General features: G+C 45.4%; 2 protein-coding genes and 1 pseudogene across 7 annotated transcripts; 2 read left to right on the forward strand and 1 right to left on the reverse strand.

The window, feature by feature from the left end:
* The first annotated feature begins 207 nt into the window (after positions 1-207).
* Positions 208-14,553, forward strand: MTHFD2 (methylenetetrahydrofolate dehydrogenase (NADP+ dependent) 2, methenyltetrahydrofolate cyclohydrolase). The gene is made up of 8 exons (XM_032352491.1): positions 208-347; positions 5,153-5,337; positions 7,087-7,209; positions 7,621-7,773; positions 8,235-8,342; positions 9,751-9,843; positions 10,241-10,366; positions 11,707-14,553. Exons 1-8 carry the CDS (start codon positions 247-249, stop codon positions 11,868-11,870), a joined length of 1,053 nt encoding a protein of 350 aa, XP_032208382.1. The 5' UTR covers positions 208-246; the 3' UTR covers positions 11,871-14,553.
* Positions 14,554-14,617: 64 nt separating this feature from the next.
* Positions 14,618-120,558, reverse strand: SLC4A5 (solute carrier family 4 member 5). Of its 6 annotated transcripts, none has more exons than XM_032352503.1 (27): positions 120,032-120,111; positions 114,461-114,528; positions 96,501-96,581; positions 90,581-90,772; positions 78,679-78,808; positions 57,625-57,785; positions 56,726-56,881; positions 55,341-55,436; positions 52,775-52,830; positions 50,694-50,851; positions 50,174-50,261; positions 49,049-49,203; positions 48,502-48,690; positions 46,652-46,826; positions 46,016-46,149; positions 45,070-45,341; positions 41,142-41,200; positions 38,460-38,660; positions 34,164-34,277; positions 32,778-32,939; positions 31,794-31,972; positions 30,505-30,577; positions 23,970-24,038; positions 23,142-23,315; positions 20,717-20,869; positions 17,732-17,799; positions 14,618-15,808 (listed from the first exon to the last, which is right to left on the reverse strand). In XM_032352503.1, exons 3-27 carry the CDS (start codon positions 96,577-96,579, stop codon positions 15,643-15,645), a joined length of 3,459 nt encoding a protein of 1,152 aa, XP_032208394.1. In that variant the 5' UTR covers positions 96,580-96,581; positions 114,461-114,528; positions 120,032-120,111; the 3' UTR covers positions 14,618-15,642. The 6 variants fall into 6 exon arrangements, with proteins under 6 accessions (XP_032208394.1, XP_032208395.1, XP_032208389.1 ...); XM_032352504.1 differs by lacking the exon at positions 114,461-114,528 and adding an exon at positions 102,328-102,392 and having other exon boundaries at positions 120,032-120,105; XM_032352500.1 differs by lacking the exon at positions 114,461-114,528 and adding an exon at positions 18,834-18,918 and having other exon boundaries at positions 15,659-15,808; positions 120,032-120,556.
* A 2,773-nt stretch (positions 120,559-123,331) lies between these two features.
* LOC116596387 lies at positions 123,332-127,895 on the forward strand (annotated as a pseudogene).
* The last annotated feature ends 5,319 nt before the right edge of the window (positions 127,896-133,214 follow it).

Consider the following 133,214-nt stretch of genomic DNA (forward strand, 5'->3'; position numbering starts at 1 on the left):
CCAGGCTTCCGTGACAGCCGCGGCGTCCGGCAGGGGCTTGCCTTCTTCCGCCAATCTCTACAGGCTACGGCGGCTTTCGAGCCTTCCGGGGCCTGCCGCTGGCTCTTCTTGCTCCAATCACAAGCAGGGCTTTCCTAGGAAGGGGCCAATGGGTGCGGGCGGGAGGCGGGGCCTGCCACGCGGACGCAGTATAACTGCGCGACCCGCGCGCGCGCTTCTCTCCTGGCGCGGGACTCGGCGCGGGTCATGGCTGCTGTTTCCGTCGTGTCCACGTTGGCCACCCGGCTGCTCCGGCCCGCGCAGAGCTGCCGTCTCCGTCATCGCCCCTTCCACCTCTCGGTAGTTCGGTAAGGGGGTCCGGGAGCTGGGTCAGCGCTGAAAGCCGAGGGGACGAGAGGGTGGGGTGCCGCCCGGGCTCCGGAGGGGCGCCGAGGGACGTTCTGCTGAGCATCTCTGTCCCGGGCGGTGACGGGGCGACGTGGCAGCCAAGCGCGGCAGCAGTCTGAGACCTGAGCGCTCGCTCCATGGAGCGGACTGATGCCCGGAGCCCGCCTTTCGGAGGGAGTCGGTCTCCGCAGCCCCGGGGCGTCGCCCTCTCTCGGGGCCAGTCCGTGGGCGGGACAGGGCCCACTGTGCGGAGCAAAGGCGCAGGCGGGCTCTGGCGCTCCGGGATTTACTACGTGGGACAGTGCGGAGGTTACCGGCCAGAACCCGCGGGCCGCCCTTGGCGGTGTTGCCGAGCCGCTTGGCCAAGCAGAGGATACGCTTTGGGGCGCGTGGTGAAGGGCTCTGAATGAGCAGCGTTCCGTGCGCGTCGGGATCCTAGCGGCGGGCCGGGTTGGTGCAGTCTGATGAAATCCCAGAGCCGGCTTGCTCGCCGGGTACCCGCTCTTCCCTCCTCCTTCGGGAGGTGGATGTGGCTCCTGCAGTTCTTCAAGCTGCCCCTTACCCTCCCAGGATAATAAATGTGCTGCGGTCACCAGGGCTTTGATGCGGTCCACCCGGAACTACTCATTGCCAGGCTGAGTAAGGGAAAATTCCGGAGAGGAGGAGAGAAAGAGCTCTCTGCTTGCATTTTCTTAGAGAGGTGATAGGTTTTTCTTGATCTTTTTAGACCTCAAACTTCGATTCTTAAACCTAGGTTGAAGAGTCTTCTGGGGTCCCGTGATTTGTCTCCCTAAATCTGCGCGCTCTCTCGCCCATCTTTAGAGTTTTTGCATTGCCAGCGAGCTAAGCCTTGTAACAGCAGCCCCTTCTTTCATCCAGGCACTGCCCTAGGCTGTGTGAATTCAGAAATGATCTTAAGTCTTCTTTCCTAGTGGAACTCACCTGTCAAGGGGCAGAACCCGTGTGTACTTTCTACTCAGTGTAAAAAAAAAAAAATGTTGGAAACATTGCCAAGGTGCTGTCGTAGCACAGAATGCGGATTAATGCGGGACCTTCTGGGCTTTCTTTGTTCTGACCCTGACCTGCCTTTCCAGCCCCATCCCTCATTACTGCTGTCTGTTCTCGCCCTTGCTCCCTTCCTGAGTTCTGGCCTTGTGTGCCTGTGGCTTTCATGATTGAAGACATTTGTAAAGATCTTCTAACTCATCATCTAGAAAACTGGACCAGTTCGTTCACTCTGCAGTAACAGATGCCCTCCTTTCACTAACGTTTCTGAATGAACGAGTAGGCTGCCACATCTCTGAAGGCAATACTGTAGTATTTATGGTTCCCTTTTATTGCTTTGATCACTGCTGCCTAGTAATTGTAAAACAGTAGTATCTTTTATGAGTATGCATGTATTCCTTTTGAGGGAGGAGGGTTTCAGGAACATAAACTCATGGTTGGAGAGAGTACTATAGTAGACTAGGGTATAGGGAAAAATGGACTTTGGAGGCTGGAGGCAGAGGTTGGTGTTTGAATCTTGTTTCTACTGTCCTCACTTTCTCCTCTGTATATGAATTATTACAATAATCCCAAGGTAAATGAGAGTAATGCATGTAAAACTCTTAGCAAAATACCTAATGTTTAATAGATGTTAGTTCCATCCTTCTTTGTGTGTAATTAATTAGTAGATAACCAAACTCTTTTCCAGTATAACTTGATCATGAATTGTAAAATGGACCTGATCATTGTTTTTATGGAAAATTACAGTGCTCTAAGCTATTGAATTAGGAAGGCAAAAATGCTACTGAGTTGGATTTTAATTCTGATTTTTACTTGAACAGTCCTTGTGACTTTTTTCTAGTCTGTTCACTCATTTTATTCTCATTTGTCATCTTAATGAATTATTAAACACATCTGTGAAAAGCATCTAATTCCTACATAAGTGTAAGCTAATATAGTTAATACATTTTGGATTCCCTGTGGGACTGAGCTGAGCTTCTGTTTCTTTTGGAGTAGCAGTTACTTTATCTGCCCTTTGGCAGAAGAGATGATGGGAAATTAGGTAATGACTCTCTGGCAGGACTGTGTTTCAGATTTTGCAGAGTTGTATGTGCAGAGGAGGGCTAAAACAGCTGATGTTACAGAAGATACTCATTGTGTTGTTGCTTTATTTTTGGTTCTTGTTGCTCTTTGACTTTTTTTTTTAAACCTAATTGGCATAACATCCAGAACCTGCCTTTGGGACTTGGAACACTGGGTTCTTCCAGAGCCCTGTGTTCTTAACTGTAGTAGATCATTCTTAACCCAAATGTGCTTCTACCATTTTGTCTAAGTTCATTGCTTTCAGTTTTTTTTTTTTTTTAAATTTATTTATTTGAGAGAGGGAGGGAGAGGTGGGGGAGGAGCAGAGGAAGAGAGACAAGGGTGGAGCCTGACAGGGCCCTAGCACACAATCCTGAGATCACGACCTGAGCTGAAGGCTGATGCTTAACTGACTGAGGCACCCAGGTGCCCCCTCGAAAGGAACTTTTTAAGGAAATGCAATTTAAGACTTTATTGAATATTTATATATGTGTATATGTTTACACACATATCTTTATGAGTAAGTAAATATATATATTATATATTAAGAATATGTGTTGTGTGTGTAAATCTAACCAAAGGAAGAGAGTAAGAAATTAATTTTTATTGAATATATATGCCTTGCACTTTATATATGTTATTTTATTGAATATAAATCACTGTCGTAAGCTCTTTTAAAGTAATCTTTCATTTGGCAGCGTTCCAGGTTGGGAATATGTTTCTGGACTGGGACTATTCCCCAGGAGTGTTCCAGAGGTGTGTGTGTCCAAAGCCCTTTGAATGAAGTCTTCAACTCTAGTTCTAAAATAGATTTGCAAATGTTAACATGTTTTCAGTTCCTTAATATACCATGGGTATATGTGAAATGCTAGTATATATTTTATGCTCTGCTGCTTTCATTACACAAAATTTGGGTAAATGTACTGTTTGCTATAAAATTTTATCTTTTTAATATCCCCAAGAAACAAATACAAATTAATATAAAGTTTAGGTATAAAATTACTGCTTTATATCCAAGACATTTCAATCTGGTTCAAAGTAGGTATTTAAAATTAATGGAGAGGAAGCATGGAAGGTTTAAATGCTGTTGAAGCTTTAAAATTCCATTTTAATTAACAGTGGTCTTAAGAATGAATCATACCTGGGGCACCTGGCCGGCTCAGTAGGAGGAGCGTCCAGCTGCTGATCCGCGGGGTTGTAAGTTCAAGCCCCATGTTGAGCGTAGCGATTACTTGAAAATAAAATCTTAAAAAAAAATGAAAAGAATGAATCATATCTGACCATACAAGATAACCAGTATCTTGGTGTTATCCCTAAGAATTAAATATGTTCTATAAGGGGAAATTTTTTCAATATTTCATATAATTGTGTGTCTCCTTGGTCTTGAGGTTGAAGCATTCTTCAACCTCAAGAAAGGGGGACAGAAAGAAAACGAAAGGGAAAGACATTTCCACTGAGACTTTTATGCTTAAGGAGCAGATGCTCATCCTACATTAAGTACTGGGAACTTTATTATAAGGACATATATGGAAATAAGAAAACCAGGAATGTTCTACATTAGAACCCAGGAAGAGCTGCATAAACAATCCTTATGGGGAAGAAGTGGTCTTTCAGAGATCAGAACATGGTTTTGGGAACTGAAGTTTCTTCTAGACCCTGAGTTTTCTCGTTGCCTCATCAGTAGCAGTTTCCTTATCTCTTGCTCTGTCCTACTTTGGGTGTCACTGCTCTGTCTCTACTTTTTTCTGAGAAAGACTCTTATCTGAGTCTTTCTCCCGCTCCTCCCACCAGCAGGTCCTCTATGGTTCTAGTGTGTGAATATGTTTCAGGGAGAAGCTCTTCCCAGTCTGGTTAACTACCACTGCCCCTTTGGCACTGAACTTATACATCAGCTGGACCTCTGGCCAGCCTAGAAATTGTCCTAGTGGCAGATACTCACTCCTGGTCTGTCAGATGTGGGCGGGTCACTGGGGTCCTGGGGTAGAGCACACTGCTACCCATGGGATGGAACCTCCTTCTTCTTACTGGGAATGTCTTCTCCAGGAGGGCTATGGGGAGCAATGGTAATTTTGAGGTCTGACCTTCCAGAACATAGTCTGTTGGTTTAATTGCATAACATAATTTATATATTTAGAAGCATCATAGAAATTAAAAGCCAATTGATATAACTGGGAAATGGTTCGAAATATATGGCTGGATGCTAATAACACAGGCAAAACACAAGCTACAAAATTGTATATACGCACATAGGAAACACTAACCTCATAGTGGTGACAGGTCAAATAAAACAATGCAAATTAAAACAATGGAAAACCTTTTTTGGGAGGGTCCTATCAATGTGTCAGTGATCAGGGGGCAGGATGGTATAGCGGTGAGAGCCTGGATTCTGGAGTCAGACGGCTGGATGGGAGAGCCCGCTTTGCCAAGTACTAGCTGGCACTCACCCTCTCCGCGCGTCAGGGTAATGATAGTAACTGTTTTAATCAACTTTATCTTCCTAAACCTGCAGCTGGACACAGATTAACCACTTTGAAACTGCCCTTCAGATTTCCGTTGACAGTCAGTTTAGGCGCCATGCATTTTAATCTACTCTTTAAGTTTGGGGTATTTAATAACTTTTTTTTTTTTGGTAGTCCAATCTTTACTTTTCACAAAAATGTAAGCTTTTTGGTGGTGTGACTGTGGTTGCCTTTTGCAGAAATGAAGCTGTCGTCATCTCTGGAAGGAAACTTGCCCAGCAGATCAAGCAGGAAGTGCGGCAGGAGGTGGAAGAATGGGTGGCGTCGGGCAACAAGCGGCCGCACCTGAGCGTGGTGCTGGTGGGCGAGAATCCTGCAAGTCATTCCTACGTCCTCAACAAGACCCGGGCAGCTGCAGAAGTGGGTATGTGTCAGTCGCAGACCTGACTGCTGTCAGATTGCAGCTTATCTGAGACAAACTCCATTGGCAGTCGTGATTCTTTTCTTCTAATTAGAAGGCTCAAGCACAGGAGGCTAATGGCATTGAACTGTATGCAGAATGTGGTCATAAAGAAATCAGGCCTGGGGCACCTGGGTGGCTCAGTGGGTTAGGTATCTGCCTTTGGCTCAGGTCATGATCTTGGGGTCCTGGGATTGAGCCCCATATTGGGTTCTCTGCTCAGTGGGGAGCCTGTTTCCTCCTCTTTCTCTGCCTGCCTCTCTGCCTACTTGTGATCTTTGTCTGCCAAATAAATAAATAAAATCTTAAAAAAAGAAAAAAGAAATCAGGCCTATCTCCTGGGGAGGCTTATAGACTAGAATGGGAGTGGTTGGTACACGTGGTGTCTTCTGGAATATAAGCTAAATTCTGTCTTTAGTCTTAACATTGGATAGGTGACCTTGAACATGGTTTACATTTGCTTTCCTTGAGTAGTAATGAGAGTCTGGCTGAGGTGTTTGAGATTTGGTGAAGAGGTCTCAGTCAGTGATATGGCCTAGAACACCTAGGTTTGAAGGAAATGACTCTGACTTCTAGGAAATAGCTTTCGGCTTCTTTACCAACGGGGTCCAAAGCCAATTAAATTGTGCAGAGGTGGGCAACTAAGTGGCTCAGCTGGTTAAGCGGCTGACTCTTGATTTCAGCTCAGGGCATGGTCTTAGGGTCCTGGGATTGAGCCCCACATCAGGCTCTACACTCAGCAGGGAGTTGACTTGAGGATTTTCTCTCTCTCCCCCTCTGCCCCTCCCCCTGCTTGCATGCTCTGTGTTTAAAATAAATAAAAATACATCTTTAAAAAAATCATGCAGTGGTTAGAGTTTGGAATGCAGAAACTGAGGTTCTAGGTGATGGGAGGTTCGTGTTTGAGGTCTTGCTATACCACAGACTCTATGATGGTAGACCTGGGGTAGATGGGCTTGGCTCTGCCTTTTCCTGCTCCTCTGTGGGTTGGTGGTATGAGTCCTAGATGCCCTTCCCTTCAGAAAGGCTGTGAAACCACTGGGGTGACTGGGCCATTGACCAGACCATGAGTCCTTGGTATCACTGAGGATTGAGGCCTCCTGCCCTTTGAAAAAGCTTTAGAACCTTTGAAAATGGCAAGCTGTGGCTTTTTAAGGCACTGGGAGGAAGCACAGTGCAGTGGAAAGAACATGGACTCCAGAACTTGAAGGACCGCCTTCATCACTATGTGGCTTGTGTTTCAATTTTGCTGAGCCTCAGTCTCCTTGTCTAAATTGAGGTTCATGAGGATAGTGTAGAAAAATGTAGCTAATTGTCAAGCCAACATTCTCTAGTGTGTATATTTGTGAAGTTACTTTTCTAGGTGCTTTGAGAACTGATCCAGGCTCTTTAGCTACCAGCGTTGGGCGTGATAACCTCTGTGTTACAGTACCATGGCAGGCAGCATAGCATTGCTCATTAAATGCTCAGATTTCTTTTTTCTTTTCTTTTCTTTTTAGATTTTTATTATTTATTTATTTGACAGACAGAGATCACAAGTAGGCAGAGAGAGCTGGGGGGGCGGTAAGCAGGCTCCCTGCTGAGCAGAGAACCCGATGCGGGGCTCGATCCCAAGACCCTGGGATCATGACCTGAGCCGAAGGCAGAGGCTTAATCCACTTAGCCACCCAGGCGCCCCGAGATTTCTTTTTTAACCTTGGAATTTTCTCATAGGAATCAACAGTGAGACAATTGTGAAACCAGCTTCAGTTTCAGAGGAAGAACTGTTGAATTTAATCAATAAACTAAATAACGATGATGATGTAGATGGTCTCCTTGTTCAGCTGCCTCTTCCAGGTGAGTTTTGGACTCTATCACTTAGAATGATTTCTGAGGAGTAGAGGATACTTAGCTACTCTATATACCTGGCCTCTTATGGGTTTGTCTTAAAGGGGAGGTAAACTCAGGAGAGTGAATATTATTAGGTATGCACAGACCTACACAGAATACCAATTCTTTCTTGACTCGGGGTTGAGATCTTGATACAAAATGGCAGCAGAGAGAAGCAGCTGTAGAAGAGGATCCTGCCTTTGATATTGGCATTTGGCTTTGCTGGGTATGTATTCCTTCTGTGCAGATGAAGAAGTCAATCACGGAGGCAAGTCATGGAATAGGAACAGGTTTGTGTGATAAACCAGCTAAGCTGGTGTCAGGCGGTTCAAACTATGTGACAGTGACTTCAGGCTGCTGCTCTGCTCTCTGTTTCAGAGCACATCGACGAGCGGAAAATCTGCAACGCTGTTTCCCCAGACAAGGATGTGGATGGCTTTCACGTAATTAACGTAGGGCGAATGTGTCTGGACCAGTACTCCATGTTACCGGCTACGCCATGGGGTGTCTGGGAAATAATTAAGCGAACTGGTAGGTATATCCCATAGTTGTATGTCTGTGTTAGTATCATGAAACCAGTACTCGCCACTGGTAGCAGTGCCTACAGTTGCAGAGTGGACACTTGGGCCACACGTCCTCCAGTCCTGCCCCTGAAGCCCGCCTCTCCCTGCAGTTGCCTATTTTGACTGTTTGCCTGTGTTGACTTTGTTGCTATTTAATCCAGAAGCCTCTGTAAAGGAAACATAAGGTTTCTTTGCGTTGATAATGCACACTCATGTCATATTTTGTAGCTTCCAGGGTCCTTTTCCTCATGTTCTTTTAGCCTTTAAGATGTGTAGCAAGTGATGGGACCTCCTTGAGTGATGAAGCTTAGTAACTCCCTTGCTTATCATGGTCAGATTCATGTCCTAGGCCCTCTGTCTGCCTTCTTTGGTGCTCCTTCTAACATAGTCTAGCACTCTTTTCATGTAAATATATATATTTCTTCATAGGCATTCCAACCCTAGGGAAGAATGTGGTTGTGGCTGGGAGGTCAAAAAATGTTGGAATGCCCATTGCAATGCTGCTGCACACAGATGGGGCACACGAACGCCCTGGAGGTAAGGAAATGGCCTTCAGAAGAGTGTTCCCTGCTCGCTTATATGAGAACCTTCAGAAAGTGCCCTGTGTTTGTTAAACTTTGTATTTGCTGTAATTTTGTTAGCAGATATTTGGGGAGTAATTTTTGTAGGAGAAGCTGAACTCCTGTCACCTGAAATTTTATTTATATTCATTTATTAGGAACTAGTACAGAAATGGACATGCCTCGAATATATTTGAGTTTTGAGTTTTGAGTGTAAGCATGGTTGTAGGCAATTAGATATTTTCAGTTATGGCTTTGATAGTTGGAACTAAGAAACAGTTCATAGTAGCCCATCCTGTATCATTTGATAGAAAAATATCTTAGACCATTACAAAGGATTGACTTGATAAGACTATAAAATGTTATTATCTCAGGTTCTGATGATTTGTCTGAGAAAAAAGCTCAGAAATCAGTTATCACATGTGATTATCATGACCTTACATGATTATTTCAGAAATAATGGCAAAACTACGTATTTTTAGATACCTTTCAGTACACTTATTTTTTTAAACCTTGAATAATTCTAGTGCTATTTTGCTTAGGAAAGGTAAAATTCATGTAAGACTATTGAATAGGATAAGGAATAGATAAATTTAATTTTAAATGATCCCGAAGGGTAGAGTTAGGATGAGGGGATAAAAGTTATAAGAAACTGGGTATTTACCCAAAGGTTACAAACATAGTGATCTGAAGGGGCACTTGCACCCCAATGTCCACAATAGCCAAACTATGGAAAGAGCCCATATGTCCATTGACAGATGAATGGGTAAAGAAGAGGTGACATATATATAATGAACTATTATTCAGCCATCAAAAAAAAAGAAGATCTTACTGTTTGTAACCATGTAGATGGAACTAGAAGGTATTATGCTAAGTGAAATAAGTCAGAGAAAGACATTTATCGTAAGATTTTAGTCATGTGGAATTTAAGAGACAAAACAGGATCCTAGGGGACGGGAGGGAAAAATAAAATAAGATGAAATCAGAGAGGCACACAAACCATGAAAGACTTCTTGACTATAGAGAACAAACGGAAGGTTGTTGGAAAGGAGGTGGGCGGGGGGCAGGGGGATGGGGGGGTAATTAGATGATGGCCACTTGTAATGAGCACTGGGTGTTATATGTAAGTGATAAATCACTGAACTCTACTTCTGAAACTAATAATATACTCTATGTTAATTGATTGAACTTAAATTAAAAAAAAAAAAAAAAGAAATGGTATTAATTGCTGAAAAGTAACTGGTACTGAGCTGTCCAGAATATATGGTACATGAATTAAGTCAGTTACTTTTTCAGGGATGGTGAATTTCTAAAATGGGTTGCCTGGTTCTAATCCAGTTTCAGTTTTGATTCAGAAATCAAGACATGTATTTTTTAATCCCTAGGTGATGCCACTGTTACAATATCTCATCGACACACTCCCAAAGAGCAACTGAAGAAACATACAGTTCTTGCCGACATCGTGGTTTCCGCTGCAGGTAAGAACCCCAGGGAGGCGGGGGAGGCCTCACCTCAGACGGGTGAAGAGCGACTGCTTGGAATTTGCCTGCCTTCCTGCCACCCTATTCACCATTCTTCTAGCCGTGGTACTGTATGCGGCCCATAAAGATGAGGCGAGAACCGTGTGTGCGGTGTTGGTTTCTGGCTTTCCAATCTTGACTTGATGGGCGAATGTTACTTCAAAACCTCTGAATATGTCTGTTTACTGTATGAAGTTTCAATGGTTCCTTGGCTAATGGTTTTTTACAGGTTTTCATCAAACAAGCTAATTAGTTCTTCCAGGTCTTTTAAAACTGAAATCAAATAAGCCTCTGATAAGTAGAATCTTCCTTTCAGGACTAGTGATCATTCCTCTCATTCCTCTCTGGTTTGCAGGCATTCCAAATCTGATCACAGCAGATATGATCAAGGAGGGAGCTGCAGTCATCGATGTGGGAATAAATAGAGTTCAAGATCCCATCACTGCTAAACCCAAGTTAGTTGGAGATGTGGATTTTGAAGGTAAATGATATAATTTTCTTAAAATATAAAATCAGTAAATAGTACCTTTAATGGACATTTAGGACAGATCATTTACTTTTAACTTACGTTACTCTTGGGGCACCTGGGTGGCTCAGTTGATGGAGCATGTGTCTGTTGATCTCAGGGTTGTGAGTTTGAGCCCCAAATTGGGGGTAGTGGTAATTCAAAATGTAATCCACGTGAATTAAGAGAAACTTAATTTACAATCATTCTAGGACCACTTTAGTTGTTTATATCATAAAATTATAGGGACCAGGTATAAACTTTTCAGGGAGGTGTTGGCTCTTTCCTTAAGGTTACTTCATAATTCAAGTGATTTCATCACTTTCAACAAGTCTGAAAATTTAATGAATTGACTTTCTGAAACCACTGAGTCTCCTAGAAGGTGTTACAGATTTATCGTTTTCACATTGAGGGGAGAGATCACAGACCTGGCATGTTAAAAATCATCCAGGAAAGAGCCACGTTCCTGGATTTTGAAATATACTAGTAGGTTTCTCCTTTCAGTTCTTAAGCTATCATGTTTATCTCAATTTTAGGTGGGTAAACCTATTTCTAGTTTTCTATTTCTAATAAAGCAACCAGACACAAGCCCAAGTATCTAAGTATTTTTTCCTTTAAGATTAAGTTAGAAAAAATCTTACTCTCACTTTCCAGAAAATTACTTTGCTTTGGTGCTTGGGCAAACAGTATAGTTAAATAAATATAGTCAAATAATAGCAAATAAGAGTAAAAGTAAGAAAATGATGTAGGTAGGTATTAATTGGTAATATGTTAATATTAATAATATAATAATTATAGTTATATCTCACATATAGTTAACTCCTTGAGGTTTTTCTTTCTAAACTGATTTAATTTATTTGACAGAGATCACAAGTAGGCAGAGAGGCAGGCAGAGAGAGAGAGAGAGGGAAGAAGGCTCCCTGCTAAGCAGAGAGCCTGATGCGGGGCTCCATCCCAGGACCCTGAGATCATGACCTGAGCCGAAGGCAGAGGCTTTAACCCACTGAGCCACCCAGGCGCCCCCTAAACTGATTTAATATGAAGGAAAAGTTTGGATGGTAAATTATAGGTCATTTGGATGTATAAATATTCATTGAACAACTCTTATTACACGAATGTTCTTTTTTTAGTATATTTGAAAGCCTTTTCTCCTAAGTGATATAGATATGACTTATTTTTTAATGAGTTTGAGGCTTACGAAGGTGCTTATGTATATTCTTGGTTTTTCTTTGGATGCTTCTTCCATGGTACGTTAAGATGCATACATTTCCTTTGCCAGAATTAAGGCAGAGCATACCTGTCTTGTTTCTATGTAGGAGTCAGAAAGAAAGCTGGTTACATCACTCCAGTCCCAGGGGGTGTTGGTCCCATGACTGTGGCAATGCTGATGAAGAATACCATTATTGCTGCAAAGAAGGTGCTGAGGCTTGAAGATCAGGAAGTATTGAAGCCCAAGGAGCGTGGAGTAGCAACTAGTTAACTGTTGCATCTTCTGTCACAAACATCACTCCAAGCCAGTCCAAGAGGCAAAACAGGCCAATAGAAATGCAATATTTTTTATTTATTTTACTGAAATGGTTTAAAATGATGCTTTGTATTTATTGAAAGCTGAACTGGGTGGGCGTCTGTGTGTGTGGCTCTGCCGTACCTCACCACGGAGCAAGCTGGCCTCCGGCTAGGTCGTCTGAGCCGGCCAAGAGAAGCACTTCACCTGGTGACAAACGGGGAGGACATCGCCCCCGTAAGATCGGGTGCTTAACTTTGTCAGGCCACTTCAGTTAAAATTTGCCTTTTCTAGGATTGCATTTCCCAAGTGCTATTCCAATAAGAGTTGATACTCACTTTAGGTTCTAAACCTTTTGAGTTCAACTAGTCAAACCAAAGGAAAAATGTTGCTAGAGAAAATTAGGGAAAAAGTCAAAAGGAAGAAATGATAATTGAGTAGAAAAAACATTACTGTAATTTACATACCTATAGTATGTAGAACTACATGTGAATGGTGTCCTGAGTTGTCATTCCGTGGCTTAGTCATTGGGAAAATATTTAGGGTAGTTCCACGTGCTGTCAGTCCTCGTCCTATGTGTGTTTATTCATGAGGCTTTCCCATGTTCCTCTAAGGTTTAAAGACTTATTTTATAGATTATTTGTGTGTTGTCGTATTTGGCTTTTCCTCTATCCTTAAAATTCACTGTTACATCTTTGTACTCTTGGGGGTGTCTGTATTGGTTTCCTCGGGATATCTTGAAACCTATTTTTGAAAAACAAAACTTGGGCTTGATAATCATTAGGATTAGGGCAGCCTGTTTAAGTATGCAACTTACTTTTCCACCAAAGACTTGTTAGCAGCTGCCTGCTTTTTCTCTGATGTACCTGTTGGCTTTCCCCAATGGGTTTTTGAGAACTTGAGTTCATATTGAATTTAATCAGACTTTCTGATTAAAAGGGGTTTTTGTTTGTTTTGCTTTTTTTTTTTTTTAAATAAAACACTTCTGACTGGTGTGGAATGAGTTCTGCAAAATACTGTATCTTCCCGCCTCTGCTCTAGTTTTGACCTAATCATAGTTAATCTTTCTGGTTGGATATAACAGATGTCAATATTCCTATATTTGGTAACCCCTAATCCTATGCCTTAAACAAAATGCTGTGGAGAAACCAGTCTAGTCCTTTCAGTCTGATGTCCCACCAGGTTGTGCCAAGCTGGGAGCTTAATCTGCAAGATTCATTTAAGTGGTTAGGCTTATTCCGGGTGTTTTCTAAACCATGAAGTTGAATTTACACATTGTTGGATTTACAGAGGACTTCTTGACGTGCCTGCTCCCTGCTTTCTATACAATTACTTTTTCTTTTTCAATGTGTGTGTTTGATTTGAAAGATTGGAAGGTATTTGCTGGGCACAGTTTGAGGCTGGGATAGGTCCCTGTGTATTCTCTCTTCTCTACCAGGGTTGAGTATTTTGGGGAGGTGGGATGAGAAGGCAGGCGGGGATGTAATTTGGGTAGACAGGTCCTCCTACTCCAGGCAGCTTGAGGTGGAAAGAAAAGAACAATGGGGAGCTGACTTCTTCCTTGTTCTTCTGCCAGCTGACTTTACTCTTTTGATAGTTTCCCGGGTATGAAAGAGGATAGTTTGCTGGAGATGTTTTTGTAAGCGAGATTTAGCTCATGTCCATATCCCATGTTTGCTGACTAAATTATTAAACATGGAGCAAGATGAGCAGACAAGATTAAGTTTTATTGAATTATAATTACAAGTGGAAAGAAGTTCTGACCTACAACATGGAGAAGTAACAATATGTCAACCTGTTAAGAGCTGTCAAAATTAAAATGTTCATGTATATACAAAATATAAATGACATATAAGGTGAAAATTACAGTGATCAATTTACAACAACAACAAAATTAACATTGTAGTTTCCAACTTGTTTGATTAATCAAGCACATTTATTCTTAATCCATAACATTTCTACAGTTCAATTTGGACAAAGTACTATTGGAAATCTACCATCTTTTAAAACTGAAATGTTAAGGGTCAATTGTTAGATCTTCCAGGATTGGTGCAGCTGAAGATAGAGAATTTATCCTTAAATTCAAGTGATGGTTCTGGGTTAGAGAGCAGCTAAGTCATTTTGCTGCGATCAGTACAAGCAGGAGAGGTATAGGGCTTTCTCTCTTGACAGTATCCCTTAGAAGGGAGCTCTGAGATGTAACTTAACACAGTTTTCTAGGGACCAGGCACTGTATGAAGCTCTGAGGGTTGCAGGCGCAATTGGCTGTCCTCATACCCAAAGTGTTAATCATCTAGTATCGTTTGTCTTTAAAAAACAGAAAAGAGTGAAGAAGAAAAGCACCTGCTTTGGTCACCGTGAGTAAATGTAGTAACTAACCAAAGTGATTTCCTCAAGACTGAAATCCGCAGTTGTTTTGGAGAAAGTGAATGTCAGCTGCACTGTGGCTGTCAGGCACATAGTGGGTGTTAAATAAACAAGGTTGGTCTTAAGTGGGGATTAAAGATAGCCTGGTAAGTTTTGTGAGGACAAGGTTTGCTTCCTTATTAATGACTTATTAATCTATCCAACTTCCAATCATTCCTTTAAAGTACTAATCTTTTTTTTTTTTTAAGATTTTATTTATTTATTTGACAGACAGAGATTACAAGTAGGCAGAGAGGCAGGCAGAGAGAGAGGAGGAAGCAGGCTCTCCGCGGAGCAGAGAGCCCAATGCGGGGCTCGATCCCAGGACGCTGGGATCATGACCTGAGCCGAAGGCAGAGGCTTTAACCCACTGAGCCACCCAGGCGCCCTTAAAGTACTAATCTAATACTGCAAAGTTATAATCTAATATTTTACATTAGCACTGCCTAACATGCAGGGGTCCTGTGGATGGGAGTTTGACTTTGGGAGCAAGGTCATTGGAAACTTGGAGGAAGGACCAAGCCGAGAGTAGAAAGAAGTCTTATTCTGGTTGTGAAAAACCAGTGATACTTTAAAGGATAAAACCAGTGATAATTTAAAGGATCATTTTGTGGACATAATGTGGTTGGGAGTTTCATTTTAACAAGAACAATTTTATTTTGAAAACATTTGCCCGCTCTCATGCATTGGTTTTCCATTAGTAGACTTTGGGCACTGGCTTTTCAGTCTGGGGAAGCTCCAGTCATACTTCTGTCCTGGCCCTGGGCCTAGAGCCCATGCAGGTGGTGCAGACTTGCTGTAGGAGCTTTAAAAAGCTGCATGAGATGGGAAGATGAGATAGGGCATTTTATGTATTTCTTAGTATGTCAAGTTGCAGAACAAATTTTCCAACTTTGGTCTGTTGAAGTATGAGCATTTTAATGGTTTTTTTCAAGACCTTCTAGATACTTTAAAAATCTAAGCTTAAAAAAAAAATCGAACTGGTATTTGTTTCAATGAAAATTTACTATTGCTCCCTTTATCTTAGCTATATTTTGGGAGGCAAGAATCGTTTTCATTTCAAGAAGTGTTTTAATTTCTATCCTGGACTGCATTTTAAAATAAGGTATTATGTTTATATTGGTTGTTTTTTTATAACTACAGAAAGAAGGAGACAGCTTTGCACGTAAGTAGTAGTTTTCACCCATATATCAGTTTCCTAGCAAGTGGAATGACTCCGTCTGCTCAGCAAATAGGGAAACCGGCTCAGAGAAGTTCAAGGGCCTGACCCAGGCCTCACAGGGAAGATGCAACTGTGTCCTCCCACAGTGAAGATGAAGCCCTGTCCAGGGGCAGCTGCATCCTAGAGGGTGGTCTCGCCGTCAGTCTCTCTTCCGTATTTGTCCACGTCTGTGAGGTCACAGTCGGACTCCATCTCTATCTTCACCTGTGGCACCATGAACACTGGGCTCTGTGAATAGTTGAAAGCAGGCGAAGCTGGACAGGAAATTCTGAAGTGCAACGTGATACTGAATGAGAAAAAGAGGGAAGGGAGAGTGATTGATCCAGCGCTCAGTGTTTTCCATGCTATCCTCCAGAGCCGGGCTCTAAAGCAAGTCGTTTTGTCCTTGCTGATGAACTCTTAATGTCATGGCAAGGAGCCGCAGCCTCTGCTTGGCCTTCACTGTGCTTTGCTGAGGTAGTCTCGCCAGGAGTCTCTGCCCGGTCTTCACATGACCACCAAGGTGAACTTTTGGGATCAACCGTGTAAGAGAGAGAATTCAAGCTCCTTAGTTTGGCCAGTCAGGGCCTTTTATGTTTGCCGTCCTGGTTACTTCTAGTCTGACTGCCCGTCCAGCCCAGCAGTCCTCGCCATGTGTCTATTTTCAAATGGTATTTCAGGCATGTGCCCACTGCCTGAAATGCCCTTCTTTTGTCACTTTTCTTCTTTATTCTGTGTACCTGGCAGTCTCCTAGTTATCCTTCTTGGTCTTTCCAGATAAGGCAGATCCCTCCCTTAGACGCTGCTTTCTCTTACGTGTACTCCCTTGTTCTCGGCACATGGAGCTGTATGTCTTTGTTCGTAGGCCTGTCTCTAGGCTCCCAGGGATTAAGCATCATGCCTGGTAGACCTCAGATGCTTAATCTTTGTTCAACTAGATCATGTTGCTGAGCCTTTTCCTTCCTGAAATGGAATCCTGTTCAGTGCTCTCTGGTCCCCCCTACTTATACAGAGCTGCTAAAACACCAGTGTAGCAAACTGTACCAAGTTTGTATTGGAAATGCCCCACCCTGGTCCATGTTTTCTCTCCATGGACTGAAATTGGGGCAGTTAGAGGTTCAATGTGGTGTAGGCTACTTAAAACTAAGAAACTGGGATAGACTGCTTTTCTCCCAACACCTTTATATCTAAAACTCGGTGGCATTCATGTGATGGTGTAGGGACCCTGACCGGGGAGATAGGATGAGAAGGCAGGCAGGGATGTAACTTAGCCCTGTGACACTCCTGGGCTAGAGTGGCCTTGGGTTCACTACTTAGTGGGGTTCGTTTCGGGGTTTCTCTTCTCATCTTGGCAATGTGGTAACAGCTTTGACTTCTAACTCAGATGATCTCATACATGTTTTCTAAAATCTCTTGGATGAGTGCATCTAAATCTAGAGGTTTATCTCCCTATAGGCTTGGGATAGACTATGCCTTGCTCATGTGTGATGTAGTACAGTGATGCCCATCCAGGTTAGGGCACCATGTAGGAGCACCCTACTGTCTTCCCCAGTAACAGCTGAGGCTGACTTTCTTGCCCCTGGATTTCTCTTCCGTTTTTGAGCCCTCCTTGTTTTCAGTCATCAAGTTGTTCACTCTTTTCCTGACTTCTCATTAAGAACACTAAGGTATCACATTTGGCACAGGGAGCCCTGGAAACGGCCGGGATTTTTTTTTTTTTTTTTTTTTTAAAAGGTAGCTCTATACCCAACATGGGGGTTGAACTCACAGCTCTGAGATCAGGAGTCGCACACTCCACTTAATCTTTGATATTTAATTAGGCTTCTGACCTTTGCTAATCAACCATGCTGTTACTTTATTCCACATAGTCCTGGAGAACCTGGTGGTGTGATCTTCGGGCTCATTTATCCTGGCATTCAGTAATACATGCTTAAGTCATGTGTAGTTTTTCTCTCTTGTTTTTTCCCGTGTTTTTAATTGTACATAGTATTCTGTGATTCCTTTTCTAAAGTAGAACACCTTTGTGTACTGTAATCATGTTATGTCAGTAAGAGGACAGATTTGTTACTTGGTGCCAATAATCAGGTCCAACCCCCTCTGTCTCCCAAGATGGACAAGCAAAGGCCTTTTCCGGAGACACTGGCTAACCTGGGAAATTAGCCCCTCCGCCTCCCTGGCCACTGCTTAGTCTCTTCTCTAATACCCAAGGAGTCTACTTCATGGCCATTACCTTCGGTCGAGTTCTGAGTCACTGAAGGACGAATCAGAATGAGTAACTCCAACTGGAAGATCTTTTTCCTGGCAGGAAAATTAAAACATCAGTTGTGGAGCCGGTTTGAGGATGATACTGGAGAAGACCTTTCTCCAGTGCTTCCCTCTTGTCTTCCTCTTCTCCAATCCCCACAGCCAACACTACGCAAGAGGAAATCAGGGGCCTCATGGGTGGCTTCTGGCTCAGTTACTCCTTCCCCAGAGGGCTCTCAGCCAGGATAGGTGGGTGTGGGGCAGGGCCAGGGCAGAGTGAGAAAGGGTGATGAAAGTATACAAATGGGAAGGAGAGTTAGCAATTAAAAAAGAAGAGATACCAATGATGGAGAGAGTGATGGGAAGCCCCTCAAGGAATCCCCTGGTAGAATCTTAATCTGAGCCTTTTAGGAAAGTGGCAAGCCCTATGCTAGGAACACCAAGGTTGGGACTCAAGTGGGAACTTCCTGATTACTCCAGGGATAGGCTATGGTCTTGATAACAGGACTGTCCTCTGGTAGGGAACCAAAGCTGTGAGGGCGTAAAGGCAGCTACAGAACCCCACAGGATCTTTGTAAGCAATGTTTACAGGCAGCCTCCCTTTCAGCAGGAGGAAGGTGCTTGTTGTTCATACTGAATCACAGCCCAACCACTACTATCTTCCCTGCTAATTTATGATCCAGATGCGATGCTACCTGTTTCTCTAAAGGGAACAACTCAGCTTGGATTTGAACCCTCAATCATTTTCAACCACTGGAAAACATGGGAGGCTCAATGGGTCGTGTGGATTGATGTGGTCTGAAACAATTCAAGGAAGGGCCTGGAGGCACCAGGGGAAAGGAAGGAATGAGGGGCTTTGCCTAAATGGAAGTGAAGCTTGATCTCAGGCACCTGCAGGGTTTGACTTGGGGATTCCATTGGTTGAAGTCCGAATCCTTGGGGCCCAGTTCTCACTGAACTCTGCCTACCACAGGAGTCCTCTAGCATCTAAGACCATTAGGTCCCCATAAGTTAAAGATGAAAATTCCTTGGAGGAAGAGGTGGAGAATTAGTAAGTAGGAAGGGAGAGACACCATGTGTTTACTTACTGGCAATGCAGTGGATACCATTTTGGGGATCTGATTGGACACTTTCCATGGGAATCTTTATAACTGAGGGAGAAGGGAACTGGGGCTGGAGAGAAATAGTGGGAAAAGCTGATAAACACCACTAATACAACAGCTTTCACTTTCTTGCCAAGATGGAAAATACACGCATCCACAATGTGCCAACCACCATCCTCTCTACGTCCAGTCTAACCGGGGTGCTGCAAACACTCTGGGGCTCACTGAGGGGGTGATCATAGCCTTTTGTCCTAAACAGGACAGAACTGTTCCAGGAACATTGATCAGAAGAGTGTCAACTATCGTAGTAAGCGGTCTCTCAGGAGTGCATCTCACACAATAGCTGGTGTTGCTGTAAAGACGTGTAAAATGAATTTGTGCAAATTGAGTCCCATTTTTCCATTGAATGTATCATGCTTTTCCCCAACGCTGGAATAGTTCCTGGCACGTGGTAGCCACTCAAATATTTATTGAATGAATCAATGAAAGAGTAAGTACTTGTCTTTAAAAGGCACTTAGACTCTCAGTTTCTTTGTTCTCAATGCCTGTCCTTGAAAACCATCTAAATCATCAATGAAAAACATGAATGAATGATGGGCCTCTTCCTGCCTGGAAGAGGAAAGCAGTTAAGGACCAGGGGAGTTTGGGTCTATCACTACCATCAGAAGATGGTCTGACTGCCACCAGTCAGCAAGGATTGCCTATGAACTTGGATCTACAAAAAGCAAAAATCACTAGAAGAGTTGCAGGTGGATGCAGGGATGTGGGTTCCGGTCAGACCCAGAAGAATGGGAGCCAGGTGTGTTGCTAGATGGCATGGGCAGCTTAGCATGTTGGAAGTGATCAAAGTCAGGACAAGGGGCGCCTAGGGAGCTCACTTGGTTAAGCATCTGCCTTCAGCTCAGGTCATGATCTCAGGGTCCTGGGATCAAGCCCCACATGGGGCTCCCTGCTCAGTGGGGAGTCTGCTTCTCCCTCTAATTCTGCCCCTCTCCCTGCTCTTGCTCTCTTTCTTAAGTGAAAAAAAATTTTTTTAAATAATATATATATATATATATATATATATATATATATATATTTTAAAGTCAGGAACAATCTTCATTTAATTCCCTTTTAGACATTTAGCCATATGTCCATCTCAGGTGAACCACTTCCATTTTGGAGGATTGTTTCATTGTCTCTAATGAGCACTTGAACTAGGTGATCTTTCTGCTTTACATTTTGTGACTTACTCTTAGTTCTGGACTGGCTTCCTGTCTGTTGACTCCGAATGCTTTAGGAGTGGGATGGGGAGGAAGCATGAGAGGAAAAGATGGGGCAACCAGGTGGTCCCCAGAATCTGGGGAATGTAGCCATTCTCCTTTCAGTGAGGACATTTGTCTCTTTCCCCACCTTCTTCCCTAATACCCCAGGGGCGGGCCAAACAAACCTTGGTCCTAGTCCTTCCACCTGTCTAGGAGTCCAATCTACTAACTGGTGTCCATCAGACTCTTCCCCTCAGACCTGTTCCATTCTTTGGAGGTTAGTCCTAACCTACCCCATGATGGAGCCAGGTCTTCTGCCCTGTCCCATCAAGAACCTGAACTGCTGTTGGTAACAGCCCTGGGAGCTCACAGAATTGGGAGTGAATGGATGTGACAACCAGCCTTTCCCTGGGTTGGGGGAGGGGTTCATTCTGAGGCTATTCCCACAAGCAGACAAGCTCTCAGCACGCCACACCAACACAGGCAGAAGACTCAGCTCATCCCGACTAGGACCAGGTGATCACAGCTGGCCACCTGAGAGCCCACCCTCTTCCTGGCCTGGGCAAAAATGGAGGGAGGGTCTCTCCATCGCTTCCCTCAGCCCTGGGCTCACATCCTCCCCACCTCCTCGTCACTGTCCTCATGGGCCCCTTTCCTTCTCTTCTTTTTATCTGTCTCCTTCTTCTCCTTTTCTGGAAGGATGTTGTCAATCCAGGCCAGATCATGCTGGGAGAAGATGAGGTCCAGAAGTCTTCGAACGATGATTAGGCCCAGGATCTGTGGTGAGAGTTAAGAGAAAACCCTGAGATTAAGGCCCCAAACTCAGACATTGTTTTTTCTCCCTCAGTCAGCTATGTTTAGGGACTTCCCCTGGTATCTTTGGAGCCAACTCAGAGCTCCGACAAACCATCATTTACCACCTGCCCATCTTAGCTCCTCTCAACTGGCCTTTTCCTCAGTTGAGTGGCAAAGCCTACCATTGAGCTGGGGGATAGAGTCTGTGACAGCTGAAGTGGGGAGCCAGGCAGAGACCGAGGGCTACAGAACTACTACAGTTATTCTTTAAATCAGTGATCCTCAAACTTGAGCTTCCATCAAAACACCCGAAGGGCTTGTTAATCCATACACTGCTGGGGGACCCCCCAGAGGTCCTGAGTCAGTGGGTCTGGGGCCTGAGAATCTGCATCTCTTAACAAGTCTCCAAGGAAATGTTGGTACTTCTGGGTCAGAGATCATGCTTTGAGGCCCACTGTCCCTCTGTCCCTATTTCTGAGGGCTGCCAATCTCTGTTAATAAGTATAAAGTATGGGGTGCCTGGGTGGCTCAGTGGGTTAGGGCCTCTGCCTTCAGCTCAGGTCATGATCACAGGGTCCTGGGATCGAGCCCTGCATTGGGCTCTGCTTGGCAGGGAGCCTACTTCCTCCTCTCTCTCCTCCTGCTTCTCTGTGATCTCTGTCAAATAAATAAATAAAATCTTAAAAAAAACAAGTATAAATAAAGTACACTGAATAACATATTCTGGAATATTGGGAATTTTTACAGTAAAGTCTAGAAAGTTTGATTCTGCTCAGCATACACAAAAAGGGGAAAAATGTGTGCTTTAGGGAAGGATTAAATATTGGCCTTTTAATAATTAATTCCATGGGCCCAGGGTAACTAGTTATAAATATTGTCCCTTCACTACCAAGAACAGGCGACTTAATGAAGTCAGGAAGAAAACGAGCCAGCTGGATTTAACTCTGGTTCCTCACTGACCAGCTTCTTGGGAGCAAGCAGAGCTCGAGAGCTGGACAGTTCTGAGTCTTAAAAATCCTGGCTCTGAAAACAAATCAGTGGTTGCTAGGGAGGGGCAGGGGTAGGAAGAGGCACGGTCTGCATAGAAATGGCCTGGCAGGCGTGCCTGGGTGGCTCTGTGGGTTAAGTGTCTAACTCTTGATTTCAGCCCAGGTCGTGAGATTGAGCCCCTGGTCAGGCTCCATGCCAGGCATGGAGCCTGCTTAAGATTCTCTCTCTGCCCCTCTCCCACTTGCTCCTGTGGTCGCACATGCGCTCTTTCTCTCTCTCAAAAAAAAAAAAAAAAAAAAAATGGCACGAAGGAATTTTAGGTATGACGGAACTGTTCCGTATCATGACTGTGGTTGTGGAACCACTAATCTGTACCTTTGTCAAAGCTCAGAACCACAGAGTGAATTTGGGTCACACACACATGTTCTCTGAGCCTCAGTTCTCGTTTCTTTTTTTTTTTTAAGATTTTATTTATATATTTGACACAGAGAGAGCACAAGCAGGGGTAGAGGGAGAGGGAGAAGCAGGGTCTCTGCTGAGCAGGGAGCCCGATGTGGGGCTCGATTCCAGGACCCTGGGATCATGACCTGAGCCAAAGGCAGTGGCTTAACTGATTGAACCATGCAGGTGCCCTAGAGCCTCAGTTTTCTCACCTGTAAAATGGGGTTAACAGTAGTATTTTAAGGCTGCTGTGGACTAAATGAAACAAGGCTCCACACATGCTAATTCTGACTATAATTTCCTTTCCTTTTCCCTTGTTACTGCTAAATCCCATGAGGGCCTTACTGGGGAGGATCCATTTCCCATGCCCTGGAGTGGTCCTTCTCAACCTTGACTGCACATTTATGCTCACCTGCAGAGTTAACTACAGACACCAATGCTTGGGTTTCCCCAAGAGATACCAATTTAATTGATCTGGGGTGAGTCCTGGGCACACAATTTTAAAAAGCTGCCAAGTGAGTCTGATGGTCAGCCAGGGTTAAGAATCCCATGTGGGCACATTTAGGATCCCACCTCTGTGTTCTCACTCCCAGCGCCAGTCCAGCCCTGCAGGCTTTCCCCACGCATTAGCCCCCAGGCTCCCACACCGTCCCCCTGTTCCCCCCTCTCTATCTGGCCTGGACTCATGACCCAAATCTCTTGTTCTGTGCTTGCCTCTGTGACCCGGAGAGCGTCAAGCCATCTGCACCAGCAGATGGCCCGGCTGGGGACGCCTGCCCAGGCCCAGTCATCACCGTGGGCTGGGGAGGCCGTGCCACCTTACCATGACCGGGAAGATGATGGCGGCCACCGTGGACTTGAGGATCCAGAGCACCGCCAGGCAGAGGATCTGCACCAGCGTGAAGAGGTGGATCCGGCGCAGGGGCACGTGCCGCAGGAAGGCGTGGTCTGGCTGGTGCTTGGCCGGCATGAGGAAGAGCTTGCAGCGTTCCCAGAACTAGCGGAGAGCGCTAGGCTCAGCCAGCAGTGGGGACCCTGGGTGGGAGGTGGCCCTGCTGGGGGTTGGGACCAGGGAAGGCGGAAGGTGGTGGGGTCTCATAGGAGGTAGCCCCTTGTCTGGACTAAGAATGCCCAGGATGGGGGCTGCAGGTCTAGGAGGACACTTTGGGAGCCCTTCGGGGAGGAGGTCTGGGCCCTGCCTGTGAGTAGGGCCCTGCAGCTGGCCGCACAGCCACACGTGAACCCTGCCCCCAAAATGCAACTAACTGCAACACGAAGATAGCCAAGACATCTGGTACACCCTGCTAAGTAAAGAACAACAAAACGTTTTCTTCTGCTTAGAGAAGAAGAGAGTTGTAGTGAAATGCTCATTGGACTCCGCCCCATCAGGGTGGGAATCCTGAGCCTGTTTCCTCATCTGTAAATAGGTTTCACAGCACCTATTTACACAGAGTTTATTACAGAACACCTATGAAGGGCCTGCTGTAGTGAGTTGACTTGGCACAAAGTACATGGTAGTATCTTTATCACCGTTATTTCTCCACTGAAGAGGGAAAGCGAGCACTTGGGGTTTCGGGAATATGGCAGCTGACATGGAGAGCTGACTCGGGTCAGAGTAGCCTGGGGCTGGGTGGGGTGGTAAGAACCTTACCTGGATGCCGTTGAGGGAGGCCACGCCCATGTAGAGGAAGACTCCGTACAGCACTGGCAAGGGAATGTACTGAAACGGGAGAGAAGCAGAGCTTTGGATTGGGCCTCTGCTCCTGCCCAGGCTGTTGGCCTCCCTGTTCTGTATGACGGCATCTGCCAGGTCACAGAGGGGGCCTGGCCTGCCTTGCCTTTCCCCAAGCCGGGTAGGAGCTAGTGTTTAGGGGAACTGAGCCTCTGACAGCAGATCTGGAGCCTGTGTGGGTGGGGAGGGCTGCCCTGCCCCCTTTTCCCTGTGCAGTGGCTCCCTCAGCCCGACCACCCTGTTGCCCTGCTCCTGTCCCTGCCAAGGCCCTGGGGCTTGACTGAAGACACACCTTCTGGAACACGGGAAAGCTCCACAGAAAGCCCTCTGCTGATTCTTGTCAGATTCTCTCCCCTTCCAGCCCCAGCTGAGGACCCCCCACAAAGCAGGACTGCTCTGGGGACCTTTATGGACCTGACCTCCATCAGCAGAGAGTATGTGCAGATTAACAAAAATTATACACCCTACATAATCGGATTAGAAAGCAAAACAGATGTGTATAGGCAAACCAACCACCTCTAATTGCCAACTAACTGCTAATGGCTTGGTGGGCATCCTTCTTTTCTGATCATGCTCACAGGCAGTTTGTTAGCTTTTTTAAAAAATAGAACCATATCACTCATACGTTCTATGATCATCACTGTGACTCTTTAGGAGCCTTTTGAGGCATTTCTCCACTGTCTCTCTAAGCTGTGTTTCTGCTTCTTTCAACCACCTCCCCCCAACTTTTTTTCTTCTTTTTTTGGAGAGAGTGTGTGTGTAAGATATCTGCAGAGGGAGAGGGAGAAAGAGAATCTTAAGCAGACTCCATACTATGCCCAGCATGGAGCCTAATGTGGGGCTTGATCTCACAACCCTGAGATCATGACCTGTGCTGAAATCAAGAATTGGGCGCTCAGCCAACTGATCCAGCACCTCCTCGTCCTTCCCTTTTTCTGCCTCTTTGACATGTGCCGCTGTGAACAAGGGTCTGCTTTGATTCCAGGGTGGTCATATTGGAACATGTAGGCAAATACAGTCTTGTGCTCAACTTTTATTTATTTATTTGTTTATTTGTTTGTTTTTAATATTTTATTTATTATTTGATAGAGAGAGACATAGAGAGATAAGGAAGACAAGCTGGGGGAGTGGGAGAGAGAGAGCCAGGCTCTCCACTGAGCAGAGAGCCCAATGTGGGGCTCCATCCCAGGACCCTGGGATTGTGACCTGAGCTGAAGGCAGATGCTTAACGACTGAGCCACCCAGGTATCCCTGTGCTCAACTTTTAGATGCCACTTAGGATGTCCATAAATCCTACCAAATAAGTAACCTCTTTTATCATAAGTTAGACTGGCCTCATTTTTTTTTTAACAGAAACCATGATTTGGACCCATATGCTATAAACCTCAATTATTTTTTTTTAACAGAAACCATGATTTGGACCCATATGCTATAAACCTCAATCCAAGACATCTGATCTTAAAGAAGGGAAATATGGCCACTGCATCATTCCATTTATACATGGCTTACGAGATTTTTTTACTAATTATGAAACAAAGTAAAAATTACCATGAGCAACACAGTCCTAATCATTCTCAAAGTGTGGGAGCAATTGAGAGAGAAATAAAATCTTACAAATTTCAGATGGCTTAAAACTTCCCTTTGGGTGGGAATGTAAGTGGGAGGTTCCTCAAAAAGTTGAAAATAGAGCTACCCTACAATGCAGCAATTGCACTACTGGGTATTTACCCTAAAGATACAGATGTGGTGATCCGAAGGGGCATGTGCACCCCAATGTTTATAGCAGCAATGTCCACAAACAGCCAACCTATGAAAAGAACCTAGATGTCCATCAACAGATGAATGGATAAAGAAGAGGTGGTATATATATACAATGGAATACTATGCAGCCATCAAAAGAAATGAAATCTTGCCATTTGCGATGATGTGGATGGAACTAGAGGGTATGACGCTTAGCGAAATAAGTCAATCATATGATCTCCCTGATATGAGGAAGTGGAGATGCAACGTGGGGGTTTTGGGGTATAGGAGAAGAATAAATGAAACAAGATGGGATGGGGAGGGAGACAAACCATAAGAGACTCTTAATGTCGCAAAACAAACTGAGGGTGGCTGTGGGGAGGGGGGTAGGGAGAGGGTGGTGGGGTTATGGACATTGGAGAGGGTATGAGCTATGGAGTGATGTGAAGTGTGTAAACCTGGCAATTCACAGACCTGTACCTCTGGGGCTAATAATACATAAAATGTTTTTAAAAAAATTTTAAAAATTATTTTAATAAAAACAAACTTCCCTTTGGACCTGATGAGGAGAACTGCACTAAGTCATAGAGAATTTGCAGTTACCAGTGCCTGATCAAAAAGTCATGCATTAACCCTAGGAAATTATCTCCAGTCTTGTCATTTGCAGGTTTAAGCAGTGTTCTCAGCAAACCCCAAAGGTCCATGATATCACACTGAGAAGTGGTGGGGCTGTGATCTAGAATTGGAGATTAATCCATACAAATCTTCCTTGGATCCCCCAGAAAGCCCTTTTCAAACAGTAATGAAAGAGAAAATAGAAAAAAGGTGCCTTGAATGTTAGATATCTACTCTCTGTTGGAGGAGTTGACAACGATCACAGTTCCACAAGTGTAAGGACACTTCCCATATGACTTGAAGCTGAGACCATGAGAACAACTCATGGGGCTCAAAGAGGGGGCTTTTCATATGGCCGGGGGTTCCCTGGAGGCAGAATGCAGAAATCCAAAGTCCTGAAGAACAGTGGAAAGGTGGGAGCAAAACATGAAGCAAAACAGGACAACCCTTCAGGGCTTGAGAAGGACCAGGGGTTTGCAGAACTGAGTGGATAAGATGTTCATGCTGCCCATCAGATACTCGACCACCTCATCCTCCAACATCATCACTTGGCGAGATAACCAAAGATTTGCAAATTGGTGATGACAGGGCTGAATATTATCACTGATCCTCAAGCAGTAAAAATTGCAGTGTCTAAATCAGGACAACCATCCACTGAGAGAGACTTCATCCCTTACTGCTCCAAGTGTGGCCTTTGGGCTGGCATCATTGGCATTGACCACGAGCTTGTTAAAAATGCAGAATTTTGGGGGCACCTGGGTGGCTCAGTGGGTTAAGCCGCAGCCTTCAGCTCAGGTCATGATCTCAAGGTCCTGGAATCGAGCTCTGCATCAGGCTTTCTGCTCAGCAGGGAGCCTGCTTCCTCCTCTCTCTCTGCCTGCCTCTCTACCTGCTTGTGATCTCTCTCTGTCAAATAAATAAATAAAATCTTTTAAAAAATGCAGAATTTTGGTTCTACCCATACTTACTGAATCAGTATCTTTTTTTAAGTTTTAATTCTAATTTCAGAATAGTTAATATACAGTGTTATATTAGTATCTTTCTTTAACAAGATTCCCAGGTAATTTTTTTCATATACACACACACGCATGCACACACACACATACACACACACACATATTCACATATATGCAGATAAATAAATTTTTCATATATTTTTTCATATATATATGAAATACATATGTATATATATGTATATCTTTTTTTTTTTTTGACTGCCCAATGTTGGGCTTGAACTTGTGACCCTAGATCAAGACCCGAGCTGAGATCAAGAGTCAGATACTTAACCGATTGAACCAACCAGGCGTCCCTCCAAGGTGATTTTTATACACTTTAAAATTTGAGAAGTGCTAGAGCAGAATTCGACTGGAGGAACTGGTACAAAGGTATAGTTAAGAACTGATTTAGAAATCTTGATAAAAACAGAAACACTAATAACTAGGATCCAATTTGTACCCTCTAAAATTTGTGGCACCAAAGAGCTCTCTCCCTTGTTGGCTATATAAGCAAGAATTAAAGGTCCAAGGGTGCCTGAGTGGCTCAGTTGGTTAAGTGCCCAATTCTTGATTCGGCTCAGGTCATGATGTTAAGGTCCTGGGATTGAGCCCCACGATGGGCTTCATGCTCAGCAGGGAGTCTACTTGAGGATTCTCTCTCTCTGTCTCTCCCCCACCCTGCTCTCTCTCTCTCTCTCTCTCTCTCTCAAATAAATAAATAAATAAAGCTTAAAGAAATTAAAGTTCTTCAATTAATGTCTTAGGTAGACAGCTCTCCAGTGTATGTTCTCTGAATCTGGTATGTACTCAGCTATGCCTAATTTGACAGACATGGGCAAATGATACAGTTGCAACAAGGAAAATAAGCTTTATGGATAATTTTTTTAAAAGATTTTTTAATTTATTTGAGAGAGAGCACAAGTGAAGGGGGAGGCAAAGGGAGAAGGAGAAGCAGATTCCCACTGAGCAGGGGAGGGGCTTTGATCCAAGAATCCTGGGATCATGACCTGAGCCAGAGGTAGATGCATAGCCAACTGAATCACCCAGGCATCCTGGAAGATTTTTCTTATTGGAAATAAATGCTGGGATTAAATATAGGACCTCAGATCTGGGTTAAGTTATATTTTTCTTGAACTGGCTATACAAAATATCTTTCCTTTAGCCTAAAATTAGCCTTACTACTTTGAGCAGTAAGGGATGAAATTTCTCTCTCAGTGGATGGTTGTCCTGACTTAGACACACTGATTTTTACTGCTACGAGATCAGTGGCAATCTTCAGCCCTGTCATCACCAATGTGCAGATCTTTGGTTATCTCACCAAATTAGTACAAGTGTCAAAATTAGTACTAGCATCAGCTAGTGATAATGCCTTAATCACTTAACAATTTTGAAACCCAATCTTTTTTCTGTTGCTCTTGTTAGAAATGGTTTTATTTTGCTTGGTTAAGATGGAAGACATTTGGATAGTTGTCAGGTTGTGATGGGAAATGTCTGCCTCAAGGACACTTGAGCTCTCATTCCCAGAAGCAGTTTTGGGTGGAATCAGTCTCTGAAGAAGTGGGTACAAAGTTGCTGACTTCCTCTGAAAGCCTAACTTTATAAGAAGATATAAAAATATAAATAAACAGGGATGCCTGAGTGGTTCAGTGGGTTAAGCCTCTGCCTTCAGTTTGGGTCATGGTCTCAGGATACTGGGATCGAGTCCCGCATTGGGTTCCCTGCTTAGTGGGGAGCCTGCTTCCTCCTCTCTCTCTGCCAGCTGCTCTGCCTATTTGTGATCTCTGTCAAATAAATAAATAAAATCTTTAAAAATATATATAAATAAACAAAAAAATGAAAACATATGTATCCTATATACCTTAATACATTCAAATGAGAAATCCTAAATCAACAAAAATCTAGATAGGTCTTCTCTGTTATAAAATTTATCAAATAGATTAATTGGTGGTGAGTAAAATGATATTATATTTTTTCTACTCTTATTATAAAAGAACACGGGTAGAATTTTTTTGAGGGGGGGATAGGATTTTTCAAATCATTTTGTCATTGAATGCAAAGACAATATCAGAGTCCCTGAAGCCATGCAGACTCACGTAAAGTTTTCCATGATGGCCAGAGTAATAATTAACATTTCCCCATATCTGGCTTCAGAAGAGACCAAAGCTAGCAACTCTTTGATCAGAAACCTCTAGCCTCCAGAACTGTAAGAAAATAAGTGTTGTGTAGGCGCCCTGGTCTGCGGTATTGTGTTATGGCAGCAAATGAACACAGCAGGTGAGTGGCTGAACTGGAGAGACGGAGAAACCTAAGCAGAGTGTTCGCGGATGCCCACACTGGGTGTACTCTCGTCTGACTTCATCTCTTCCAGTTGGACTGGGAGGATGTGACCAAAAGGAGTTTCAAACTGTGGGGGTGGGGGGAATCAGTTATGTGTCCAGGACATGGAGGACAGAGCAGCAGAGAACAGAGCACAGGAAAATCTATAGAAGCCTTCCCCTTGTAAGTCTGACACTTCAGAAAAAGGGTGAGCAAGGAGGGGTCTAGTGAGCCATAAAACCCAATGTAGAGACACAACCGGCAGGAGGCTCCTGATCTAAGCAAGGATAGAACTTGGCCAAGGACACCTTGGGGGGCTCAGTCGGTTAAGCGTCTGCCTTCTGCTCAGGTCATGATCCCAGAGTTGTGGGATCGAGTCCTGCATGGGGCTCCTTGCTCAGCGGGGAGCCTGCTTCTCCCTCTGCTGGCAGGTCTCCCTGCTTGTGTGTGCATGTACTTTCCCTCTCTCTCTCTCTCTGACAAATGAATAAATAAAATCTTAAAACCAAACAAAACCAAACCAAACCAGGATGGGACTCGGCCAAACTTTCTGAAGGAGGAGCATCCCCAGAAAAGGGAGGATAGACCCTGGGAGGAGTGGAAAAGAGCAGTGAGGACTGTCTAGTGCTGATAAGTGATGTAATGTTCCAGAAAACAAGGATGGTGATGAAACATCTCTTTGGGTCTTGCCTCTTGAAGGTACATGTGGAAACCCTCTCCCCACCTCTGAGGCATCGGCCAGTGTTTCTTAGGGGGACAGGGCCCTGGTGGAGGGTGCAGAGCCTCACCTTCAGGATGGGAGCCAGGAAGACAGAGATGCCCGTCAGGATGAAGACGATGGTGCCAGTCACTCTTTGCTCCCTGGCAGACAAGGACACATGGTCAGGGGGTACTAGGAGAGGCTCCCTGCCCATTCTAGCCTCTGACCCTGTGTGTGCACCTAATGGCTGTGTCCACGCCCTGGCCTCTGCCCTGTTCCCCATTCCAGGGAGCACATCCGCTGCCTGAGGCCCAGCTGACCGTCACACAGGAGGAGAAGGAATCCTGACTGAGGCAGCTAGAGGGGCATCTGAGAGGGTGTCCAGGGCAGTGACTAACAGCAGAGGCGCTGGAGCCAGACTGATCTCAAGCTGGGTTGCGTGGCATCAGGCGAGGCCCTAAATGTCTTCAGCCTTGGTAGAAGCAAGAGAGTGAGTGGTAGCTGCCTAGGGAATTGTGAGGCTGAAATGGGAATGTGCACTGCTTATGAGCCCTGCCCTTCGAGGCAGGAAGACCCTTGTCTGTGGGGGGTGACTAACAGGACTCGAAGGGAGGGGGCCCGGCTGCTGGCAGAGCAGGCATGAGGGGTGGGAGTGCCCAGGCCCAGGCAACGATCCAGGTGGGAACTGGGGGCTTGGGGCCAGACTGCTCAGGCCCAGTCCTCTGGGTTCAGGAGTCCAGGAGGGGACCCTGTCTTGGCCAGAGAAGGCACCCCCAGGGCAAGCTGGGTAGCCCAGGTATCCTGAGGCAGTGAGGAGACGCTCTCTGGACAGTCAGAGTCTGGTGTGGGCTCACCCCGGAGGCCCTAAGAGATGGAAGATATGCGTGGCCCCTGGGAACAGGCAAGGGAGTGGAAGGGGCATGAGAGGAGACTGAGGAGGGCCTGGAGGTGATGGGTCCTGGGCCGCCGTCTAGGGAGTGGGGGTGTCCTGGGAAGACTGTCTGGAAGCATGGAGACTGGGGAGGACCTGCACCCACAGGAGGGGTTGGGGGGCGTTGGGGGTGGGGGGTCTTGAGGAAGAGGAGACAAAAGGATGGGTCAGAGGGCTGTGGGGACACTGAGTAGCCCCTGAAGGTGAGAGGTCATGTGCACGCAGGCCGTGGTGGTGCACTGCTTGCATTCCACCACTGAAAAAGCACCACTTAGAACTGAATTTGTGTCTCCCTCCCTCTCCCTTAGGAATATCACTCCTTTCCTCACTGTTCCCGGGCTGCAGAACAGGGAGCCCAGATAACTTGATGGTAAGAAAACCTGCTTCCCTTCTCCCAACCTAAACACCCTGGCTCAGGTGGTCCCCAGTCACGGCTCCCCACCTACCTGACTCCCAGGAACTGGGGCTGCTCCCCAGGGGCACTGGTCTCTGTCTCCATCTTGAGGCTGTCAATGTGGGCGATGGAGATGACAGTGGCTGCCACATACCAGGGGAGCCCCATGAAGGAGCACAGGGCCATGAGGACGCCCACCCAGAACAGGTCCAGATGGTAGCCGGCAGCCTTCTGCATGGGGTAGAGGGAGAAGAGAAGCTATCCAGAGAGTCTGCACCAGACCGCCTGTTGGTCTGAGGGGGAGGGAGATCCAAATCTCCCCCAGAGCAGCCATTTTGTGGAACCAGGTTCAAAGGCTCCCCTTGGCCTTCATTAGGGACTCTTAGGCTGTCACTAGCCCGAGGTGCTCAGGCATCACCAACCCCATGATTTGCTGAGCTAGGGAAGGGACACAGGAAAGGGAGGAGAGGGTTATTTAGGCTTGTAGAGAGCCCCTGGGCTTGAGTCCTTGGGAAGCAGGGCTCCTACCAGTGGCCACAATCTCTCTGCAATTCTTGAACAAGGGGTCTTGGCCGGGCAGGCTCTAGACCAAGCTCAGAGTAGTCTGCATTGGGATGGGGACAGGGTAGTCCAAATCTCCTCAAACCCAGAGGAAGGGACCAGAAGGGCTAAGGACTTTCCTCAGCCTCATGGTTCTGGGTCAAAATCCCAGATCTACTTGGACTCCCAAGTGCCTGGTCAGGAGGCACAGAGCTGGAAGGTCATTTTGGAAGAAGCAAGGAGCCTGTGCCTGGGGGCCCACCCTAGGTTTCGTCCTGGTCCTTGGATAATTACTCTGGTCCTGGCAGCCTTACCTGCATCTGGAGGTCACATCCCCCTCCCCCCGCCCACACACACACCAGAACCCCAGACCTCTGACCTCACATCTCGCTTTATAAATGGCCCACATTTTGACAGAAGCACATCTCCCTTCTTTGTTCCTTCTGACTTTGCGGGAAGAAAGAGGTTGTGCTCCTCCTCCCAGCAGCCGCCTTACCCTCAGCTTATTCTCCTTCCGGTTGACTATGACGGCGGTGATCTGCTGGTCCATGAAGATCAGGATGGTCACCAGCAGGGCGGGCAGGACGCTCGCCAGGTACACCCACCATGGGTTCTTCCCAAAGGGGGCCACGAACCAGCCTCGGTCAGGCCGCGTGGGCTGAACGGAGCAAATGGAAACAGCCCTTTCCTCTCTCCCTTGTCCCAGTGCACTTGCTGCCTGGGGCCCCACTCCCCCACGTGGAGTGCTTCTTGAGTACAATCTTTTCCCTTCAAGATGTTGGGTACCTGCAACTGTAAACGGACCACAGACGCAGACAGACTTGGGAAGGGATGGCGTTTGCTGCACTAGGAGCACTGGGGGCAGCTCCCTGGGCTGGTGGGGAATGGGGAGGTGAGAGCCCGGGCTGCAGGGAGGGAGTGTGCAGTCACTAACTGCGAGGTAACAAGAAACAGGAATGAGGCCCAACAGGCAAGAATCAGGAATTTGATGGGCGCAGTGCTAGACCCTTCTGCCTCTCCTCTGAGTCACCTCTTTGGGGAGCTTTATAGGATGCTCTGTAGAACATTAATTCAGACTTGCACATTAGGACAAAAGATTATCTGTGCAGGAGCTGGGCTGAAATCTATCTTTGGTTTCATTTAAGAGCAAGAGGTACTTTTTGTGTTTAAGCTCCTTAGGAGAACCCTGAAGGAGTCATGAGGGGGTCAAGCCCTCAAAGGCAGGGAGAGTGAATTCTAGAACCTGCACCCCTACGCCCAGGGTAGGTGGCTGGTGCTCCTAGGGAGGGAGCTGAGCCTGAGCTTCCCTCTGAGCAAACTGCACCAGCACCAACGGGGTGATTCTCCAACTTGGTGGGCCCTTTCCAGGAGGGGGGTGGAGCCTATTAAAATGCAGAACTCTGGGGCTCCATCCCCAGACCTTCTGATTCCACAGTTCTGGGGTGGGGCTGAGCAGATGGCTTTCCTAGCAAGTTCTCAGGTGATGGTGTGATGTTAGTCTGGGGACCACATTTTGAGAATCAGTGTTCTAAGGGATCATTTTCAACAGACCCCCGGTGACCCCACTTAAAGACAGCTGGAGCCTGGGAATCAGAGCCCCATAAGTGGAAATCAGGGGACTGCTGCTGGGCTGGAGCAGGGGTTTCAGCACCTCCCCATGCCATGACTCCACAGCAGGATTTCACTGTGAATATGCCCCCAACCTCCCCTGGCAGGGAACCTCCCGCTGGGAGGCTTTGTGGAGGAAGGGCCGAGCATACCCAGAGAAACCCCCAGGTTGCTTGGCTGAGAGTCTATGGAAGTTTGACCAGTCTAGAGGGGAAAGGAACTGCAGCTGGTGGGCAGGCGGGGCTAACGCCCAGAGCAGGGGCCAGGGGCAAACCTTGATGACGCTGGGCACGTGCAGCTTGGGGGTCGCCAGGCCGAAGCAGGCATCAATTCCACAGAACAGCAGGATGGAGAAGATAATGGAAAAGTCAGCTACCAGGGCCCGGACCTGCAGGAGGGAGATGTGTAGGTAAGGGAAACCCCTGCCCTCCTCCCCAAGGGCTCAGTCCTTCCCTGCCAGCATGAGGAGCACGGGTAAGAACTTGGGCTTCGGTGTCAGCAGACTGAGGCTCGAATCCTAGCTCTGCCCTTGCCAGCTGTGTGACATTGGGGAAGCACGATATCTCTTGGCGCCTCAGTTTCTGCATCTGTGAAATGGACATAATGATAGCACCTCTTCCATAGACATAAGTGAACAACTATAACACACTCAGAGGGCTTGGCATAGGTGAGCGAATGTGGGAACGGTTATTAGTCATGTGGCATGGCGCCACTGCTGAAAACATTTTCTGGTGTGACAGACTGAACTCAGTCCCCCATAAAGGGTGGTGACAGCAAGGCTGAACTTAGATCTAAAGGAAGTCCCATCTCCTGGAAATGTATGGCAGAGGGCTGCACTGCCACCTGGGCTAGGAGGGAGGTCCTCGATTCTGCTGGGGTCCCCTGTTTGCTCTCGGACCTTCTGTTCACTAGAAGTCCTTCACCTCTTGCCCCTGTGTCTCAGGATGCCCATGCTAGGCCAGGTTCGTGACCTCACCCCCCCTGCCCTCTGACCAACGTCCACACTGTTGCCTTTTCTATGATCTCTTCAAAGAGAGTAGTTTCCAGAGATCAGCAGGGAAAGAAGTTAGGGAGGGCAGGGGCAGATGATGGCACACTGAATGCATTCCTTGAACCCCCCTACTCCCCCTTTAAAATTGTTATTAAAAGAACATATATAATTAATGAAAAACCCACATGGTGTAGAAAGCCAAGTCCCCTACCTCACCTTTCCTCACTCCAGATGTACCCGTATGTCTGCTTGAGTTTAGTTGTTCTGGTGATTTCTTCCATGTCATTATCTAATACACTATACTTTTATATTTTGATTTACTAATTTAAAGCATGATCTACTAATAAAGATTTGGCTTACTTGCACTGGCCCTCCTGCCCCTTCCTCAGTCCCAATCTTGGAGAGTTATTTTCAAACCCTTTCTACGGGTTTTTCCTTTGTACTTTGACTATGTAGTGAAGCCTCTCTTTCTGCTGCCTTTGCCATCCTCTCGCATGCTCTGTGGCGTGGCTAGCTGCCTCCTTTCCCGCCATCAACCCTCCCCATCCTGTTCCCCTTGTGACCCTTCCCTGTGAATCTTTACGCTGTCAAAGCTGAGAACACTCACATTCTGTTCCATGACCACATGTCTTTTGTGGTTTATCTATGAGGTGATTCTAAAGGTTGAAAATCAGTAACAGCTTTATATTACTGTGATCATGTAAGCCAAGCAGCGTGCAGGTTTCCAGTGGTTTTCCTGCAATATCCTCAGCACTTAGATCAAAACTTGTTAAGTTAAACCATATGAATTTGCCATTTTTTGTAGGGCAAAACAGTCTAATACACTCCATTTCGCATGGTCCGACCTAGCATAAAGACGGATATGATAAACAGCTGTGTACTCCCCAAACCGTAAGAAATGAATATATACCTCCCTGAGTTGATGCCTCTCTGTGATCCAATTATGGCATCCCTGTCTCTGCTCTCTAGAGAGATCCACTGGTCTGAATTTGGACTTCATTATTTCAATGAATGTCTTAAAACTTTCAGCAAATATGTACATAGCCCTAAACAAAATATGACATTTTTTGCATGTTTTAAAAATTTTACATAAATGGTTTCATATTACTTGTAATCTTCTGCAATTTGCTTTATTTGCTCAACATTATGTTGGTGCTATGTCTCCTTGTGGATCAATACAGCTGTAGTCTACATGCTTATGTGCTGTAGCTTAATGTATGATTATTTTGGGTGCCTGGGTGGCTCAGTGGGTTAAGCCGCTGCCTTCGGCTCAGGTCATGATCACAGGGTCCTGGGATCAAGCCCCACATTGGGCTCTCTGCTCAGCAGGGAGCCTGCTTCTCCCTCTCTCTCTGCCTGCCTCTGTGCCTGCTTGTGATCTTGCTCTGTCAAATAAATAAATAATAATCTTTTTAAAAATTTATGATTATTTCCCATTTATTTCTTCATTCTTCTGTTGATAGATCAACTAGATTATTTTCTGTTTTCCCCTTAGAATCAATGCTTCTTTGAACATTCTTACATACATGCAGATTTCTCTGAAGTGTATTTCTGGGAGTGGAAATGCCCTCTGGAAAATCACAGCCATCTTTAGCTCTACCAGACAGTGCCAGCAGCTCTCTGCATTGCTCGTGCCTATTTACACTCTCAACTCGCTTTTCACCTCCTACACTTGGTGTCCCAAGACCTTCTTATCTTTACCAGATGGGTGTGAAATGGTATTGTCTCATTCTTCTCTGAAACACTAAATTTCAGGAGGCAACAGAGCAATTTGTAAGAATTTAAGGGGGAAAATGTTGGTGATAAAAGAGTTTTCTGCTATGTGAATTATATTTCATCCTCCAGGAAATAGACATTCTCAGATGCAATCAATGCTCTAGATCTTTTACGTAAGAGGTGACTTGGATACGATCTGGTTAGAAGTAGCGAGGGAGGGGATTTGTCTTGACGATGCATTTATGTGACAAGCACAGGATTTTTTCCACAGCTCACACACTGCAAAACTTCCCGAAGAGTATTTTATTAAGTCTTTATGAAATATTGAGAAAAACTCAGTTATTATTAATTTTATCATCATTAACAGGTGTAGTAGTAGTAGTAGCAGGAGCAGTAATATTTATTTAAGGCGGCTTTAGGAGAGGGGTGCCTGCCTGACTCAGTAGAGCATGAAACTCTCAGCCTTGGGGTCATGACTTTGAGCCCACCTTGGGTGTAGAGATCACTAAAAGTAAATAAACTTTAAAAAGATGACTTTAGGAGAGCGCTCATAGGATTTATGGTGGGAGAGTGTTGCTAAAATTCTTCTGAGCACCCCACTCTACGGCACAGCTGTTGCTCATATATGCAAGTGCTGTTTTGATTAATTAATGTTTTATTCTCACCACAGAAAAGAAAATGCAATTCATATTAGTATTTAGCATTTTAATAGCACAAAAGAATAAAGTACTTAAGAATATGTCTGATAAAATGTGTGCAAGAGCTTAAGGCCAAAACCTGAAAAAAATTATGGAGAGAAAAAAAAGACCCAAATAAGTTGTGAAGCATGCAGTATTCATTGATCAGAGGACTCCAAATGTAAAAGGTGGCAATCCTCTCTAAATTGACATTTAGGGTCAAATAATCCTATCAAAATTCCAACAAATTCTTATTTAATAAAATTTAAGATGATTCTTGGGAAAGAAGGATCAAGAGTGAGAGTTTGGTCCATAAGACATACAGACTTAAGAGTCATACAAGTGAACACTGCGACACTGGCAGACAAATAAACCAGTGAAGCAGAATAAAGAACCTAGAAACACACCCCATCATATGTGAATATTTGACATCTGGCAAAGGAAGTATTGCAGAGCAGCAGAAAAGATGGTCTTTTTCAAAAATTGCTATTTATATACATATAGAAAGAAACACTATCTCACCCTATATGTCAAAATTGATTTTGATAGAACATGAAAGGAGAAAATGATGCTTTTAGAAGATAACAGGAGAATATTTTTTGTCCAATATTTTCCTTGAAGAAAATTCTGATATATTTAATTAAAATAAAGCTAAGAATTTCTATTAGTCAAAAGCTACCATAAAGAAATAAAAAGTTCAGTCATATAAGATATTTGTGACACATATGATCACAAAAAGGTTTCTACCCAGAATATGTATAGAAATCTTGCAAATCCGAAAGAAAAAGACAGATTGTCCAATAGAAAATGTGTGAGAGATTTGAAAAGTCACTTCCACTACGAAATTCAAATGGCTATGTGGCCAATAAACACACAAGACTTTCAAAGTCATTAGTCATTGGGGAAATGAAAATTTTAACAACACAACGAGATACTACTACACAGAAAGATCAAAGATAAAAGTCTTATGATACCAAGTGTTGCCAAGGGGGCTTGACAACAAGGGAACTCACATCTCTCTGATTCTGAATCTGTGCTCTTAACTTGAAAAATCCCAGTGTGTGGGCTGGTGCTAATGTGGTGGTGTCCATCCTGTAGGGGCCAGAACCCTCACAGGGAGACTCAGTGGGGCTTCCTTGTGAACTGCCTAACTGTAGGCCCCTTCCCCACTGCACAGTGAGCTTACCTTGGTAGGGAAATAGCGGCTGAATTTGAACTTCTTCAGGGTCAGGGTCATGGAGTACGTCCCGAAGAAAAGGATGAAGGACATGAGTGCCAGGTCTGGGATGAACTGGCAGGAATTCCCGAGCAGCTGCCCACCGTAGTTCAGACATTCCTTCTTGCTCAGCAGAGACCAGTCCAGGGCTGTGAGGTTAAGGGAGTTGTACTTGGAGACAAAGCGCGGGAGAGAAAGGGTCAGGGCCTTCCTGGGAAGTCAGCTGTATCCTTGCCCCTAGAGTCCCTCAGGCAGCCCACATACCCTTCCCATCCTCCCTGGGGCCCAGCAACAGAATTATGTTCCCGGAGAAAGGCTCTGTCAAGGAACAACAAACAGCAGGGCCCTTGGGAAGATTAGGAGCTGGCACGTGTTTCTTCAGTGCGTTCTAGGATACGCTGCTGAGTTAGCAAGAAGTAGCTCAGAGGTTGGGACACCCTCTCCGGCAGCAGGTTTGGCCACCAGCTCAGTCAGCTATGGATCTCTTCCCTGGAGCAGCTCACATTTATTCTTCCTTTTCTTTCCCCTGTGCAGACCTTCTCACGTATTTCACCCTTGTCAGATCTCTCTTAGGTCAGTCACTTCCCCTTTTCATGTCTAGATGCCTAAAACCCAGGGTATACAGAACAATTACATATACAGAAACACACACATATATACACATACGTATATCTGTATATATATGAATGCATATGTAGACATACATGTGTATACATACATACCTGTTCATATACATATGTTTCTAAGTATAATAAAAGCAGGTAATTTATAATAAAATTTAATATATATTTTTAAAAATTACTGTGTAGGGGCGCCTGGGTGGCTAAGTGCGTTAAAACCTCTGCCTTTGGCTCAGGTCATGATTCCAGGGTCCTGGGATTGAGCCCCGCATCGGGCTCTCTGCTCAGCGGGGAACCTGTTTCTCCCGCTCTTTTTCTCTGCCTGCCTCTCTGCCTACTTGTGATCTCTGCCTGTCAAATAAATAAAATCTTAAAAAAAAATTACCATGTAAATATTCAGCAACCTGCAAAATGAAGTAAACAGGTATCTGCAACCACCTGTAATGAATCTTTGCATTAAGAGGAATGTGGGACTTTGAAATAATCATGGTTTCCAATGAATCAGGCCTCCCTGTGTCCACACTCCTTTGCCATGTGACACCAACAGTTCTCCCATCAAAAAGTGAAGTCTATCTCTCCACCCTTTTGAATCTGGCCTGGCCCTGGGTCCTCTCAGACCAATGGAATGGGGAGGAAGTGGCTTTGAGCAGGTTCTGGAGCTGAGGCCTTAAAGGGCCTTGCCGGATCTGCTCTTACCCTCTTGGCAGTGTGAGACCACCACAGAGTGGGAAAGCCCAGGATCAGAAAATACCACGTGAAGAGAGAAGTCCAGATTTGCAAGACATCTGCTGAATGCCAAGACCTCTCTCAGTCACTGAAGCTATCCAAGCTGCCCCCCGCCAGGCAGCGTGCTTCTACTGCCCCACTGGGCCGGCCCCACATCTCTCTCCCAGCTCATCTCTTGTGCTTCCCCTGGGCGCTGCCACACGCTCCTGCTGTCTTGGCCGGGCAGGCCCACTCACTGTCCTCAGGACAGCTTTTGTGTTTTCCTCGTCTGCCCTTCTGTCTGGGCTGGTCCCTGGCCTGGAATGTGGCTCTCTCTAGGGAACCAACTTTCCCGACCTTCCAGACCAGGTCACATTCCACCTTCTGAGGCCTTCCTCCCAGTTTGCAGGGTGCCTCCTGTCTCCATGGCTGGAAGGACACGTTTGGCCTATATTTGACAAATGACATGTCTGTTTCTGCTGTCCCATTAGCCTTCATGTTCATCCTCACACACACATCACACACAAGTTGGAGGGCAGGCAGGAGCCACATCTGGTTTTTTGTCTTTTTGGCCCTCAGAGTGCACACAGCACCTCACACATAGCAAGTATCCAGGCTCAGGCCCTGGCTGAATCCATTCTTCCTCCCTCAAAATCAGATATTTGAAAGACCTTAGGTAAAGTTGCCAACGGAGCGGTCGGCCACCGCTGCAGGAGTGACGGAGGGAGCAAGCTCAGCGACAGAGAAAGTCCCAAGATCTCCCCCAAAGCCTACCAGGAGCTGCTCTTCTTCTGCTGTTTGACCCTTGGAGCCACTCAGGCCGGGCCCCTCTCCTGAGGGCCACTGCCCATCATTGTGGGGAGAGGCAGACCAGACCGCACGGGGACTCGTGCGCACACAGGACAGAGCAGATCCAGCGAAGTGGGTTGGGGGGGTAGAATTCATAACCTTTCTGGGACTGGGGAGTGGCACTATTAGGTGGGAGCTGGAGATGCTAGGTGGAAAGGTAAGGAAGAGGTAGAAAGCTGGCTGGGAAACTGCTGATACGGTTATGCGGCCCTACTTACCATTCTCCCCTCTACCTTCCTTTCATGTGTGTGGTGTTTATGCACATGGATTTAATAGGATGAGGCATGTTTTAAAGGGGAGGTTTTGACTGTATACATTTACAATAAAAGTATGCATTTACACAGCGCACAGGTGACCCCGATGTGCAGCTGGGGTGGCAAAGTCTGGCTGGCCATAAAAGGGCCTCTGTCTCCCAACCTCTCCCACTCTCCCCACAAGCAAAAGCCCTCGAACGTGTGAGTAAGAGGAGAGGACTTACCAGAGAAGTGTTGGTGTTTGGTGTCGGCAGGGCTGAAGCATTGAACACGGTTGTATTCACTGTGGATGAGCACAGGACACGGGACTGGTCAGCAGCTGCAGGGTTGGGAGCCCACGGCCAACACCAGGCCCCCACCTCTTCCATCTCCTACCCTTGCTCAAAGCCCAGGAGTGGCTTCCCTTGTGAGGGCAGCTCATTGTGCCCTGACCCAGTGAGAACAGGGGTGCTCGGACAGACCCACTGGGCCAGTCTGGGACAGCTCCTGCCTGACCTGGAAGGGTTGGCTTTAAAAACCAAAGTAAGGAATCTGCTGCCACGACATAGTGCGGACACAAGCTGGTGGATAATGGGCCTTGTGAATCCCTACCAGCACCTCAATCCATGTCTGTGCCCTCAGACATTTTCAAAGGACTTACTCTACATCACACGCTACGCCAAAATGTACACACGACATCTGGCCAAGTTCCTAAATTCCCAAGTTAACTCTCCCTTGTTAAGGATGAGGTCACGGAAGCCCAAAGAGGTTAAGTCACCTGCCCACTGCCCACAGTCAAACAGCTGTGGCTTGCAGGAGTCCTGATCCATCCCAGGGAGCTGGCCCAGCCTGGATGTCTCCAAGCTCTACACAGCAAGCGTCCCTTCATACATGCCGCCCTTCTCTCCCCCTTCCTGTCCACATGTGCTTTTTGTAGGTCAACTGCAAGAATGCCTTGGCTTTGCTATTAAATTTTCTAACCTGCCCCCTGAATGCATGCTGTGGAACATTAAACTGAAGTCTGGGACCTGAAGGAGAATCAGAACCCAGAGGTGTTGCTCTGAGCTGTTGACACATCCCTTGTCTGGGCACTCCCCTACACAGCCTTGTGTCCTGAACTGTAAGTGGAGCATGTAAGGGTTCCCATCATAGGCCACTGGAAGAATGGAGAGCTGTTAATTCCCTTCCTGTGGCATGTAGCCATTCGTTAAACAGGCAGGCCTTGGAGGCTGCCATTTGCCTTTTCTCTTGCTCCTACACTGCACGGGTGGAGTAGGGCCAGGTTCTCCTTGCCTTTCTTCTCCGAGTGACGGCTCATTAAGTAATTCCAATGCAGCAGGTTTGGGGTGGGAGGGAGGAGGCCCACTAGCCAGTTGGCCGGCAGTAAATATGAAATGCAGTGCAAGCCACGTGGCTCCTGCTGGCCGCCCATGGTTGGTTAGGAACCCAGAGCGAAGCAGAGGATATTCCTGAAGCTTCCTTCAACTTCCAACAAGCTGTCACGGAATGGAGGTGATCACAGGGCCCCTCTGTGTTGCCCACTTCTGGGGCGGTTGGGGCTGGGAGCCACTAAGGAATTCTGTCTTGACCCAGGGCAGAATATCCCTGAAAGTTCTACAAACTAGAGGTTTGTTATGATTATTCTGAAGACAGCTTCACTAACAGAAATCAGTACACCCGCTGTCTTCCCTTACAACGCTGACCAAGAGAACAAGATGCACAGCTAACAACAGGGCAGAGAAAGTGGGCGAGAAGGCTAACTCAGGGCCACACAAACACTAGAGGAGGACTCAGGGCTAATGTCTGAGCGTTCAGACACCTTTCCATTGTCCAAGCTTGTCAGACCAGACACTCCTTTAATGTCTTGTGTTTCGGCTTAGCCATTTCTTATATTGGGTAGGGTTTATCTGAAAGTCACTTCGAGATGAAGAAGGATAAAATAGAACATGGAAAATTCCAGAAAGGGTCCAAGTATCAAATATTTTTAAATGCTAGTGTTTACAAAGTGGTACTCACTTGGGATTGAAAGCAGCCAAGTCAGTGTGTGCAGCATCCATAAATAGAATACAAACCAGTTACAATGGAAACAAGATTAATTTTAAAAAGAGCGCCCCCGCACAACGAGCTCTTAGGATGAAGAGTGGGGAAGACTGAGAGGGTGCCTTGCCCAGATGGGGCTTTGCAGTAAAGCTAGGAACGTGGAACACTTTGTAAGCAAGCGGCCCACAGACTGGGAAAGAAACACTCCGCACTTAGTTCCCCCCTTGCCCAACTCCTGTTGTTGAGAACTTTCCTTTCATATTCTAATCAAAACTAAATTGTCCTGATTTCAGTTCCTTTACTTTTGGTGAAGAAACTGAAAATCTAATCTTACCAGGGTTAGTGGCTAATAATGGCTATGTATCACTAATTAATAGTTCAATGGAGCAATGTTTCTCAAACTTAAGCATGCATCAGAATCACCTGGAAGGTTTCTTACTATACAGCTGGCCCTACCCCAGAGTTTCTGATTAGCAGGATCGGGGTGAGGCCCAAGAATTTGTATTTCTAACAAGTTCCCAGAGGTGTTAAGGCTGCTTCTGGTGACCACACTTTGAGAGCCATGGCAATAGACTGACCCAGAATCATGAGGTGACATCAGGCAACTGGGCAAGGCCAGAGGAGGTGTTATTTGGAGGCAAGTAGATTTTCTTATGGCCATCAATTCCAACTTTATATGCTCCTACGTCCCCTGTTCTTAGGACATGTCTATGTTTGGTTTCTCCTGTGGACAGATGATTCTCAGAATGACCAAAGTGCTACATATGACCCCAGAATTAGGACTGTTTCTAAAAGAGATCAAGGCCATGTACTTCCAAAAGCCATGTTTGTGGGAACATTTGTGTTCAGTCAGTGCAACGAAGCCACCGTCCAATGGGCACAAGCAGCAAATGGGAGTGCCCTTATGGGGCCCACGCCACAGAGGAGAGATTCACTCCAGGACAGAATGAAAAGGGCCTGCAGGTAGGATCTCCTCCACCCCGGGCAAGCAACATGTTCTGGCTCGAGACAAACGTTAGCTTCACGTATTTCTAGATTTTAATGAAATAACTCTAAATTAATGATAGAAAAAATTTAAGTCTAGATTTCTTTACAAAACTAGTGCAGAGAAAGAGGGAGAGAGGATATAATTAAAACTATCCTCTCTGAGGTCAGAATATCTTCCTCCCCATGAGGCCTAGTCTAAAGCTGGGTGCACAGTGATGGCACGGTAAATATTTTTGATTGACTTATGATCAATCTTTTATCAATAACATGCGTTAGAGTGCTAAACAACATGAAATCTACTTGTGTCAAACTCCATTCTGATCTGGGCACAGATTTGAAAGCCTCACAAGAGTTCATGAGACTGGCAGGGCCAGCATTGTTATCACTCCTTCATAGCTAGGGAAACTGAGGTTCAATGTGACCTTAGGTGGTCTCTGGACCTCAGTTTGCTCTCTGTGAGTCCAGCTTGGTGGTGCTCAGAGATATATGGATCTCTATTTCTAGATCTATGTATCTACTGGCGTCCTGGCTCTGCAGCATCCTGGCTACCCCAGGCACAGTCCACCGAAGGCTCTGAGGGCATGACTGGGACTGTGAAGGGAAGCCTATAGACTATAGGAAGCCCTGAGACTTCCTATAGCCTGAGACTATAGGAAGCCCTAACTAAACAGATGACACTTCTTTGGTCAGTAAGGAATTCCACAGGAATGGCACTGAGTATTACCAGGTTGACCAGTTGGTTGATTCAACCTCCCACCCAGTGCAGAATTTTTTTTTTTTTTTTTTTTTTGAGAGAGCAAGCTAGTGGGGATGCTGGGGGAGCAGAGGGAGAGGGGGAGAGAGAATCTTAAGCAGGTTCCATGCTCAGCATAGAGCCTGACCTGCAGCTTGATCTTATGACCCTGAGATATGACCTCAGCCAAAATCAAGAGTCTGCACTTAACTCACTGAGCCACCCGGGCACCCCAGGAATTCTTTTTGCATCACCCTTGGCAGATGGACATCCAGGTAGTGTTCAGGTCACTTGCTACCACCCAAAGGGGCTGATATCTCTCAGGGTGGTATCTCCTACATTTGAGTAGAGAGCTGTGGTGGGGAGAGAGTGAGTGGGTGGGGGCTCCGGGCACATCTGGGATTACCGGTCACCTGTGTCAGGGGCGACACACTCGCATTTGTAGGTGGTGATGGAGTCAGGCTTAAAGTCCATATTGATGGGGTAGTACTTGAAGGCACCAATCATTTTCTTGATGGCATCATAGATGAAGATGAAGCTGATGAGGGTGGAGAAGCCCTCTTCAGTGAAGCGGGTGATATACTTGATGATAAAGCTGGCGTCTGTGGCCACCAGGATAAGGCACTGGATGGCTGAGTGGAGGCCAATCCAGAGGCGGAACTCCATGTAGTCCAGACCATTGCCTCTGGAAGAGAGAGGGAAGGAAGGGGCCTCGAGCCCAGGGCTCTTGGACGTGCTTGGTTCCCCAGACTCACTCTTAGTGGCTCATCTGTCCCCCCTGTGGCACAGATGCCCTCCTGGGAACTGTGAGAGGACTAGGGACAGGGACAATTCCTGGGTAGGGTCTTTGCAAATTCTGGGAAAGAATCTCATGGGGGTTGCAGGAAGGTGCTAAGACATCTCAATTCTTACACATTTGGTAACAAACACCCAGGATGAAAGAAAAACAGAGAATATCAAAGTGACGGAATCAGGGGAGGCCTCTCAATGGCCTCATGTTGTATAAGAAGCATCTGAGCCCAGAGTGGTGACAGGAGCTGCCTGGTTCAGGGCATAGCCTTTGGACCTCCAGCTCACATTGACTTCCAGTTATAATTGTTTACAAACAGTGAGAATGGTCTCCTCTTGTCTTGCCTTGAGGTCTCCCTATCAGTTATGCTAAAATGCACTAGGACGGCTAAAGGCAGGTAGCTGGAGGGAGTCAGGGGGGACCACCTGGCAGTCCCTCCCACAGGGTGATAAAGGCAGCTTTGGTACCTCCTCACCTTTGCCTCCCTTTTGGGCCTATTCCCCTGTCCTGGCTTTGGTATAGTGCCCCAGTTGTGATAGCAGGCGCCGGGGGCTACAAAGGGCACCTACTTGCTGAAGTCGAAGAGGAGCTTCTCAAAGATGAGGATGGGCCCTGTGCTGCTGAGGATGATGAGAGGCTGTCCCGAGAAGAGGCAGAACAAGGAGCCGGCCATGGCAGTGCCCAGGAAGCTCTCCATCACTCCCTGGGGGCATGAGGAGTATGAGGCTCAACAGAGGCAGGAGAAGGGACCTCTAAGCATAGCCTAGAACCCAGCCAAGGGCTCAGGCCACAGTGTTCATCTTTCATTTTGCCCTTTCCTCCCAAAATTCACTATGTGGTATACCTGAAAACTAATATAACATTGCATGTCAACTATACTTCAACAATAAAAATTTAAAAAGAATAGAGTGCAATTAACACTACTTAACAGATAATAAACATTAAAAAAGTTTGATCTGTTTATGTCATCCTTACATTTGGACTTTAGTAACATGATTTAGCTTTAGGTCTTTTAATACTACTGGCTTTTTTTTTTTTTTTTTTTTTAAGGGTAAAGAATTACTAAAAATGAAAGTCCAAACCCAGGGTGGCTGAAACCCAAGCCTTAAGTTTTCGGATTATGGAGCCACCAGGTGGCTCCTTACCGCCACCTGGTGGCAGCAGTTTTGTGAAGGTTTGCACTAGGGTCCCAGGCTCACACACACCTGATAATTGTCAGTGGCATCCCCCAGGAGCCCACCAAAGGTGATTGCATTGGTGATGCAGCCGAGGTAGATGAATAGGATGGCAGAGATGGACTGGATGTGGAAGCCGTCATAGAAGTCACTTGGGAACCAGGGCAGCTTCCTCTTGATATCCAGACACAGGCCACCGAAGAACCTGCTCAAGACAGGCCCAGGGGCTGCTTTCTCCCCAAAACACCAGGCAGGGGCAGAGCTATTTACAGGAGCCTGCAGAGTCTGGGGCAAGGAAGGGAACTTGACTAGAGGTGGATGGGGACAGAGACCTTCCTACCAGAACATGAAATGGCAGGGAAGGATTTTTGCAGGACAGAAAAGATTGTGGTCAGCATCATCCCCACTGGAAAGGTGGTCATGGACAGCCTGGATGGGAGAGAGGGGAGGCCTGCTGGGGACATGTTCTGGAGTAGACCTAACATTCCATGGGGAATGGAAATCGTGGGGTCCACAGAAGTCCTGGCTGTCCTCCTCAGGGACGTCCCTGCTCATCTTCAGGGCCCCTGACTGTGCTTGGTAAACATAGGTGTGTCCAACTTTAGGAGAAAACAACATCCCAGATTCATCAAGGGCAAATTCTTGAATTTATAACTGGTTTCTGTATTCTCCAGAACAATCAAGTGGGGAATTTGAGTTTAACAACAGTGTTTATTGGGCCTACTATTCCCCCACAGCTCCTAATGCAATGCTTGGCATGGAGGCAGGTTTCTCAGCCTTGGTACTATTGGCATGTCCGTCTGGGTAATCCTTGGTCGTGGGCTGTCCTGTGCCTCATAGCAGGCTAAGCAGCATCTCTGGCCTCCGTCCACTAGATGCCAGCAGCATCCCCCTTCTCGTTGCGGAAAACAAAAATGTCTCCAGACATTGCCAAATGTCTCCTGGGGGAGGATGAGGGTATAGGCAAAGTTACCCCCAATTTGGAAACACTGGCTGGGATAGAGCCAAAGGCATATAAAACATGACTCCATTCTCAAAGTCATAATTCACGCATTGCTTTGCAGGGCCATGTCCTTCCCTAAATTCAGAGCAACCTGAATTATTCTAAGAGTCAGCAAGGAAACCCAGCCCAATTCCTCTCTCTCTCTCTTTTAAAGAAAGAAAAAAGAAAAATTCAAATGGTACTGTTATGGATTAAATTGTGTCACCCCCCCACCAAAGACACATTGAAATCCTAACCCCAGTACCTGTGGATGTGACCTTCTAGGGAAATTGGGTCTTTGCTGATGTAATCAGGTTAAGATGAGGTCATGGCAATGGGCCCTAATCCATTATGACTGCTGTCCTCAAAAGAAGAGGAAAATGCCCCAGGAAGAACAGGGAGAAGACCAAGTGAGGACAGATGCAGAGACCGGAACCACACCGCCACAAGTCAAGGACACTGAGGATCGCAGCCCACCACCAGAAGCTGGGGAGAGGGAAGGAAGTTGTCTCCCAGAGTCTCAGAGGGAGCCGGCCTTGCCCATGCCTCAATTTGGAACTTCTACCCTGCAGAACCGAGACCGGAAGCTTCTGTTGCTTAAGCCACCTAGAATGTGACACTCTGTTAGGACAGCCCTAGAAGACTCATACAGGAACAGAGTCAAGAGAAAAGTTCGGGTGCCTCCACTCCTGTGCTGGGCCCCACTTCCCTTCTCCTGCCGAAACCCTGTCGCCAGATCCAGAGGGGTTTTGAGGGCGTGGGGAGGAAAAGAGTGCAGTGGCCAAACCCCGTGGCCGGGAGGGGGCGCTGCACGCAGCGGTGGGGAAGGTTCCCGCGGCTGGATGAGGAGGCAAGCCTAGAGGTTGGCCGGTGTCACTGTCAGGCCTGGGGTGGGCACCTTCCCGTCCAGATAAGCTCTTCTCCGATTTCGTGCACGGCTGGCATCTCTCCGTCGTCCCCGTTGCTCCCTCCGCCGGCCCCGCCGCCGCTGCCACCGCCTCCGCCGCTGCCTCCCGCAGCCGCCCCGCCGCCTCCCCCTGCAGAGCCGTTCATCTGGCCTAGCTCCATAAGCGAGAATACAGATTTCCTGTAAGGAATAAGGGGGTCATGGAACGGTGGGGCTCCCAATCCTGGCACGAGCTTAGGCCCTCTAGAGCTGTTCTGAGAACACGTCTTACCTATCCAACAAAAAACATGAACTATCTTAAAAGACAGAGACAAATGCAGAAAATGATCTCACAGTACCCACACACGGGTCACCCAGAAGTTATGGATGTTCACATGCAACATATTGCTTGCTTTTTTTTTTTTTTTTTTAAGAAATAAAATGACACCAGGAGAAGAAATAGCATAAACCTGTCTATGCTGACCACAAAAGCCATGGACAGACTCCGAACTCCCTTTGAAGCCCAACATCCCTACCACCCCTCCATCCACATACACACCTCTTATCAGCAGAGGGCACCTTCTTGGGGGGCTCAATTCGGATATTTGGGTCCCATTCTCCAGGGGGAAGGACGATGACCTCATCCAGAAACTCATCAATCCCTGCTATCAGATCGTCCCGATTCCGGGCTTTATAGGCCACGTCACTGAAGAGCTGGCAAGGGAAGAGGAAGGGGCCATCTTGCTGAGGGCTGCCTCTTAGCCACCTCCAGGGAGCACATAACGTACAGCATTGGAGAAAACCCCTCTGAACGTTTGTTCCCTCCAGCTCACTCTCCGTCTTTAGGGAAGGACAGAGTCCTGCAGGTGAAATTCTGCACAATAGGGAGCAGCGGGCCTTGAGGGAGGGCCTGAAGGCCAGGTCTCCGTGGCCTAGCTGTAGGGCTTTGGCTGAATGACTTAACCTTTCTGCTTTCAGTTTTGCATGGAACACGCTCATTCAAAAGCCTGTTAGAGCCCAGTCCCAGAAGCTCAGCTATTTTAGATCTGATTTTAACTTCCTAGCTCAGCTATTTTAGATCTGATTTTAACTTCCTAGCCCCTCATCCTTGGAGGGTCAGGCTGCATCTTTCCAGGCTGTCTCCAGAGTGTTCTTTCTGATGTAGAGCTTGCGCCTGCATTGAATGTCTTCTAGGTTCCCCATCACTCCTGGGACAGAGAGAGCTCTAAGCTGTGCCTCCAGGCTCCATGTCATCTCCGGCTCATCTCCTGCTCTTGAAAACCTTACACTGAGCCCAAGTTGAACCACTTTTATCCAGCTTCTCCATTTCCAAGCTTTGGCTCCTGTTCCCTTTATCTGGAATGCCTGCCTCTTAGGCTTGTGCAGGGTTGACCTAACTCCTGCTCATCCTTTGCATAAAGCCCTCTCCTGCAGGAAGCCTCACCTGGCTACCGAGACAGTTAGCATGTGGTTCCCTTCAGAATTACAGGTCTGTCTCTCCCACTTGACTGGTGCTCCTAAAGGGCGGTGACTGCCCCCTGACTCTCATAGCCCTCAGCGCCCCACACAACCTGGCACACAGGAGTGCTCCAATGTGCCTGTGGGGTAAGCAAGTGAACAGAGGCCCGGTGCCTGACGCAGGAGCCGTGACAGTCAGCAGTACGCGTTTCTCGTTACCACTTACATCGTCTACCATAAGGGTTGCAATGGCGCGGCCAATTTCATTGTAGGATTTTGCTCTCCCAGAAGGTCCGAGCAGTATGAACAGAAATCTGCAAAGATGAAGGGGGAGGAGGTGGAAGAAAGCGAGAAGGAAAAATAGAAGCAGGTGAAGAGAGGGATTCTCTGGCCCTGGACATTATTCATCCCAGCTCATGAACTGACCACACACTTGTCCCTTTCCTCCTTTAAATCCCATATTTGCTCGGCAAAGACATCTTTTCTTCACTTCCACCAGCTCCGGCTTGCAGTCCCCATGGTCTTGCTGCCCAAGCCCAGCCAACGGTGTCTGTCTCAGCTCCTTCTTTTTATGATTATTTTAAATAAAGTCTAAAACTCTTTCCTAGTCAGAAGATTTCCCTCCCCAGCAATTGCCTGATTTTCCTTCTGTGTTTTAGGGGTGCCTCCAACAGTACTTTGTGCCAACTGCATGGACAGCTGGCTTCCCTCTGGTGGATGGGGGGTCAGATTTCAGTGACCCTCACCTGGTGGGGACAGGCACCTCGGTCACTCCTCCCAACATGGCTGACTGGATAAGGCGCACAAAGGCGATGAACGGCTGGTCCAGGAAGTCCACCTCACCCACAAGCACGTTGGAGGCTTCTGAGTCCTTAGGGATCTTCTTCATGAATTTGTTTTTCCGCTGGTCAGGGAGGGGGAAACAAGATGTCCATGGATACTCTCATCAGTGGTTTCAGCTCTCGGTCCCTCAACCCCCTGCAGATTGCTATGAAGGTCTGACTTTAAAAAATTCTCCAAGCATTTCTCAGGAGAGCGAAATAACCAAATATTTTGCCCTATTCTGCAAATGAGGAGACTCAAAATTGGTTAACCCCAGGACCAAACTAGCCTGGAAGGAACAGGCGATGACTTGACCCCTAAGACATTCCTTGATGGGTGGGAACTTTGCTGAACTAAAGCGTGAGCCGAGGGGTCAGACAAGAGACCCAGGGTTGCTGGACATCAGCCTCATCCCCAAGCCCTCTGAGGCCCAAGTAGATGGCAGCTGGCTCTTCCATGCTGGGCACACAGCCCTCCCTGTCTGCCTTCATCCTGGGTGGCCGTGGGAAGGATGAGGCCCATTCTGACAAACAGGGCAGACATGCTTTGCCATCAGCTTCCTGGCTGACAGGAGCCCCTGGACCCCACCTCCAAGTCTGAGGGAGACTTCCATGGCCCCAAGACACCCCCAGGGGAACTCCCAAGAAAACTCATAGCTTCTGACACTTTCCAGCTAAGACCATTGACATGCTAGGGGCTAGTGTCTGTTCAGAGGAGGAAGGTCAAATAGGCAGAAGGAGTGGGGTCCAAGATAAGAGGTACTGGAGACAGGTCCTCGTCCCAAACTCATTTCCACTCTCTATGTGCCTGGCTTCATTCCTAGGGTTAAAACATGGACTCCTCCTGAGTCCTATGTACAATGAAAATGCCCCAAGGACAGTCTTTAATTTGTCTCTGAAAGACTTTCACCAGGCAATGTTTTCTCATCATGGCTTCACCACCTGCGTGCATGACTGTGGTAGTTTTTCCCTCTAAATAACATTCCAGAATATTCCTTCCTAAGTTGCTCCCAAAGTAAGGGCTCTCGAATCAGACTGCCTGGGTCAAATCACGGTTCTGTTAACCTTTCAGGGCGTGGACTTGGGCACATTATTTAACTGCTTTAAGCCTCAGGGTCCTTGTCAGTAGAGCGGAGATGGTAAGAGCAGCTTCACAACGCTCACAACAGCTCAGCACGGGCTAGTGCGTGCAGTGTGTGGACCTTAAATGTTAACTGATGCTCTTCTTCCTATTACTTTAGCCAAAGGGCCCTGGGGACTCTGACACAAGGGACTTTGTTTTGCCTTCCACCAAACTTGGGGTGCCTTGAAGGTCTGCAGGTCACTCAAGCTCCTGAGGGGTTCTCACCAAATTTCATGTTTCCTTCAACACCTTTCTTCCTCTTCCTGGGGGCACAGGCAAGGGGACCATGATCCTGCTGCCTTCAAGATGTGTGGGGGTTGCCGTGGAAAAGGGCTTCCACCAGGCTTCCCCAGGGGCATAGTCACAGGGTACCTGGGCTGTGGGGCTTAGAACTTGGACTCAACATGTTTGTAGGATTCTGATCTGCTTGTGGGGGTTTTAGGCAAGCTGGTGGGAGACAAGAATGGACGTTATCCTCCCCCAGCCTATGAGAAGACCCACCAGTGGACACTGGCCCTGTTGTCTCCACAGGGAGGCCTCACTGCTTTTCTCTGCCAGCCCAAATTTCCACTCCATCCTTAAAGGCGCTCAGGGGCTTGAAGGAGGTAAGACTCTGTGTGCTGGCCTCTGTCCAACAAATCCCCAGCTCAGGGATGGCTGGGCCCTCACCTGATCATGCTTCTTTGTTCCCCACTCCCGCTAGTGCCTGGCATATAGGGTTTGGTCGGTACCTGACTGATGGGCTGGCCAGTCAACAAGGCAGCCCAGAGCCCCCACCCAGGTGCTTCCTGGGGACTCCTACTCCTTCATGGGAGTGGAGTTCTGCCCATTGGGCTTCCCTGCCCAGCACCTTCATGGCAACCAAGAGCAGGGTCTTTACTACCTGGTCTGTGTTTGGGGTATGAGAAATATCATTCATGCTTCTGCTCTGGGTGTGACCTAGGAGAGAAGAAAGGGGGGGGGGTCAGGCTCTTGCAGGTCCTTTTCTCTTGGTCCCTATACATGCTTCCCCCAGCTTCACAACCAAAGCAAGGCCCCCTCTCCCCTCACCCCTCAGTCCCCTGGAGCTAGCCTCTGCTCCCTTTTCTTGTCTTTCTTCCCTTCTACTGCACATTCTCCTTTTCCCTCCTCACTCCTCAGTCTGCTGCGCTCTGCTCCCTGCCCCTCCGCCCCCTCTCTTGGAGCAGAGATGGAGATGTCTGCTCTGTGCCAGGCCCCGAAGGAGGTGGGGGGGGACACAGACACACTATCAGCTGAAACTCCAGGTGCCACCGAGCTTAGACTTGTTGGAGAGAAGACCACTTTCACCTCTGTCCTCCATGACCCGTGTGAGTGTCGAGAGCTGCTCGGGGATTTGGCTGGCAGGGGAAGGAGGGTGGGGCTCTCTGTAGGAAGAGCAGTGACGGCAAATGATCTGAACTGCCCAGTGGTTCCTTCCCCCGTCCAGGTGGGAGAAAGTCAGCTCTCATCTTCCAGCAGCAGCCACATCCAAGGAGCACTCTCAGGCCTGTTATTTCTTGGCTTTTTGTGGCCTGTGGCATCCCCTGGTTTCCAGAACTCTGTCTGCTCTTGGCTCCCTTCTTCTTAATTGTATCCGGGATACTCTCCTGCCAGGCTTGGGGTCTTGCTTCGCCTTCACTCCCTGCAGAGGCTTCACCCCTGCATCCTTGTTCAATCGTGTCCACCCTCATTGCTTCATGCCCACCCTGGGCTGAGGATGCCCAGACTGGGTCTCCCTCCCACACCTCTCTCCTGAGCCCCACAATCCCCTGGGCAGCCCCAGCTGGCCCTTAAGCTCAACACCCTGGGAAACAGAACTCACAGACTTCCAGCAGATGACTCCCATTCCGCACCTTCTTCTGTTCAGTGCCCCTCCCTCCCTCCCATCCACCAGCCTGGGGGCCTGCCTTGCCTCCCCGACTTCCTCACCTCCTGCTTCTTCTGGTCCTCGCATCCCACCTTGAGCTTCCCCTCTCCACTCTTCCTCTGACAGTCTCTCACTTCCAGTCTGGTCCCTTTCTAGTCTATTCTTTCTCAAATAAGAATCTGGTCTTGGGGGGTGCCTGGGTGGCTCAGTGGGTTAAGCCTCTGCCTTCGGCTCAGGTCATGATCCCAGGGTCCTGGGATGGAGCCCCGCATCGGGCTCTCTGCTCAGCAGGGAGCCTGCTTCCTCCTGGCTCTCTGCCTGCCTCTCTGCCTACTTGTGATCTCTGTCTGTCAAATAAATAAATAAAATCTTTAAAAAAAGAAAAAAATGAATCTGGTCATGGGGTGTGCCTCTACTTAAAGCTTCTCAGAGGTCCCCATTACCTTCATAAGAGAGGCTCCTTTTGTAGGATCCTTTTGTAGGGCATGTGGTCCCTCTTCGGTTTGACCTTCTTGCCCTCAGGCCCTGCCCTCCTCATGAAGTGAACCGCCTCCTACACAGCGCCTTCCTGCTGCTGTTTGTTTCCTTTGTTTGGAACACCCTTCTCCCCTCCCCCCGCACCACATCGCCTGCTCCTGGAAAACCCCATTTATTCTCCAGTACTCAGGCGTGTCTCCTCTTTGAGCCTTCCAGGGGCCACCCAGGGAGGGATGGTGTGCACACAGAACCTCCCTGCAGGCCTCCTTTACCACAGTGTTGGGCACAGGGGGACCTCAGACACAGGGAACAACTGGGAGGAAGACTCGCCCAAAGCCATTCACTGCCGGCTGCCTCCTGGCGTCCCTCTGTGTAATAACCAAGGCCAGAAGGATGGGGACCCGGGGTCACCAGGAGCAGAGAGAAAAGACTATAGCTCAGCCCTTGGCCAGCGCCCACCCACACTGCCCTCCAAATCACTCCTTGGGCCTGGTCATGGCACAGCTGACATAACTTGTTCATATCTTGGCCTTTTAGTAAAAGTACTTAAAGGAACATACTCTTCTCACTCCTTTTTCTTTCTGTTTTGCAGGTTCTCTTTTCTTTGCTTCACAGCTCAGATGTGTGCCCCCTGATGAGCTGCCTGAAGGGCCCTGTGAGCGCACAGCTCACAAGCGTCCTTACTCAGCCCAGGCTGTGGGGGCCCATGGCTGCCTGTGGCTCACGGTCACGGTGCAGAAGGCTGTCATCCAGTGGGGGCAGGGAAAAGTCCCTGGCCTGTTTCTAATTCCATGTCAAGGACCTTTTCTTACCAAAAACAGGGCTGATGGTGAGAACAAAGTTACAGACTAAGACAAAAGCGCCTAGAACCATAGGACTAGGTGCTGAACATGGCAGCACATGATTTAGAGCTGCACCTGTCAGAGCAATCACCTAGACACTTAGGGTAGCAAGTTAGACCCCCAAGGACAGCCCAGGTTTGGGGGTGAAGGTTAGATTTCTTCCAGATGCCTGTCCTGAGAATTCTGGACAGGTTCCCCCCACCACCACCTCGAAAGCCTATGGAAGCTGGCTCTGCTCGCATGGCAGCCAAGCACACACTCACACAGCCGGCCATAACTGGCACTTTGCCGTATCCTCAGGTCCTCGGTGGAGCGGTGGAGGCTTGGGCCAGCTGCTGGGCTCCGGGCTGGGCTGCGACCTGAGAGGAGGCACAGGAGGGGTCTGGCGTCGGCAGCCTGGCTGTCAGCATGGCCGACATCTCCAGTCGTTCCACCTAAGCAAAGCTGGGCCCTGAGACACATCTCTTGCCCTTTCAGGAAGAAGGCCTATGTTGGTTGTTTTATGTTTCTCTTTTGAAGTTAATAGTTTGAACAAGATTATAGAGAAAATACTCGTACTCTTGAGAGTGAGATTGATACACAATTGTTAAATAGGCAGCAGGTGTTGTAGACTGTTGGGTTTAGCCCCAACTTCACCACTTACTAGCTGTGTGACCTTAGGTAAATAACTTAACCTCTCAGTGTCTCAGGCTCCTCCTCCGTAAAATGGGGATAATAGGAACAGTATCTAGCCATTGGGTTACTGTGGAGAAGACACGAGTTAACACAAGTGGAACACTCAGAACTGTGCCTGGGACACGCTAAATGCTGACTCCACACCTGCTGTAATTAGCATAGGCTAAACACTTCCTGTTTAAAAAAATAAAAAAATAAATAAATAAAACCATTCATCTAAAGAGATTCCTCAAGGTGCCTTCTTCAGCAACCTCATCAACTTTGTTCTGGCATGTTCAGCAAGGCTACTGTCTGGGCATTTCGAGTATAGTATCAAGAGTGGAGGGTTGCATGCTGGAGGCATGTGCTTGGAACAAGCCACTTGCTCTAACGGCCCCCGGCTTGGCCAATCACGGTGACACCGCTGCCAGATGTACAAGCCCTGGCCCACTTGAGATGAACCCAGAAAATTCTACTGCTTCATTTTCTGCCAAGGCTCTTGGCTCTTCCTGGGGGTTCATTGGGAGGCTTTCAAGCTCTTTCTACACACAGGCCATCTCTACCAGCATTTTGCAATCCCAACCATACAAGAGAATCTCCTGGGGAGCTCTGTGAACTCCCCCTATTCCCAGGCCATACCCCAGACCACCCGAATCCAGCTCTCAGGGTGAGGCTGAGGCACCGGGACAGGTTTCATACCCCCAGGTGATTGCCGTGTGCTGCCCAGGCTGAGAATCAGCTCTCTTCTTAGGACTAGTTCTGTTCTGCTGGTGGGGACAACATTGGGGTAGGGATGGGGTAGGCGGCAGGTATAGGCCTGCCAGAGAAGGAGACTGAGGGAGCCCCAGAACCACGGAATTTCTTTAGGATCATGAAGTCCAAAAGCCTCCACATTGCCAAGACTCTCCAGCCACCAAGGTGGGCTCACTCGGCCCCTGGGACTTGACACCAGCCCCTACATGCCCATCGCCCATGAGCATATGGCCCGACTCACTGGTGGTGGAGGAGACGGACTTTCCAATGTCGACCAAGGAGCGGTGGATGGGCTTCTTGGTTTGGTGACGGTGTTTCCTCAGGAGGACATAGCTGACCCTCTCCCGGAGCTCGGGCCGCAGGAGGCCATCCTCGATTTGCTTCTCAATGACATCATCTAAGTGGGGAGCAGACACATCTTGTCCATGTAGGACAGAAGGACCAGGTGTGTGTGGGGTCTTAAGTTTCGTCTGTTATCAGTGGGTTAAAAGTAACTAAAGGAGACTGGAGCTGTGGAACTAGTCCCAGCTTTGCCACAAACCATGGAAACGCGGGCAGGTTTGGGTACATGGCCTTTGGGTACATGCATGTGTGTGCATCTGTGTGTGTATGTGTGTGTACAATTCTATGCTCTATCAATGCTATGGTGAAAACTCAATGAAGTACCCTAAGAAGCACAGAAGTTCTGTGTTCAATGGTTTAGTGCTAACATGAAGTCCTTTTAGGAAAGCATTTTGGGGAAAACACTTGTGGTGAATTTGGGTGGAACAAAATTCACAAAACATTTTAGGGACAATAAGGCCAGCCTTATTGTCTCCCTTCACTGCTCCACTAAATGAGAGCTAATTCCCTGCAGATGAATGATGATCCATTTACTCTGACAAGAGACAGGTTGCCATGGCCATAGGTATCTCTGACAACGCTAGGAAGCCCCTCTCTCTTTTGCTCCCTTGCAGGATGGCGTCTCAGAGGATGGCATTTTCCCTGCTGGAGCTCTACATGGGACCCAGACCTGGAGCCACTGTGCTGGGAGTGTCAGACCAGAGCCCGGTCTCGGCAAAATTGGGCAGGCATCACACAGACCCATCACAGGCACGAGGCTGCCGTGGCTTTCTGGGGCCCCGGCTGTCCCTGCCTCACCTATGATCTGTGGTAAGGAGCCGCTGTCCAGATCCAGCAGGACCGTCCCCGTCTGCAAGCAGGTCCGCAGCTCGAAGAGGCTGTGCAGTGACAGTGTAGACACGTGCGGCTTGCTCCAGCGTTCGCCTCCTTCCTCTACCTTTTCTTCAAACTTTATCCACCTGGAAGGGGTTAGGATGGGGCTCAGCATGGCCACTGTCCTCAGGAGCAACCCCCAGCGGGTCTCCCCGGGTAAAAGGGTGTGGATTGGCAAGTCACAGGCCTGTCCTACCTGTTGTTGGGACACTGCTGCTGGACTCCCAGGCAGAGCCACTTGGGAACCTTCTCACTCCCAGCCCCCCACCCCACCCCCGGCGCTTCTCCTGATGCTGTCGTGCTCAGGGTAAAGTGACATTCCAGAGCAGGACCATAAATGGGCATGAGGGGTCTTTCTGGGGGTGGCAGAAATATTCCCAAACTGGATTTGGTAATGGTTGCACAAATCTGTACATACATTCACTAAAAATCATTTAATTGTACATTTAAAATGAAGAAGTTGATGATAATCTATAATAATAAAGCTGTATTTTTAAAAAAAAGTATCAGCGGGAACCTGGCTACCCAGGGTGGGTGACACATGCGTTCAGCATCTGCCTTATGGGGTGTGGTTGGCAGGGAGCAGAGAAAGCATTCCTGACAAAAACGTTTTTCCCCACAGCTTCTACTGCAGGGCCTGGAGATTCTACACACCCACTCTGGGTTTTGGTTTTCAAAATTCTTATTAAAATCTATAGATCATCTGGGGAAGGAAAGAAATTAAACCAAGGATGCAGAGGAATTTGTTCTTCCTAGAGGACAGAATCAGAGTCTGGGTAGGGTTGCTGAGTGGAGGCCTGGGACAGCCCGGCAGAGGACAGCAGCAGAGGTGCCAGGAGCTCACGGCCAGCAGGCTCCTTTGTGAGATACCAACCCCAAGTTAGTGGGTAGCTTCAAGTTATTCCAATCAAAATCCCCAAAGAGTATTTTTGGGCCATGTGACTAATTCTGAAGTTCTTCTGAAAAAATACATGCCTGAAAATGGTTGGGGAAAGTCTTAAAAAAAGAATGGGCATGGCCATGCTGTTAGGAGACAGAGAAACTCACCTAGAATCTGGAGTGTGATTCCTGTCTAGATATAGACAAAGGGATCAATGAACAACAGTCTACAAGCAGACCTGGGTCCTCATGGGAATTTGGGTTTTGATAGAGGAGTTGTTTAAAAGATGACCAACTTAAAAATAAAAAAAAAAAAAAACTTACCTGTCACCTACTTCCAACCAAACACAATATTAAATTCTCTTATGGGTTAAAGTCTGAACATAAAGTTAAATCTATGATGGATGATTCCTGACTCTTAAAAAGAGAAGAAACTCTGGCATATGCTACAACATGGATGAATCTTGAAGACTTCATACTACATGGAAGCCAGGCGCAGAAGACAAACACTGCATGAGTCCACTTATGTGGAGAACCCGAGTAACCAAATTCACAGAGACAGGAAGTAGAATGGTGGCTTCTAGGAGCTGCAGGGAATGGGGAGTGGGGCTTACTGTCTGATGGATAGAGAGTTTCAGTTTTGCAAGATGAAAAACTTCTGGAGATGAATGGTGGAGACAGTCACTCCATCATGACCTTAGGTGAATGTATCTAAGGTCACTGAACCATACACTTAACAGTGGTTGAAATGATAAAATCCATTTTATATATGTTTTCCCACAATTAAAATAAATAATTTAAAATGTATAAACAACAATGAAAATATACCAGAAGAGGATATAGGAGAGTCTTCTCATATTCTTGGTTCTCTAGAAAGAATTCCTAAACGAGATGTAAAACCACAAGGGAGAAAAAAGTGGGCAGCTTTTGTTACATGAAACTAAACTAAACTAAAACTTCTGTATGACAAAATAAGACAAAGTTCCAAGAAATGCAACACCGTGGGAAAATATTTACAATACACAGGGCATCAAAAATTGATATTTATAATATCACACAACTCCTTCACATCAGTAAGAAAAACTCAAATTACCCAACTGAGAAGTGAATGATTCTGGAAAGAAATGAAGATGGCCAAAAGACCTTCAACTTTACTAGGAATCGAGGACATTTAAGTTATTGCAAATGGGATGACATTCTTCATTCCCCATATTGGCAAAAATGAAAAAGACGGGTCACTTCCACTGTCAGTGAAAACATGGGGGATGTGGGCGTGAGATTAGTGGGTGTATGTACACAGTGTACGCGTGTATGCCTATGCTGTGAGTATGTGTACAGTGGAACAGCACACTCTTGATGTGGGGAACTGGGCAGCCGCTGTCAACATTTAGTGGGCATGTCTTTTGTTGCAGTGATTCCATTTCTAAGAAATTATCACAGAAATATCATGACACACCTGCATACAGTAAAATGTGTACAAGGATATTCACTGCAGCTTTGTTCATAAAGGTGAAGAACTAGAAACATGGTCACAGTGATTTCCCACATGCCTGCTGCACAACATCCCTCAGAGGTAAAGAGTATGAGAGTGAATGATGCATACTGACAGGACAGACACTACCATCCCATTTTATAAAAAAAGAAACACACACATCCTTGTGTTTGGCCACATGTGTCTAAAAGTGCCTGGCAGAAGCTTTAGAAGGCTAACTGTCAAATGGTCAACAATGAGTCTGGGGAGAGGAGTGGGTTTGCTGGTGGGAGAGGGGTTAAGAGATTCTCACTCTGCTCGGGTTTAATTATGGTAGCAACAGGGCAGCCTGATAACCAGGTTGTGTGAGTCCCAGCTCCATCATTTATTAGCTGTGGGCTTTATCATTTTGTTTTCTTCAGGAATAATAATAGTATGCAACAGAGCAGAGTCCAGGACAAAAGGCACATTCTGTTGGTGTTAGTTATTAAGGTAAAAATAAAGAACATCGCTTTTATAACTTTAGAAACAATGAAATATAAGAAAGCAGAGGCTTTCAAAGATCTTGCAACCAGAGGACACCATGGTTGATATTTCGAGGACTATCATTATTATTATATTTATTTTTTGAGAGAGAGAGAGAGAGAGTGCATGTGAGGTGAGGAGGGGTCGAGGGGGAAGGGGACAGGGACAGAGACCCTTAAGCAGGCTCTATGCCCAGTGTGGAGGCTGAAATGGGGCCCATCCCAGGACCCTGAGATCATGGACCTGACCCAAAATTGAGAGCCTGACATTTCACTGACTGAGCCACACAGGTGCCCCTCCACAACTATCATGATAGGTCTGTGGGCATCAATGCACATGTGTACATATGCACACACACAATTTTACATTAATGACACCATAAGGATATAATACCTATTGGACATTCTTTCATGTCTACAAGTGTCTATAAATATTTATATCATTTTAAAGGCTCTTTAGCGTTTATCTTGTTGCATAAATGGACCACAATTGATATGAATAACCCTCACTTGGTGGACACTTAGGTTATTTCTAATTTTTTCTTACAGATTTGATTTATTCATTTGAAAGAGAAAGAGTGGGGGGGCAAGTCTGAACAGGGGGAGGGGCAGAAAAGAGGGAGAAGCAGACTCCCCGCTGAGAGGGAGCCCAGTGCAGGGCTCAATCCCATGATCCTGAGATCATGACCTCAGCAGAAGGCAGATGCTTAATTGACTGAGCCACCCAGATGCCCCCTAATTATTCTTTATTATAAATAAGGCTGGCTTGAATATCCCTGGCCCTGTTCAATAATTTCTTAGGATAAGCTTTCAGGGGTGGATTGCTGTGTCTGTACACTTTTAAGTGAATGATATACATTGCCAAACTGTTCTCCAGAAAGCTTCTGTGAATTTACACTTCCACCAATGCACAACCTCACATTACCCTGAAGTCTCTCAAGCGCTGGTATTGTCATTCTTTTTCACTTTTGTTCATTCGGTAATTGAAAATTTACATCACGTTTGCATTCTTCTGATTACTAGTGAAGTTGGACATTTTTTTCCTTTGTCAGAATTCCTCTTTACACAACTGTGTGAGTGCTCTGCCTTGTGAATGCCTAACTTACATTTATTTGTGGCCAGTTAACCAGGGGCCTGGCAGGGCCTTAGAGGCTTGAATGGACACAGGATGGGAGGTTGGATTAAAAGAGGCTTGGGAGGTGAAGACCTATAACATGGGGGCTGGAGCAGAGACCATGCATACACTTGTCTCAAGATTTACCAAAGCGTAGCTGACTTTTTAAATGGGAAAAATCTGTTTGGGGAAATATCAGCTAAATTATGGTAGATCCAAGACTGTGTGATGTCAATACAAAGTTTTTCTGAAAGTAGTATTAATATAAGGGTTGGACACATTCAAATGTTTTGATTGGAAGATGCTTGCCCTCTCCCTAAGAGTCTTTCTCCCATGCAAGCAATCACATTGCCCTGTTTTTTCTCTAAAATATGCAAGATAAATTGTACTGTCACCTTGTCACTGAAGACCCTTTGCGACTCTATAGCCTTGCCCTATCCACCAAAAGGTGTGATGTATCCCAGTACACTGGGCCGCTTGCATTGACGGCTCTCTACCCAGTCTCACAAACTTTCTTGGTGAACTTTCTCTGGCAGCTCTCTGCCATGACATCCGTACTTCAGTTTTCTGCCTATACAAATCCAACTCCACCCAGAAAGAGTGGGTGAGAGCATACCTTCTCTTTGAAATATCCTCTATTATCTCCAGACAGCAAGGACAATCAGTTCTCTCTTCCCCCCAGAACTTCAAATATTTGTACTGTATTGGGTCCCCACAACACAGTGGGAGCACAGTTTGCAGAAAAGCAAAGTTATCTATTTCCAAGTTCAGGGCAATATCAGATCTAGTCTCCTACTACCAGCATCCCTGGAGAACTTGATTTTGAAGAATCCCAGGACACTCAACAACTTTGCTAGGAACAGCTCTCCAGGTCCTTTTTGCAACTATTTTGGGAATCCAGATGTTGTGACAGTGAGCCAGTGCCCTGAAACTTAACTTTGTGTTTTTAATAGAGACTATTAGACATTGAGCTCACTTTTACCTTGAGTGGAACATGGAAACATGGAGGACCCAAGAAGTGTAGCAATGGTTTTCAACTTTGGCTGCTAATTAGAATTGCCTTGTAAAATACAGATGCCTGGATGGTCACCCCTTCTGGAGGGTGGCCTGACCCTGAAAGCTCCCAGTTAATGTGACTGTGCCCCGAGGGTTGAGGAGCCCTTGCTCTTGAATCATACAGATCTGTGTCACTCAGGGATGGCTGGACTTGTCTGGGGTCCCAATGCAGACAAGCAGCTCTGTGCGCTACGGTCTGACTCTCCTGTGTAAGAGGAAACATGGCTTTGAGAACACCAGCTGAAAGAGCAGACCATATCTTCAGAGTCTCCTTCCTAGCATGGCCATTTTTTTCCCCCTGTATCTTTGATTTATATGATTGGAGTATACACACTATACCAGTGTGCCTCCCTCAGACTTTAATGTACAAAAAAAATCACATAGAGATATTGTTAAAATACAGATTCTGATTCACCAGGTCTGGGGTGCGGTCCCAGATTCTGCATTTCTAACAAGCTCCTAGCTTTTGAGAGTCATGGATCTCTATAGTGAGATGTCCTCTTTCCTCTCTGTTTTCCAGATTGGACCCCTTCATTTTCTTTCTTTTTTTTTTTTTAAGATTTTATTTATTATTTATTCGACAGAGAGATCACAAGTAGGCAGAGAGGCAGGCAGAGAGAGAGGGGGAAGCAGGCTCCCCGCTGAGCAGAGAGCCCAATGTGGGACTTGATCCCAGGACCCTGAGACCATGACCTGAGTTGAAAGCAGAGGCTCAACCCACTGAGCCCAGGTGTCCTGACTCCTTCATTTTCTACTACCCAGCAAGAAGGCACTTCCTTGCAAATCTCTCATAGTCACCCTGTTCATTTCTCCAACAGTACACTGAGGACAGGGTTCTCAAACTGAAGTACACATCAGTATCACTGGAAGGCTTGGGAAAATACAGATTACCGGGTCTCACCCCAGAGTTTCTGATTTCATAGGTCTCACAGAGGAGAAGGAGCACCAAGAATATGGACATTTCTAACAAGTTCCATGCTGATGCTATGATCTAGGGACCACACTTTAAGAACCCCTATCCTAGGATAATGATTCTTAAACTGAGTTGCACAGAAAAATATCTCAGATTTTAAAATCTTGACGTCTAGGTCTATCCTAGACCAATTTACACCAGAATACCTGAGTGGGTGGGCGGGGGCATCTGGGTGGCTCAGTCAGTTAAGTGTCTGCCTTCAGCTCAGGTCAAGATCTCAGGGGCTCAGGTCAAGATCCCAGGGTTCTGGGATCAAGCCCGCATCAGGGTCCCTGCTAAGCAGGGAGCTTATTTCTCCCTCTCCTTCTGCCTGCCACTCCCCCTTCTTCTGCTCTCTATCTCTCTGTCAAATAAATAAATAAGATATTCAGAATACCGAGTGGGAACTAGGCAACTGTGCTATAGACTGTTATGGGTAAAGTTCCTGACTTCTGGGGCTCAGATGCTAAAATAAACAATTAATTGTAGTCAATCATGTTTCCTGGTTATTTGGTTATACACCTGCTTCCCCAAATAGACATCAAGCTTCTTGAGGACAGAGACCACTGCTTTCTCACCAGTGTCCCCTTACTGTCGTTAAATGCTCACTCCTTCCTGCTTGAGGGTAGTGAGTCTTGACTGATCATGTTGGGTGAAGTCTAGGAGGAGGAAACGACTGGAGAAAGTGACAGTGGTGGGGCTTAATACTGGGAACAACCGAAGTGATAACCATCAGAGTCTAGGACCATCACAGATACACATAAAGATCAGTGGGTGGGAGCAGCCTCCTGATAGAAGCAGACACCTGTGAAACAGTCTTCTGAAAAAGGCAGACTCGAGTTAGACAAGCCTGGACCCCACCATCACTTTAAAATAAATACAGATGTTAAACCCCATCACATAGATATATGCAATCCAGAAGGCGCAAAACCTATAGGACAAATGATGCCATTTCTTTAGCAATAACAACTGTGAGGGAAAAACAGAAAAGGAAGAACCTGGAGAGAGTAAAAATGACTTCAGAGACCTATCTCCCAACTGCAGTCTGTGAACCAACTTTATATATATATAAGCTATGTGAGCTTCCCAGGCACCACTGGACCAACTATATTTTTTAAAAAAATAGGAGATGATCTGAGAAATATAGACACTACCTAGATAACTCCATGAAAATAAAGAATTAGGAGTGTCTGCAGAGCTCAGTTGGTTAAGTGTCCAACTCTTGATTTCAGCTCAGGTCATGATCCCGGGGTCCTGGGATCTAGCCCCGCATCATGCTCTCTGCTCAGTGGGGAGCCTGCTTCCTCCTCTCTCTCTCTGCCTGCTTGTGATCTCTATCTGTCAAATAAATAAATAAAATCTTTAAAAAAATAAAATCACTGCACTAGATGCTTAAAAAATAGCTAAGATGGTAAGCATTATGTTAAGTATATTTTACCACAATTAAAAAAAATGGGAAAGAAAGAAGAAAAGAGACCTTATCTTTTAGAAGCACACACTCAAACATTTGCAGAGGGAATGGTGTGTGTCTGGGATTCATGTCACTGTGATCCAGTGTGTGTGTATTTGGGTGGGGGGAGTGGCAAGCAAGGAATAGAGACATAAGATTGGCCATGACTTAGCTGGTAACCATTGAACCTGGGTGATGGGTGTGCGGGGGCTCATTCTACTACATACTACTTTCAAATTTAAATTTTCCATAATAAAATGTGTAACCACTTGTCAGAAGGAATAAAGGAATGGGCTCTTTAAAAAGCGTCTAATCAGAGCCTGGCTTAAAAACTCTTGGACGCCTAATAAAATGGCTAATGTGTAATCCCAAGCCACTCATTGCAAAGTGACCTTTATACCATGGTTGGCTTCAAAAAATGGGGAATTAGAGTTGGAGAAGCAGGTCAAGTGGAAAGAAAATCTCTGGGCTGGAAAGGAACTCACAGGGATTTTGTCTAGGCGGGAGTGGGGGCACCAGATGCCCCTCTTGTAGCTGGGGAGGAGCCGAACAGAACTATGAAGAGTCACATGTCCCAGAAAGCAGTTCCCTGTCACGCAGAGAGGGTCTGGAACAGAGGCCTTTTCTGTGACTCAGAACTCGGCCACAGTTACGATTAGAGAAGCCGCTGTTTGGTTAATACCTAGAGTGGCAGAAAGTGTCATGGGGGCAAGCTACCAGGTACAGCCAAGGCTTTCCAACACTTAAACCAGGTTGTTAGAAGAAGAGGGGGCTCTCCTGGAAAGAGCTGGAAACCAGAAGACCTGAATTCTAGCTCTCTCCTCGGACGGAGACTTAAATGATAACCCCACTCACCCTGCCCTGGCTAGTGTATCAGTCACTCTTCACCTCAGCAGCATTGGTGTCATTTGGGAGCTTGTGACAAATTCCAACACCTAAGGCTGAACCCCAGAACTAATGACATCAGAATCTTAGGGGCCTGAGAACTGGACATCAGTACTTTTAAAAAGGAAGACATACCCCTGGGGATAAAAATACATGTTTATAAAAAAATTAAAAATTTTTTAAAAAAAAGGAAGACATAGGTCTTTAAGAGGATAATGAGCAGGCTATCGGGTGTAGTTAGCAAAGAAAAAAGTCTGGAAAATATAGACAAACAGTTTGATTGGAGTGGAGGTCCTTTCTTTCTGCACTTATTTTGCAAATCATTATTATTAGATTATGTCCTGGTTAATTTGTTTGCAAAAATTCCTCTAAGAATATCCTAAATTTAAGGATTAAAAAAATGTAGGTAGGGGTGCCTGGCTAGCTCAGTCAGAAAAGCCTGTGACTCTTGATCTCAGGGTCGTGAGTTTGAGCCCCATGTGGAGTGTAGGGACACTAAAACTAAAAACTTCAATAAAAAAGTAAATATTTTAAAAAAGTAATCTCCTATAGAAAGCAGCCTTTAATGGTAAGGTTATGTTGCTTCTAAACATCTGTTGTAAAACTTAAATTTGTGTGAATTTATTGCTTAGATGAAGTTACGTATACTCACCTAAAAGTTGAGAAGTACACACTACGCTGTGGTAATTCTCCACTTCCATGGCCTCACTGACTTTATTCTGCACCTCTCCCATCCCTGCCCCACCACCCATTGTCCAAAGATTTGACTTCCATGTCTCAGTTACAAAGCATCAAGGCATGGTGTTTTTGCTTGCTGCTTGGGGCCAGCTGGTAATAGATTTTGTGACCTTAACAGATTCGTTCGTAAGAGTAACAGATTCTTAAAAGTAACACGAATATCAATTTTCCCCCAGCATCTGGCAAAGCTATTTAACTTTGCTTTGAGTCCTATCAACACCCTGAATTTTCCAGCAGAAACCAAAGGCCAGTGTTAATTCTCTCAGGGGCCAATCAAGAATTTTCCTGGAAATGTCTGAGATATCTTTAGATATTCCTTAGTTTCAGTCTTTGAAAGAAGCACCAAAAGATGGCATTTGGAAGAGAAGTTTTTCAAAAGGGGAAACTCCTAAGCCAATTTTTGCCCATTCCTACAATTTATTTGGCAAATTCTTACTACATAATGATAAGCATATATATTAAAAAAATATATGTAAAGTAACACAAAAAAGTTACTTCTATGACCAATTAAAATTGCACATAAAGTATGTATGTTCACAAACCAAACCTGACAGTGAATTTGAAAGACTAAAGCATGGAAGACTAAGCGGGCAGGTATGGGTCAAGGGTCAACATGGTAATGCAAAGGTTTAGAAGGTACCAGGAGGAGAAAAGCCTCACAGGTCTCTTGGGGTATCCACCCCAGAGCAGACTCAGAAATTTGTCTTTTTATTGTCCCAGAGATGATTAGTTCCAAGGATACTGACTAATGGTAACCACGTTCACAAGGATCGATGAATAAACCCAAATTTACAATGAGCTTTCCAACAGTTACGGAGTTAGTTACCATCATCTTGCAACCCTTGCTTTCTCTCCTTCTAGACAGATACACGGGGAAAGCCGAATTATCATCAGAGAGATACAGAATCAGAACAGAGGCTAAGTAACTCAAATGTTTAACAGGATAAATGGAATCTTCCGTCTCTGCAAATGAGATTTGTCTGGGACTGGGACCAGACATGTGGGCACTTCTGTTGTAGGCTGTTCTGGAGTGAACCCCGCATGCTTTCACAGCTAACCCCCTGTGATTGAAAGTCTCTCATTTTGCTAGCATAGAGGTCTCTTCTAAGGGTCTTTGGTTATGCAGTGCAGTTTGGGATTACTGGAGAATCAGTTCTCAGAAAGCGCACTCAGGGGTTAGCTGGGAGCAACGAGGCAGAGGTGTGTCATTCCAGGAGCTGTGGGCATGGAACGGGAGTGGGCACTCGGCTCCTAAGGTCATGCATCTGGTGAGGGGTCCATCCTGCTGCGTATTGTGTCTTCATTCAGCAGTAAGGCGGAGCCCGCAGCTAAGTGAATGCCATCAGGCACAGCAACTGGCAAATTCCTACCTGGTTCCTTCAGGGAAAGGCTTCTGGAGCCAAATCTCTCTGAAGACTACTTGTCTGTGTGTCCCAGAGGTTTCTGTAATGATCTCCAAAGGACTGTCATTTACCAGCTTGTCAATTCCCCTCAGGGTCTCCTCCTCCCCACCTCTCAGGAAAGTCACCCTTCTCTCCCTGGGTACTCTCTCTCCTACCTCTGCTATTCAGGCCCTTGTCCAAAGGTCACTTCATCCACGCAAAGCTTCCCCAGGGACCCAGCTTGAAGAGACTACTCCTTCCTCTCACTACCATCCCGTGCCATTTATCACATAGCACTTATAACAACAGTGGCTAAAGCTTACTGGGCACATACTATGCACCAGGTATTATACTAAGAACTTCATATGTATTATCTCACTTAATCCTCAAATCAGAGCCTTGAGGAAGGTCTGTTACTATTCTCATTGTCCAGGTTAGTGTTGAGCAGAGAGCCCAATGCGGGGCTCAATCCCAGGACCTGGGATCATGACCTGAGCGGAAGGCAGACGCTTAACGACTGAGCCTCCCAGGCGCCCCTGGTGTTTAAATTTTTAAAGGATAGTAAGAAAGGAGGAAGAAAACTAGAAGAAAAAGAGAAAGAAGAGATCCTATATGAACAGAAAGCTTAAAATACTATCTGTCCCTTACAAGAATTTTGTTGACACCTGCACTAGATCATAAGCATCTCAAGATCAGATTCATACATGTCTCATTTCAATTCTCCTGTAGAACCTGACACAACATCCCCTAAAATACTTTTAGAATGAAAGGAGAGAGGTATGGATAAGATAAAATTTCCAAAGGTCCAAACTTTCCACTTTTCCTCTACCCTGAATTTGGTAGGATCAATAGGAACTGATCCAGGGGAGTGGTGACAGTAGTTATCCACGTACAGAGACCAGATGTGACCAGTGAAGTGCTTGTCCAAGAGGGGGCAGGTTGGCAAAACTCCCACCTATATTCTCATGGTGGTCTGGAGACTTCTGGAAGTTCTGCTTGGCATTAGAAACACAACTGCAGCCACAGAAGAGGTTACATAAAGTGCACATCTTTGCTACTACAGATGTGCAAAAGACATATTTGGGGTGTCTGCTTTGCTGCCATTCATGGGGCCATGCCCAACCCTCCCTCCCTAGCTCCCCATAACTCTGATTTGGGTCACAGTGTTGGGACAACCAAAGCTGGGCAAATCAGATGCTCTTTGAAGAATTAGGAATTGGGACTAAGAAATAGATGCACATTGTGTCCCTTGAGTAGAATAGATGTAAACTTAGAAGCTAAGGGATTGCCAAGGACAGGGACAAAAGGAAGAGACAGGGACAGTGGCAGAAGAGGGAAGACACTGCTCAGAGACAGGCAGAGACCAGAAGCAGAGAAAGAGAACAGCCTGGCTTCCTGGGCCCAGGCCTTGACATACCTGACCAACCATTCCCAGGTACCATGAGGCCACCCCATATTCGGCTGATGCTCCCTCTTTTTGTGTAAGTTAGCTTGAGTGTGCTTCTGTTACTTGCAGCCTACAATGCCCCTAAATTTACAGGGACATTTCTCTGTCCATCCTACAGAGGGTCTGCCAGCTCCCTTGAGCATAGGCTGTGCTCGTGAGGCTGGGTGTATCATGGGGATGCTCCTGCCTTTTTCACAAACACCTGACAAAGGCTTTTCAGGGTGGTCTATTCCTTCAGCATCTCTGGAATTGGACAGGTCTGATCCTAACAAGACAGGAGACATAACCACCAAAATCAGTTTGCGGACCTTGTTTTGATTTGAAGTTGCAAAAACCAACAGTAATGTTTTTGAGAAAATTAGGGACATTTGATGGTAGACTAAATATAGTATTAAGGAATGGCTCTCAGTTTTGTTAAGAGATATAATGGCATCGTTGTCGTCTTTACAGAAGAAGTCTAATTTCATCAGGTTGTGTACTAAAATGTTTACAACATGCAGGATCTTCTTTAAAACTTTGCAGCAAAAGAGAAACAACAAAACCAAATTCCTAAAAGCAAACTAAAAAAAGTGGTGAAGATAGATCCAATATTAATATTGGGTAATAGATAGGTGAAGGCTAATTATACTGTTCTCTCTACTTTTCATGTTTGAAACTTTCCATAATAAAAAATTATAGACAGACAGCTATTTAGAAATTTAAAAGTTAAAAATATATACATTTGGATTTAGACAAATACATATTTACATTTATATGTATATGTGGATGAATCAACTAGTGTCTTGGCAGGCAAGGTGGTCTGATGGTAGGCTTTCTCCCCACTACATTTTTTATTTTTTTTTTAAGATTTTATCTATTCATTTGTCAGAAAGAGACAGCACAATCAGGGGGAAGGGCAGGCAGAGGGAGAAGCAGGCTCCCTGCTGAGCAAGGAGCCAGACACAGGACTTGAACCCAGGACTCTGGGATAATGACCTGAGCCCAAGGCAAGACACTTAACTGACTGAGCCACCCAGGCTCCCCTTCTCCTCTCTTGACAACTACAACTGAGGGAGTCACCCAAGGATGTCCTTGGTTGTGGAGAGGTGATCCTTCCTGCTGACCAGCCTCTTGGGGCTGTGTGGAATTGCCAGCCAGTCAAGCCACCTCCAGGAAGCCTCCTGCCCTCCCTCCTCTGGCCAACTAACCCTAGGTTACTGTCCTGAGTCTACCAGGTGATGGCGTTGTGTCACTGCCTGGCCCTCCCCAAGGGCGGGCTGGTGCTTCCCCAACCTGTCGGCAAGCACTCTGAAGCTGGCCCCTGCTGGGGTGTTAGGCCTCAGGGAACCCCAACCCTGAGCTGTGCTGACTAGACGTGATCAGGAAATCCCTGGGGGACACACACCCTGGCTCAGGCCCCGGGTCTGTGTTTACACTGCTCACAAGTGAGAGCACTGGAGGCAACCAGGGCCTCGGAGGCCTGGGGGGGGAACACTGCCTACTTCTACCTGGGCTGCCATCCAAGTTCTGATTCCTACAAAATCACTTTTTCCCACTTACCGGCATAAGTGTCAGGTATCAGTGTTTGACTAGTGGAGGGAGAGGAAAGCACCATGTCAGCTACTAGATGTGAAAGCGGCTTGTTAAAGACTGAGACTATTCAGACCAGCAACCAGTCAAGGTCAAATAACCTTGAAAACTTTCATGGGATCACAAATCTCCATGCATTGCTCAACGGCAGCCAAAGGAGGGCCCAGACCCGCAGCTGCTCACCTTCCTCAGGACCACCTGGCCACCAGCAGCTCCCGCAGTCTGTTCTTCCGCTTTGCCTTGTCCAACAAGAGATGGCTCTGGCAATCACCAGCCCTCTCTAATTCCCTGGTAGGAGCCCCCAGGCCTTGTTGCAGCTGCCCTGCCCTCTGCTCCTTCCTTCTGGCCTGTCACACAGAAGGGGTGGGGCCTTCCAGCTGGGGGCTCAGGGCCCTGTCCCCTCCACCCAGCAGCTCCTCTCCCACTCAAGCATCTTTACACCACTCTCCTTCATCTGGCCTCTTTCCATCAGCCTTCGGTATGCTCAGATCGCTCATGCTCACAAAGAACAAAAGCTTCCCTCGGGAGACCAAGCTCACTGCCACCTTTCACAGACAAGCATCTTGGAAGAACCATCCCACTGAACCCACCCCCGTCATCCTGACTCTCTCCTCCACCCTCTCCCCATGTCACCCCTGAGGACTGCTCTTGTCTCTCCATCCTATGGACACTCTTCTGTTCCTCTCCCACTGGTGGCTGCTCCTTCCATCTCGAATGTCTCCCTGCCCCTGGTTTCCAGGGCACAGCACTCCTCTTGTTTCCCTCCTACCTCTCTAGTGGCTCCTTCTCAGTCTCCGCGGTGGGTTCTACTCCCTCTGCCCGCCCCGCAAACGTTAGTGACCTGGGGGTTCTGCCCTGGGAACTCTCTCACTTCACGATCTCAGGGCCAACCTTACAGTTTTCTATGGGTTTGAGTCCCATCTAGATGTTGAGCACGCACAAATCTAGGCTTCTCCCCTCAGCTCCAGACCTCCGTAGCTACCTGGTGACCTGTTGGACACCTCTACCTGCAGCTTCCCCAAACACAACATGTGCCAGGGGGCACTCATCATCAGTGTCCACCAGAACAAAACAAAATGCCCAATGCAATGAGAATTTGCTTTTCCTCCTGGGTTTCCTATATTGCTACCACAAGTTACCCTCTTGCTCAAGCAGGAAAGTTGGGCATCTCTCTGGCTATCCTGGTCCCCTGTATGCCACCTGTTACTAAGTGCTGTAAATCCCCCCTGTTAAGACAGGTCTCAAATCCTGTAAAAAGCGTAGTGGTGGGGCGCCTGGGTGGCTCAGTGGGTTAAAGCCTCTGCCTTCAGCTCAGGTCATGATCTCAGGGTCCTGGGATCGAGTCCCGCATCGGGCTCTCTGCTCGGCAGGGAGCCTGCTTCCTCCTCTCTCTGCCTTCCTCTCTGCCTACTTCTGATCTGTCTCTGTCAAAGAAATAAATAAAATCTTTAAAAAAAAAAAAAGAGTAGTGGCAGTCAGGGATTAGGAAGAGAGTGATATGAATAAGCAGAGCACAGAAGATGTTTAGGGCAGTGAAACCACGGCATAGGATACAATAATGATGGATACACATTCTTACATATTTGTCCAAACCCACAGTAGGTGCAACACCAAGAGTGAATCTTCATGTCAACTCTGGGCTCTGGGTGATCGTGTGGCAATGTAGACTCACCAACAGTGCGAAATGGACCACGCTCATGGAGTATGTTCGTCACAGGGAAGGCTCTGCCCACTCAGGGGCTGTGGGAAAATGGGAACTCGGCACCTTCCACCCACATTTCTTATGAATCTAAAACTGCTCTAAAAAATAAAGTATATTTAAAAGGAATATACATACGAACACACACATATATGATATATATATTAAATTACATGCTCAAAATATATCAAATTATCTGCTCAAAAAAAAAAAATATCGGTCTCAAATCCACCCCTGCTCTCTGTTCCCACTGCCAACATCTAGGTTCGGGGTCCCATCTTTCACGGGGGACCAGCCTCCTGACAAGCCCAGTCTTGCCTCCTTTGATACAGAGCCAGAGTGGCCTCTCCCAGACCATCCTGCTCTGCTTCCCCTCAGTGTGAGCTCTCAAGTTCAAACTGCACAACACGGCCTGCATCGGCCCTCCATGACTGACCCCACACTGTGCAGCCTAGCCATGGGCATTTCTGCCCCTTCATCTGTGGGTCTGTTCTCCTGGTTCCCAGGCTTCTCCTATCCCCTTGTATACCCTCTCCTGGCTCACTCTGACCTATCTTTCAGGTCTTAGGGTGAACACCTCTTGCTCCTGTTTGTCTTCCTTGAGCCCTACTGTCTGGGCTGGGTGCCCCCACACTGTGCTTTCACAGCACCCCATCTTCAAATGCCTGTTTATCCTCTTCCGTGCCCCATTCGACGGAAAGCCCAAGTGAGTCAGGATAGCATCTGCTGTGCTCATTTTTGGATCTCCAGAAGCTGGCTCAGATTTACAGACAGTCAACACTTTGTAAATCATACTTAAACGAATGAATGAGGTTTGCGGACTTCTGTGCTAAGAGCTCTCAGCTTCCCACCCTGCTTTTAATCCGTAGAGTGGTGCTGGGGGAGTAGTGAGGCCAGAGGCTGAGGGTGGATTCTGCCCTAGACTAAGCAGGGGGATGATACTAGGAAGGCATTCTACAGAATTGTAAGTGGGAGCAGTTTAAAGCTGAGATAAAGTTCAGACTCTCCCCTCTATCACACACGGAGTGTACAAGCATCCACGCACAGAAGATGCTTTTGAAAATATGCTGATTTGGTTTGACCCAACTAAGCTGATCTACTTTTCCTGCCCCTTCCTTTCACCCTTTCTTGGTCATCACAGGAATGTCCTTAAAGCACAGGTGCCTCATAAGAACCTCTGCAAAATGGGGGCACCTGGGTCCCTCAGCGGGTTAAAGCCTCTGCCTTCAGCTCAGGTCATGATCCCAGGGTCCTGGAATTGAGCCCTGCATCAGGCTCTCTGCTCAGTGGGGAGCCTGTTTCCCTTTCTCTCTCTCTGCCTGCCTCTCTGCCTCCTTGTGATCTCTGTCTGTCAAATAAATAAAATCTTAAAAAAAAAAAAAAAGAACCTCTGCAAAATGGCCACAGTCACCAAACTGTGAAAAAGAACCAAGATGCCCTTCAGTGGACAAATGAATAAAGAAGATATGGTCCATATATACAATGGAATATTATGCTTCCATCAGAAAGGATGAATACCTAACTTTTGTATCAACGTGGACAGGACTGGAGGAGATTATGATGAGTGAAATAAGTCAAGCAGAGAGAGTGAAGTATCATATGGTTTCGCTGATTTGTGGAACATAAGGAAAACATGGAGGACATGGGGAGATGGAGAGAAGTGAGTTGGGGGAAATTGGAGAGGGAGACAAACCAGAAGTCCTCAGAGACTGTGGACTCTGAGAAACAAATTGAGGGTTTTGGAGGGGAGAGGGGTGGGGGGTTGGATGAGCCTGGTGGTAGGTATTATGGAGGGCACGTATTGCATGGAGCACTGGGTGTGGTGCATAAACAATGAATTTTGGAACACTGAAAAAAAATTAAATAAAAAAGAACCTCTGCAAAGTTCACTTTTTGGTCTGCTCTGAGTTGAGATCAGAGACAGCTTGGATTTGGAATTTTCTCTCAGAACTCTTAGAAGGCTTTATTTTATTTTATTTATTTGACAGTCAGAGATCACAAGTAGGCAGAGAGGCAGGCAGAGAGAAAGTGGGGGGAAGCAGGCTCCCTGCTGAGCAGAGAGCCCAACAGGGGGCTCGATCCCAGGGTGGAGGGATCATGACCTGAGCCAAAGGCAGAGGCTTAACCCACTGAGCCACCCAGGCACCCCTAGAAGGATTTAAACTCTGGCTATCTCTGAGTAACCCCCAAAGGGCCCTCCACCCTTGGGTGGGTTATAGCCCAGGTCACTCTTCTCTTGCTGTCTTTGCAGCCAGGCCAACTTGGGCCTGAGAGAGGACAGCATTCTGGGTAAGTTGTTTGCTGGAAGTGAGGGGCTCTGTGCCCCCACCCACCTGACCCAGCCCTCCCTTCAGGCAAGGTCAGGATCAGCCAACAGCCAGCTTCATTTTCCTCCCGGGAATGCTGAAGAGACAGAGTTAGTAAAAATCTATCTTATTAACAGCCTGACCTACCAGCATTGATCACATCAGAAGTGACGCCTGCACACACAGTCCCCATTATGCGCACAGGGGTAAGGATTCAGTGGAGCTCAAAAAGCCATTTAAATCCGTCCAGGGGTGACTCCTTCTCCAAGAGCTCAAAACATCCCCCAAACTAATAACCCCCAACAAAGCACCACCAGGGAAAATTCCTTGCGGATTTGAGATTTTCACTCTGTGTTAATCTCCTAACTCAATAAAGCAAACACTCCTGCAGCAAATTAAATGCTTTTATTAAAGGGTCCCCTCCTCCATTCCCTTTGATGTGGGTATAGGCCTACAACCCTCCTAGGGCTTGAGTGTCTGTGTGAGGGGTTATCCAGCCCCCATACCACCATCATTTTCTCCCATTACCCCAAGGAGGCCAGAACCCCCTAGGATTGGCAGATTCTTGGATTCTGGAAACTTCTAAGACCTCTGGCTTCCTGGAGTAGATCTCATAGTCTGTCAGCTGAGGGAAATGCTTCCCATTCTTTTGTGGGGGTGTGGCCTGGCAAGCACCTCCACTGTTGCAGTTGGCTCAGAGGAGTCTCCAGCACAAGTGTCCAGGCCAAGGTGGACTTGTTGGCCAATGGTCAAGCCCTTCCTCTGACCTCTCTACAGCCTTGTTGGTCGAACCTCCAATAGTGAAGTGAAAACCTAGTGTGGTTGGCTAGACAAAAGATTAAAGAAGCCTAGGTAGAGAAAGGGGGCTCCTGGTAGGGAGGTCTGAGCTCCTCTCCTCCCACTGTTTCCAGCCCCCAAGTTGGCCTCCAAGCTGCTTCCCCCTCACATCTACCTGGAATTGGGTTCAGCCATTTTAACTTCTTCTAGTCATCACTTTTTTTTTTTTTTTTAAAGATTTTAATTATTTACTTGTCAGAGAGAGAACACAAGCAGGGGGAGCAGCAGGCAGTGGGAGAAGCAGGTTCCCCACTGAGCAAGGAGTTCAATGATGCAGGATTCAATTCCTGACCTGAGCTAAAGGCGAACGCTTAACTGACTGAGCCCCCCAGGCGCCCCTAGTCATCACTTTCCTCTCACTGTTGGTTTGAGGTCCACTGAGGACCCTTCCAGGATCACCACAGATGCTGTCCTCAGAAAGCCTACCTTACAGGGAAACCCAACAGCTTGTAGATGGTTAAGGATCAGACACCTTTCTTTTTCAGGAGGTGCTTGCTTCTACAAACAACATCTCCTACAGTTTACCAGTTTCATTACAGGGTCTACAGTGCAGAAGGCACTATGGATCTATGCTCAAACCAGAAACAGTATTTTGTCTATGGTGATAGACAATCAGGTCTCTTGGGGGTCCAGAGGCATTCTTAGCAAGGGTTCTGTGGGCCTGCATGATAGGCCTTCATGGAAGGTCTGGTCCTGGCATTTGTTGCCAGGGGTGGTCCTGGATGCAGATCTTGCCCAGCGGAGAGAAAATGCTCTTCTTATGGGGTCTCTGAGAAGGCCCCTCTCAATGTTCCTTCTATCAGCCCACCTTGGATAAGCAAGGGAGGAGCAGCACTAGCTCCTTAGAAGCATTAAGCCGCCGTAGCCCAGACTGGGCTCTGCTCATGTAAAATGTTCTCCCCTCTCTTCTCAGCCCTGAATAGATGCCCTGGTCTCTGTGGCTATCTCCATGTATCTCCCATCCCAGTGAAATTGCCTCTAGACTCATGTATTCCCATGGAAACCCAAAGAGAGCCCTTGGAAGTTGGGGGAAGGGGAAAAATTAGCTGAGAAAATGGGAAAACATGTCAAAGTGCATAAGCCCTCAAACTGGGGTCAGACAGACCCGGTCTAGAACTCAGACTCAGCAGCCCGCACACTCTGAGACTTGCAAGCTATTTCCCCCTCTAAACCTCAGTAACCTCATCTATAAAATGGGGATAATCTAGCTCCCACTTCCTCACAGTCATTGTGCAGCTTGCATAAGATGAGCCTGTAAACTCTTGAGCATATAGTAAGGGCTTGCTGAATGGCTCATAAGTAGAGGCTCCAGGGCTTCCAGACAAGGATTGGGGCACCCCATGAGGCTAGACTTCATTACCTCCCAGAGGCCTGCAGGGATCTGGTAGTCCACCCAGTGGCCTTTCTTCTAGGAGAGATTTGAAGGAGGCGGCTTGGGGATGTCCAAACCTGCTCTTCCTTACTCTTCAGAGCAACTGACCAGGTGAGTGAGGTTGGTGGGTGATGGAAGAGCCCAGGCCATGGGTGGAGCAGCTGCCAGGATCTGGGCATCCTGGTGGCCCCCAGGCCCAGCCAGTCCTAGACACAGGCATTCTCAAATGGGGCAATAAGAGCCCCGAAGGGGTCTTGGGGAACGCAAAGTTTTAGGTATTACCATGGTTTATGGCATTCCAAAGTTCAAGCCAACCTGACTTAAAACATGTTCCTTAGTATTTAATTCCTCTGAGAAATAAATACTAATTTAATAAAGTTAAATTAAAATTAAAAATATCTTGGGGGTGAGGGGCACACTAATAAAAAAAGAAAAGAAAAGAAAAGAAAGAAACATCGGTATGGCCCACTTTTTGGCCTTTCTCAAGCTCCTACCCAGGAGCAGCCCTTCTTGCTGCCTCCTACCATAGCCTACCTTTTCCTTAGACTCTTGGCAGCATTTGGTGTTGCTGGTCAGTCCAGTTAGAAAGCAACCTTATCCCAGGCACTGGGTAGGGCCAGAACTACTCCTTACTCCAATCCTCCCCTGGCTCCATGTCTTCACCACGTTGCTCCCCAACAGCCTTCTGCCTCTTCTCCTTCTACTATCCCTGTATACACAGTCAGTTCCTCTGTCCCAACCCCTCACAGAGTGGAGCCTCCAGACCTCCACTCTGCTTGTCCCACCCCAAACTCTGCTGAGTCTCTTTTCTTCAGAGGTCCACCATACCTCCCCACCTGGATTTTTCATGACAAACATTTTTCTTCCTCTAGGAATTCCTACCTGCCTATCCCAGCCCCCTTGGTGCTTTCCTTTCTCCTTTCCCTCAAACTATAGCATTTAGTTTGAACCATTTGACAAGAAAGTACATATGTCCTTTTATTATTCTCTCATGGCCTCATGGGTATCTGTTCTACCTTCCCACTTGGGTTTTAATTTGAGAATAAAGACAAAGTGATAAAAAAAAAAAAAGACAAAGTGATAAGTATCTGTTTGCTTATTAGTGTCCAGCCCAGTTCTGGACACCAAGGAAGGCCGACATGGAGGTCTTTAGGGCTCAGGGAGTGCCCCAGCAGGATATAAGGTGCAAGATGCCAGTGGTCAGTGGTCCTTCCCACCAGGAAGTTCAGCTCAGCCTGGGCCCCAGGCAGACTGTGGTGGGAAGTCACCTTCTCCCTTCCCCTGGGGCTCTGCCTCACCTGGCTGACTCCTTCCACTCCATCTGGTCTCCGTCATGCTGCAGGGTGTCCATCTCTGTGAAGAGGGTGGGGTTGGGAGCCTCATCTTCCTCCCCCAGGATGTCCTGGAGCTGCTCAGCAGCTGGAGACCCTGCAAAAAGAGGACAGCAGGGTCTTCTGAAGGGCCCAGAGGAGGCTAAGGGCCACAAGGCCAACTGAAATGGAGCAGGAGCCAGGCTCAAGGGAGAAGCATTTCCTAATTTAGTAAAACTAAGTCCTCACACCTCTGTGGGTTGGATGTGGGTGAGATTCTTTGAGATAGAGGGGATGACCGAATTTAATCTACATTCAGACTCCAGGGTCTGGGAGTCAGATGACAAGAAAGAAGGATAGAAAATGGCCAAAGCTGGGCAGCAGCAAGGGTAGAAAATAGAAAAGTGAGAAAAACTCTGACCCAACTTCAGCATAAAAAACCCAGAAGTACCCCTCTTCCCACTGGATCCCAAACCAGTCAACTCCCAGTGTTGGCTTTAAAGGGCCGGTCAGCCTGTGACAGGACGTACTTGTACCTGTGTGTAGCAGGAGACCACCTCCTTCTTGGGCACAGTAACAACCTATTCCTGAGCTCCCACTCTGCTTCCCAATTCCCCACTGCATGTCACCTCCTGGCTGTTTCTCAGGCACCTTCCAACACTGAACATGTACCCGTCTCCAAATATGCTCCCCATCCTGCCTCCCTTCCTTCTTTCCTCCCCCTTCCCTTTAAAAAAAAAAAAAAAAAAAAAAAAAAAAAAAAGATTTTATTTATTTATTTAACAGAGAGAGAGCACAAGCAGGAAGAGCAGCACACAGAGGGAGAAGTAGGCTCCCTGCTCAGCAGGGAGTCAGATGAGGGCCTCAATTCCAGGACCCTGGGGTCATGACCTGAGCTGAAGGCTGACGCCTAACCAACTGAGCAACCCAGGCATCCCTTTTCTTTCCTTTCTCTTACTCAGTATTTCATGAAAGTTAACTATGTGCCAGGCGTTGTTCCAGGTGTTGGAAAACAAAGCTCGGATAAAGGCCCATAAATCCCATATATCCCTCTTGAATGTCTGTTCTAGTGGTAGAAACAGACAAAAACAGGTAAAAGCATAAATAATCATTTCGGGTACTGGTAAGTGTCCTGAAAAAAAAAAAAGAGAGAGAGAGAGAGAGAGAAAATAAAGCAACAGAGAACTACATTAGAAAGACTGGCTAAGAAAGATCTCTCTGAGGAGTATGTTTACATTGTGACTTGGAAGAAGAGAATGTATCACTTCTGCATCTCTGTAAAAAGAGTGCTCTGAGTGTTTCAAAGACTTTGAAGTGAGAATGTGCTGGCCCTTGTGTCTAGAGCAAGACAAGAGAGCCACTTGATGTGGAAAGCCTCAGTTAAAGGCATGGCTGTCCACCCAACTGTACAGGCTAGATACCCTGGAGTCATCCTCACCTCAACCACTTTTTCTCACCTCCACCCCCTTATTGAAAGTTTTTAAGAATATTTCCCTCTTCACCAATCCTTTTGCTTCTGCCCCAGTTCAGTCTCTCATTGATTGTCTCCTGGGCTTCATCAACTCTTCCCCTTCCCCCAAGCCCCTCTGTCCCCTCAATTCATCATCCCCACTGGCCCTCACTTATTTCTCCATGGATTCCCAGTGGTCAATTTTCAACTACTTTGTCATCATACTCCCAACTCTTGACTTCCCAGTAAAACATGGCAGCCAATGCCCAAACAAGAATTCATTGGCCCAGTCTTCACCTCCACAGGAACATCCTGGGACACAGGGAGAGGCAGGGTGATACTGTGGTATGGTGGAGACAAGGCACACAATGGGTTTGCAATCCAGCTAGACATGGGTATGAATCCAAGAGCTGCCACTTGCTTATAGGTGTTCAGTCTGAATGAGCAGGGTTGTTGAGAGGAGCAAGAAGATAGGTCAGTTAAGGAGAATAAGACACATGACAAGGTCCTGCAGTGTAAGAGGTGCTAATCCCCCTTCACCACTAACCCCAGCACCCAGGCTCACGAGCCCTGCTGGAGAAAACCATCCAGCTGTGCAAATGCAAGGTTTCCACCCTCAACAGGTCTCAGAAGTGCAGCCACCTCCTACTCGTCCTTGTCAGAGGCGTGTCCCATGTCCCTTGATGCCATTCATACCCTTGCTCCTCTCTTCAAGCCTCTTGATCCATCTCTTACCCATCTCGCCAAGGAAATAAAGGCCTCAGGATGTGAAATCCATTGTAATCTCCCTTCTAGTTCATCTGTACCCTTACCACTTTGTAGTCCATTTTTGAACAAAGGAGTCCTTCCTCCAGCTTAATCTCTGGCCACATTTATTCTTTTCTGCCGGACCGTTATTTTATCCACTATCCTTTCTTCACCTTGGTTTTCAACTTCGTTTCTCCACTCTTTTCCTCCCAGCCTATAGACAGTTCTTCTTACCCTAGAACACTCTCCCCTGACTCTACCTGCCTTCCATGCTCTCCTGCTCTCTTTTCTCTCCAACTTCTTGAAGGAGAGGTCTCCACTTCCTCCTTACCCAATCACTTTCCAACCTGCTGCAACTGGTTCAGCACCACCTCTCTAAGTGACAGATTTCAAACTGGCCGTTCAACGATATGTTTAATTTAGCCCTCACAGAGTATAAAAGTTTTTGAAATAGTTGCTAGCTTATAGAATTGTGAGATTTCATTTAGAATCCAGATTCCTGACTTCTCTTGAAAATTCAGATGCTCTGAGGACTGTGCCTATATTCCTGCTTGGCACCGATCAACTAAGGCTGAGTGACAGCTGCTTTCTTCAGGTGGGTGTATGCATTTTTTAAAAGTCCTTTTACTTGAATACAGTTGACACAAAGTGTCATGGGCAAATGCATTTTAATTTGCTAAAATGCTCCCTTCTCTACCCTGCTAATCCCATTTATGTTACACACCTGAGTTTACAACCATGTCCTGAGATCACTCTTGCTATCTTATTTATTCTCAAGCCAATTAATTAATAAAACCAAGCAAACCAACAGGTCTAATTTATCTCTTTGGGTCATTAGTGGTGGTGACTGCTCTCTCTGGACAGACATGCTACACTCTTGGTTCTCATAACAAAGTACTCTCTTGATATTTTTGTCCTATCCCTTTGAGGACTCCTCAGTATTTTTCCCTGGCCCCTCTTGCCTGTCTTATTTAAATCTTCATCTTTCCCAAGATCTCTCCTTGGCCTTCTTCTCTTTTCTCTTTCTAAACTCTATATCATCTTGTGTTCTTTTTGGTGTCACCCTATAGATGAGGTCCCCCATGTCTCCAGACTCCTCTGGTGTTTCCAGCAGTCAACTGGATTACTCCATCTGGGAGTTCTGCAGCCTTCGCAAGTCAACCTCAATATACTCAAACCACTTTCCTTGTTCCAACACCCCAACCCTGCCCTCCTCTGTTTTGAATGATAGCCATGCTAGCTATCCAGTCATCCAGGTAAGAAATATTGGACTCACTCCTGAAGCCTTTTGCTCTCTCACCATTCATGTCCAGACACTAACTTCTTTCCCTTGCTTCCTAAATACTTTTCAGCTCTCTCCTTCTTTTCTTACGCACTGCCACCATCTTAGTTCAGGTTCTCATTGTTTCCTATCACCATGAGAGCCTCCTTCTGCTTCTGCCTTTGGTTGCATAATCCACCCCTACTCCCTATGTGGCAGCAAAGTTTGCTTTTAAAACATTTCAGACATGTTCACATGACACAATCCTGGGAGTCATGGTGCTACTTGGGCAACACCATAAAATATTTTGCATATATGGGTTAGAAATAATTTACTATCAGAAAATACTATTACTTTGTCTATATATGGCTAAATCTACCTCATTTACTTAAAGGAATTTTATTTCTGAAATTTTCTATTACTTTAAACATAGTCTTTTCATTGGGTTATTGACTGCTGATGCTTGCTAGCAAACCTCAAGAGTTAAGGAAATTTAATAGAAGAAAAACTAGCAATTGAACAAATAATCTTATTTTTTCTTTAGATTGGGAAAAGACGAAGACTCTGATTTTGAGAGGACACACCAATTCTCCATAGAATCAGAATCCAAAAACTACCCTCTTAAAATGTCGACTTGATTAGGTTACTCTCTAGGTTAAAAACCCTTAAGAGGCTCTGTATTACTTAGAGCCTAGGGTCTAGGACATGGCTGAAAACATCCCTTGTGATCTGGCTCTTCCCTGCCTTTTTAGGTTCTACCATGTTCCTCAGCCAGATAGATGTCCTAGAGCCCAGTCACCCTTAACCCCAGATATCCTTGGCCCCAGCCATCCCTGACCCCAGACACCCCAGACCCCAGCCACCCCCAATCCCAGATAGCCTGGACCCCAGCTCTCTGGAGAGGAGGACACCTCACTCCTCATGCCTGCTTCTCCCTAGGTCTGGAATTCCCCTTCCCCTTCAAGGCCAGGTAAGAAGACAAACAGATGCAACAGTCATGGGGAGTTGAGACCGGGCAGAGAGCAGGATGCCTGAAGCAGCCCTGAGTGGGCATTACCTGCTCCCTGGGACAGCTGAGCGCTGGGGTCTCCGGCTGTTGGCACTGCCTCTGGCCCCAGCCTGCTTCTGCTGCTGGCACCCTGGCCACTGCCTCCAAACGTCCTCTTCCCCAGCCGCTCACAACAAACTCAGTTTTGTTTCCAGTTAAGCACCAGGGGAGGCGTCCAGAGAGAAGAGGGAGAGGCAGAGAGAGAGAGAGAGAGAGAGAGAAAGAAAGAAAGAGAGAGAGAGAGATAGGGAAGGAAGGGGGAAAGACTGGGGAGGTATATGCAGGAGAGGAAAGAGCTGCAGTAAGTGTGACAGAGATCGTGTGTAAGAGAGAAAGACTGTACCGAAGGCAAATTCAAGCTACGGTGGGTGTGAGAGAGAGAGAATGTGAGAGGGAGCAGTGTGAGGGGCGGGGGTCCTCAAGTGCTCAGGAGAGAGGAGGGTTCAGCGGCGCCGCAGCGGCTCACGCAGGCGGCGGGAGCTCCCCAGCGGCAGCGGCAGGGGCGGTGGCGGTGGCAGCGGCCGGCCTGTGAGAGTGCGCTCGGAACTGCCCCGGGCCCCCTCCCCCGTGAGGGCTCCAGGAGAGCCCAGGCGCTTCTCCTCAGGCCCCTTTATAAAGGCAGGGCTGGGGTTTGCCGGGAGACTCCCCGGGGCCTCCTTAAGAGCCTTGGCCGCAGGTGAGCTGGCCCGAGAGAGGCTGCCAAGGCGGCTGTTCTCTCACCAGCCACGCAGCCCCCTGGAGGGTTGCTGTGGGGTCTCGAGTTTCAAAGCAACCACACTTGGTCAATAAAGTTCCATGCACCTGGTTTCTCTTTGCCCCAACTCCAAACCCAGATTCCCCGTCCTCCACCTCTTCAGCCACTTCCAGTCGGAGTGCCAAATGCCATCACTGGGAGGGGGTGGTTCCCGGGTACCCACGGACGGTGGGAACTGGTCACTCGAGGGTGTGTGGTGAACCCCCACTGCAGAATTATTTTGCTCTGCTGAGAAACTCCTAATCTCCTGGGTTTGGTTCAACAAGTGCTTACTGAGTACTTAGAATGTGCCAAGGTTGATTAGAGGTCACTGGGCGGCTGCTGCTCCAAGGGGCGCTGAACCCTGAATTCTCTAAGTCTCAGGGCCAGGAGGGAGCTTAGCCACTGTCGAATCCAAGCCCTTTACTTCACAGATGAGAAACTGGAAACCCAGTTTACACCACAGAAGGCCCCACCAGGCCCCAAATTAGGAGAGCCCAGAGGAGAGCAAAGGCAGCCGACGTCCTCCACGCCACACTGCCCACCGTGGCTGGCCCCACTCATCACATCTTCATACCTGAGGCTCAAGAATCAAGGATGCCGGCTTTCAGGTTGAGGAAACAGCAGCAGAAGGTCAGGGGTGTAGGTTTAGGTGCTGGGCTCCCAGCAAACAACACCATCCAGGAGTTTCTGCCATGGTGGACTCCCCAGCAGGACAGGACATGGAGGAGACAGGGACTCAGGCTCTACAGGTCACACTACAGTGTGGCTGAAGTCGGCCTGTCTCCTCCTGAGTGCCGTTAGATAGCTACTATACACCACACCAGGTCAGGGGCTGGCCGGTGACCCCGAAACACCACAGAAGCACCCAAAGAGATCACCAAGGAGGCCAGAGAATTCTCTTTATTCCTGTGGTGCTTTAAGAGCCCAGACCTGGGTTTAACACCTGACTCTGCTAATTATTAGCAGTAGGATGTTGGCAAAGCATGAATCTCTCAGATTCTTAATTTCTCCCCTCTATAAAGTGGGCCTAATCACACCACGCTAGACTCCAGTGGGCATTAAGTGAGATAATATATGTGATTTGGATGGCACAGTGCTTGGTATACACCAGTCACCCAATAAATGCTCTGGCTACTGCTATTGTTGCCAACGGGTCAGATGCCTTTCTCCCTTGTTACCAGTCATAAGCCTGGCCCTTTTAAACATTGCAAGGGCTCAGTCCTTTTCAGCCTCTAAATGCCCATGCTGCTTCCATGCTACCTCCCTACCCTCCAGCCCATGGCCCTTCCACTCTCTCTGCCACACACCCTCCCTGCCCCGCTCACAGGTTTAGCGAACCACATGCTGGGCTCCCAGATCAGGGTGACTAATGCCTTGTGGGCCCCACGTGCAGACAGCACATCAGAAGTTAATCCCCGTAATGAGAAATGCCACAGGTAATAGCCCCTGTGGTTGATAGCACACAGCTGAGAGTCACATAGTGACGGCTGGAGGACTGGACTCCACCAGCAGTTGCTGGGAGAAACCTAACAGTGCAGGAGCCAGCTTCAGGAAACACAATAAAAGAAACAAGCAGAATTGTGCTTTTACTGAGTGGGAACTGTCTAGTCATTGGATGAGCAAAGCACAAAATGATCTAGTGGACTACAAACCAGCAAGACTTCACCCCCTAGGAAAGACCTGGAAGGCATTTAGGACAGTTAGGAGGCTGGTCCTGGGGCCCTGCCCTCTGGACGAGCCCTGTCACAGGTTCCTGCCCTCTCTCTCTTGGACTCCACATGCATCTCTAGATAGCCAGCTTTGCGAGGGTGGCATCTGCCTTGCTCAAATCATGCTGCTGGCCCCCAGCACAGAGTTCACACAGCATGGGCACTCAATAAATATTTGCTGGGTGAATGAATTTCAGTGATTAACACTCATGAGCGTATCAGCTGGGATTAGCCTTGGCAAGAAAGGAGCCCAGGACAAGGAAATGCTGCTGGGGGGGTGGAGCTGGGTGGGGACTTTGGGTAGCTCAAGGCCACTGAATACTGGGGAGTTGGAGACTGACTTAGAGTTCTGAGGCCATTGTGTGAGGTGGGTCTCGAGAGGCGATGTGAAGGCTCCGAGTCCCAATTTCATGGACAAGAGTTCTTTTTCTAGGAAGCTGTCCCCAAATTCCAAACGTGCTGAGAGAAGAGCAAGAGAATCTGCCCCCATTTGTGTTTACAGGAATTCCTCCTGTCGTGGGTAATTTTAGGGATGTCAGCCCAGCCCATAGCCCTACCCAAAAGGATGAACCTCTGGCAGCTGTGTGTATTGGTGTAATGTATCACCCCTGCCCCTTGGCTACAGGTAATCTGACCACGAAGAGTTCATTGGACATCTGATCCAAGCCTGGAAACTTTGAATTGGGTCTCTAAGACAGCTGGGGCCTTTCCTGCTGGTCTTTGGAAGAGACAGCATGTTAACTGGAAGACAAGGGCACAGAAGATGCAGAAAAGGCTACAGAAGGAAGCAAATGGAGCAGACCCACGGGAAAGGCAGAGGAAGAGGCCACCCATCCTGGAGAGGGGATTGAGAGGTGCTGTATCCATTCACTGAGCCTGGCTGTTTATTCTGTTTTAGGATCATGAGAGGCTTCTTCGGTCTTATAACATCAACCCACACCCACCCACATGTGCGCGCATGCACGCGCGCGCGCGCACACACACACACACACACATTCCCTCCTTGCCCAAGCCAGCTCAGATAGGTTTCCTAATACTTGTGATCAAATTACTTTCTTAATCATGAGTGCCCCTTTTATGAAATTCTAGGGTATGGAAATTTTCTTCTGTGTACCTTCTTAAGAACTGCAAGTGTGAGAGTTAGAAAGAATGTTGAGTCATGGCAGTAAGAATAGTTAGCATAAGGAAGAATGGGGCATCAGTAAAAGAGGGGAAGTAAAGCAATGGTGGAGCAGGCCAAAAGCAAGACAAGAAGGAAGGACAAGGAAAAGAAACCTTGGCCGTGGCCCTGACTGAGGGCAGTGCTGCATCAGAGGACAGAGGACCAGCAGAGCCTGACAAGTGCACTGCTGGCTTCCCTACAGGCTCATGGATGGAACGAAGGCTGAGAAAGATCATGGTGTGTCGGGCAAGTGGGACACTCATCCAAATTCAAATAAGAAATCCCTCTGCCTTCCCTGGAAAGAGCATCAACCTCAATAGGAAATCAGACTTTGAGTGTTTGCAGGAGACCCCACAGAGAAAAAAGAACAATGACACTCATCTGCCTGGGACCTTTTACAAGGAGGTTCTGATATTTCTGGGGAGCCAAAATAGTAAGAAGCAATTGATTGTATCATATCCATTATTCACCATTTAAGGTGTGTGAGATGTTACCCATAGTCTTCAACTAGCATGTGGGTTTTACTGTTTTGTTTTAGTGACTATAAATGCAGTTAAGTGAAGAAACTGTTATATAAAATCAAAGCAGACGATTGCTACTTCTCCTGCTTATGCCATCAGGGATGTGGGGCCCAAGTCACACATGGAATCCTGACCTGGCCTGTAGAGGCCGGAGGGGAGAAAGAAAGGGAGAAGGAAGCGTCAAGCCTCTTTCAGGTCTTTGAGGCTGCTGAAGATGGTCTTTGTGTTTAGGTTAACCCACTATGTGGTCTCAGCTGTGCGAAAATGGGCCCTGAGCCAAGGAGGGGCAAGAAGAGAAAATGCTGTGACTGAAAAGTGAGGGGACTGGTGTGTGTGTGGGGGGGTGTGTCTGTGGAGGGGACTTAGCTGAAAGCAAGGAGATGTGAGGGAACTTGGGAGGGGACAGGGCCTGGGCAGATATGGTACCAAAATATAGTGGGAGGCTGGAACTGCAGAGAAAAATGCCCTGTGGGAAATTTCCCATGGCCAGAGGATTTTTAAGAACAGGGATATCTTGTATCTCATTTTAAAAATTGTGTATCTCTACGACATTAAACTTAGTTCTGAACCTCTGGCAAAGCCTGCCACTCAACGTGTATGCTATATGCGACCAATTCTGGGGAAACCAAAGAAGGTCTGAACTCCATGCCTGAGCTGGCCAGGAGGTGAAGGCAGAGGACAGGTATAGGACATGAAACACAGGGAGATGGGGGCCCTGGATGGCTCAGTCAGTTAAGCGTCTGCCTTCACCTCAGTCATGATCCCAGGGATTGAGCCCTGCATCCGTCTCCCTGCTGAGCAGGAAGCGTGCTTCTCCCTCTCCCTCTGCCTCTCACCCCTGCTTGTGCTCTCTCTGTGTCAAACAAATTAAATATTAAAAAAAAAAAAAAAAAAAAAAAAAAAATATATATATATATATATATATATATATATATATGACACAGGGAAAAGACTTGGAGCCAGGGTGAGGCTGAGATTAGCAGCTCCTGGGAATGCACAGCAATTTCAGCAAAGACATGGACGTCCCCTAGGATGAGGCCAGAGAGACTGGAATCCACTTTAGCTAATTCTCCAGGAATCAGGTAAACTTGGTTGGTGCATAGGTTATGAAAACTTTCCATTTATTAGGACTTTCACTGGTTCACTTGCAAACTTGGACCCTCAGCCCCAATTACCCCTCCAGGTCTTAAGGTCACTAACTCAGGATTCTCTTCTAATGGGATTTTTTGTTTGTTTTTAGAATAGCCCTCATGGCTGGCGAGGGAATATTGTATATGTTGATAATTCCAGGAGATCCAGGTTTTAAAGTGTCAAAGGACAAGAAGAGAGAGAAAATACATGATTCTTTTGGGAAATACATTTTAATTTGCTTTCCTGCCTGCCCCTCACCCCAAAGGGGGCATATAAGGTCTAGAATGATCCTCATTCTTTCTCCTTTTCTGTCTTCCTTTCCCCCTTCTCTCTCCAAGTCGTATCCTTCCAAGACACAAATTTATAGGTACACAAAGGCAAGCAAGCTACCCCGTTTCAAAGCTTCAAAGTCTAAAAGAACCCCAACTGTCCTTGCACCTATGCTGGAAATTGCCTGTTTCAGGAACCCTTCATGGAGGAGATGCTTTAGAGACAAATATGTGTTCTGTCCCAACCCTTGCTCCTTCCTCATCAGAAATGAGAATGGAAGGCCACAGGAAATATATCCTTGATCCTAAGGCCTTGGAATGAGGCTCAATATGAGGCTTAAATGCCTGGCTGGAAAACAGCCTTTCTCTCCTTTACTGCTCATCTTGAGACAGTTTTGATCTTTCAGTGACCCCAGAGTTTAGTAGTGACCAGGCAAGTAGAAGACCTTAATGATTTTTCACACCCCTTCCACGAGAAGGATCTCATAAGCCCTTGATGCCAATGAACATAGCCAAACCAAACCAATATCCTCTTGCAGAGGAAAAAGATCTGGGATCCTCACTCTCATATTGGGTTAATGTGTATTAGTTAAGCCAACATCTATTAAGTGTCTACCACACACCTACCATGTTATTTGTTTCTTCTCTGCCTCAGGAGTGACCCAGCATACTCAATTTTACAAGGGGAACTCATCCCTAAATGTGGGGGAGGTGGTAGGGTTATAGGAGAATGCCTCAGAAGGGGAGGATGAGGCATTCAGATCTAACATGGGGAGCAGGAACTCTTCCCAAAAGGCTGGCTCTCCTTTGGGTCTCTGATGTTCCCAGCCCTGAGCTGGTCCATGTGCACATGCATGGTTTCATCAGCACTCATCTCTTATGCTAGACAGCGCCAAAGGATTTCCATCAACCCATCTCCCACTTAGACACATTTATTCTAGAAAAGCCACAGGACTTGGTAGACTTGATGCCAAGGAGAGCAGTTGTTCAGGGCAGCTGCAAGATTGTGGGTGACTAAGGTGTCCTTTGGGAGCGTGTGAGTCAGATCTCTTCCTACAGGGATGCTGAGACACTGTCACTGCCTCTGACATTCCTTTGAAGGTTTAGACAGTAAAATAACTAATTTTTCCTTGCTTAGGACAGGAGAAATATATAATAGAGACCAATCAAATATAATTTATTAGGCAGATTTAGGATCTGCTGAGGTGAAATCATGTCCCTAGAAACAGCAAATTCTCAAAAGAATGAAATGTCATAGTTGGGCTCTCAGGACTCGAGTCTTTTCACTTCTCTTAAGATTGATACTTTTCTTTCCACAGGAAGGAACAAAAGACTGATTTTTAATTAGCCCAAAACTGATATCTGCAGTAGCAGCAGAAGGCCTCAGGGGATTTGCTAGTCTGGGAGAGAGCTTTCCAGGGGTCTGCAAGCCACCATGCCAGTGCCTAGACAATTCTGTACTGTTCCTTCAAGCTTAGGTGAGGAAAGAGGGTGGAGGTAACGTGATGTGGAATTCAGTTTATGGAGCACAGTGTCTCCTGCCAAGTCATGTTTGTCGTTAGCAAGAGCTGTATGGCCCCTAAGAATTTGGAAATGAGGAAAATAATTAAGCCATGAAAACAGCTTGGGGGAGCTCAGAGCAGAGGTCTCCAAGTCACCAGAGAGAGACAGGGCTCAGCCTGGCTAAATGTATCCCTGGGCAGGGAGGTTGGTCTGCAGGGGTGGCATAGCACGGGTGGTAAGAGCCCTGACCCCAGTGGGACATCACTGAGTCTCCAGAGAATCTCCCCAATCTATCACCCTGTCTGGGCTCCCCAGCAGATGGCTCCCCTGAAATGTGCCCTTCAAGAACTCACGAGTCCTGCTGACATGATGCATGTTGCTATTCCGGCTGCTTCCCCTGCTGCCCACGCCAGTCAGTTCCTGTGGTGGCTTGTCTGGCCGCAGGCCCCAGCAGACCTTTTGTAGGCCTGGAAGACGTCCCTGGGTGTCTCTTTTCCTTTGAGGGTAACTGGGGACTGAAAGCCCAATGTGGATGGAGCGGCAGTCTGTGGGCAGAGCACAAAAGAGGGGGGAGGCAAAGATTACTGAAAATGGGCATTTCTCCTTACTATCCTCCAGTTACAAAGAGCTAGGGCCACCAAAGCAGAATGGAAGACATGGAGTTCCTGGCCAGGGCCACTGCCCCAAGTCTTGGGTTTGACAGAACCCCATTTCTGAACAACTCAGCCGTTGCTGGAAATGATACCCTTCGTGCTGTAGTTAGAACTCAATTAGAATGAGCAGAACTCCCATCACTCTGTTCTTGCTTGTCCAGAATGGCAATAACTGCATAAGGCTTATGACACATGGCCTGAGAGAGTCCCTCAGTGACTCACAGATTTAGTCCAAAACGCCAACCCCCCTCTTTGGGAGGGCTGTATGCATTTCCATCAAGGGCCACTTTTACTCGTAATGAAAGACTACATAAACTACTTAACAGAAAAGGGAGTTACTCGGACTTCTCAAAGCTGGTTTTGTATACTAGAATTTTCAAGAACTAGACTCATGAAGAACCTTAATTTCGAATTCCACTAAGAAGCCTGGTTGGTCTGTAAAGCCCCACTGGGTCTTTGCACACAAAAAGTAGCTGTAACTCTCTCAGGTCTCAGGATGGACATTCTGCTATCAGTGTTTCATCAGTGTTGGCTTCAACTGGTCAACAGTTTTTAAAATAATCAATAGATTTAGTTTTATATATACAGAATAATTGAGCAGATAGTACACAGGAAATTAGTCTTCTGTCCTACTGCCACCAGACCCCTGCTCCACAAACAGATCTCCTATTATTTTTATTGAGGTATAATTATACCTCAATTATACAATATAATATATATTAATGAGGTATAACATTGTATTAGTTCAAGGTATACAACATACTAATTTGATAGATGTATATATTGCAAGATGATTGCCATAAGAAGTCTAGTTAACATCCATCACCCCACATAGCTGTACTTTTTTTCTTGTGTTGAGAACTTTTAGAATCTACTCTCTTGGCAACTTTCAAATATACAATACAGATTGCTAACTATACTTACCTTGCCGTACATTCCATCCCCAGAATTTATTTATCTTATAACTGGAAGTTTGGTTTTTTTACTTCTTTCACCCTTTTGCCCACCTCCAAACCCCTGCCTCTGGCAACCACTAATCTGTTCTCTGTTTCTTTGAATTTGGTTCTTTAGATTCCACATATAAATAGGATCATACAGTATTTGTCTTCTCTGTCATTGTCAAGACTGTCAAAGAGCGAACACTTTGTGTTTTCTTCTTGAAATTTTGTTGTATCAGGTCGTATATCAGACTGTCATCCATTTTGAATTGTGTGTGTGTGTGTGTGTGTGTGTGTGTGTGTCTGTGTGTGTGTCTGTGTGTTTGTGTTGTAAGATAGTGGTCCAGTTTTATTCTTATGCATGTGGCTGTCCAGTTTTCTCATAAGAGAGATCATCCTTTCCCCACTGTATATTCTTGATTCCTTCATCATAAATTACCTGAACTTAAAAATGTGGGTATATTTCTGGGCTCTCTCTTCTTCTCCATTGATCTATGTGTCTGTTTTTATACCAACACTATACTGTCTTGATTAATACAGCTTTGTAATATCTTTTGAATCAGAAAGCATGATGCCTCCAGCTTTGTTCTTTTGCAAGATCACTCTGGCTATTGAAGGTTCTTCATGGTTCCATAAAAATTTTAGAATTATTTATTCTATTGCTGTGAAAAACATCATTGAAATTTTTATAGGAATTAGATTGAATCTGTAGATTGCTTAGGGTAGCCTGGACACTTTAAAAATATTAATTCATCCAATCCATGAGCATGGAATACCTTTCCATTCCTTTGTGTCTTCTTCAATTTCTTTCATCAATGTCTTAAAATTTTCAGTGCACAAGTCTTTCACCTCCCTTGTTAAGTTTATTTATTCCTGTTTATTTCATTCTTTTTGTGGCAATTATAAATAGAATTGTTTTCTTAATTTCTCCTTCTGACAGTTCATTATTAGTATATAGAAGTGTACCCTTTTGTATTAATTTTTGTATATTGATTTTGTATCCTGTAACTTTACCGAATTTATTAGTTCTAACAGTTTTTTGGTGGACTCTTTAGGGTTTGCCATATATAATATCACATCATCTGCAAATAGAAAGTTTTACTTCTTCCTTTCTGATTTGAAAGTCTTTTATTTCTTTTTCTTGACTAATTACTCTGGATAGGACTTCCAGTACAATGTTTATTCAACAATGCTAAATAAAAGTGGGGAGGGTGGGCATCTTGATATTTTTCCTGATCTTAGAGGAAAAACTTTCAGCTTTTCATTGTTGAGTAAGATGTTAGCTGTGGGTTTGTCATATATGGCCTTTGTTATGTTGAGGTACATTCCCTCTAGACTCAGTTTGTTGAGATTTTTGATAAGGAATAGATATTGAATTTTGTCAAATATACATTCTGCATCTATTATCTTTATCCTTCATTTTATTAATGGGGGGTATATCACATTGATTGATTTACAGGTGTTGAACCATCCCTGCACTCCTGAAATAAATCCTACTTGATCATGGGGCAAGACCCTTTTAATGTATTGTTGAATTTAGTTTTGTAATATTTTGTTGAGTATTTTTACACCTTTGGTCATCAGAGATATTGGTATGTAATTTTTTTTCTTGTAGTGTCCTAGTCTGTTTTTTATATCCAGGTAATACTAGTGTCATAAAATGAAATTGGAAGTGTTCTCTTTTTATTTTTATATTTCTGTGCTTTCAATTTTAATGTCTTTTCTTTCATTTCTAATTTTATTTGAGTATCCTCTTTTTTCCCCTTGATAAATCTAACTCAAGATTTGTCTATTTTGTTTGTCTTTTCAAAAACCAGTTCTTAGTTTCATTGATCTTTTCTATTGTCTTTTTAGTCTCTATTTTACTTATTTCTTCTCAGATCTTTGTTGTTTCCTCCCTCTACTAACTCTGGGCTTAGTTTGTTCTTTTTCTAGTTCCTTGAGGTATAAAGTTAGGTTGTTTACTTGGGCTCTTTCTTTTTTCTTAATGTAGGCATTTATTGCTATGAATAGATTACCCTATTATTAACAACTTGCATTAGGGTGGAACGTTTGTTACAATTAATAAACCAATATTGATGTATTATGATTAACTCTAGTCTATTGTTTACATGAAGTTTCACTTTTAGTGTTGTATAGTTCTATGGGTTTTGAAAAATGCCTACATCTACCATTACAGTATCATACAGAATAGTTTCACCAGCCTAAAAATTCCCTGTGCTTTACCTACTCATCCATCCTCTTCCTGAATACGCAAGTTACTTTCCTCTTTTGGCCTTTACACTTTGTTCTCTTTCCTTTTTTTCTTCTTTTTGAGGTGAAATGAGAATGGGTGGGGTATATGAGTGGGAAGATATTTTTTCTCTGCTTATGTGAACTGCAGCAAAAATGTTTGGGAACCACTCTTTTAGGATAACTTGGAGTCTGGAATTCCATGGTGATGATTTTCCAAAGAGCAGGATGGCCAAAAAATATTATTGTAGTTCCTCCTTTCCACAGAGGATATGTTTCAGGTTCCCTAGAGGATGCCTGAAAGTGCACATAGCACTGAACTCTACATATACCATGCTTTTTCCTGCACATACGTACCGATGATCAAATTTAATTTATAAATTAGGCACAGTAAGAGATTAACAATAATAAGTAATAATAAAATAGAATAATTATAATAATATTTTATAATAAAAGTTATGTTAATGAGCTCTCTCTCTCTCTCTCTCAAGATATCCTATTGTACTGTATTCACCTTTTTACTTGTAATGATATGAGATGATAAAATGTCTATGTGATGAGATGAGGTAAGATAAATGACATAGGAACTGTGACATAGTGTTGGGCTACTACTGACCTTCAGATGATGTGTCAGAAAAAGAATCTGCTTCCAGACCTTGATTGAATATGGGTAACTAAAACTGAAGAGAGTGAAATCACAGGTAAGTGGGGGACTACTGTATTTTTGAAGCCCATGGATGGCAAATGAGATTTGAAAGCTGCTGTAGAACAGGAAATTAAACTCTGTGTTCTTACATCAAGATCTACCTTAACTTGATTTTATTTTCTTTGGAGGGGAGGTCTGCCTCTTGGCTCAAACTCCTGAAATGTAGATCCTAATGTCTGGGCATCCATTGACTACAGATGTCACACAGAAACCACATCAAGCTGAACCTTGGAGAAGCATATCTAACTAAGCCCTTTCAAGATAGGTTGAGTGTCTACTCTGGTGAAAAGACTCTGAATCATTCATAGGTATGGGAAAGTGAGTTTGCCAGGATGTCAGTGTCCAAATCTTTTTAGAGCCCAGCTCACCCCAGCATACCTCACTGCTCACTCTTCTGAACCTCCAGTCTTTCTTGGCTGTAACCAAGAATGTGAGGTGGAGATTTTTATGAAGTACAGCCTTACTTTCTAGTGGACCAATATCAGAATGATTGGTGCTCCTCCTTCCTTCCCCCATCTCCCTCCAGTATGGCATGACTTCCCTTGCTCAGTTCTACCATTTCTTAAGCAAGCTGTAATTTGAGTAATCCATGGACACCAGTAAGAGGTAAGTAGTTTTAATCTAAGGGCTTAGCAGATGAATTCCTAGTTTCCACTGTTGAGGTCAGGAACAGAAATGAGAAACAGCTGGTATATCAGAAAGGCCTCTGCCAAGAGTCACCTGCCTTGGATGGTCCCTGGCTTGTTCATCACTTGCTCCACGGCCATGGACATCTGCCTCTCAAGAACTCAGTGTCCTTACCTGTAAGGTGGAAATGAAATCCCTTCTCTACTATCTGGGCAAGGTTTTTGAGAAGACAGAATAAGATGGTATATGGGAACTTGATTAGAAAATTGTAAGGGCTACACATATGAAGAATATACTTATTGGAGAAATCAGGGAAGATAGCTATCAGGAAAGTATTATACTTTTTTTCCCTGGATCTAACTTGTCCCTTTTTTTTCCCCTGGCTTCCATCATAATCATCAGAGTGTCGTTGTGTAGCTGGTGAACTGTGCAGAACGGCTAGCCCTCTCCCAAGCTTCCTCCTTCACTCTGCAGGACCTCTCCACTCCCTGTGAACATCTTGCAGTTTGGCTCAGGACTGTGCCAAGTTCTCCTAGGAACTCCTCAGCTGCATTCTTCTCCATTGACAGCTCCAGAATGGGTCTACACATTTTACAGCTCAGCAAGCATCCAGCTGGGCAGCGAGATTGGTGTTTCCCTCCAAGTGGGGCTGGGGCAGTGGCAGGGCGGTGGCCTGTCTGGTTGCCTCTTCATAAGTCCTGTGGTTGCTTCTCTGTAGAGTGTAGGAACTTAATACCTCTGCATCAGCAATTTTTGGACAATAGATACCCCCATTCAATATCTTCTTGCAGTAGTTTGAGCTGCTATTTTTAGAATCTGTGTAATGGTGGCATCTTGTATAGTTTGTAGATATTGTAAAATTAGGTAAGTTTAATTTTGTGTTGGGGATGCTATGCCCTAATTCACAGAAACAAAATGCCAGTTTCCTGTCTTCGGCCCCATGATGTGGTCTCTTTAAGACATAGCCTGGTGCCATTGGGTCCAGAGAAGACACCATGGGTGGGCCAGGGAAAGGGACCAGCTCTCTAGATCTTCCCACTGGAGGGGTGTTATAAGGATATTTAAGAAACTGGCAGACCATCCTAGGATTTGCATCAAGTTCTCAAGATGACCTTACCTTCCTGATCCTGACATCTCCTCCTGTAGTTAGCAGGGTCCAGCTTCCCTACCCCAGTCTTCTCTTCTTCCACCTTCATCACTATGAAAGATGAACACAGTCTCAATACATATACAACACAAAAAGGTAGGATTTTGAGTGGAAATGGCCAAATCCCCACCCATAGTAGGAGACCCTAAAGCAGATGAAAAAATTAAGGCAAAAGAACAAATTGTAAACAAATTGAAGAAGCTCAAATACTATCTCTAACAAATAGAGAACAGATCTCTTTTTCAAGTATAAATTGAACACTTATAGAAAGCACATATCTAGATCACAGGTAAGACTTAGTAAATTTCAAAGAAACTGTATCATACTCCCACAGTAAGGATGTATATATACATATATATGTGTGTGTGGGTATGTAAGATGTAAGATATTCATATATATATAATAAATGTATATAAATATATGTATATACACATAAAACTTTAGAAACTAAAAGTAATTTCTACTCATGGGTTTAACAGGAAACCACATAGAAATTATTAAATATTTAGAACTCAACAATTACAACTACAAAATATTGAAACTTGTGGGTTGCAATATATTTTGAGGAAACAGAGAAGGAAGGAGTGGAGGGAGGGAGGAAAGAAGGAAAATAAATGTGATAAGCATTCAACTGAAGAACCTGGCGAGGGGGGGCGGTGAAACAAGAGAAAAGCTAAAGAAAGTAGAAAATGTAACTATAAAATAAAAAAAACAAAAAAAAATGAAATAGAAATGAGAATAGATGGTTAACAAACCCAAAGGCAATTATTTGAAAAGATTCTTAAAATAGGCAAACTGTGCAAAGCTAATCAAGCAGAAAAGAATGTTCATAAGTAAACAATATTGGGAGTAAAAAAAGCAACATAACTAAAAATATAGTAGAGAATTTAAAAATTAAAAGTGAATGCCATGAAAAACTTCATGCCAATACATTTTAGTTTGGGCAATAATAATAATTACCATTTCTATGTGCCAGGAACTACTTTAAATGCTCTGCATGTGTGACTTTTTTTTTTTAAGATTTTATTTATTTATTTGACAGAGAGAGACACAGCAAGAGAGGGAACACAGCAGGGGGAGTGGGAGAGGGAGAAGCAGGCTTCCTGTGGAACAGGGAGCCCAAACCAGGGCTTGATCCTAGGACCCTGGGATCATGACCAGAGCTGAAAGCAGACACTTAGTAACTGAGCCACCCAGGTGCCCATTACTCATTTTACAGGTGAGTAAACTGAGGCACAAGAGCTTAACTGACTGCCCAAATGGAGGAACAGAGATTCAGACCCAGACAATCTGTTTCTGGAATTTAAGTTCTTAGCCATGAGGCTGATAAATGGATATTTTATTAGGAAAATAATAGAAGTGACCAAAATTGACTTTAAAAGAATTAGAACATAGGAGATAACATGGAGGACATTAGGAGAAGGAAAGGAAAAGTGAATTGGGCCAAAGCACAAGAGACTGTGGACTCTGAGAAACAAACTGAGGGTTTTAGAGGGGAGGGGGTGGGGGGGATGGGTGAGCCTTGTGGTGGGTATTAAGGAGGGCTCATATTATATGGAGCACTGGAGGTTGTACATAAACAATGAATCCTGGAACACTGCATCAGAAACTGATTATGTATTTTATGGTGATTAACATAACATAATAAAAATAAATAAATAAATAAATAAATAAATATTAAAAATAAAGGGAAAAAAAAGAATTAGAAAACCTCAACTAACCAATAACCATTAACTGAAAAATTTATGGGTAAGTCACTACAAGCAGTCTTTCCCATGTCCCATGGATAATTTCTGAAGCTGGATTATAGGTACAAAACGATTATCATTTTTTTCTATTTTTTTGTGTCTGAATTTTTTTTTCCCATCGTGAAAGGAAAGATAAACACCAGGAGAAGACAGTTTTTAAAAAAATGTTTTATCTGAATCTTCAAGGATTAGATAGTCTCTAACTGATACAAAATGGTTTTCAAAAGTAGAAAAAAAGGAAATTGGAGGCAGTAGATATATCTAAAGACCAGAATACAGGGTCGTACTAAAAGCAGAAGAGTTTGTTGAAAATCTTCCTAAGGAGCCCATTTAACCTTCAGATCCTCTTTCCTAGGCTCCAGTCTCTTAGAATGCACCTCCTTCTAGAATATGGAGGGGTTAAACCCGCAGACCTCTGGATAACTAAGGACAAGAAGGAGTCATTTCATTGAGGGGTAGGGAGAGGAATTAAGCAAGGGCAGTTAGCCACTCAGCCCTCTGCCTACTTGACTGCTAGAACACTAATGAGGTTTACACACTCCACGTGGGAGACTGGAGGATTTACAGATCCTGACATTTTGGGGACCTCTAACAAATGGTCAAGGCTCCACCCAACTGCCCACCATGAGTCTATCATTCAATAAGTCCAGCCTATCAAACTGCTATTGGGCAGCTCCACTCCAAAGTCATGGCCAGCCAAGAATTGCCAGAATGACAGAGACCAAAACAAGCAAGAGGAGAGGAAGTCCAAGGAAACAGGAGCAATGTCGGCAGCCGAAGAACCATTTAAAAAGCATATAATTCACATATCTGAGTAGACTAGAAAAGACCTTGTATCCATGACAAAAAGAAAAGTAGAATGCTACAAGCCTGAGACTTTTAAAGAATAAGAAATAACTCTTGGGGGCGCCTGGGTGGCTCAATGGGTTAAGTCTCTGCCTTCAGCTCAGAACATGATCCCAGTGTCCCGGGTTCGAGCCCCATATCGGGCTCCCTGCTTGGGGGGGTTTTGGGGGGAAGCCTGCTTATCCCTCTCCCATTCCCCCTGCTTGTATTCCTTCTCTCACGGTGTCTCTCTCTGTCAAATAAATAAATAAAATCTTAAAAAATAAAAAAAGAAAGAACTCTTGAAAATTAAAGATATGTTAGAAGAAAAATTTCAGTAAAAGAATTAGAATATGAAGTTGGAAAAAATATGTGAGATAATAGAGCACAGATATGAGTAATTTTTTAAGCAGTCGGGAAAAGGCAAGGAAATCAGAGGACCAATCCAGTGGTCTAACATCAAAGCAAGAGAAGTCCCCAAAGAGAAGCCAGAAAAAAATAATGGAGGGGAAATTATCAAGGACTTAAGAATATTTCCCAAAACTGATGGATTTGAATTTCCTGTGGAAAGAACTTACTGAGAGCCCAGGAAAATGAATTTAAAACAAAATCCACTCCAAGTGACATTACAAAGTGTTAGAATATTACATATAAAGAGAAGACCTTAAAAACCTTCCAGAAGGGAAGCCTGGGTGGCTTAGTGGGTTAACCCTCTGCCTTCAGCTCAGGTCATGATCCCAGGGTCCTGGGATAGAGCCCCACATCAGCAGGGAGCCTGCTTCCTCCTCTCTCTCTGCCTGACTCTCTGCCTACTTCTGATCTGTCAAATAAATAAATAAACTCTATTTAAAAAAACAAACAAACAAACAAACAAACCCTTCCAGAAGAAGGAAATAAGTCACCTACAAAGAATCAGATGTGAGAACTGGCATCCAGACACAATGGAAGCTGTAAGACAGTGGAGTTATGCCTCCAAAAGTGAGAAAAAATTATTTCCAACCTTGATTTCTAGTCCTAACTAAAATATCAAATGTGAGGGTAGAAAAAGTATTTTTAGACAAGTCTTAAAATTTTACTGCTTATGCACTTTTTTCAGGAAGTGGTTGAAGGAAGAACTCCAGCAAGATGGAAGAGCATCTAAGGAAGGAATAGAGCATCTAGAAAATGGGATTCACCACAAAAGACTAGCACAGGAGGCCCTGGAAAGAAGCTGTATAGCAATCCAGAGAGCAGTGGGTTCATCTTAGATCAGGCTCTGCACGGGTTCTCAGAGAAAAACCTGAAACTGATCAATTATCTGGATGTGTTTCACTGTTTTGAGAGGATACTAAGATTCTTCCAAGAATAAAGAGTCATGGAAAGGAAAAGTGACCACTGAACACTATGTATCTCAAATGTGAGCAACATATGCAGCGACATTTATGCAGTCATAATAAATAAAAATGAATATATAACCCAAAACTGGGATATAAGCAGGCTTGGTATCCCACCACTGTGCATTATTATGCATATGTTGCTGTTTGTGGCTGGTGTTCAGGTATTCATTCCCACTGCTCAGTGTCAATGCCATATGGGAAATCAAATACTTTGAATTTCTACATTGGATGTAACTATTTGGAGAGATGAGGATTTGTCAGGGAGACGGGGGTTGTAAGACACCTGTAGAGGAAACTGCTAGATGTCCATCCCCCTTTCTGCTCTGATTTTATTCAGGACAGCAATGTGGCTGACTAAAAATAATCACTTCCTCCAAATGCCCCTCAGCAATCTCTGAAGAGATATCTCTAAAGAGATAGAGCAATCTCTAAAGAGAAAGAGCCTAGGAGAAGATTCCCTTCCTGGATGAAGCCTCTGCAGAAGAAAGCATCTCCATTTATCCTTCCTCTGCCTTCCTGGATAAAGTTGCCAGATTTAGCAAATAAAAATAGAGTTTTCCCAGTTAAATCTGAGTTTTATATATACAATTAATGGTTTTTAATATAAGTCCCATGCAACATTTGGAATATACTTGAACCAAAACTGGCTAACTATCTCACCTCTGTCAAGATGAGCATAGACTCGATGCCTGGAAGTACAGCAGCTCTCTTGTCATCATGGAAATGGAGGCTACATGCTAACTGTGAATACAAGGGGAGGAAGAATCCTGGATCTTTAATGTCTTCACTGAGTCATTCTACAGCACTGGACAGCCCACACTTGGGTTTCTTGTTAAGGAGAACAGTTAAAACACTATTTGTTTAAATACTATAGTTAACTTTTCTGTTACTCAAAACCACACCTGTGTCATAGGACAAAAGACTCTGCGACTGTATTTACTGGGCAAATAAGATTGGGTTCTGGGGGTGCCTGGGTGGCTCAGTCAGTTAAGCATCTGCCTTCAGCTCAGGTCACGATCTCAGGGACCGAGCCCCATGTTGGGGCTGAGCAGGGAGTCTGCTTCTCCCTCTTCCCCTCCCCCACTTGCGCACTCTCTCTATCTTGCACGCGCATGTGCGCGCAAATAAATAAAGTACTAAACTGCCTCCCTCCAAAAAAATAACACATTTGAAAAAAAAGATTGGGTTCTGTTGTAAGGAGAAAACAGGGGGAATGGGCACTGAGTGGTCATGTAACAGTGTTTGCTACACTTTCCAACACCAATTCCCTCCTTGTCTAGCCTGTTCTGTTCAAATAGAGACACATGGCCCTTCATGCTGTAGACACCTTCCCCAACTCCAGGCATGAATTAGATCTGTCTAAATTATCCCTGGTAATCATATGGCCTTTGACCAGTAACTGATCTTAGAAGTAGTCATGTACCCCATCAAGCCAGTGAGATTTAAGAGGAAGTCCATTCAGTAGGACTTCCAGGAAAGCTTTAATTTCCCTAATAAAAAGTGACAGACCCTTCTGGAATGCACATTTGGCCAATTACCCTCCCTACTTTCCTGCACAGACCTTGGACGTGAGACTTATACATGAAGCAGTCCTCTTGCAACAATAAGGTGACAAGTATGAAGAGCTAAGGCTCAGGCTGAGGACAAAGCAGAAGCCTAGAAAAAATCTTGGTTCCTGATAATGTCACTGAGCTCCAGACTGCTTATCTCTGGGCTTCCTATTACATGAAAAGAAATCTACTTTGTATATTTAAATTGCTAGCCAAGTTTTATGTTGCTTTTAGCTGAAGACCTTTCCAGGAATGCCTGGGTGGCTCAGTCAGTTAAGCATCCAACTCTTGATCTCACCTCATATCTTGATATTGGGGTTCTGAATTCAGGCCCTGTGTTAGGCTCCATACAGGGTGTGAAGCCTACTTAAAAAATAAGAAGAAGAAGAAGAAATAAAGACCTATAAATAAAATAAAGATTATATAAAAATAAAGGCCTTCCTAACTGATACATAATGAATACTATGGGGAGCTGAAATGAATGAACTAGATTTCTGCATATTAACATGTATAAATCTCAAAAACATAAGAAATAGAAAAAAACAGGGGCGCCTGGGTAGCTTAGTCAGTTAAGCATCTGCCTTTGGCTCAGGTCAGGATCCCAGGGTCCTGGGATCGAGCCCCGAGTCAGGCTTCCCTCTCAGCGGGAGGGCCTGCTTCTCCTCCTCCCACCGCCCTGCTTGTGTTCCCTTTCTCACTGTCTCTCTGTCAAATAAATACATAAAATCTTTTTAAAAAGAAGTTAAAAAAGCATAAAGTTATAAAGATACAGAAACAAAGTGGCATTATTTATATAAAACTTCAAAACATTGTCTTTAATTTTATGGTTTATTGCTACATTACAAGCAATAGCAGAAAATTGCCCAGAGGAATGAGACACATTATCTCCAGGTTACTTCTGAGGAAAGGTAAGGTTTAATCTTGATGTGTTAGCTTTTTCTTTAATATTTTGGATAGATATAGATGGAAATGAAGCAAAAATGATAAAATGTTAACATCTGTTAATTCAGGACAGTGATATACAAGTTTGAAGTATTTTATTATTAAAAATTGTTAAATGAGTTTTTTTTTAAAGAAATAAGAGAACTCCCCACCACTATGATATAACAGTCTCAAAATGGCCAAGTGAGTACCCTGCACAAAGAATGACTGGTGGGAAAAATCCTCACACTTTGATATGTCATTGTGAAATTTTAGAACACTAAATAAATGTCAAGAAAAAAGGAAATCCTTAAAACTTATAGAATGAAATAAACAGAAACAGCTCACCTACAAATGAATAAAAGACTATCTGATTTCTCATCAGCAACTTGGATAAAGAAGACAACAGAGCAATGCATCCTAAATTCTGAGGGACAATGATTTCTAACCTAGCATTCTCTACTCAGGCAAACTTCTAGGCAAGAGAGGGTAGAAGACATCTTCACATATGCAAGAAATCATTTTACTTCTCTCTTGTAACTTCTTATGAAGTTACTTAAGTATGTTACCACAATGAATCAAGAAGGGGAAGACAATGGGATCCAAGAGAGGGCTCCAAGCTGAAGAAAAATGAAGGGAGGTCGCTAGATGGCTGCTGTGCCACAGCCCTAGTCTCTCCTCAGAAGAGTTAAAAATGACATTTCAGAAGGAGCCACCCAAGGAAAAGATGAAATGCCGGAGATCTGATATACTTCTTGAGAATTTGGAACAATTTAAGACAGAGACAAAGATAGAAAATGCAAAGAAAGGCAACTAGAAATACCAGGAAAAAAATTAGTATTCCAAGAAATAAAATGTGGTTATGGTACACAGTCATAAGAATATAAACATTGATTTTTGAATTAACAAAAAACAATATATATCTACATTGGGAGAAGGGAGAAGAGATGGGTGTGGTATAAGATAATTATTTACCTATAGGTGGCTAATATCCAACTCTGATAAATAGCAGGAGATACATATATATATATATAAATAATCTGTATATATTATTAGAGGGTTGTAGGTAGCCAACAGAAAAAGCTGAAGAATTCCAGGTGGTCCTTTGGAGGACCATCTTTGGAAGATGGAACAGTGGAGTATTTAGAAAGCTAGAATGGAGTTTTGTTGTTTTTTTGTTATAAGCTCTTACTGTATTACTTTATTTTTAATTATGGTTACATTTTTTAAAAAACATTTTAAGGCAAATAATTTAATATGACACGTATACTCCCACTTAATGGATAATTTTATCCCCCTGATAATCCAGAATTAAATCCATTTGTTCAAAGTGTATCATGTTTAAATATTCAGAAGTGGTTTGCAAGAGTACTCAAAGGTATGCATGTGTCAGAGTCTTCTGGAGGGTGCATTAAAACCTGGATTTCTGAGCTCCACTCAAGAGTTACTGATTCTGTGGATCTGAGCTGTAGGCTGAAAGTTTGTGTTCTCTACAAGTTTCCACTTGATGCTGAAGATGCTGATCCAGGGACCACACATTGAGAATGGCTGCTTTAAGGAAATAACTCCTATTTATATTTTCTATTAAACTGAATCACCATGCATGGAACTTAGTTTACACGAGCTTCACATGCATAACAAGATCACGTCTTTGCTTTCAAACTGGGCACTGTGAACTGGTAAGCTTAGCGATGACGCACTGGTAGCTCCAATTGATTGGTGATTTTCCGGGAGTCGGTATCTTCCTCAACCCTCCCTCCTCAAGCTTGAGTAGAGACAAGCAGAGTAACGTCTTTTCCCATATGGAACCACCTCCAAATCTTTTAGATGGGGCTCACCCCATATCTCCTCAACCACAACAGGAAAGGCCATGTGGTCCAGCCTAGCCAATCAAACACTCCCCATTCCCCCATCACAGAGATTGGTTCCAGGGGAAGCCAGTAAGCTTGGGTGCTACAATGTTGCTTGACACAGGGAGGGAAATATCCAAGAAAAGTAAAAAAGCAGAGTACTAGTAACACTGTAACTCCCTGAGTCAGTTAATTCTGAACTGACCTGACTAATAGAAATGAAATGGGATTTTCCAGCATGTTTTAAAAACGTATTCTTTCATATCTGAAGTACTATGGATTTTCAGATTGGAAATCAAACAAAAGTAAATGCAAAAATGACAAACAGATGAAAACCTCATGGAACTATAGAAGCACGGAGATTTAATGTAGTTCATATTTGGGTAGATGCATACCTCCCAGTTCTGCACTAGCTCAGACCATTCCTTCCTCACCTCCTCTGCAGGTCCTACCTCCTCACAACTTGAGAGAAGGTCCCTTCAAGGAGGATGCAGAAGTACGAGAAGAACCCAGGCTGCCCCAGAACATCTTCAATGGAAATCATTCATTTGAAACAACTCAAGCAGAGTGCTAACCATTTGCAAAGTGTTTGGATGAACTATTCTAATCAGCAGCTACACGGCTCATTGCAAAAATTTACAAAAGTGACCTACCTCTTGAAACAGAATTTCTATCTCTACCATTTTGTATAATGTATATTAATTGAATGTCAGATATCTTGCTTTCATACTCTCATTTACTCCTGATTAAAATTCAGTGAGGTGCATAATTTTCACCCCCATTTTACAGATAAGGAAATGGAGATTCAAAGAATTAAGAAAGTTACCCTGTGTCACAGGCAGAGCTAAGATTGAAATGGGATTCTCTCTGATTCTCCAACCCCAGGAAGAAACACAGGCAGAGAAAGAGAAAGGGAGAAAACGAAAGGAGGTAGGGGGTTGGAAAAGGAAAGACAGACGTGAAGACATAAGAGACAGTGAGGTCTGGAAGAAGCCATAGACTTCTGAGTTCTAGGCCCTTCCTGAGGTCTAGCTGAATTCCCATCTCCAAGACCTCCCGATGGCATTATAATAAACTCATCTTTTCTCTTCGGCTAGCTTCAGGTGATTCCCAAGAATATTAACCAGTACAACCGTCCACTACAGTATATTGCCAGAGAAATTTATTAGCAACAAACCAGCCTTTGGCATATAGCAAAGCAATGAACTTGTAAGAGCAGTTTTTCCTACACCAGCCCTTCCACTGCTGCACTCACTCCTCATTATTCTCCCATCCATCTTTAGACCCTGGGGGTGAGTATGGCTTTACAGTGAGGGATCAGACCAAATTCTTTTCTGTCCTGAATCACCAGGGACCCATTCCACTTTATTGCCCCTGCCACCAGCCTGACTCCCACTGTGGATCCCTGAGAGTGCAAACCGTACTGACAGAATCAATGCCCTAACACCATGAGGCTAAGCACTAGAGTGCCACACCAGGGAACAGAGACACAGGGTCCCTGCCCAAGCAGCCTTCATGTCTGCTGCAGCAAGGAGGTGGTGACACAGCCAACCTGATGGGCATACAAGCATTTTGACTATCAAAACCCTGGTGATTGAATCATGGGCCATTTAACACTGCTCCCTCCCCAAGCCCCTGGCCACAGAGGCACATCAGTTCAGTCCAACGAATCCACTTTGTTCCAGATATTTGCTCTAGACACTGGAAACAAACAGAACAAAATAGATTATTAGGGAAGAAGGGCAAAATATGGCAATAAATCCTTAAGATTAGACACCCATATGTCTGGGGGGAAAACTAAGTAGAAAAAAGGTTGTGCCACAAGCATCAGTCAGCCTTTTAGGAGCTTTCCCTCCCATCCCATCTTTTAAGCCATTTGACATTATACTTAAAAACAGGACCAGCCTAATGTAGTATCCAGTGAACTCCGTAGACAGCTCAAAGCATTTCAAAAAAGGACCTCCTGGAGAGCTCACCTGGGATGATTTTGTGAGCTGAATTGACAAAAATGATGTGGGGTCATGAGGGCCTTAAAGACTAAGCTTAGAAATTAGAGAAAGGCCACCTTCCCAGCGATAGTTTATTCATTGCCTCTGGGCCCTGCAGACCTCACCCATGCGTGCCCCAGAAGAGGAAGAGAAAACAAGCAAACAAAATATCCCCTAGCAAACCACCAGTAGCAAAAACAGGTGCAGTATCTAAATCTAACAACAGAAATGTGTAATGAAAGGAGGCTAGCCATTATTTAGTTTCTATCCTGAGATGTTACATCAACAGATGTAATCTATTTTCCCATAGTTTTCTGGGGGAAGAAGCAAATCTCAGTGCTCTTGCTTATTTCCCATAAAATTTTCAGCCAGTCTTGTAAATTTCACAACGGCAACAGAAATGTGCCTTGCCTAGAGGAAAAAGATTCTCAGTTCCATCAGATGATAAGAAAAATGAACTAAATTGCCAAGGTGTCAGAAAGAGTGCATTTCATATCATTTCAGTTAATCTGGTGTGAGGGTCTATGCCCCAAACCAGTGAACTCAAGACAACAGGGTCACTGACACAGGATAATTTTTTTTTTTTTTTAAAGAAAAGGCAAATATCCAATGCTCATTTGGAGGATTTATTCAACTTTCGTGGTATTCTCCTTCTCTGTGTGTGTGAAGCTCACTCTCAAATACTCCGTTCACATTGTCAAGCACATTTTTCTTTATCTGTATAGTTTTGTCTACTCTCTCTGAAACTCCAAGCTGCAAACTTACCTTCACACTCTTAGCACTGGAAACCAGGATCCAAATCTCAGGAAGGCTGGTGTCACTTGCTCTGGTGCTGTTAGGTGGCAAGAAGGACGCTCTGTGATTTCCAGACTGAACTGTATTTGGGGCACTGGAGATTGACTTGTGGGGCTCAGTGGCGGCCAGCCATGTGACCAGGGTGGGGGAAGGGACACTCCTGCAGGGCAAGGGACCAATGCTTGCTCGCCTGACAGACCAGGGTAGAGCAGGGTCTGAACAGAGCCGGCCATAATTGTAGGCAGACAACTTTGCTCTAAATTTCTTCTTGGATTTTAACTTAGCCTTGGTTTTTAGATGCTTGTTTATCTCCCTACATTATTTCTATCCTAAGTCCTTTTTGGATTCTGTCTTGAATGGGTGTTAGAGAGGGAAGAGACCTTAGGGATGATCAAGCACCACCCCACACCCCAAGGTCACCCATTTTACAGATCGGTGGCAGCACTTCCAGGAGCTTGCAGAGGCCTGGGTTTGGTATGGTGTACTGGGGGACCCCAGCTGGCTGGCACCCCAAATTACAGCTCACTTGAATAACTTTAACCCTTAGATCATTAGAGCTTGGAGAACTGCTGAGATGCCAGTAATGAATCTTATCACATTGCAGGTGCCTTAATCTGCAGCTGTCAGATTAGGCCATGGCTTAGAAATTGTACTTATAGTCAAAGAGTTTATATGGGGGCTCCTGGGTAGCTCAGCCCAGCATCCAACTCCTGCTTTCGGCTCAGGGTGTGATCTCAGGGTCCTGGGATTGAGCCCCAAGTGGGACTCTGTGCTCAGCATGGAGTCTGCTTGTCCCTCTCCCTCCCCCTGTGCCCTATCCCCCCTTCTCACTCATGCGTACTCTTTCTCTAAAGTAAATAAATGAATCTGTTAAAAAAAAAGGCATTTATATAAAGATGTGCACTTATGTTTCTATATCTCTATCACTTAAAACACTCTGAGATGATTTTTCTGGAGGGATTAGGGGACACCAGGAGCTGGAGAGATATTTGACCTCAAAGACCCTGAAGACTTCTCAAGACCAGAGCCATCTGAGCAGCCTTCTAGATCACATCTACTTCTGTACCCAAACGGTCTGTGCTGGTTGCCTGCTAACCAAAAGGGGGATAGTTGTAATGACGGTAGAAATGGTCAAGGGAGAAGTGGTAGGGGGAACAGTAGCAGTGGTGTTCCAGTAGCTGGGCATAGAGGGACATCGTAGAGGCATCAGTGGAGGTGGTGGAGGTGAGGATGGAGGTGATGAGGGGCAGATGGAGGTGGTGATGGGGGAGGGGCAAAAAGGCGCCCTGAATGAGAGTAGGAGATTCTTGGTACTGACTCAGGCTGATGACTCTAGATGAAGCTGACCCCCTGGGATGACAAGTATGAAATGGGAAAGCCATGGCGTTAGAAGTCTGAAGAACCTCATTCTATCCCCAGAGGTGTACAGTCTTAAGGTAATCACTTCACCTCTCTGGATTCTAGTTTCCTTGAAGTAGAGTTGGCACTTAAATGGTCTTGTTAGGGGAAACTCATCCCTCTCCCTCTAAACCCTTTACCATTCCCTATAACATAGTAGCTTCTATCTTTCTAAAGTCTCAAAAGGAGTACTCACTTACCTCTCTACCCCCTCACTCAATTTCACCCAGTGGAGGAAGAGTGACTCAGGCAATCGAAACATTTGGGAGAATACAGTGGGCATGTGCCATGGCTCAGATCCGTCTGAGAACTGCCTGCTTCAGAGAAAATCCAAGTTGGGCTCCTCTCCTCTCTTCACAGCAAACTTTTGGGGCAGTTTCTCACCCTGCAGGTAGGGAGCCCTCCAGTGTTGGGTAAACAAGCTTAATTCTGGTGGAAAAAATTAGGAAGCCTGATTGTGGGCCTACATTCTGAGACAAATTCTCCAATCAGCTTTACCTGTTACAAAGTTATTTTGACTTCTACCTATGGGACTTCTGTGTCTTATTATTTCTCATTTGATTCCAAGCATAGAGGGAAAGATTGTAAGCAAGTACCTTCCTCAAATCCCAGTGCTGATGAATTAATGAAAGAGCCTCATAGAGTTGGTTGGACGAAACGGTCTCTAAATTTCCTTCAAGCTTTAACATCCTGTGATTCTACAAGTCTATGTCTCTGGAGTAGAACAAGTATTTGTGAAGCTGGGCAGAAGGTTGAGATTTTAGTGGACAACTTCCTGATTTCTGCCTCTCTTCTTTCCTGCTTTTCAACCCGATGAAGACCTCTACTCTCCAGACATTTTCCTCTTCCCCCCTCCACCAGCCCTACATGGCTTCGTTTGCCCCTATTCTGGTCTAGACCCCATGAAGAGTTACTTCACTCTCCCTTCATTGACACACACAATGTCTTGTTCCTGCCCTGCCAATCTTTTGGTCTAAATCAGCCCCACTGCTACCCTTCTCCTCCTGTACTGAGCTCTCTTTTGTCTCTGGAGAAAGCCTGTATTCAGGGGGAGAGAAAAGAGCCAAGACCAAGAGGGGTGGAAGTGTGTGTGTGTGTGTGTGTGTGTGTGTGTGTGTGTGTGTGACTAAGAGACAGATTGGAGAGACAGACAGAATGGAGAGAGACAGACCCCACCTTCAGGTCTCTCATGTACCCAGTGGTGGTACCTATGGCCAGCTCTACCTCTGGCCTTCCCCATGGTTTAGTTTTGTGAGTAAAAAATGTTGAAGGAATATCTGGCCGTCCCATTTCTCTCCTCTCCCTTACCTATGGCCTCGCTCACTAAGCTCACTTAGCTTACTGCTAAGGGGAATGGTTTGCCCAGCCGGCATTAAGCATGGGGACAAACACTTGAGGGCTTTCAGTCCTTCCTCACCACCAGAGTGGTAATGGCTGAGACTCATGCATTGACTTAGGAGCAAGGGAGAAGATTGGACCCAAAGGGTTCTTAGTCAGAAGTATTTCCTCCCCAAGGGGAGGTTTGGCAATGACTGGACATATTTCTGGTTCTTAACACTGGGATGAGAGTCCTACTGGCCTCTAGTGGGTAGAGGCCAGAGATGCTGCTAACATCCTACAATGTACAAGAAGCCCCACAGACTATCAAAAGTGCCAAGGTCAAGAATCCTGGATTCGACTGCTCAGACCCCTCTGGTTCTAGAAACCAAAATCCAGGCCAAAAGAGTACTCCATATGGGCCCGCCCCAATCACCAGGATGCTACAAGGAGGAAGGAAGGGCAAAGATTCTTAGTAATTTGCAGCTTTGGACCTCTGGGCCTCTGTTTCCTTTGGAGACCTGGCACACAGAGATGGTTACTCCACAGGGACAGGTTCCCTTCCATCGTCTGGTTCAGTGCCACCTGAAACCCCCCCGCCCCGGGTTTAAAAGATGGCAGGTTTTAGGCAGATCTGACACTGGGAGTGACGTCCCATGAAAGAAAAATGAACTTCCTACCCCTGCGTTGTTGGGAATAAGGATTATTTGGGTGCCCAGCAGGATTCCCTAAAACTTTTGCCCACAGCAGGTTTTCCACAAGCTGGCAAGCCTCATGCCAGTATGCGTGATTTTTGTCTCTCAGATTGTTTGTGCCAAGCTTTGGCGGGTGGTACAAGACTGGCTGCCCCAGATTCTTTTCCACTTTAGCTGCTTTTGAACTGTATCCAGGGTTGAGGAGGGAACATACTGTGGCATGTCAAGACTGTATGAGAAGGCAAGAAAAGCTGAGAGATATCTTAAAGGGAAACTGAGAACCCTGAGGAGGCCAGGCTCGCGTTATGTGGTGGGTGGGTTCTCTCCTTCTGCAGCTCCATCTACCCCCCAGGCACTGCTGTGGCCTGTGGCCTGCAATAGCACAGACCTCGGCTCACTCTGCACAAACCACACTGCACGTCCTGCTGCTCTTCCAACATCCCAAGCTCATTCCCACCTCGGCACCTTCGCACTTACTGCCTCCCCCACCTTCAGGTCTCTCATGTACCCAGATTTCTGATGCCAAATACCTAAGAAAGTCCTCCCTGACAAGCCTATCCAAAATGCCCCTCTCTAGTCTTTAACTCTGCCTTATTGGACTATATGGCATTTCTATCCAAAACCACATTATGTATTTGTTTGTTCCTTCATTACTTTCTCTTCCTCTGATCTGGCAGAGACTTAGTCTTGTTCGCTGAGGTATCCCTGACACCTATAATAGAGGCTTATGAACGGTTGGTTCGAATCCTCACTCCACAAACTTTGGGATGTTGAGCAAGTCACCTATTTTTTTCTTCAATGTCCTCAGCTGAAAAATGGAAATCATACCTACCTCAGTGGTTATTACAAGAACTGACTGAATCCATGTATATAAAATCTTAGGTCAATGTCTGGCACACAAAATAATAACTAGCAGCTAGTAATATTATCATTAGCATACTCCCAGGAAGTTCACACCATGCCTGTTCTGTGGAGGTCGGGAGACCAAATCCCTCTGCAGGCCTGGAACAGGACCTTTTCTCTCCTCTGCATCTGCTCTCTGCTGCCCTCTCAAGGCCCTGGGTGGAGGTTGGCAAAAGAGAATATTAAGGACTCCATCCTTAAAAATGAGCAGTCCCTTTTTGTAAGCAAGCCCCACTCCCAATGTGGCAAGCTTAGCCCTTGACAGAGCTGCCACTGGAGTCATCATCTGACAAGTTCAATTACGAATCACTGAGGCCACAGAGGAACTGTGGGTGCTTGGGAATCCATCCCTTGGGCTCCAGGAGAGTCTTTGCTTGGAGCAAACCCTTCTCCCTTCCCCCAGGCTGTACTTCCTGAGCCTGGGGACAGTGATCCATCAATCAACCTAAGCCACCCTGGAAAGCCATTCCTCACCCTGTCCCTCATTCCCTATTGGACTGTGTTTCACCATGTGGGTCAAGTGATTTTCATGCTGTCAGCCTAAAATGAGAGGGAAAGCCACTCCTCTGGGGGCTTCTGGATGGTGACTGATTCATTAACAAGAATCTGGAGACAATATACACTGTCTGATGAAAAGATATAATAGGGAGAAAGATTTCATTTTCAATAGTGACAAAATTCCTAAAACATCTAGAAATAAACTCGCCTCAAATCAAACTTGCCTAGAAATGCATATTTTATATGAGAATGTAAGAAAAAATTTTGCTAAAAAGCATAAAATAAGGTAACATATTCCTGAATGGGAAAATTGAATAGAGATATATGTTAAATATTTATAAATATATATACATTTAAAATATGACAAATAGTCATGGTTAAGGTATTAGCTTAGAATTTACAGAGCTTTTACTATGTGTTAGGATCTGGGCAAAGAGCTTTATAAAAGCAGTGGTTAAGAGCAGGAGGTCACATGACTCTGGACAGGATACTTAAAACCCTGAGACTTGGTTTCCTTATCTGTGAAATGGGAATAATAGTATGTGTCTCATGAGTTTCTGCTTAGGATTAAATGAGATGATTTGGAATAGTGCCTGGTAAGTGCCAAGCACTTAATTAATATGAACTACTGTTATCTGCATTTATAGATAAGGAAATTAAAGCTGTGAGAGAATAAAATAACTTGCCCAAGTTCACCCACAGCTGGTAAATGTCTGAACTAGCCTGGGGGATGGGGTTAGGGAGGCTTTCCTAAAAGATACAGAAAACTATATCATAATAGTTAAAACAAAGCACATCTTATATGAGGCCTTCATATACACCTTGCAAAATAATATTCTGAATGATTAGCCAGTGTCTGTACTGATGAATGAATGAATGAATGAGTGAGTGAATAACGGCCTGGTATTTTCTTTACTTCCTTTCCTGCCTCCCATTTAAACAGCCAGACCATTCCATGCTTTGCCTCAGGGAAGGCACATGAAAGCAGAAAAAAGAGATAAAAGGAGCCTCTTCCCTCAGCGCAATTGAAAAGACTCCTGGGGGTGCCTGGGTGGCTCAGTGGGTTAAAGCCTCTGCCTTCAGCTCAGGTCATGATCCCAGGGTCCTAGGATCGAGCCCCACATCCGGCTCTCTGCTCCTCGGAAAGCCTGCTTTCTCCTCTCTCTCTGCCTGCTCGTGATCTCTGTCTGTCAAATAAATGAATGAAATCTTAAAAAAAAAGAAAAAAGAAAGAAAGAAAGAAAGAAAAGAAAGACTCCTGAGCAAACCTAGACTGAAGTATGGGAGAAGATGGTTATGATGATCAAGGCTGTCCCCTCCCCCTCCCCCGAGGTGGCACAAAGACATGGAGGGAGACTTGGTGCTCCACTGGGACCTACAGATACCAACAAACAAGAACAGATGAGACAAGGATAGATGATGTCAAGGGTAGGGGCCTTTGTAAGTCCCTAATAGTCTAGCACCCCACCCCACTCTGACCCCCCAAATGGAAACTGGAACGGACAGGGATTTAAAAAGACAGCACCTTTTTAAAATGGGGGCTCAAAATACAGATGGAGATTGTTAGAAAATAAACGAATGCTTCTTATACACTTCAGTTTAGAGGCTGAAACTGGATTCCAAAGGATAGATTTTTAGAGAAAATAGCATTGGAGAAATGTGCTATTAAAAAATTTTCCATTTAGAGGAGAAGCTTGGGCAGTGGACAAAGGCAGCAATGTATTTATTTACTGGACTCAGCACATTCATCTCTGCCCTGAAATTAAATGTGATTGTCCTTAAGACTGGGGTTGAACTTGCATCTCAATTTGCCTTGGACAGTCACTGTCTGCCCACTTGTCTTGGCTTCATTGTTAGTACTGCCCTCTTTCATTCTCAAAAGCTTTCCAGTTTGGGCAATAAGTTATGTGGTTACTCTGTTAAGATTTTAAAATTCAAGCAATCCTGTGGGCGAGCAACTCTTAGCTAGATGCCATGAAACAGAAAGTTTCATACCCTCCAGGCAGGGGCGGCTAGCGGTCAGTGGAGCAATGAAGTAAAGCCTCCGGAGGGGCTGAGAATCTTACCTGGACGGGAAAGGAAGAGTCAGGCACTGTTTCATGAGAGGAGTCTGGGTAAGGTTGAAGATCGGGTGCTGTGTGGAGTTAAGAGGACACTGGTGGGGTTAGAGAGGGAGGTTTGAACTTAATCTTTCACACATGAAACAGCTCAGAGTGTTTCAATATCAGCATGGCCTAGGTTATGCTCATAGGAGCAGGCAAGAAATAGAACCCAAATTGTGTTTGGGGTTAGGGTCTAGGCAGCTAAAGAGACACTTGGAAAGAGGGGATATCTACTCTATACCCTTTTACTTCTATTACATTTTGAATCTTGTGCCTGTATTACCTATTCAGAAAAATACAGATGCAAAATGGAAATTTTAAGGAATGGAGTCTACCTTGCCCATAATCTCTAGATAAACTGTGGAACCATTTAGTCAGGTTCCTAAAATGCCATCAGGAAAACAAGTGGCCTTTAAACATTTGAAAAGATGTTCAACCTCGTTTTTAAAAAATAGGGTTGGAGGCCTGGCTGGCTCAATCAGTTAAGCGGTTAAGCATCTGCCTTTGGCTCACGTCCTGATCTCAGGGGTCCTAGAATCTGAGAGTCATGCTCCCTGCTCAGTGGGAGTATGCTTGTCCCCCTGCCCCTCCTCCGACTCATGCCTGCGTACTGTCTCTCTCTCTCTCACTCAAATAAGTAAATGAAATCTTAAAAAAAGAAGCAGCAGCAGCAGCAGCAAATTAGAGCCACAGTGAAATGCCACTTTTTAACTTTATTTTTTTTTTAAAGATTTTATTTATGTATTTGACAGACAAAGATCACAAGTAGACAGAAAGAGAGGAGGAAGCAGGCTCCCTGCTGAGCACAGAGCCCGATGCGGGACTCGATCATGACCTGAGCCGAAGGCAGAGGCCCAACCCACTGAGCCACCCAGGTGCCCCCACTTTTTAACTTTCAAATCACCAAATATCAAAAGGTTTCATAACAGTAACAGGGGAAGGAAGTGGGCCCTCTTCTACACAATGGCTGGTGACCCTGTATTGGGCATATGCAAATGCAGGGTTGATGGGGCCACTCTGGCAATATTTATAAAACTTTATAATGCACATACCTTAGGGTGGCAGTGACTTTTTGTCTAGAAATTTATCTTGGGCATATACTCCCACCTGTCGGTAAAGATGTATGTGTGGTTTGGGGCAGTTACCCCCCTCCTTGCAGTTTTATGCCAGAGGATTATCATGGAAATGAAATGATACAATACATGGAAAGAACTGTAAAGGATTTGAAGATGACACATAATAAATGCCCAGGAAATTTTGGCTGTTATCATTACAGCATTGTTTGTGGCAGCAAAGCACCGGAAACAACCTGAATGTCCATCTATTAGGGACTGATTAAAAAAAAGTTTTGTCTGTACATTGGAAAACCAATGTACAGTTTTTAAATAGAGTGAATACTCTTTAAACAATGCTATGAAATGATCTTTAGAAATATTAAGTTGGGGAGAAAAAGCAAAGTGTAGAACAGTGCTTATGGTTTACCACCATTTGTTGGTACGGGGAGCAGCAGGTACACCTATGGGGGCATGGTCTCTCCAGGGAAGAAGTCACAAGAACCCGGTTTCACTGAAGATTCCTGGGAGCAGAACCAGGAGGCAGGTGCCCATAGGCCACTGGTATAACCTCTTGTACCTTTTATATTGTCCACATAGGGATGCACTTGCTATTCAAAAACAAATTCTACTTCTGGATATATATATCCCAAAGGGTTAAAAAGCAGGGGTTCCAAAAGGTACTCATACTGTACACCAATGTTCGTTACTCACAATAGGCAAAAGGTGGAAACAATCTAAATGTTTATCTATAGATGAAAGGTCAAACGGAATGTGGCATATCCATGCAATTCAATATTACTCAGCCTTTAGAAGGGAAGAGGGGTGCCTGGCTGGCTCAGCTGGTAGAGCACATGCCTCTTTAGCTTGGGGTTGTAAGCTTGAGCCCCACACTGAGTGGAGAGATCACATAAAAATAAAGTCTTAAAAAATGTTTCTAAATGAAAGGAAGGAAATTCTAACACAAGCTACAACATGCATGAACCTTGAGGACATTGTGCTAAGTGAAATAAGCCTGACCCAAAAAGACAAATGCTGTATGATTCCACTTATACAAAGTACCTAAAATAGCCAAATTCATAGAGACAGAGGCATAATAGTGGATCTGAGACTGGGGAAGGGGGCGATGGGGAGTCACTGTTTAATAGGTACAGAGTTTCAGTTGGGGAAGATGAAAAAGTTCTGGATATAGATGGTGGTAATGGTTGTACAGTAATGTGAATGTACTTAATGCTATTAAATTTGTATCCTCAAAAATAGTTAAAATGGTAAATTTTGTTATATATATTTTACCACAAAAAAGTAAATAACTTTGATTTAATATTAAATAAGATAATATATAATTTTAAACACTTCTTTAAAATAGTGGGGTTTTTGTTGTTGTTGTTGTTTTGGTTTTTTGGTTTTTTTTTTTTTTTTTTTGCTTTGACTGGAGTTATGTTAGAGGTAGAGTCTGATTACAATGAGCTATAATGTATGAGACACAACAAGGAATAAGCCCTAAAAAAAGGACCCTTAGTCTCTGAACCCTGGTGTTCTCCATGCCAGGCGAACCTACTGTGCTGACTGGCTTCTGGGGGATTCCTGATACAGAGCGGACGTGAAAGGCTGAACCAGGACCAAGGAAGGAGGGCAAGCGATTTCATCTAAGATAGGGAAGAAAAGGAAGGGAAGAGATGGTAGGTAGGGGCAGACGCAGAGGAAATTCCCACCTGACCACATAGAATTTCTCCATGAGAAGTGGTGAGGGTTGGGAGTGTGTGCCTTTGGGGTGGATTTTGAGGGTAGTGGAAATGTTGACCTTCAAGGGGTCAGACCAGGGATGTGTAAAAGAATTGCCATGTCCCCACTGAGGACCCCGGTCAGGCTGGAGATCAGACACTTGTAGAGAGAATTTTCCTACGCCTCCCACCTCTTCTTCCTTCCCAGGCAACCACCCTGAAGCCTTTGCAGAACCCTGGGAGCTGAATAAGTGAGGAGGAGTAGAAACCAGGACTTTCCATCCATACCGCCAACCAGCACGGGCCTCTCTTCTTCAGCAACACCAGATTGGGATGGGAAGAGGCCCCAATTTTAAATTGAGACTGAGGTTTGGATTATCAATGGGATCAACATTATAATTTCTGAAATGAGCCTGAGACCAAGGGAGACCAGAACAATCATATGACTTGTCTAAATTTTATCCAGGGGCAAAGCAAGATTCAACCACACCAAATAAATCTAAAAGAGCAATCAGAGGTAAAACTCAGGCTGCTTTCTGATTTTTCCCCATGAGTCATGCTATTTAATGGAACACTTATACTACCTTCAACTGTTACTCAACATGCATGTATCTTACACCTCCCGCTAGACTGTAAGCTTTCTGAGGGCAGGGCCCATGGGATGTTGATCTGCATATTGCCACCACAGCCCAGCAAAGTGCCTTGCATGTACACAGTAAGCCACAGGGCTATATGATTCAGTGCATGGGGACAGGGTCGCTGGCGACATGACTAGTACACCATGGTAAAAATTGGCTAGACAGCTAGAAGCAACAAGGCAGTACTTTGGAAACTCATCTCAGAAAACTCCTTAGCTAGATCACTGAGTTCATGAAATACACTTTATAAAGGGGCTAAGTGGTTTGGTTGGTTAAGCATCTGACTCTTAGTTTTGGCTCAGGTCATGATCTCAGGGTCCTGGGATCAGGCCCTGTGTTGGGCTCCCTACTCGGTGGTGAGTCTGCTTCCCCTCTCCCTCTGCTCCTCTCTCTGCTCGTGAGCTCTCTCTCTCTCCCTCTCTCAAATAAATCTTAAAAAAATAAAAAAGAGCCTGTGTTCAAGGAATTCTGATATAAAATGACCTGTGTGCCCAGGTTTGGGGTAAAAGGCATAGAAATGAAGTAGGTGTGGATGATCATGTTCTGTTTCTCTGTTAGAGCCACTCCTGTTCTGAATTAAGGGGAAGCAGGCTAAGACACAAGAGGAGGGTGCAGTCAGACCCAGCTCATGCCCTATGAGAGCAGGCATGAATGCTGCAGTGCCCCATTAGGCTTCAAACCAAGCCAAATCCATTTTTGCGTAAGGAATCTTACAGGGATCCTGCCTTCAAAATTATATAAAATAATGCAAATTATGTATTTCTGAGAGAATAAATTAGCTGAAGAAGTCTAGAGCCCAACTCTTCAGACAGGGAAGTAGATCTCGAGTAGCTGAGTAGCAAAGCTTTCTCCAGACGAAGGTTATGAAAGGGAAACCCAAGACCGGTTGGTTCTGGTTTGTGGATGGTAACATCAGAGAACACACACTGCCTTCTATTTTATGTGACAGCATCATTCCTGCTGAAGTATCTCCTTTGTCAGCCAGGCCTCCATCAACAGTCACTGAGCAGGGAGGTAAAAGAGAAGCTGTTTGAGCATCTCCATCAATAACTCTGAGTATTGATTACTGCCTCTCTGATAAGATGAACTTAACCAAAGGGAGAGTGGGCAGGCATTCAGTCAAGCGACAAGCCACTCACTGAGCACCTTCAATGGGTGGGGAAAGACGGCTCTCCTCAGACTGGGCAACCCAAAATAAGCTGGGGGTTGGGGGGGAGGGGGAGAAGAGCATAGTTGGTGGGGTTTTAGGATACTCTGAGAACATGCTTCAGCTCGTGAGCTCACAGCTCAGTCCCAAATTGCAGGAAAGTAAAAAACTCTTTCTTGGGGACAGAAGCTCACAGAGCTAAGGGCTCTGGATTTCTAAGAGAATTTCATCAAGGGCTGGGTGATCCTTTCTTGGATAGACAACTGATCCCCAGAAGTCCTGATTTGCAAGAACTACAGTCTATTACATCTAGAAAGAGAGATGAGGACTAGCTCCTCTGCTTCTCATGCATAACCTGCCTCCCATTCCCAGAGCCCAAGAAGCAGATCCTTGGTAAAGGTCACCTCCTTTGGGTGGGAAAGCTTAGGTGAAGTAGGGGTTTTTATATAAGTCTCATGTTTCCCTGAGTCAGAGAAGCCTCCAAGAAGATGCTGGGCATAACCCTTATTGAATTGAAAGAAGCTCGAAGGAAGCACAGGACCAAGCCTCATGACTACCATGGCTGAAGAACCTGGATTAAGAAGGGCAGTTAGACCAACGTGCAGAGAATACAACTAGATTTAGATCTCAGCCCCTCAGTGCATGTCTGACATTGCACAGATGCACGTGCCCCTAGACGCTCCCCTCTCCAACGGTGGGGGTAGGGGAACGCAGAATAGCAACACCACCACAGGACAACTGGTCATTATCTTGTCCTTCACTATGTTGAAATAGGTAAAAATTAAGCAAGAGGCTGTCCCTTATCTTTGCTCCCTAAATCCTGCACCCGCCCTTAGCAAAGAGCAACAAAATTCTCACCTGACCCTCTGTGGGCTGGAGACACCTGCCTATACCATTGGGTTCATTCATTCACATCCCCAAACCTGAATCTACAACCAAGCTGTTAACTCCATATATTTAAAATCCACTCTACTCACCCGCGTGCAGTAGTGCAGTAACTGGTTGCTCCGCTGCCACTGCCACCGTTGAATCCAATCCTTTAGGGTGGGCCTTGCCTTTGGAACCCACCCACCTCTCCTTTTTTTCTACCTCTGCTATTAACATAGCCCCTCCTCTATTACCTCACCAACCAACTATTTTAGAACCAAAAAGTCTTTGTCTATTCACAGACACCGTAAAAGTAACATTTGATTTAAGTTTTTAAATCTAATGTCTTTGTCTTCCTCAATTCTTATTGTTTTATCTAATCAGCATGTCCTAGGGAGGGTTATTACTTGTGGGTTTAGCTTGCCCAAGCACAATGGGGCCAACTGAGCCGTTTCCCCAGAAAGAATCAGCTTCTTTAAGGGACAATCCTCAGGAAAGATGTCCTCTTTGCCTCATCTCAGAGGCCTGAGATTATGGAGCACATTCCACATCCCACAGCCCCTCCAGCTCTGCAACCCCCAATTCCTGACTCTTCTGGAGAAGGAAATGGCCAAGAGAAATGAAGAAGGCATTTGAACAAATCAAACCCTGCAAGAAAAGCCTTGCGTACTTTGTGACTGTTTACTTTATGATTGTTCTAAGTCTTGTGCTGAATTTTAACCTCATTTTAACTGCTTTGTAAGTAGGAAAGATAGACCGATCAGTGGGAAGAGCTCAGGGAGAAGGCAGAGACAGTGAGTGGAAATGAGGGGAAAAGAAGTGCTAGTGGGGGAGGGACACACACTGTTGGGGTGTGGGCACACAGTGCTGGCGGGTGGACACAGTGCTGAGGGTGTGGGTAGAGTGTTGGCGGACAAACTCAGAGTGTTGGGGGGTGAGCACCCAGTGTGGGGGGTGTGGGCACGCTGTAGGGGGTGCAGGCACATAATATTGGGGGGCAGATACACAGGTTGGGTGTGGGCAAACATGGTTGGGGTGTGAGCACCCAGCGCTGGGTGTGTGCACACGGTGTTGGGGTGTGTGAGCACACAGGGTTGGGTGTGAACACAAAGGGTTGGGATATGGGTACGCAGAGTTGCGAAGCGAGCACAGTGTTGGGGGTGGGCATGGTATTGGGGGATGGGCACATGGTTTGGGTTGTGGGCACACAGAGTAGGCAGGATGAGAAAAGGGAGCATGTTGAAATCTCTGGTGGCCTCTGGACACCAAGTACTGGGCTCAGTGATAAACACAGCTTCTCTTTTTTAACTCTCAACAGTCCTGCCAGGCAAGGATTTTACATATGGAAACTGAGACTCAAGAGAGTATAATACTAGCTCATGGACACATAGAGGTAGGAAGAACAGGGGCTGGGAGCTCCTTGAAAAAAATGAACTCCACCTCTTTTCTTACACAGGCCCTATTGTAGATCTACTGAGTGTCTTCAGACCCATATTTCAGGGTTTACCTTTTCTTTCAGATAAGAAACTGATGTTCTGTATAAAGTCCTCACTGTGTTCCTAGCTCTCGAGGGCTTCCCCCAGTGGAAAAGCCACACATACAGCAGACTTGTAGGATTAACCTTACATCCTACTTTCTTTCCATAATCCATGGACTCAAAGACTAGCAAGACTAGGATGACCGACTCACCCTGGTTTGCCTGACACTTTCCCACTTTTAGCTCTGAAAGCACTTCAGCCTGCGAAACACCTTGTCTGGTGCAGATCGGGATAGGCTGGCCCAGAAGACGTGGTCTCCAGCCTCAAGGCATTTCCACCAAATCAGGGATTAGATGAATACACAAGCAGAAGAGTGCAAGGCCTCATAAAACAGCACAAAGGGAGGGAAAGGTTTAGTAAAAGAAAAACCATATGTGTTTAGAGGACTTACTCATTTCATAAATGGTCACGGCTTACCTTGGAAGTCCCCAGCCATAGCTTAGGCCCTATGTGCTACGCTTATAACCCACTTCATAGAGGGGCAGCTGGGTGGCAGAATCAGTTGAACGTTCAACTCGTGATTGCTGCTCCAGTCATGATCTCAGGGTGGTGAGACTCAGCCTGCGGAGGCCCTGCATGGGTCCCTCATGAAGCTCCATGTCAGGCTCCGCACTGGGCATGGAGCCTGCTTAAGATGCTCTCCCTCTCCCTCTACACTGCCCCTGTCGCACGTGCACGTCCTCACGCTCTTGGAAGGAAGGAAGGAAGGAAGGAAGGAAGGAAAAGAGAGAAAGAAAAAGAAACACTTCATGGAGAAAATGGCCTTCAGTAGGACGTAAAGGAAAAGGGTATAATGGTGGGATATGGAATAGCAGACAGGAGGGAAGGAACCATAAAAACAAAGACCTAAGTGACGGAATAATGCAGTGTACCCCAGGAACTAGGGAGCAGTTTCCCTAGTATAGTGTGGGTTTGGGGAGGAAAAGGACTGGGTCATTCTAGGGAGAGACATAATTATCAGCAAATGTGTCTGAGCCCCCAAGGAATGTGGAATGGGACTTTGTACAAGAATGGAAGGATTGGCTTCAGGGTGGGACAGGTTGGCACAGGTGGGAAGACACGTTGGGCCGTCACTGCCAAGCATTCCAGGGAGACCCTTTGGCTTCTACTCACCCAGGTTTTGTTTAAATTATGTGGATATTTAGTTCAGATATTTTAGCTTTTGATTCTTGTTTTTGTTTTTTACTTCGTGTAGGAATCAGAGGATGAGGTTCACCCTGGGTTAGTGAGGGACAGGATGCACAAAAGGAACAGGTTTGCAGGCTAAGGATCCTTCCTGATAAAGGAAGTAGGGAGAGGACTGCTCTGGCAGCAAAGTGCTTTCCAGTGTCCACTGGGAGTTCACCGAAAGCTTGTTTGTTCCTCTCTCCAGCTCTAATGACACCTTTGCTGTCAACCAATGCACATTCTTAATTACTTTTTTTTTTAGCTTAAAACAAAATCATAGTTCCAAGAGTTCTTATTTACTTTGAGAGCCTTTCTGTCTTGCTGCAGAAGTCATTCATTTGCTGTGTGTGAGCAAAGGGCCAGGAAGGGTGGAGGCTTGGGACAGATGGCCTGACGTGCCCCCACAGCCACCAATCGCCATAAAGCCTGCTGTTTCGGGGCTGCAGGGCTTTCCCACTCTACCTAATTCACAGGTGACCCCTCTTCTCTCCGTATGAGGAAGCAGGTTCCTCAGCAAGTGTGACACAAGTTCAGTTTACATGAAGAAGTCTAGCAGGAAGGGACACTGAGAAGTAAAGTTTGGGGCTTTCCCATCTTTCCCATGAGGAGGGTGAAATGGAGCTTAAGAAAGCCTATCCAAGAATGTACCACAAGGTTTCTAAGTCTTGACCAATGGTAAAGCTACATTTGGTCTTTCAATTGACGATGATGTGTCTGTTCCATAAACTAGAACGCAAGGTGAGGGCGGGAGGGGGTGGCTGAGAGGCATCCCTTCCCCTCACTGTGCCCCAGCCTGAGCCTTTCAGCCAGGACTCAGAAGCAGGCTCTGCAGGAACGTGGTTGTCCAACCTGAACCACCTGAGTGGAGTGAGGCTGGAGGACTTTCCTGCCAAATGGACAAGAGCTCAGTGTCTGATCCCAAAGAATCTATCGTACAGCAGTCCCTCTCTTCCCCGCAGGTTCACCTTCTGTGGTTTCAGTTACCTGCAGTCCACTGTGGTCCAGAAGCAGGTGCTCCTTCTTCATTAGCAGGTCAGCAGGAGCCTAAGGCTACGTAGGTCACACCACCTACGCTATTCCCCTCACTGCATCTCATCCTGTGGGCTTTTTATCATCTCACAGCATCACCAGAAGGGTGAGTACCATACAATAAGCTATTCTGAGAGAAAGAGAGAGAGCACATTCACATGACTTTTATTACAGAATATCATTATAGTCGTTCTATCTTATTATTAGTTGTTGTTAATTACACTGTGCCTAATTTATAAATTAACATAGGTATGTATGTACAGGAAAAAAACATAGTATATAGGGAGTTCAGTATATCTGTGGTTCCAGGCACTTACTGGAGGTCTAGGAACATATCTAGATAAGGGAGAGCTACCATACTTGTCTTCCAGCACTGCTTTGGAATTTTCCCTTTCTTTCCTTAAAAAAAAAAAAAATGTAGTTTCAGTTGAACTTAGGGATGAAAGAGAAGTAAATGTAAGAATTCGGTTTATCTTGAACTAGAGTTTTAAATTTTTTTTAAGATTTTATTTATTTATGGGGCGCCTGGGTGGCTCAGTGGGTTAAAGCCTCTGCCTTCGGCTCAGGTCATGATCCCAGGGTCCTGGGATCAAGCCCCACATTGGGCTCTCTGCTCCTCGGAAAGCCTGCTTTCTCCTCTCTCTGTCTGCCTCCCTGCCTACTTGTGATCTCTCTCTCTGTCGAATAAATAAATAAAATCTTTTAAAAAAAAAGATTTTATTTATTTATTTGACAGAAAGAGATCACAAGTAGGCAGAGAGACAGGCAGAGAGAGAAGAGGAAGCAGGCTCCCCGCTGAGCAGAGAGCCCGATTTGGGGCTCTATCCCAGGACCCTGGGATAGTGACCTGAGCTGAAGACAGAGGCTTTAACCCACTGAGCCACCCAGGCACCCCCCTGGTATATTTTCTTGATAGATTTCTCTGGTACATTGTTGACAATTGTTTTCTTCTTGAAATCCCCTCTTTTGGGGTGGTTTTGTTTGCCTTTTGTTTTGTTTTGGTATATTTTGGGTCATCTAGATCTTTAGGCATGTGCATCTTCATCTTTGCTGAATACTGCCACAATGTGCTCTAGAAGGACGATAGTACTACACACCCCCACAGGCAGTATGAAACACTCTAACGGGATTATTTAAGGACAAGCGTTGGTAGAGTTGGGATGATCCAGTTGGGATGATCCCACAGCATTTGCTCAGCTCCCCCTTTGCACCTTCTCCCCACAAATCTCTCTCTTGTGAACCTGAATCCTGTTGCTGGCTTAAGTCAACCCCATGACCATCCTCACTGTCCCGACAACAAAAACCAACTGAGAGCATTAAAGGCTCACTCTCCTAAAAGCTTGTTTTTGCATTCTGTTCCTTGTCCCCAGATCACCAGAGGCCTTCCAGGGCAGTCAAATAAAGTCTGAGCTCCTTGGATTGGCACCCAAGGCCTTCCCCTGCCCAGCTTCCTCATTCTTTCCATGACTTATTTCCCCCCACTCTCTATGGGAGAGCACTTGAATCCAGGCAAGTTTATCCCCCATTCTGGTGCTGGGGGATAAACCAGTACAGCCACTCTGCAAAAACATGTGGTAATACTTGATAAGGTTGAAAATACACATACCAAACAACAAAGCAATTCCACTTTTGCATATATGTACCAGAACCAAACGAACAAGGATATTTGTGCAGCGTGGTTTGTAGGTACTTAAACTTGGAAACAATCCGAATGTCCAACAAGAGCAGAATGGAGGGGCACCTGGGTGGCTCAGTGGGTTAAGCTTCTGCCTTCAGCTCAGGTCAGTATCTCAGGGTCCTGGGATTGAGCCCCACAACAGGCTCTCTGCTCAGTGGAGAGCCTGCTTCCCGCCCCGCACCACACTCCCCCTCCGACTCTCTGCCTACTTGTGATCTCTGTCAAATAAATAAATAAAATCTTTAAAAAAAAAAAAAGAGCAGAATGGGTAAGTTCCAGCCTCTGTACCCTTCCCCACTCTGACCCCCACTGACCTAGCATCAGTGGGGATATTTCTTTTTCAGACCATCTATCTTCATTTAAAACAGCAGCCTGACTACCTACTTTATAAAATAGTTAGAATCTTTTTCCCTCACTGAAAAATGAATTTCCTGTATCATGTAAATATGTAAGAAAACTCTAACAAGTTGTGGTCAACTACTTGTTTTATCATTTTTTAAAATCTTTTTAATCTAATCTACTCTTTTTCAATCCATGTTTAAAAGTTTATTTACAGTAAAATCCATTTTCTTTTAGCATTCAGTTCTAAGAGTGTTGACAAATGCATACAGTCTGTCTTTTGCCTTTTTTTTTTTTTTTTTTTTTTTACAAAGGAGTATCAACATGGGTCTCACTTAATTTATCTTAGAGTTTGTCCACTGAGATATAATACTTTGGAAAACAAAGCTTGATTTCACAATTCAGTAGGCAAGTTGTGTTTTCTCCATGAGTTCACAAAAGTTCAGTTTCACCCAGTGGTCCTTGCTCAATTGTTTGCATAGGTTCTGATTGTCTTTTAGAATGGCCAGTCATGGGCTGACCCTTTCCACCAAGATCAGAAGGGAAAACAAGCCTTGCTTTCAACTCTCTACAGACACTTGACGAGCCATTGCTGCGGGTGAAGGATCCGACCAAGGAGTGTCTAAACCAGGTGCCCTCGACTGCCAAGTCCAGAAGTGGCCTAAAACTAAATGGCAGGAGAGGGTTTGCCATTTCCGAGCTACTTTGTCATCTAGAAAATGTCAAGATTTGATAGCCTAAGCATTGAGGGAGAGTGAACACTTGTCCCTATACTTCTCCAAGAAAGGCAGGGGAACTTGGACTCTTCGTAGGCATATAGTTTCCGAAGTACATGAAATCAACTAAGTTAACTTTTAAACCATAAGTCCACCATTCTTTTTGTTCTGACATGATGCAAAAAAATTTAATTATTCATTGATTAAAACCTAGAAATACTTCCATGCCATCCCATCAAGAGACCAACTACTACCTCACCCAAAATTATATCCCTCCCTACCCCAGTTGTATTGACCTTTATTCTTCAATGGATGACTTCAAAAATGGGATGCTAAGCCTCACCAAGATGGTGACTTTGATGGCCAGACCCTCTGAGGTGGCCAGCCCCTCTTGTGGTATAAGAATTAACATATCTTACAAATTTCCAGGTGGTGTGGATACTGGTGGTGAGCAGACCACACTTTGAGAATCACAGCTATAAATCTAAAAATTTATAGGAAATGTGGAAGGCAGAGGAACCTATTAACACTACAAGGATATATTTTAAATCCAAACTCTGAGAAATAGTTCCTTCAACAAATAAATCATAAGGAAAAAGAAAGCAAGAAAGAACCTAGAGATTAAAAGAGACTTAGTAGGCATGGAAAGTAGGGCCAAGATAGCATAGGCGAAATACAAGCCTTGATCTCTGTATGAAGCTGGATGTCAACATCTACCACATTCTGCCCAGTGCCTCCAACAACAGCTACAGGCCAGCCTACTTAGACTAGTCACCTCCAAATCACTTCAAAAGGGAAGCTTGCCTATCAACTCGAGTATAAAATATCATGGGAGCTCTTTGTTTGAGCACCAGTAGAAACAATATCCTATCATTGCTGAGGAGATAGTGACAGATTCTGGCTTCTACTGTGTAATCTGGTCCCAGGATGACACTGGGCATAGAGCTTTCATTGATATTTACTTCATGGATCAGGTGATGTCTTTGAATTTAATATCCTCCCACAAAATTACTTGAAGTGGGTAAAGCAAGTATCTAAGTTGTCCAGTGAATCTCAAGAACTGGACATTCATCCCAAGTTGGATCTGGGCCTCAAAGAAGGACAGATCATCAAGTTGAGTAACATTAACATTGCAACCAAGAGATGATGGGTTTCTAAGCCCAGGACTACAGGGGACTGGGGGCCTAAATTTACTCCCAGACCCCCTTGGAGGCAAAGTCATTATTCCCCCTCTATCCTCAGAGGATGTCATGAGAAGTCATGTTGCCCCCACCACCCATTCCAAATCTAACCATGGAAGCAATGACACAGATAACATTTTAGGATGGGCTTCTCCTGCTCCTCTCATGACAGAAGCTCCAGTCTCTGAGCAATGACTTGGGGAGACTTTGGCCCGGCATCCAGCTCTGTTTCAAACCTGGCACCACAGCCATCCAACTGAATATTCAGTCCAGGACTGAATAGCCTCGGCAGAACATCAAGAATGGACTCCAAGAATAAAAATGACCTTGAGAAGATGGGGAAGAAAACCCCATCTTTGATGAAGAAAATGGACAAGGTGCAGAAAAGACTTTTTCTAAACGCTTTCAATATATAATATATCTGTTTGGGGGATGATCAGAATACTCACACAGAGCCAGGGGATATTCTTGAAGACTTTGTCATAGAGTTCATCCCTGAAATGATGCACAAGGCAGTGTCAATTGAAAGACAAAGTCAAGAGGCACCTGGGGTGGCTCAGTTGGTTAAGCCTCTACCTTTGGCTCAAGTCATGATCTCAGGGTCCTGGGATAGAGCCCCACATCAGGCTTTCTGCCCAGTGGGGAGCCTGCTTCCCCCCTCTCCTTGCCTGCCTCTCTGCCTACTTGTGATCTCTCTCTCTGTGTCAAATAAATAAATAAAATCTTTTTTTAAAGAGAAAAGAAAAGAAAAGAAAAGAAAAGAAAAGAAAAGAAAAGAAAGACAAGGTCAAGTATAAGCTGAAGATTTCATCTTCTTGATTTGAAAGGATCCAGGGAAGTTTGCTAAGGTTACTCGTGATTACTGTGTAACAGTCTGGAAAAGAATTTGATGAAGTCTACTATGGATCTTGACACTTTTTCTAATTTCTGAAGCTTCATTATCTTGTGGGGCAACCATTGATAGTAGCTGATATTTTCTGCAGTAAGTTTCATGTAATTGAAAGATGAACAAAATTTTCATGTCTTCAATTTTAGTGTGAGATTTGAGATCTTAACTGCCTGCTTTGATATTACCATACTTGAACTGCTTATTGGGTTTCAATGACCACACAAAAGTTAAATTATTTTGCAAAGCACAGTTCCTTCTGACTTTTGACTCTAAATGATGAAGTACTCGTATTAGGTGTCTTTGTGCCATTGTAAGCGTCTACTACAGTTGCTTAAAATGTGAAACCTAAATGTCACTTTTGACACTGTGATGCCTGAAATATGTGTTTCATGTATTTTGAAGTTTCTAGACAACAGTAATCTAGCAGATTATTAAAGATAATGAACTGTTCGATCATTATACTGTATACCTGAAACTAATACCACACTGTATGTTAACTGGAATTTAAATAAAAACTGGAAAATAAAGATAGTGAACTGGTTTGTGTTTTTGTTAAGTAGAAGTTGATATTGGAATGTAGTCTTTTGTAAGAATGTTTATGTCTTAGAAGATAATTTGCATGAAGGACATGGGGAGATGGAGAGAAGGGAGTTGGGGGAAATAGGAGGGGGAGATGAACCATAAGAGACTGTGAACTCTGAGAAACAAAATGAGGGTTTTAGAGGGGATAGGGGTGGGCGGATGGGTGAGCCTGGTGGTGGGTATTATGGAGGGCACGTATTGCATGGAGCACTGGGTGTGGTGCATAAACAATGAATTCTGGAACACGGAAAAGAAATTTTAAAAATAAATAATTTTTTAAAAGATAATTTGCTCTATTCTTTTCTTTAGATAATGAGTGATTTTTTTGGAGAAACTAAATTTCACAGGAATGCTTGTGTTGAAAGATTTTTGACTTAAAAACTTTGGGGCTTATATATACTACATGTCAAGTCGTAGGAGAACTCATTCTCCTAAATCAGATTAAGGCATCTAAAATACATGCTTTTAGTAGTACTTGGAATGGAATTGCTTAAAGAGCTGATGGCAGAATAAGCATTTGGGGTAGTGTTTTGTTAACATATTTGTTAGTTCTTGTTCATTGTGGAAACGCGTACTTAAAATCAAATATGGCTATGGAAACCACTTCCTCACCTTCCTGTAGTTCAGGATATATGTATTTTGTGTATATTTAGCTATACTTTATTAAGTTATTATTGCACTTATTATAAAATAAGGATTTAAATTGCATTTAAAGAGATCAGGGAATGTTACTGTTCGTGAAATGGAGCGTTTTGTGGGTTATTTATAAACCTTACAATCAGTAATTATGAAAACTCTTCTTTCTCAAGCTACTAATACCAGGAATAAAATATGAAAAATTAAAATGAAATAACCCATGACCCTGAGGATACAAATCTTTAAGTTGGAAACCCCTTCTCTGTCCCAGAACTAAAACTACTGGACAGTCTTTTCCTTAACTTTCCCAGGGCACGCAAGCTGGTTTATGTCATTCTCTTCGATGTTACTTGCTATGTATCTGCCGTCTCTTGCTCATTAACAAGACGGGAGTAGTGGGGCTTACTGTACCTGTGGCTTATTTCGAAGGGTTCAGCAGGCCAGGAAGAAATGACCTCTAATGTCTGTAAAATTCCTCTCCACTTTTTAAATTCAGTTTATTTCAGTCATCTCATGATCCTTGGGCACCTCTTTGTGAAGCCTTGTTTAGCAATTTCAGGGGACAAGAAATCTTTGTACTTCCTTCTCCCCGAGCTAATTCTCTGAAAGTGGATGGACTAGCCTTGGTGTCTATAATTCAGAATCTGGGCAGGGATAGGGATGGAGAAAGTTGTCTTCCCTGGGCACTGCTCTATGCCTCACTTCCCTGCGTCCATGCTGACTGCAGCTCCATCCCCTCTCCTGTGTTCACGTGGGAAAGTGGCATCTCCACTATTCTTTTCTGTTGGCTGAGAAGCACACCTTTGGCCTGTAGGTATGGCTTGGATGAAGGAAGTTCAAGGGGCTGCTCTCAGTTATATTCTAGGGCAGTATTAGTTTCCTTGTAGCTCCATCCTGTTGCTCCACATGAAGCAAAGTTTTACTTGGTATTTGCCCCAGTGTTTAATCATGGGCAAGTATAGAACTTCTAACCTGATCTGTGGAGCACAGAGATTGAAACCACTTAGCTCATGATGAATATCCATGTTGCCATGCTGCCAAGGTATCTGGCCCCTTTCTGTCAGTCTTCAAGTTCTTCAGTAGAAATGTGTTATATCCTCATTTATTAAGTTGAAGGGTCATAGCTCTAGCTGAGTCTTCCCAAAGTGAAGGCTCTAGTACCTAGCACCTAGAGAACCTCAAAAACAGGTTGCTTTCCCACCACTTTCCCTTCTCCCTAGCCCACCTTTCCATGTACAGTGCTATGAGGAGACTGCTCCTTCACAGGCGAAGGGGCTCTATCAATTTGTTTAATTAATGGGCAACTTTGAGGCAGAAGTAAGAGCATATAATTTCTTAGCACTTACGTGGATACTATTATGGACTGAAATTATGTGTACCTTAAAATTCATGTTGCAATCTAATCCTTAATGTGATGGTATCTGGAGGTAGGGCCTGTGGGGGTGATTAGGTCATGAGTGTGGAGCCTCATGAATGGGACTAGTCCACTTCCAGGAGGCCCGAGAGCTTGCTTACTCTCTTTCTGCCATGTGAGGATCCAAGATGTCATCTGCCTGCAACCAGAAGAGCACCCTCTCCAGAATATGACCATGCTGGCACCCTGATCTCAGACTTCCAGCTTCCAGAACTGTAATAAATCAATTTTTGTTGTTGATAAGCCACCCAGTTTATGGTATCTTGCTATCACAACCCAAGCAAAGACTGATGCTTGCAGTCTGAATGAAGGAAATTCTTACATTTGGTTTCAAAATATATTCTCTCTTGATTTCCCTCCTTTATCTCTTCCTAACTTTGGGTCCTTTTTTCGTTTTTTTGTTTTTTTTTTTTCATTGTACTCCCCCTTCCAACAGGTCTATGGTCACAGAGCCATGGCAGGACATCTTTAAATTAAAGTTTTAAATGCAAAACACTGAAAGGAAAATCACTACAACCATTGGTGACTAAGAACTGGGAGCCTATGTTCTCAATCTTCCTCCACATTGTATTTATTGTATTCTCAAGATGATATTGTATGTGTGTGTGTACATATATGTAATATATATGTACATATTGACTGACACATTAAAAATGAAGTTTAAGGGGGCACCTGGGTGGCTCAGTGCGTTAAACCTCTGCCTTTGGCTCGGGTCATGATCTCATGGTCCTGGGATCGAGCCCCCGTGTCCAGCTCTCTGCTCAGCGGGGAGCCTGCTTCCCTCCCTCTCTGCCTGCTGCTCTGCCTACTTGTGATCTCTGTGTCAAATAAATAAATAAAATCTTTTATTAAAAAAATGAAGTTTAAGACATACGGATATAAAGCATATGTTGTATTGGTGCAATAGTGGTAACTTAGAAAACGGGACTCAAGAGACAACTATTTGTGGTGTATGGTCTTTCCCTTGAAACTTACCCAAATACACATACTATAAAACAAAACATTTATGAGACAATAAGGGAAATTTGAACACTGGATCTTTGATGGATTAAATTTTTTAGGTGGGATAATGGTATTATAGTTTTCTATAAGAGCACTATCTTTTAGGGATCCTAAAATACTTTGAAATGAAGTGAGAAGACGATGGCTGGGATCTGCTTCAAAATTATCTGGAAGGGAAGGAGAGCAAAGGGGTGTGGGGAAACACGATCAGTCATGAAATGGTAGATTTAGGCAAATGGAGATTCTTTACACCCAACTCTCCTCATTCGAATGTTGAAATTTCCCATGATAAAAAGTAACAGAACGAAACACAGGGTGACAGACATATATTTACTCTGACACCTTATTAGAGCAAGATGAGTCCAGGTCTCACTCCCCAACTCCCCAGACTTCCAGAGAGGAATGGAGGTCAAACATGCCAGGCTGGCTCTTTGCGTACGTCAGCAGTAGCCACCCTGTGTCCCCGGGAGCAGCAGTGCCCGTTCCAGCTGGCATATGTGGTACAGATGAAAGCAGCCTGGATGAGTGACAGGTTTCTCAATATACCTCAAGGAGAGGGCTACATGGAGCGTACACCCACAGGGAGGCAGGAGGAGCCCTCACCCTCAGAGCCCATGTTCTCTAGGTGCCCCTAGGCCTCCCTGCCAGGGGTCAAGGTATTTCATCCTAGGAAACTTTGTTTGCTTTTAGCCCCAGGGCTGGGTAGGGCATGATGGGCTCTGGGGCCGGCACTGGGGCCTGGCACATTTCCCAGGGTGAGCCAGCAGAGATTCAAGTCTCCATACTGCCTCCATACTGCCTCCACTCCTGTTCCCCACCATCAGGTAGCACAAAAAATGGGAACTAAGCAAGCAAATTCAACTGGGGTGACTGACTCTCCCTCAGTCTTGGCCCACTAAGAAGATAAGGAAATAGTGCCTGGACGGTAGCGAGTAAGATGGTAACTGCCCAAAAAACAAGCCGAAAGCTGGGCACAAAGCTGGGCACCAAGGACTGCCTCTCCTTTGGGACCCAAAATTGATTATTTGCGTCATAAATCTATGTCTTCGGAACATGACTGCTTGTACGTCACTCCATTTGTTCAGTATCAGCCTCTCAGGTCAGTATCACTCTCCTCAGGTG

Source organism: Mustela erminea, chromosome 7, assembly GCF_009829155.1.
Source record: "Mustela erminea isolate mMusErm1 chromosome 7, mMusErm1.Pri, whole genome shotgun sequence".
In the NCBI taxonomy this organism is placed as follows: domain Eukaryota; kingdom Metazoa; phylum Chordata; class Mammalia; order Carnivora; family Mustelidae; genus Mustela; species Mustela erminea.

Bases quoted from the DNA above. Each gene is read 5' to 3' on its own strand.
- MTHFD2 (XM_032352491.1), top strand. From the start codon at position 247: ATGGCTGCTGTTTCCGTCGTGTCCACGTTGGCCACCCGGCTGCTCCGG. The intron at 7,210-7,620 runs GTGAGTTTTGGA...TCTCTGTTTCAG, and splicing joins TGTTCAGCTGCCTCTTCCAG to AGCACATCGACGAGCGGAAA. The intron at 8,343-9,750 runs GTAAGGAAATGG...TTTAATCCCTAG, and splicing joins GGCACACGAACGCCCTGGAG to GTGATGCCACTGTTACAATA.
- SLC4A5 (XM_032352498.1), bottom strand. From the start codon at position 120,158: ATGTTAATAGCAGAGGTAGAAAAAAAGGAGAGGTGGGTGGGTTCCAAA. The intron at 57,786-78,678 runs GTGAGGCAGAGC...AACCCCTTCCAG, and splicing joins GAGTGGAAGGAGTCAGCCAG to GTGGATAAAGTTTGAAGAAA. The intron at 23,316-23,969 runs GTAAGGTTCTTA...GCTCTCCGCTAG, and splicing joins CCTCCCTCAACGGCATCCAG to TTCTGGGAACGCTGCAAGCT.